Source organism: Sphaerodactylus townsendi, linkage group LG05 (assembly GCF_021028975.2).
Source record: "Sphaerodactylus townsendi isolate TG3544 linkage group LG05, MPM_Stown_v2.3, whole genome shotgun sequence".
In the NCBI taxonomy this organism is placed as follows: Eukaryota; Metazoa; Chordata; class Lepidosauria; order Squamata; family Sphaerodactylidae; genus Sphaerodactylus; species Sphaerodactylus townsendi.
The window spans coordinates 129,194,260-129,335,616 of record NC_059429.1 but is presented as its reverse complement, the minus strand read 5'-3'; the positions used below and the strand labels follow the sequence as shown (position 1 = coordinate 129,335,616).

Here is a 141,357-nt window from a genome sequence, read left to right as displayed (position 1 = left end):
TCTGCTCTCCCCCTCCTCTTTTCTTCGGCTCCTGAATTTCCGTGGGTTCACCAGGACCAGTTTCTGAGCTGCATTTCCAGGTCCCGGGTTTTCTATTTTACAGGCTGCCGTAGCATTCTAGTGCAAAATTGGCCTGTGGGGTTTTTTTTCCCCCCAAGAAAGAAAGAAAGAAAGAAAGAAAGAAAGAAAGAAAGAAAGAAAGAGAGAGAGAGAGAAAGAGAGAAAGAGAGAAAGAGAGAAAAAAAGAGAGAAAGAAAGAAAGAAAGAAAGAAAAAGAGGAGAGAGAAAGAAGAAGAAGAAGAGATTGAAGAGGAAAGAGAGGCAAAAAGGAAAGAGAAGAAAGAAGAAGAAAGAAGAGAAGAAGAAGAAGGAAGAGAAAGAAGAAGAGAGGCAAAGGCAAAGGGGCAAGGAGGCAAGAGAGAAGAGAAGGATTGAAGAGGAGAGCAAGAGGAAGAGAAGAAGAGAAGAAGAAGAGGAAGAAGAAGAGAAGAAGAAGAGAAGAGAAGAAAGAAAGAAAGAAAGAAAGAAAGAAAGAAAGATAGATGTCTGGTTTATTTTCATTGTTTTTACTACCTTCTAATCTTGGACCTTTCTCTCTATGCAAGATATTATTTTCATTCAGTAGCTGATTAATATCAAACGTCAGGCACTGGCATTTCTTTCACTTCACGACAATGATTGTTGACACTGTGGGAAGGATTTTGACCTGCCCGCTACATAATTCTGTCCTCTTGCAATGATTTGAACGAAGGCAGACAAAAGCTGCTCCCTTCTAGCTACTAAAACAGAGCATGTCTGCTTGCTCTAGGTCTGAAGTTTTTTCCAGGCAATGGTTGTGGAGGATCTTTAACAATATTGTTTTTGAAAAATCACTGCTCAGGTAGACTGCTTCTGCGAAGGAAGGAAGGAAGGAAGGAAGGAAGGAAGGAAGGAAGGAAGGAAGGAAGGAAGGAGCAGTTTTATTAACCGATTGACAGTTTTATTAATGGATTGACAGAGCAATCCTGAACTGGTCTACTTAGAATCTTGTTCAAGTCCGTTCAGTGGGGGTTACTTTCAGAAGACTGTTCTTAGAATTGCCTTATGAATTAGCTTCATGGCACTGGATCAAAGGAGCCACCCAGCCTGGCCTGCTGCCCACACTAATCCTCTGTCCAAGCTGCTATCTAGCTTCTTTCTAGCATCTTGAAAATCTGCTCATTCCCTGCTGAAAAGAAAAAAACAACAACACTATGTAGTTAGATATTGTTTCAATAACAGTCCAGTAGATGTTCTAATCAGAGGTGGGATCCAGCAGGTTCCCACCAGTTCCCGAGAGTGGGTTACTAATTATTTGTGTGTGCCAAGAGGGGGTTACTAATTGGGTCTGCTTTTCCATTAGAAATTCCATTAGATCCAAAAATCATAAAGTCCTGTTGCTTCCTATATGACTGGTTAGTGAAGGTAGAAAACGGGATAATTCTCCCTGTTGGGCTGTTTTAAAAACCTGTTTTAGTAATATGGTAAAGTTCCTTGTTTAAGGAAAGTATCCTTCTTTTGATTTCTAGAAACAAAATTAAGTATTTGAAAGTATGAAGTATTTGACAGGCAGTCAATTAGAGGAGAAGTCGTTGTTTCTGTTGGCAGTAGATGATAGGACTTGCTATAATGAGTTTAAATTATGGACAGAAAGATACCAGCTGGAAATTAGGAACTTTTTTTTTACAGTAAGAGTTTTTTACAGTAACAGAGAAATTATTAATGCCCCACCCCAAAAATGCCTCGCCACGCCCCCATCGTGTCCCGCCCAGCCCCATTGGCGCTACGCCACTGTTTGAATCCCACCACCATGGGAACCTGTTACTAAAATTTTTGGCTCCCACCACTGGTTATAATCATTGGCACCAGTTTTGCTCCCTGGTCTATTATGGTTGAAACCTTTCCTCTCCCCACACAGACATCTTGGGAGGAAGCTGGGGCTGAGAGAGTTTGGAGAGAATTGGGACTGGCTGAAGGTCACCCAGCAGGCCTCAGATGTAGGAGCAGGGAAACAAACCTGGTTTACCAAATAACCACCACACCTAGCTCACTTGCTAGTGCAGTACACAGAGGGTTGCTACCTCAGATCATGGATATTCCAGCATGGTGTAGTGGTTAAGAGCAGGTGGATTCTAATTGGGAGAACCGGGTTTGATTCCCCACTCCTCCACCTGAGTGGCAGAGGCTTGTCTGGTGGACCAGATGTGTTTCCGGACTCCTAGATTCCTGCTGGGTGACCTTGGGCTAGTCACAGTTCTCTCAGAACTCTCTCAGCTCCACCTACCTCACAAGGTGTCTGTTGTGAGGAGGGGAGGGGAAAGGAGCTTGTAAGCCACCTTGAGTCTCCTTACAGAAAAGAAAGGTGGGGTATAAATCCAAACTCCTCCTCCTCCTCCTCCTCCTGCTGTTCTTCTAAAAGCACATTTTGCAGTGCCCTAACCTGGACAGCTCAGGCTAGTAGTCCAATATCATCAGGTCTCTGAAGGTAAGCAGGGTCAGCCTTGGTTAGTACTTGGATGGGAGCCCACCAAGGACGTTCAGGGTCAGTAGTGGAGGGAGGAAGGCAATGGCAAACCACCTCTGAACATCTCTCACCTTGATGTCTCCATAAACATTGGTGTCTCCTAACATTTGGAATAACTTTCTGACTATCAGGGCTGTTCGACTGTGGAATTCACTGCCTCAGAGAGTAGCAGAGTCTCCTTCTTTGGAGGTTTTTAAACAGAACCTGGATGAACATACGTTGGGAGTGCTTTAATTGTGTGTTCCTGCATGGCAGCGGGTTGGACTATGATTCCATGAAATGTTCCTGCAGGTTCAAAAATGTTGGAAATCTTTGTAACAGAACACACCTTTTTTACCTATCTTTTCTGTAAACTAGACTGTACACAAGAGCTGCACCACAGGTCTTCCCAAGAGCTCGGTTGTGATGGGGCTGTGGTTCGGCAGCACATCCTCTCCTTGGCATGTAGATGGTTCCCTGGTTCAATTCCCTGTATCCCCTGTTAAGGATTAGATAGCAGGTGATGCAGAATGCCTGAAACCCCGGAGAGCTGCTGCCAGTCAGAGTCTGACCTTGATGACCAGACTTGGTCTAACTCTATATGGCAGCTTCAGTTTTGAAGACAGCGGCCATTTTGGTTTTACCCTCTTTCTTAATGATCTGCAGTACGGCCTGTGGCATTTTCTCGACTGCCACTCACTGAGCTGATATTTTTATTGAGCTATCCCAAGATCCGTTGCCTGCTTTATCACTGCCATCTAAAGATAAATCTAAAGATAGCAGTGGGGTGTGTGTTTTTTTGGCCCTATGTCCATTACTCTGCATTTACACTGACTCTCATTGACCATATTGAAGAAGAAGAGTAGTAGTAGTAGTAGTAGTAGTAGTAGTAGTAGTAGTTTGGATTTATATCCCCCCTTTCTCTCCTGTAAGGAGACTCAAAGGGGCTTTACAATCTCCTTTCCCTTCCCCCCCCCCACAACAAACACCCTGTGAGGTCTGTGCGGCTGAGAGAGCTCCAAAGAACTGTGGCTAGCCCAAGGTCACCCAGCTGGCGTGTGTTGGAGTGCACAAGCTAATCGGGTTCACCAGATAAGCCTCCTCAGCTCAAGTGGCAGAGCGGGGAATCAAACCCGGTTCTCCAGATTAGAGTGCACCTGCTCTTAACCACTACGCTACGCTGGCTGTCACATTGTTACCTGCCAACCTTGTCTGGAGAAGACCCTTGTAGAACTCCACATAACTCCCTCTTGTCTTCACCATCAGGATTGATTTAGAAACACCCTGAAGCAGTGGTTCTCAACCTTCCTAATGTCATGACCCTTTCATACAGTTCCTCATGTTGTGGTGACCCCCAACCATAAAATTATTTGCATCTTGGTTCCTAAGACCATTGGAAATATGTGTTTTCCAATGGTCTTAGGCTACCCCTGTAAAAGGGTTGTTCGACCCCCAAAGGGGTCACGACCCAAAGGTTGAGAACCGCTGCCCTAAAGGATTACTGTGCTCATCCCTAATTCCAGACCATTTGGGAACAAATTAAATAGCACTAGTCCCAGGACAGATCCAGGACAAAGTGAAAACGCATTGCTAAGTTTCCTCGTGAGAACTATTTGTTGTTGTTCTCTGCTTTTCTCCTGCTTAGCCACTTTCTTCTAATCTGCATTTTAGTTCCTTTTCCAGGGGTCTGCCAATGACGGCTCTCCAGATGTTCATGGACTACAATTCCCATCAGCCCTGCCACTTAAGAAAGAGCCTGCTGGATCAGACCAGAGTCCATCTAGTCCAGCACTCTGCTACTTGGCCATGCTGGCAGGGGCTGATGGAGGAGCTAACAATCCATGAACATCCTATGGAAAAACTCTAATTCTGAACCCTTAATCCATGAGGGTACCCACCCTATCTTGGATGGGATTATATTCCCATTGAAAAGCCAGATTCTCACTTTGGGAGTGCTGATTGACACAGCGGTCACCTTAGAAAACCAGAAAATATTGCGACAGTGATCCATGCCCTTGTTACATCTTGACTAGACTACTGCAATGTGCTGTACTTGGGGCTACCCTTGAAGAATGTTCAGAAGCTGCAGCTACTGCAGAACGCTGTGGCTATACTACTGGTCAGGACCGGTGACAAGTGACTAGCTTAAGGTAATCCGGCAAACTTCAAGTGTAGGAGTGGGTAAACAAATCCAGTTCACCGCTCATGTGGAGTGGTGGGGAATCAAACCCAGTTCTCCAGATTAAAGTTCAGTGCTCTTGACCAACTACTGGAGTTCCACAGGAGAGCGAGGCAGCTAATAAACATTTTAAATTCATAAACAAACTAGCGGGGCCTGGCCACGCGTTGCTGTGGCAATTGTCCTTCTCATCACAGTCCGCAATCCACACAGATGTCCATGCAGGTCCAATGATCCCCAGCATAGCCTTTTGGGAGTAGCAGTGGCGTAATGGGTAAGAGCAGGTGCATTCTAATCTGGAGGAACTGGGTTTGATTCCCCGCTCTGCCGCCTGAGCTGTGGAGGCTTATCTGGGGAATTCAGATTAGCCAGTACACTCCCAACACACGCCAGCTGGGTGACCTTGGGCTAGTCACAGCTTTCAGAGTTCTCTCAGGCCCACCTACCTCACAGGTGTTTGTTGTGAGGGGGGAAGGGCAAGGAGATTGTGAGCCCCTTTGAGTCTCCTGCAGGAGAGAGAAAGGGGGGATATAAATCCAAATTCTTCTTCTTCTTCTTCTTCTTAAGCTGCTTGGAGACTCCTTATGGTTGAGAGAAGTGGGGTATAAATCCAAACTCTTCAGTTCAGACTCTTCATACACCCAGTTGGAGTGAGCTGATTATCTGTTGGATTGGACATTCATGGAACCATAGAGTTGGAAGACGCCAAACAGGTTTCTCCCTTGTTTTGACCTTGTTCTTATTTTGAACTGGCCTCTATTTGCAACATCCCAGCTCCTTGTTGTACACATAAAGCAGCCTAATGGAGGTGCATTCCTCCAACGCATCTGATGAAGGAACTTTGGCACTTGAAATCTAATGCAAATCTTTTAAAGTCTCCCCCCATTCATGTTGTATTTTGCTGCATCAGACTAACGTAGCCGCCTCTCTGGATCAGGCTTGCCATTCAATACTTTCCTTTCCTTTTCTTTTATATTGTATTAATTGTATTAATTGTATTATATTATTTAATTTCTAAACCACCCTCCCCCTAGGGGCTCAGGGCAGTGAACAACAATGATAAAACAACTTAAAAACATAACATAAAAACTGATTCGCAATAATAAAAATAAAAAATGGGAACCATACCTCGTCAGGTGGCGTCATCCTCTCCCCCGCCCCCTTTATGCCCACGGGAGGCCAGATGAAATGGCAGCGATGTATTTAACAATCACCAACTACCTTTAAGAGTGCAATGTCAACATTAACCCTGGGGGGGGGGGGGGGTTTGTCCGGGGGGGGGGGGGGGTGGGGGGGGGGGGGGGTGGGGGGGGGGGGGGGTGGGGGGGGGGGGGGGTGGGGGGGGGGGGGGGTGGGGGGGGGGGGGGGTGGGGGGGGGGGGGGGTGGGGGGGGGGGGGGGTGGGGGGGGGGGGGGGTGGGGGGGGGGGGGGGTGGGGGGGGGGGGGGGTGGGGGGGGGGGGGGGTGGGGGGGGGGGGGGGTGGGGGGGGGGGGGGGTGGGGGGGGGGGGGGGTGGGGGGGGGGGGGGGTGGGGGGGGGGGGGGGTGGGGGGGGGGGGGGGTGGGGGGGGGGGGGGGTGGGGGGGGGGGGGGGTGGGGGGGGGGGGGGGTGGGGGGGGGGGGGGGTGGGGGGGGGGGGGGGTGGGGGGGGGGGGGGGTGGGGGGGGGGGGGGGTGGGGGGGGGGGGGGGTGGGGGGGGGGGGGGGTGGGGGGGGGGGGGGGTGGGGGGGGGGGGGGGTGGGGGGGGGGGGGGGTGGGGGGGGGGGGGGGTGGGGGGGGGGGGGGGTGGGGGGGGGGGGGGGTGGGGGGGGGGGGGGGTGGGGGGGGGGGGGGGTGGGGGGGGGGGGGGGTGGGGGGGGGGGGGGGTGGGGGGGGGGGGGGGTGGGGGGGGGGGGGGGTGGGGGGGGGGGGGGGTGGGGGGGGGGGGGGGTGGGGGGGGGGGGGGGTGGGGGGGGGGGGGGGTGGGGGGGGGGGGGGGTGGGGGGGGGGGGGGGTGGGGGGGGGGGGGGGTGGGGGGGGGGGGGGGTGGGGGGGGGGGGGGGTGGGGGGGGGGGGGGGTGGGGGGGGGGGGGGGTGGGGGGGGGGGGGGGTGGGGGGGGGGGGGGGTGGGGGGGGGGGGGGGTGGGGGGGGGGGGGGGTGGGGGGGGGGGGGGGTGGGGGGGGGGGGGGGTGGGGGGGGGGGGGGGTGGGGGGGGGGGGGGGTGGGGGGGGGGGGGGGTGGGGGGGGGGGGGGGTGGGGGGGGGGGGGGGTGGGGGGGGGGGGGGGTGGGGGGGGGGGGGGGTGGGGGGGGGGGGGGGTGGGGGGGGGGGGGGGTGGGGGGGGGGGGGGGTGGGGGGGGGGGGGGGTGGGGGGGGGGGGGGGTGGGGGGGGGGGGGGGTGGGGGGGGGGGGGGGTGGGGGGGGGGGGGGGTGGGGGGGGGGGGGGGTGGGGGGGGGGGGGGGTGGGGGGGGGGGGGGGTGGGGGGGGGGGGGGGTGGGGGGGGGGGGGGGTGGGGGGGGGGGGGGGTGGGGGGGGGGGGGGGTGGGGGGGGGGGGGGGTGGGGGGGGGGGGGGGTGGGGGGGGGGGGGGGTGGGGGGGGGGGGGGGTGGGGGGGGGGGGGGGTGGGGGGGGGGGGGGGTGGGGGGGGGGGGGGGTGGGGGGGGGGGGGGGTGGGGGGGGGGGGGGGTGGGGGGGGGGGGGGGTGGGGGGGGGGGGGGGTGGGGGGGGGGGGGGGTGGGGGGGGGGGGGGGTGGGGGGGGGGGGGGGTGGGGGGGGGGGGGGGTGGGGGGGGGGGGGGGTGGGGGGGGGGGGGGGTGGGGGGGGGGGGGGGTGGGGGGGGGGGGGGGTGGGGGGGGGGGGGGGTGGGGGGGGGGGGGGGTGGGGGGGGGGGGGGGTGGGGGGGGGGGGGGGTGGGGGGGGGGGGGGGTGGGGGGGGGGGGGGGTGGGGGGGGGGGGGGGTGGGGGGGGGGGGGGGTGGGGGGGGGGGGGGGTGGGGGGGGGGGGGGGTGGGGGGGGGGGGGGGTGGGGGGGGGGGGGGGTGGGGGGGGGGGGGGGTGGGGGGGGGGGGGGGTGGGGGGGGGGGGGGGTGGGGGGGGGGGGGGGTGGGGGGGGGGGGGGGTGGGGGGGGGGGGGGGTGGGGGGGGGGGGGGGTGGGGGGGGGGGGGGGTGGGGGGGGGGGGGGGTGGGGGGGGGGGGGGGTGGGGGGGGGGGGGGGTGGGGGGGGGGGGGGGTGGGGGGGGGGGGGGGTGGGGGGGGGGGGGGGTGGGGGGGGGGGGGGGTGGGGGGGGGGGGGGGTGGGGGGGGGGGGGGGTGGGGGGGGGGGGGGGTGGGGGGGGGGGGGGGTGGGGGGGGGGGGGGGTGGGGGGGGGGGGGGGTGGGGGGGGGGGGGGGTGGGGGGGGGGGGGGGTGGGGGGGGGGGGGGGTGGGGGGGGGGGGGGGTGGGGGGGGGGGGGGGTGGGGGGGGGGGGGGGTGGGGGGGGGGGGGGGTGGGGGGGGGGGGGGGTGGGGGGGGGGGGGGGTGGGGGGGGGGGGGGGTGGGGGGGGGGGGGGGTGGGGGGGGGGGGGGGTGGGGGGGGGGGGGGGTGGGGGGGGGGGGGGGTGGGGGGGGGGGGGGGTGGGGGGGGGGGGGGGTGGGGGGGGGGGGGGGTGGGGGGGGGGGGGGGTGGGGGGGGGGGGGGGTGGGGGGGGGGGGGGGTGGGGGGGGGGGGGGGTGGGGGGGGGGGGGGGTGGGGGGGGGGGGGGGTGGGGGGGGGGGGGGGTGGGGGGGGGGGGGGGTGGGGGGGGGGGGGGGTGGGGGGGGGGGGGGGTGGGGGGGGGGGGGGGTGGGGGGGGGGGGGGGTGGGGGGGGGGGGGGGTGGGGGGGGGGGGGGGTGGGGGGGGGGGGGGGTGGGGGGGGGGGGGGGTGGGGGGGGGGGGGGGTGGGGGGGGGGGGGGGTGGGGGGGGGGGGGGGTGGGGGGGGGGGGGGGTGGGGGGGGGGGGGGGTGGGGGGGGGGGGGGGTGGGGGGGGGGGGGGGTGGGGGGGGGGGGGGGTGGGGGGGGGGGGGGGTGGGGGGGGGGGGGGGTGGGGGGGGGGGGGGGTGGGGGGGGGGGGGGGTGGGGGGGGGGGGGGGTGGGGGGGGGGGGGGGTGGGGGGGGGGGGGGGTGGGGGGGGGGGGGGGTGGGGGGGGGGGGGGGTGGGGGGGGGGGGGGGTGGGGGGGGGGGGGGGTGGGGGGGGGGGGGGGTGGGGGGGGGGGGGGGTGGGGGGGGGGGGGGGTGGGGGGGGGGGGGGGTGGGGGGGGGGGGGGGTGGGGGGGGGGGGGGGTGGGGGGGGGGGGGGGTGGGGGGGGGGGGGGGTGGGGGGGGGGGGGGGTGGGGGGGGGGGGGGGTGGGGGGGGGGGGGGGTGGGGGGGGGGGGGGGTGGGGGGGGGGGGGGGTGGGGGGGGGGGGGGGTGGGGGGGGGGGGGGGTGGGGGGGGGGGGGGGTGGGGGGGGGGGGGGGTGGGGGGGGGGGGGGGTGGGGGGGGGGGGGGGTGGGGGGGGGGGGGGGTGGGGGGGGGGGGGGGTGGGGGGGGGGGGGGGTGGGGGGGGGGGGGGGTGGGGGGGGGGGGGGGTGGGGGGGGGGGGGGGTGGGGGGGGGGGGGGGTGGGGGGGGGGGGGGGTGGGGGGGGGGGGGGGTGGGGGGGGGGGGGGGTGGGGGGGGGGGGGGGTGGGGGGGGGGGGGGGTGGGGGGGGGGGGGGGTGGGGGGGGGGGGGGGTGGGGGGGGGGGGGGGTGGGGGGGGGGGGGGGTGGGGGGGGGGGGGGGTGGGGGGGGGGGGGGGTGGGGGGGGGGGGGGGTGGGGGGGGGGGGGGGTGGGGGGGGGGGGGGGTGGGGGGGGGGGGGGGTGGGGGGGGGGGGGGGTGGGGGGGGGGGGGGGTGGGGGGGGGGGGGGGTGGGGGGGGGGGGGGGTGGGGGGGGGGGGGGGTGGGGGGGGGGGGGGGTGGGGGGGGGGGGGGGTGGGGGGGGGGGGGGGTGGGGGGGGGGGGGGGTGGGGGGGGGGGGGGGTGGGGGGGGGGGGGGGTGGGGGGGGGGGGGGGTGGGGGGGGGGGGGGGTGGGGGGGGGGGGGGGTGGGGGGGGGGGGGGGTGGGGGGGGGGGGGGGTGGGGGGGGGGGGGGGTGGGGGGGGGGGGGGGTGGGGGGGGGGGGGGGTGGGGGGGGGGGGGGGTGGGGGGGGGGGGGGGTGGGGGGGGGGGGGGGTGGGGGGGGGGGGGGGTGGGGGGGGGGGGGGGTGGGGGGGGGGGGGGGTGGGGGGGGGGGGGGGTGGGGGGGGGGGGGGGTGGGGGGGGGGGGGGGTGGGGGGGGGGGGGGGTGGGGGGGGGGGGGGGTGGGGGGGGGGGGGGGTGGGGGGGGGGGGGGGTGGGGGGGGGGGGGGGTGGGGGGGGGGGGGGGTGGGGGGGGGGGGGGGTGGGGGGGGGGGGGGGTGGGGGGGGGGGGGGGTGGGGGGGGGGGGGGGTGGGGGGGGGGGGGGGTGGGGGGGGGGGGGGGTGGGGGGGGGGGGGGGTGGGGGGGGGGGGGGGTGGGGGGGGGGGGGGGTGGGGGGGGGGGGGGGTGGGGGGGGGGGGGGGTGGGGGGGGGGGGGGGTGGGGGGGGGGGGGGGTGGGGGGGGGGGGGGGTGGGGGGGGGGGGGGGTGGGGGGGGGGGGGGGTGGGGGGGGGGGGGGGTGGGGGGGGGGGGGGGTGGGGGGGGGGGGGGGTGGGGGGGGGGGGGGGTGGGGGGGGGGGGGGGTGGGGGGGGGGGGGGGTGGGGGGGGGGGGGGGTGGGGGGGGGGGGGGGTGGGGGGGGGGGGGGGTGGGGGGGGGGGGGGGTGGGGGGGGGGGGGGGTGGGGGGGGGGGGGGGTGGGGGGGGGGGGGGGTGGGGGGGGGGGGGGGTGGGGGGGGGGGGGGGTGGGGGGGGGGGGGGGTGGGGGGGGGGGGGGGTGGGGGGGGGGGGGGGTGGGGGGGGGGGGGGGTGGGGGGGGGGGGGGGTGGGGGGGGGGGGGGGTGGGGGGGGGGGGGGGTGGGGGGGGGGGGGGGTGGGGGGGGGGGGGGGTGGGGGGGGGGGGGGGTGGGGGGGGGGGGGGGTGGGGGGGGGGGGGGGTGGGGGGGGGGGGGGGTGGGGGGGGGGGGGGGTGGGGGGGGGGGGGGGTGGGGGGGGGGGGGGGTGGGGGGGGGGGGGGGTGGGGGGGGGGGGGGGTGGGGGGGGGGGGGGGTGGGGGGGGGGGGGGGTGGGGGGGGGGGGGGGTGGGGGGGGGGGGGGGTGGGGGGGGGGGGGGGTGGGGGGGGGGGGGGGTGGGGGGGGGGGGGGGTGGGGGGGGGGGGGGGTGGGGGGGGGGGGGGGTGGGGGGGGGGGGGGGTGGGGGGGGGGGGGGGTGGGGGGGGGGGGGGGTGGGGGGGGGGGGGGGTGGGGGGGGGGGGGGGTGGGGGGGGGGGGGGGTGGGGGGGGGGGGGGGTGGGGGGGGGGGGGGGTGGGGGGGGGGGGGGGTGGGGGGGGGGGGGGGTGGGGGGGGGGGGGGGTGGGGGGGGGGGGGGGTGGGGGGGGGGGGGGGTGGGGGGGGGGGGGGGTGGGGGGGGGGGGGGGTGGGGGGGGGGGGGGGTGGGGGGGGGGGGGGGTGGGGGGGGGGGGGGGTGGGGGGGGGGGGGGGTGGGGGGGGGGGGGGGTGGGGGGGGGGGGGGGTGGGGGGGGGGGGGGGTGGGGGGGGGGGGGGGTGGGGGGGGGGGGGGGTGGGGGGGGGGGGGGGTGGGGGGGGGGGGGGGTGGGGGGGGGGGGGGGTGGGGGGGGGGGGGGGTGGGGGGGGGGGGGGGTGGGGGGGGGGGGGGGTGGGGGGGGGGGGGGGTGGGGGGGGGGGGGGGTGGGGGGGGGGGGGGGTGGGGGGGGGGGGGGGTGGGGGGGGGGGGGGGTGGGGGGGGGGGGGGGTGGGGGGGGGGGGGGGTGGGGGGGGGGGGGGGTGGGGGGGGGGGGGGGTGGGGGGGGGGGGGGGTGGGGGGGGGGGGGGGTGGGGGGGGGGGGGGGTGGGGGGGGGGGGGGGTGGGGGGGGGGGGGGGTGGGGGGGGGGGGGGGTGGGGGGGGGGGGGGGTGGGGGGGGGGGGGGGTGGGGGGGGGGGGGGGTGGGGGGGGGGGGGGGTGGGGGGGGGGGGGGGTGGGGGGGGGGGGGGGTGGGGGGGGGGGGGGGTGGGGGGGGGGGGGGGTGGGGGGGGGGGGGGGTGGGGGGGGGGGGGGGTGGGGGGGGGGGGGGGTGGGGGGGGGGGGGGGTGGGGGGGGGGGGGGGTGGGGGGGGGGGGGGGTGGGGGGGGGGGGGGGTGGGGGGGGGGGGGGGTGGGGGGGGGGGGGGGTGGGGGGGGGGGGGGGTGGGGGGGGGGGGGGGTGGGGGGGGGGGGGGGTGGGGGGGGGGGGGGGTGGGGGGGGGGGGGGGTGGGGGGGGGGGGGGGTGGGGGGGGGGGGGGGTGGGGGGGGGGGGGGGTGGGGGGGGGGGGGGGTGGGGGGGGGGGGGGGTGGGGGGGGGGGGGGGTGGGGGGGGGGGGGGGTGGGGGGGGGGGGGGGTGGGGGGGGGGGGGGGTGGGGGGGGGGGGGGGTGGGGGGGGGGGGGGGTGGGGGGGGGGGGGGGTGGGGGGGGGGGGGGGTGGGGGGGGGGGGGGGTGGGGGGGGGGGGGGGTGGGGGGGGGGGGGGGTGGGGGGGGGGGGGGGTGGGGGGGGGGGGGGGTGGGGGGGGGGGGGGGTGGGGGGGGGGGGGGGTGGGGGGGGGGGGGGGTGGGGGGGGGGGGGGGTGGGGGGGGGGGGGGGTGGGGGGGGGGGGGGGTGGGGGGGGGGGGGGGTGGGGGGGGGGGGGGGTGGGGGGGGGGGGGGGTGGGGGGGGGGGGGGGTGGGGGGGGGGGGGGGTGGGGGGGGGGGGGGGTGGGGGGGGGGGGGGGTGGGGGGGGGGGGGGGTGGGGGGGGGGGGGGGTGGGGGGGGGGGGGGGTGGGGGGGGGGGGGGGTGGGGGGGGGGGGGGGTGGGGGGGGGGGGGGGTGGGGGGGGGGGGGGGTGGGGGGGGGGGGGGGTGGGGGGGGGGGGGGGTGGGGGGGGGGGGGGGTGGGGGGGGGGGGGGGTGGGGGGGGGGGGGGGTGGGGGGGGGGGGGGGTGGGGGGGGGGGGGGGTGGGGGGGGGGGGGGGTGGGGGGGGGGGGGGGTGGGGGGGGGGGGGGGTGGGGGGGGGGGGGGGTGGGGGGGGGGGGGGGTGGGGGGGGGGGGGGGTGGGGGGGGGGGGGGGTGGGGGGGGGGGGGGGTGGGGGGGGGGGGGGGTGGGGGGGGGGGGGGGTGGGGGGGGGGGGGGGTGGGGGGGGGGGGGGGTGGGGGGGGGGGGGGGTGGGGGGGGGGGGGGGTGGGGGGGGGGGGGGGTGGGGGGGGGGGGGGGTGGGGGGGGGGGGGGGTGGGGGGGGGGGGGGGTGGGGGGGGGGGGGGGTGGGGGGGGGGGGGGGTGGGGGGGGGGGGGGGTGGGGGGGGGGGGGGGTGGGGGGGGGGGGGGGTGGGGGGGGGGGGGGGTGGGGGGGGGGGGGGGTGGGGGGGGGGGGGGGTGGGGGGGGGGGGGGGTGGGGGGGGGGGGGGGTGGGGGGGGGGGGGGGTGGGGGGGGGGGGGGGTGGGGGGGGGGGGGGGTGGGGGGGGGGGGGGGTGGGGGGGGGGGGGGGTGGGGGGGGGGGGGGGTGGGGGGGGGGGGGGGTGGGGGGGGGGGGGGGTGGGGGGGGGGGGGGGTGGGGGGGGGGGGGGGTGGGGGGGGGGGGGGGTGGGGGGGGGGGGGGGTGGGGGGGGGGGGGGGTGGGGGGGGGGGGGGGTGGGGGGGGGGGGGGGTGGGGGGGGGGGGGGGTGGGGGGGGGGGGGGGTGGGGGGGGGGGGGGGTGGGGGGGGGGGGGGGTGGGGGGGGGGGGGGGTGGGGGGGGGGGGGGGTGGGGGGGGGGGGGGGTGGGGGGGGGGGGGGGTGGGGGGGGGGGGGGGTGGGGGGGGGGGGGGGTGGGGGGGGGGGGGGGTGGGGGGGGGGGGGGGTGGGGGGGGGGGGGGGTGGGGGGGGGGGGGGGTGGGGGGGGGGGGGGGTGGGGGGGGGGGGGGGTGGGGGGGGGGGGGGGTGGGGGGGGGGGGGGGTGGGGGGGGGGGGGGGTGGGGGGGGGGGGGGGTGGGGGGGGGGGGGGGTGGGGGGGGGGGGGGGTGGGGGGGGGGGGGGGTGGGGGGGGGGGGGGGTGGGGGGGGGGGGGGGTGGGGGGGGGGGGGGGTGGGGGGGGGGGGGGGTGGGGGGGGGGGGGGGTGGGGGGGGGGGGGGGTGGGGGGGGGGGGGGGTGGGGGGGGGGGGGGGTGGGGGGGGGGGGGGGTGGGGGGGGGGGGGGGTGGGGGGGGGGGGGGGTGGGGGGGGGGGGGGGTGGGGGGGGGGGGGGGTGGGGGGGGGGGGGGGTGGGGGGGGGGGGGGGTGGGGGGGGGGGGGGGTGGGGGGGGGGGGGGGTGGGGGGGGGGGGGGGTGGGGGGGGGGGGGGGTGGGGGGGGGGGGGGGTGGGGGGGGGGGGGGGTGGGGGGGGGGGGGGGTGGGGGGGGGGGGGGGTGGGGGGGGGGGGGGGTGGGGGGGGGGGGGGGTGGGGGGGGGGGGGGGTGGGGGGGGGGGGGGGTGGGGGGGGGGGGGGGTGGGGGGGGGGGGGGGTGGGGGGGGGGGGGGGTGGGGGGGGGGGGGGGTGGGGGGGGGGGGGGGTGGGGGGGGGGGGGGGTGGGGGGGGGGGGGGGTGGGGGGGGGGGGGGGTGGGGGGGGGGGGGGGTGGGGGGGGGGGGGGGTGGGGGGGGGGGGGGGTGGGGGGGGGGGGGGGTGGGGGGGGGGGGGGGTGGGGGGGGGGGGGGGTGGGGGGGGGGGGGGGTGGGGGGGGGGGGGGGTGGGGGGGGGGGGGGGTGGGGGGGGGGGGGGGTGGGGGGGGGGGGGGGTGGGGGGGGGGGGGGGTGGGGGGGGGGGGGGGTGGGGGGGGGGGGGGGTGGGGGGGGGGGGGGGTGGGGGGGGGGGGGGGTGGGGGGGGGGGGGGGTGGGGGGGGGGGGGGGTGGGGGGGGGGGGGGGTGGGGGGGGGGGGGGGTGGGGGGGGGGGGGGGTGGGGGGGGGGGGGGGTGGGGGGGGGGGGGGGTGGGGGGGGGGGGGGGTGGGGGGGGGGGGGGGTGGGGGGGGGGGGGGGTGGGGGGGGGGGGGGGTGGGGGGGGGGGGGGGTGGGGGGGGGGGGGGGTGGGGGGGGGGGGGGGTGGGGGGGGGGGGGGGTGGGGGGGGGGGGGGGTGGGGGGGGGGGGGGGTGGGGGGGGGGGGGGGTGGGGGGGGGGGGGGGTGGGGGGGGGGGGGGGTGGGGGGGGGGGGGGGTGGGGGGGGGGGGGGGTGGGGGGGGGGGGGGGTGGGGGGGGGGGGGGGTGGGGGGGGGGGGGGGTGGGGGGGGGGGGGGGTGGGGGGGGGGGGGGGTGGGGGGGGGGGGGGGTGGGGGGGGGGGGGGGTGGGGGGGGGGGGGGGTGGGGGGGGGGGGGGGTGGGGGGGGGGGGGGGTGGGGGGGGGGGGGGGTGGGGGGGGGGGGGGGTGGGGGGGGGGGGGGGTGGGGGGGGGGGGGGGTGGGGGGGGGGGGGGGTGGGGGGGGGGGGGGGTGGGGGGGGGGGGGGGTGGGGGGGGGGGGGGGTGGGGGGGGGGGGGGGTGGGGGGGGGGGGGGGTGGGGGGGGGGGGGGGTGGGGGGGGGGGGGGGTGGGGGGGGGGGGGGGTGGGGGGGGGGGGGGGTGGGGGGGGGGGGGGGTGGGGGGGGGGGGGGGTGGGGGGGGGGGGGGGTGGGGGGGGGGGGGGGTGGGGGGGGGGGGGGGTGGGGGGGGGGGGGGGTGGGGGGGGGGGGGGGTGGGGGGGGGGGGGGGTGGGGGGGGGGGGGGGTGGGGGGGGGGGGGGGTGGGGGGGGGGGGGGGTGGGGGGGGGGGGGGGTGGGGGGGGGGGGGGGTGGGGGGGGGGGGGGGTGGGGGGGGGGGGGGGTGGGGGGGGGGGGGGGGGGGGGGGGGGGGGGGGGGGGGGGGGGGGGGGTGGGGCGGGGTGGGGTGGGGGGGGGTGGGGTGGAGTGGGGTGGGGGGGGGGGGGGGGGGGCGGGGGGGGGGGGGGGTGGGGGGGGGGGGGGGTGGGGGGGGGGGGGGGGGGGGGGGGGGGGGCGCGGGGGGGGGGGGGGTGCGGGGGGGGGGGGTGGTGTCGGGGGGGGGGGGGGGGCGGGGAGGGGGGGGCGGGGGGGCGGGGGGGGGTGGGGGGGGCCTGAGTGGTGGGGGGGGGGGGGGTGGGGGGGGGGGGGGGCACCAGAAAGCACAAGCTTTGCAAGGCCAAAATACACAGGCAGGTGACAGACCATTGGCTCCCCTCCCTTCCCCTTCAAGCCCATTATCTGTCCTACCTCTTTCCACGGTTCCATTGGGAAGGAGCAGCGCAGAACAGACGGGTGGGGCCCTCCAGAAGAGCCAGCCATTCGCGGAGCCTGATTATTATGCTTTTGCGACCCATTTAATGTCCTCCGTGTGGCTGCCCCCTTCATCTTGTCAAGACCAGTTGGCCGCTGACGGCTGGTTTCCCAGGCAAATCACACCAATTTCAGCACTGATGCTGAAGGTCCATCTTGCTCAGTGGGGGGGGCTCGGAGAAACCTCTCATCCATAGAGCTGGGGTCAGGTGCTGCCCTCTCGCCTTAGCAGATTTCCCCCACCCCTTTGAACACATTGCAGATTTGTTGGTTGCAATTGCTGTTTTTAAAAAGTCTGGCCGGATTAAAGAAGGATTGGTAAACTGACGCTGAATGTAGCCCATAGCCTTCAAAAGGGGCAGAAATCAGAGGACAGCTCCTCTAGGTTGAATGTAGATTTTCGGAAGGCTGGAGACGTTTCTTCTTTTTTTAAAAGTTTGTGAATATATTAAAAAAAACAACCTTGATTTATTCAGCTCGGCGAGTCTGTGCACCACGCATATGTTGGCGCATCATGCAGGAATAAACACACACACACACATTGATATGTGAATATAAATATATGAATGTATATTTATATGTGAATTTATATAGATGCCTAATATATATACATATGCATGCATGCACACACATTGTACATTGCTATATCTATCTATATTTGTATGTATATGGGTCTATATGTATGGGGTCTCTTCCAGCTCTGTGATTCTATTATATCAATGCACTGTGTACTTGTAAATTGTAAATATGGAATGTCTGCACAAGCTACTTTATTAAAACAAACTGTGCACAATTGCACACACACACGTGCGCATGTGTATATAAATATACACATATACTATGAATCGAAACATTTCAAAGTCTCTGAATGTGTTATTTTTACACAGAGTGTATATGTGTGAATACAGATAGTGGTATATGAATACAGATGTATTCATGTCTGCGTATGTTTATGTATGCACACAGGTGCATATTTAGATGCACACATTATTCAAGTGTTTACACGCGCTTATATGTTGTGCGTGTGAGAGACAATATGTTTGCATGCAACATCATCTCCATAACTTCAAAAACATCCCTTGCGAATGCAGGTTTTGAGTTTATAAATACGGCTCCATAGGATAAAATAGTAGTGGGCGCATTTCCAGCTCTTTTTATTTATTTATTTATGATCAGACTTATATACCGCCCTTCCCCCGAAGGACTCTGGGCGGTGTACAACACAACACACCCAACAAAACAGATGGAGCATCGGACTAATGCAAATTATAAAACGATATGAGCTCCAAAAACATAAATACTAAAAACCCCATTAAAAGCAGCATTCAATACAATACAGCAAGCAATATAAAACCAGCGTCCTGAAAGTAACCTACATGGCATCGACACATTTATTAATGGCTGGTTGAGTTTGATATTAAAATATATACACACTCTGGGTACATGGTGAATAGACGCATTTCAGCCAACCAACAGTTGTGACTTACAGCTATTTGGCACCACGTCAGACAGATGCCTGCCCTCCCCCATTAAGAGAACCGATTATCCAGTTTTCACCCCCTCTGATAAACACATATTTCTCCCTCCCTGCAAAATAAAAAAGTGCTAACATTTTTAATTGAATTACAAGACTCAATAATGTTTTTCTAACGACAACCCCTCCCTCCGCCCCCCCGTGCCAGCGGCAAAGGTATAACTTTGCAAACACTTTCTTGAAGGGCTGAGCTTGAAGGGCCCTCCACAATGTGTGGCGAAGAGAAAGAGAAACACCTTCACAAAAGGAGCGATTGTTAATAGCGGACAATCCGAGGCAGGGGCCAGAGCTGGCCTGTCCCTCACAATAAGCACAGAGGGCCTTGATTTGAATAGAGGGGCCCCCCGCTTTTTCAGCCAGACAAAACCCAAAATGTTAATCAGGCCTTCAAATCCCTGAGTGGTCAAAGCTGATGGGCAGAGAGGGGACTCTTTAAACCGCCCCACCCACCCCCCTCTATTGCCTCCCCTCAAGCCAGGCCCCCAAAAAGAAGAATTCTGTCTCCACCTCTAACTTTATTTCACTGATGAGCTCTTTTTTTTAAAAAACAAAAAAAACAAAATAAAAAGCCCAAACCCTGGTGGACTTAGGGAAACTTTTCAAGGGAGGCTTTGAAAAGAGGTCTCTCTCTTCTTTCTTCAGAGTCGAGGCATCCAAAGGGCAGGTAGGTGTCTTTGGGAGATATTTCGGATTTATTTTTTTTGCAACAATAAAATGCGGGACCTTTCGGACAGCTTTGGCCTGGTCTTGCAGTGAAAAGTTTCTCCTTATCGCCAAGTGCTCTTCTGGTTTTTGGAGACGTCTTGGATCTGTTGGCAAACAAGTGCTTGGGAGCCCCTCAGCTGCAATCCTAAACATACTGACTAGGGTAGGGAGCCAGTCCCGTTAAACAGAAGGAACTTTACCTCTGAGTAAAGATGCTTAGGACGCACTTGTATGAAGTGAGGTTACTGTGCTTTTAAAGTCAGGACCAGAGGTGATGAAAGGACTTCAGGGGTGGGTCAGAACCAGATTTGGAGTGTTTGTCCGTTCCTCTTTGAAGTACAGTCCAGTGTGTTGTATTGTTGGGGGGAACAAAATGAGGATTTTTTTTTATTTTTTGCAGGGAGAATATTGATAGGTGCACATAGGCCTACGTTTGGCACACTCATTCTCCTGTCAAAAATAGCTTTGGTAGGTTTTGCAGCGCTTCGGAAAATGGGAAAACCTTTCAACCCGAAAGCAGGATTTTTCAAAAAAATATGTGTGTTCTTTAAGGGTGCGTGGGTTTGCCATTCTGCTGAGAGCGCTCGTAAATGCTCAGGCCTCTCCCCAGCCCATGACTGCTGTCCGCGACTCAGTTAAGCAGAAACACAGACATTCTTCAGGTGATGTTGGAGTAGGACTTTTACTGAACAGGCTGTTAGTGGTTTCTGGGCATTCTTGCACCTTTGTAAGTTTCAATGTTTACTGTGTGTGTGGGGGGGGGAGGGGTTTGCGGGGGTAGGAATTGAAAAAAAAACCTTTTGGCATTTTCCCCTAATCCTCTCCAGTTTCCTAAAGGCAAAGAATCGGTGCTCCCTTTCTGATTTGCAACTCCTGTAAAAATGCCACCTTCTTTCAAGCCCCTTAAAGCCCCCCCCCCACACACACATTTTTTCACTTTTGCCCAACACAATTTGCACAAGAAAACATACACACGCCCTCAGTAACAACCCTGAAATTATGGACAGTTCTCATGCCCCTTGTGATGGAAAAGCAAAGCAAATCTGAATCACAGAGAAGTCAGAGTGCAGAATGACTCCTCTGGTTTTGTGCCCGAGATAATCAGTCGTGTGCGTTCGGTTGATACCAGAGTTCCCCCAACCCCTTTTTGCCTGGAGGAAAAGAGAGACCCCGAATGTAGACAAAAATGTATGTTTTTGTTTTGGGCAATAAAGCAAGCCATGAATTTTAAGGATGTCTGGTAGAAGGGTTCTCTGTACATTCTGGAAATGTATGTATAATACTATATATGTATGTGTGCATGTGTATATGTACAAAATGTATATATAGTACCATATGCTCTCTCTCTCTCTCTCTCTCTCTCTCTCTCTCTCTCTCTCTCTCTCTCTCTCTCTCTCGTATTCTGTCTTTCTATATGTGTGTGCTATAGAGAGAGAGTATGTAATAAACACACACATATAGTATGTGTGTATATGTGTGTATATATATATGTGTGTGTATATGTGTATATATATATATGTGTGTGTGTATATATATGTGTGTGTGTGTGTATGTACCATGTTTCCCCGAAAATAAGACAGTGTCTTATATTAATTTTTGCTCCCAAAGATGTGCTATGTCTTATTTTCAGGGGATGTCTTATTTTTCTGTGTTCTGTTCCGTCAGGCATGCTTCCAAACAAAAACTTTGCTACGTCTGACTTTTGGGGGATGCCTTATATTTCGCACTTCAGCAAAACCTCTACTACATCTTATTTTCAGGTGATGTCTTATATTTGGGGAAATAGGGTATATATATAGGTATATATATGCGTGTGAGTGTGTATGCATATATATATTAGCTTGTCTCCCTATAGATTCATAAATATCTGCTCCATTCCCTATGCTGCAGTGCTTTTATGTGGATTAATTAATCTCGAATAGCGGCTGCGGGATGAATTAGAAGTAAATAAACAACCCAGATCTATGCCAAAGAAAGAGGGACTGAAACGGTGCAGGAGAAAAAATGCCCTCCCAGTTGGAAGGGCATTGTGGGGGAGGGGGGAATAGTAGGTTGCCTAGAAAGGCACATCCAAGCTGCTGCCTGTGAGGACCGAGCTGCACAGACTAGACCCCCAACCCAATTAGGAGATGGAGGCCCAGTCTCCCTTCCAGTGCCAGCCAAACTCTACACGCTTTTCGGCTCATCTGCATAGAGGACTTCAGCTTGCCATTCCGCTGCGGGAGGTGGCAGCCCGGTCATCTTGGACATCAAAGGGACTAGCTAGATCGTGCCCGTAGTAAACAAGGAGCAAACAAAATTTAATTCCTCAACTGTGCGGCTGCGCCTCCTGTCTTTCTTTGAGAGCAGCATGCAAGGGATTGCTACTATGTGGGGCAGATCTGGGGACCAGTACCTCCCAGCAGTGGGCAGAGAGGGGGCAGTGGCAGGAGGGGGGGGGCTCCATTGCTGGGCAAAGATGGCTTGTTCTGCAGGCCGGCCCCATCCCTCTGATTACACAGCTGCTAGAAGATGGGGGAGATTCAATACCCTGTTTCCCCGAAAATAAGACATCCCCTGAGAATAAGACGTAGTGGAGGTTTTGCTGAAGTGCTCAATAGAAAGCATCCCCCGAAAGCAAGACGTAGCAAAGTTTTTGTTTGGAAGCATGCCAGTCGAAGCAGAACACCAGAGCATGTGTAACCTCAGCTTGTGGGTTCTGTGGGGCAGAACTTGGAATGAGTTTGCAACAACAAATTTTTGAAACAAAATGGTTCACTTTCTTAACATATAACATCAAACATCAACAATTAACATCACACTTCAAGGTCCTGTTCAGGTTGCATTTTCAAGTCCATATATTTACAGTCTACTGCCAAGTCCAATTCTTCTTTGCAAGCGGGTTGGCTCCTGAAGACTCCCAGGGCTTGAGGAACAGGATTCAACATGATGAAGGTTTCCAGGAGCACTCTCACCCATTACAAACACACAAAAAAACCCTGAAACAATAAACTCCAACATTTACAACATATCAAACAAACTACCTTCCCAGTAGTTCCCAACAATATGATGCAGTTAGTTGCCCTTAACAAGGTGTTGGGGCTATATACAGCGCAAGGTCCTGGAGTCTGAGTAGCCTGCCTGTCTCCTCCCAGAAACTACATGAGCTCTGCAGCCTCCTGCTGCTTTGAGTCTCCACCCCTTTCTGGGTCAACCCATTCTGAGCATGGGGGTTACACATGCAGCTGTGGAGTGGAAAAATAAGACATCCCCTGGAAAGAAGACATAGCATGTCTTTGGGAGCAAAAATTAATATAAGACACTGTCTTGTTTTCGGGGAAACCCGGTAGGAGGGGACAGATGGCTCCTTCTGCAGTACACAGAGCCCCTCCCCCCACGGGTTGCTGCTAGGAGGTAGGGGAGGCTGAATTGCAGGGAAGAGGTAGCTTGTTCTGCGCATGCGCCCCCTTCCAGATAGGGTGCTGCTAGGCAGTGGGGGAGGTTGCATTGCACAGAAAGGACGGCTCTTCTGCAGCACGTGCCCCCCCATTACACTGCTGCTAGGAGGTGGGGGAGGGGAAGGGAGAGGGAAACCCCGAGTCTCAGTGGGGAGTCACAGCCCTTGGTAAGAACATAAGAACATAAGAAAGAGCCTGCTGGATCAGACCAGAGTCCATCTAATCCAGCACTCTGCTACTCGCAGTGGCCCACCAGGTGCCTTTGGGAGCTCACCTGCAGGAGGTGAAAGCAATGGCCTTCTGCTGCTGCTGCTCCTGAGCACCTGGTCTGCTAAGGCATCTGCAATCTGAGATCAAGGAGGATCAAGATTGGCAGCCATAGATCGGCTTCTCCTCCATAAATCTGTCCAAGCCCCTTTTCAAGCTATCCAGGTTAGTGGCCGTCACCACCTCCTGTGGCAGCATATTCCAAACACCAATCACACGTTGCGTGAAGAAAGGTAGAAGTTGTGGCTGTTAGTTGGTTGAGATTATGGTGAGTGGAGCGGGTGGGGAGTTAAATGTCCCTGAGGAAAGAAGTCAAGTTCTATGCAATAAGCGACATACAACCCTCCACCCAGTGGTGGGATCCAAAAATTTTAGCAACTGGTTCCCATGGTGGTGGGATTCAAACTGTGGCGTAGCTCCAATGGGGCTGGGCGGGGCATGATGGGGGTGTGGCTGGGCATTCCTGGGCGGGGCTGTGGCAAGGACGCAGCCGCTGCGCTCGTAGTCCTTGGTATGGAAACGAATGCATCGGCGAGGCGTAATAGCTGCCACTTTACCTTGGAATTGCACCTCCTGCTAGACTGCTTCCAGTTCTGCGCGCTACTGCTGAGAGGAGGGGCGTAACTGAGGCAAAAATCACGTGGCAAAATCACCAATTAGTAACCCCCTCTCGGCACACACAAATGATTAGTAACCTACTCTCGGGAACCTGTGAGAACCTGCTGGATCCCACCTCTGCCCCCACCCCCATAACTTTCCTTGGCCTTACTAATATCCCGGGCCGAGGCCCTGTCTGTTCTCCCACTTGCAAGAACTTCCAATTCCTTGTCCCCTCCCCTTTTAAGGACCCCACATTGGCCATCATAGGTTTTGGGAACGGAAGACTCTGGTGGGGAGGTACTCAGGGGAAAACAGACAGGGAAAACAGTTTTGTGTTCTCAGTCATCTTTATTATAATTTTAACCAACAACACATCTCAACTCCAGCATATCAGACAACAAGTACATCGCACACAAAGCACCTATACTCAGTCTGCCAACCACAAAAAACAAGGAAAGAAAAAGAATACTTCTAATTCACTTCTCCAGTAACATCTCCCCTTACTACCTTAATGGGTGCACCCAGATGGTCACCTTTGGCAGGAAAGTTTAGCAGTGAAATGGGCGGCTGCGGCTCATGCGTAGATGCGCGCAGACACGCATGCGCGCGCAACCGCAGGAGGCGCACCGCAGCTGGGGCCAGCACATGTGCACCACAGCCACAGGAGCCTTGCACGGCAACTGGGCTCCCGTTTCCCGCCCTGTCACAGGGCAGGAAACGGCAGCGCCCCAGAAGGCTGGGCTCCTGCGGCCGCTTGCGCGGGGGAGGCTGCCGCACTGCCTTGCACCCCAGAAGGCAGTGCAGCAACCTTCAAAAAATCAGGACAATTGAAATAACCCGTGGGACACGGGACACATTGTTTGAAGGCGGGACTGTCTCGCCAAAAGCGGGACGTCTGGTCAGCCTAACCTTAATGAAATTTCTAACCATCCTTATTCTCGATCCTTATAGGTACAATCTTCTAAATTTAGCATATGTATGATTCCTAATATCTATGTATTACATTGCAAAGGGGAAACAGTTGAGGGGGCTGGTTTAGAACGCCTGATGCACCCATCTTTCTTGTGCTTTGCTGAGGTGCGGCATGCTCAGGAGCAACCTCGAGTCAAATAAGCCAGAGGGGAAGAGGATAAGTTTGGCTTTCCCCAAACAGCTTGATTTTACTCCTTGGGAAAAGAAGAGGGGACAAGAATGGAGGGCTCTTCTCATGTATTATGTACCACAGAGTCACTTCTGACTTAAGCATTAATGACCTCCCAAAGGCCGTTTCTGCACGGCCGAAAACAGCGACGCGATGACGTCGTAAAGTGCGACGCCTCCGAAAAAAAGCGTTCGCACAGACAGGTGGAGCTGCGGGCGTCCAGACCCCCGCAGGAACATGTGGACGGTTGCGCACGGGAAGCGCCGCACGCGGAAGCGGGCGTCTGCGCCACGTTGCGCCTGCGCACTCACGAAGCCGCCGCAGTCCCGACGATCATCACCACCCGGCGCAGCAGCTGCGATGGCCAATGTGACAGCTCCTGATGTCCTGCCCGTCCCCCATCCGTCAGTGCCTCCCCTCCCAGCTACTGTCTGTCCCAGTTCATGTTACCCGTGAGGCCAGAGTGTGTATGGGCAGCCACCATCTGCACAGGCGACATGGATCTGGGACAGGTGCCTGACCATGCAGGGAAATCGCCAGGGACGAACGTGTGTGTGTGGGGGGGGGAGGGGACCCAGCTTGGCCGTCTGGCAGTCGCCATTTATGAGGACGGCTCCGTGCCGGCAGTTCGCACGAGTGCGGCGTTGATGCGTCACGAGGGGAAAAAGAACGGTTTAAAGCGTTTTTTGAATACGGCGTCTTCGCGCCGGTTTAGCGTTTACAGCGACGGCGCTGACTTCATAGCTCCGGTCAGCTGCAGCGTCGCGAACGCTCTCGCTCTGACGTTTCTTTTCCCGTTTCCACGACGTCATTGTTTGTCCGTGCAGAAACGGCCAAACATTCTTTTGTTAACAGCCTTGTTCTGTTTATTCAGACTGTGGGCAGTGGCTGAGTCAGCTGGTTGTGGTGGGTTTTCCGGGCTGTAGTCAATTACTGAGTCAATTCACCTCTTGGTGGATCTTCCTTCCTCTTTTCCTACTTTCTTCAGCGTTTCCTGGCATTATTGTCTTTTCCAGTGAGTGAAGTACGGTGGCTTCAGTCTAGTCGTTTGAGCATCTAGCAGAATAATTGCCAGATAAAGTTTTTTCTTGGGCTGTAGTTTATCAGGCTTTGAAGGAGCTTGAGTCATGTTTGGTGTTTCCCATGTCAAAATTAGGTCTGCTGTATTTTTAAAAAATATCCAGGAAAAGGCTAAGATGAAAAACCTTCTAATTGGGTTGAGTTTGTGCAGTGGGGTTGTGGGAACATTCAAACATTACAAAGTGACTTGAAAGTGTAACAGTGTGTTAACAGTTCACAGAAGTCAACATCATTTATTCTGTCATTTAAAGAGCTGTTAATTTTATAATACTAATACTAATTCTAATACTAGAACCAGGGGGCATTCATTGAAAATGCTGGGGGGAAGAATTAGGACTAATAAAAGGAAACACTTCTTCACGCAACGTGTGATTGGTGTTTGGAATATGCTGCCACAGGAGGTGGTGATGGCCACTAACCTGGGTAGCTTTAAAAGGGGCTTGGACAGATTTATGGAGGAGAAGTCGATTTATGGCTACCAATCTTGATCCTCCTTGATCTGAGATTGCAAATGCCTTAACAGACCAGGTGATAGGGAGCAACAGCCACAGAAGGCCATTGCTTTCACATCCTACATGTGAGCTCCCAAAGGCACCTGGTGGGCCACTGCGAGTAGCAGAGAGCTGGACTAGATGGACTTTGGTCTGATCCAGCTGGCTTGTTCTTATGTTCTTATGTTCTTATACATTGATCGTATACATTATATTAGTATATAATATATGGGAGCCATCATTTTGTTCTTTTGCCCCCTGCAAAAAAAAAGTTGGTCTAGCCCAGATCCTATTTTATTTTTACAACAACCTTGCAAGGTAGGGGCAGAGAACGAAGGGTTCATTTGTTTGTTTACTGGCTTCATTTATAGCCCACAGTTGCCACTGAAATTGGAGGCGGATTACAACTGAAAACAATGTGGTAAGGAAAGGAAGATACAGTCAAAAAAAAAAGAGAGAGAAGATCGCTCTGAAAACACAACATAAGGCCAACAATGAAGTAGGAATTCCAGAATATAGTGCAGTGCAGAGAAACGTTTTATTATGTACAATAATCAAGGTGATAAAGCCCATGCAGTAAACATGGCACAGTGATGGTGAACCTATGGCACGGGTGCCAGAGGTGGTACTCGAAGCCCTCTATGTGGGCACGCACACACAGAGTTCAACATGTGGGGGGGCGGAAAATCACCCCCACACACACACACACATACATCTAGGCTGGCCTGGACCACTGAGCACGGCATGTGCGCACCACGGTGAGCAGGGAGGACACAGCTGGCGGGCCTGGTGCCTGTGCTCCGGGTGGCTGCTACCCGAGGGGGGGCGGGCAGAGGAGGCAGAGATGCTAGAGAGGCACAGAGCAGTGCATGCAGGGCTTGCTGGAGGCTAGAGCAGGCTGGCCCCTGCTCAAGCGGGTGGGGCGGAGGAAGAGGGAGCCAATCAGTTTTTTCTAAACTAAAACCTCAGAATACAGGTTAAATTGCCGGGTTGGCACTTTGCGAGAAATAACTGGGGTTTGGGTTGCAATTTGGACACTCGGTCTTAAAAAGGTTTGCCATCACTGACATAGCATAACAATATACCACGAGGGTTGCCTTGACTTCTACCAGCATTACCTACAGGTTTACTCACAGTTGCCCCAGATCAGACTTGGGATGAGTGAGGACTCATAAGCCCAAGACTTCTCTGTGACTCTTGCCTCTTGTACTTTAATCTATAAACTGGCTTAAAGCCCCATGCTTTAGAAATCTTGTAAATTTGCCCTCTTCTTTATAGCAAAATAAGAGGGACTCACCCTAGTCTTTCTGGGGTAGGGGAATCCCAGGAGGTGTATTTTCCTCCCCTGCCCCCGCCGCAACTTTACCAGGGGGTAATACCATAGAAATCCCTCCCATTCTGTTGAGCCAAGCCATACTATTCTCGCTTTCAGAGATCTTTGAAGAGACCCTCAATTTCCACGTTATGGAAACTGCCATCCATGACCCGGTGGAATTAATTGTCAAAGCTTTGGCTACAGTCTGGGTACAATGTTCTTTTTTTTTTTCATTCATTCATTCAAGATTTTTTTCCCCTTCTTTTGTAATGAGTGAATACTTCCTGCCCCCTTTTTTACAGTCAGAACAGTGATTACTCCACTATAAAACCATTAACGCAAGAATCAAATCAAAGTAGTTTATAGGCCCAGTCGCTGGTGCGTGGCTGGAAGTAAATCACCCGCTTCTTTTACCCAAGCAAACAGAAAATAGAAACCAGCCAAGGAAGGATATTAAGTCTCCCCTTTATTTATTTATTTTTTTAAAAATAGCCTTTTTAAAGTCGGGTAACGCCATTCTCGAGCATCACTCGCAATGGTTGTGTTCAGTTTTCCGTGTTTGCAATTTCCCCCAGTGTGAAAAATTCGGGAGAAATGGATTTCGTCATCATTGAGAAAATCTTTCCAGCGGTGCGCTGCTGGTCGCAATGCACCTTAGTGACATGTTGGAAAATAATTTATTTATTTTTTTAAATAAAATTTGTCTGCTTATGCTTCTTTATTGTTACAAAAGGCTGCCCTGCCTAGTCCTCTATCTGGAAAGAAACACTTCTTTTCCTAATTCGACTGTCAAGTTGTCGAATGTTTTATTGAAAAGGATTTCATTCCTCCAGGGGGACGACTTTGCCTTAAAACAAAACAAACATACAAAGCCCCCAAACAAAAACAAAAAACACACTTTTGCATTGTTAAGTCCTGTTTTCCATAAAAGTCGGAGACAGCTATGAACCAACCGTTAGCTTTCTGTCTGTCGGCTTCCTGTTGTATAATATTTCATGTTTTGTTTTTATTCAATGGCTCGTTCCTTCTTGGGGGCACCAAGAGCTGAGAATCAAAGTTGTGATTATTTTAAAAGATCGATGAATCATGACAGCTCCTTTTAATTTTTAAAAAGCATTCAGTTCTATTTAAAAAAAAAAAAACCCTTTGTAGCTTTTCCCTGTTGGCGGAAACAGATTTCACCAGGGTATCCTGAGTGAAAAATGTTTCTTGCGAAGAAAGGAAGGAAGGATCTAATATTCGAATATTTGTGCTTTTCTTCTGTGCTGTGGGGGGCGGGGAATAAACAGGATTTCTCTTTCTTGCCTCAATCGTTTAGGGGGATTTTTTTTCCGGGGGGGGGGGGGGGGGTGTGATGTCCTTTGTTATTTATTCTTTCTTAGGTATCTCTTAATGCTCTGAATGCTAATGAAACAAACAGCAAAAGGAATTAAAGGCTACGTAACCCAGTACAGAAGAGCATCACTTTGTGGTACCCAAGGATGCTGATGTAACCCAAACATTTCATACCAGCATCTTAGTTGCTGTTGAGAAACGCAGCAAGGTGGGTGAGGGGAATGTGTGCTCCTGGCTTCGCTACTTGGGAGTTGGGACAAGAAAGACCTTCTCTCTTTTCCTGTTTCCCGGCAGATCAACCAGAGACACAATCGCATTTGTCTGAGTCGCAATCGCACCACCCTTGGGAAGCCGGGTTCAGGGTCTGTTTGGGTGTGTGCATTTGTGAGAGGGAGGGATGCATAGGCAGGAGTGGGGCGGGGGAGAGCTTGCTTGTCTCTCTCTGCACCAGACTCCCTCTCTTTGCCGGTCTTGAGTCTGGGTGCAGACCCCCAGGGTTCTCCTTGCCAGTTCCGATGCTGCGATCCCGCAGTGATTAGGGCCAGAGTCTTTTTGTGGGGGCGGAGAAAGAAGAGAGCCATTCACCCAAAGGACAGTCCTTTGCAAGATATTCTTCCCACCATTCTCCAGAGCTCCTTAGATGCCGAGCTGTCCCCTGGGGGCTTAAGATCCCCAGGGGTGGTTTCCAGAGGTGGGATCGAACCAGTTCTTACCAGTTCTGTAGAAGTGGTTACTAATTTTTTCTGAGTGCCGAGAAGGGGGTTACTAAAGCAACCTCCCTGCCCAATAGGGACTGGAGGTGCCCACTGTGGACTGGGAGGTAAAAGGGCGGTGCCGGCTAACTGTTTGGAGAATCCCACCCAGAGGTGGGATCCAGCAGGTTCTCACAGGTTCCCGAGAGTAGGTTACTATATATCTGTGTGTGCCGAGAGGGGGGTTACTGATTGGTGATTTTGCCACGTTGATTTTTTGGCCTCAGCGTTAAGCCCCTCCTCTGTCAGCAGTAATGGCTGCAGAACTGGAAGCCAGTCTAGCCCGGGAGGTGCCACCAGAAGCGTCGCGTGGCAGCCTCATGGGCGCCTCAAGTGCATTTGTTTCCTTCGCCCAGCTTCAGCGACCGGCAAGCGAAGTGGCTTCATCGCCTGCCACAGTCTCCCCGCTTCCCAGGAATGCCCGCCCTCTCGAGATGCCTGGACCACGCCCCCCCCGTCTATGCCCCCCCCCACCCAGCCCCATTGGCGCTACGCCACAGTTTGAATCCCACCACCATGGGAACCTGTTACTGAAATTTTTGGATCCTACCACTGGTGATTTCCCTTAGCTATGGGGTGGAGAGAGGCTTGTCTTCCCCCCTCCCCACACTGACTGCTGGACCTACAATCCAGTTCAACTGAAGGTCTGCAGGATTTCGGGTGGCTTGCCCCCTCTATCTGGGACTGGGAAACACCCCATTCCTTGGAATCAAGTTCAATGCAGTTCAATGGCTTCTCTTGCCAAAGAGTTGTGAGCCCAATCAATGCACTGACTTGAATGCCTTCTCCATTGACTTTGATATGCAAACCCCCTACTTGGGAGTTACCCCTATGGGAGTCAGGAGCAGTCATTTCTGAGCCAAAGAGCATTGACTAGGCCCGCCCAGCCAATGTGGAGTGGTGGCTAGAGCGGTCGACTTGGATCCTGGGGGGGCGTGGGTTCGAATCCCCATATCTGCCCTAGAAGCTGTCCAGATGACTTAGGGCCTGTCACTAACTCTCAGCCTGCCCTACCTCACAGGGCTGTCATCGTGAGAGAACGAGGCTCAGGAGAATTGACGTTCTAAGCGGCTTTGAATCGCAAAGGGGGAGAAAGTCAGGAAAGAAACAAACACAAACACAAGGTGTCCAAATGCATCCAAATGTGCAAACCTATTGCTCCTACTGGTTTCTATGGGAATTCCTTCTGAGCAAACACCCCCCCCCCCCAGTCTTCGGCTACTTGACCATATGATTGATTTAGTTAAAACATCTCTCCACCTCCTTTCTATCTAACTGAGGCCTCTTCCACACATGCAGAATAATGCCCTTTCAATCCAGTGCCACAACGGTTTGCAAGTGGATTTTGCTATTCCACACAGCTGCAAAGTGGATTGAAAGTGGATTGAAAGTGCATTATTCTGCATGTGCGGAAGGGGCCGCAGGGTCTTCAAAGCGGTGTTGTGTGGCTTGTGTCAGAATGCCCCCTCTTCCAGCCTAAAAAAAATTGTCAAAGGTCGATTCCGCACTTGCATTATCGACCTAAGTTCGAGCTGCGTTCGACCTAAGTGCTCCGCACAACCACTGGGATCGACCTGGTTTTGTACCAGCTTTGCCCCGTGTAACGGTCTAAGTTCCGACTCCAGTTGGGAACAACTACTTTTTCAGGGAACCATGCTCGAACTCAGCTCGATTCCAGTAAAGTGCAGAATCTCTGGTGCCAGGAGTCCCCCATTCAGCCAATCGCAGCTGAGTGTTTCAGGCATGCGTACTGCTGGCCAATCAAAAAACGCCACCTTCGTCCCTCCATTCCTGTGGCAGTTTTTTAAATAACATGTGTGGGGATAGACGGAACATGGCCATAGAACAGTAGCCAATCGGAACGGAGCGGCAAAGAGGCACAGGATGATTCCGCCCTCTGAGCTGGGATCAAGCTGGTTGCCGTGGGGAACAACAATGGCTTCGACCTAGGTCAGTACCCTTCTCAGGGAACTGGGTCGAACCTATTTTACTCGTGTGCGGAATCACCCAAAGAATCACAGCCTCAGTATTGAAAGGGAGAGTCTAAAGATTATTTCCTGGAAACAGCCTATAAGCTGCTCTGTCAAGAAACTTTATCGTCATGTATTGTGTTAATCCTTCAGGAGTAAAACCTCTTCCTTGGGTACGGATTAGAACCCCTTCCTTGGCTCTCTTCCTTGAGAGCCAGTGTGGTGTAGTGGTTAAGAGCAATGGACTCTAACCTGGAGAACGGGGTTCGATTCCCACGCCTCCTCATGAGTGGCAGGCTCTCATCTGGTGAACCTGATTTGTTTCCTCGCTCCTCCACATGAAGCCTGCTGGGTGACCTTGGACCACTCACAGTTCTCTCAGAGCTCTCTCAGCCCCACCTACCTCACAAGGGGTCTGCTGTGGAGAGAGGAAGGGAAAGGAGTTTGTAAGCCACCTTGGGTTGTCTGGCAGGAGAGAAAGATGGGCTATAAACCCTAACGCCTCTTCTTTGAGTGTCGCAGACAGTGATCGGAAAGATCAGGGTGAACTTGGCATCCACACATCGTTGAAGATGGAACTATTATTGCACTATATCCAGCAGTGGCAATTACATTGGCTTGCCCACGCAGGGAAAATCAGTTGAGAAAGCTTCCTATGCTGCCACAATAACACAATGCCCAGTCATGCAGAGACACTGGTATTGGTTAGCAGTGCTGAAATGGAGTATCTCACATACACAAGAGAGCCAGCGTGATGTAGAAGGAGAAGAGTTGGATTTATATCCTCCCTTTCTCTCCTGAAAGGAGACTCAAAGGGGCTTACAAATTCCTTACCCTTCTCCCCCTCACAACAAACACCCTGTGAGGTAGGTGGGACTGAGGATGCTCTGAAGAACTGGGACTAGCCCAAAGTCACCCAGCTGGACTCTTCAGTTTGAAGAGGAGATGTCTGAGGGGGGATAGGATTGAAGTCTATAAAATTGTGCATGGGGTAGAAAATGTTGACAGAGAGAAATGTTTCTCTCTTTCTCACAATACTAGAACCAGGCGGCATCCATTGAAAATGCTGGGGGGAAGAATTAGGACTAATAAAAAGAAACACTTCTTCACGCAACGTGTGATTGGTGTTTGGAATATGCTGCCACAGGAGGTGGTGATGGCCGCTAACCTGGATATCTTTTAAAAGGGGCTTGGACAGATTTATGGAGGAGAAGTCGATTTGCGGCTACCAATCTTGATCCTCTTTGATCTGAGATTGCAAATGTCTTAACAGTCCAGGTGCTCGGGAGCAACAGCCGCAGAAGGCCATTGCGTTCACATCCTGCACGTGAGCTCCCAAAGGCACCTGGTGGGCCACTGCGAGTAGCAGAGAGCTGGACTAGATGGACTCTCGTCTGATCCAGCTGGCTTGTTCTTATGTTCTTATGGCGTGGGTTGGAGTGTACAGGCTAATCTGGTTCACCAGATAAGCCTCCACAGCTCAGGCGGCAGAGCGGGGTCTCAGACCCGGTTCCTCCAGATTAGAGTACACCTGCTCTTTACCACTACGCCACTGTAGTGGTTAAAATGTCCGAGTAGGATCTGGGAGACTGATTTCCCACTCCTTCACATGAAGCCTGCTGTAGAAGCCTGCTGGGGCCAGTCACAGTTCTCTGAGAACTCGCTCAGACTCACCAGCATCACAAGATGTGGGGAGAGAAAGTGAGAGACTTTGTAAACCACTTTGAGACTCCTTACAGGAGAGAAAGGCAGGATATAAATCCAAACTATTCTTCTTCCTTGGAGCCATCTAATTGGCCACTGTGGGAAATAGGGGTTCTTTTTGCACAAACCTTAGAAAACATTTGGAGGCAGGAAATAAAATGTTTCCTCAGGGAGTTCTGCACTGTTTTTACCCAAAATCATTTTATTTGCACCCTCAAAACGTGCAGCAGTGGCGTAGGAGGTTAAGAGCTCGTGTATCTAATCTGGAGGAACCGGGTTTGATTCCCCGCTCTGCCGCCTGAGCTGTGGAGGCTTATCTGGGGAATTCAGATTAGCCTGTGCACTCCCACACACACCAGCTGGGTGACCTTGGGCTAGTCACAGCTGAACTCCTTCTCTAGCCTCCACTCCACCTCACAGGGTGTTTGTTGTGAGGGGGAAGGACAAGGAGATTGTCAGTTCCCTGAGTCTCCTTACAGGAGAGAAAGGGGGGGGATGTAAATCCAAACTCCTCCTCCTCCTCCTTCCTCCTCCTCCTCCTCCTAGCCGTGCAAATTAAAATTCGCCCGTCGTTGCGCCGCCGCCGCTGCCGCCGCCACGCTGTCGTCGTCGTCGTCGTGCCATTAAAACCAAATTAAAATGCGTCGTAGAGTCGATGGAAGTCGTCGTCGCTTCTTCTTCTTCTTCTTCTTCTTCTTCTTCTTCTTCTTCTTCTTCCTCTTCTTCTTCTTGGGTGCCCCTGAACTTGAATCTTACAATCTGTCAAAATCAACACACACAAAAGTATTTAAAAACAAAGGACCCAATTTAACACGAGGAGAAATTTCACTCCGACGCCACGAGGCCCGTTTATTTCCAGCTTTCCAACGCCACTTTGCACATTTCTTTTCTGCAGCTGTTTCCCTCTCACGCGGCCCTCCTGCTAAGGTCAGCCCGGCTACAAGCGGATGCTGGGACAGGCAATTCTCAATTTTCCCCGGCAGCCCCCGTGGCTCAGTTTGAACCCCTGTTCCATGTGGCGTTAGCAAAATGCAATCCCAGCCGTCCTGTGTACAGGAGAGACACAAACTCGCCCGGCTGGCCGGCGGCACCACATGGACACCGAGATTAAAAATCCATCACAACAGGGAGGTGACATCCACGTTCTCTTAATAGAGCTTCCCAAAGACACAGATTAGCCATGGCGGATCTGAGCCCACCAACAAACAGAGAGCCCCCCTCAGTTCTGCAAATGACTCAAGGGGTGGGGAGATTTTGAAGGTTCACCCCCCACCCCGGCTCTTTCCCATTTTCGGAACAGTAGGAACGAGGCGAGGCAAAGACACAAAGTCTGCCAGGTCTGGCATCTCCCCTCCCCTCCCATGCTATTAGAGGAATAGGCCTGGTTTTCCTATCCTAAATAAGCCGCACTAAATTGCAGGGTTTGAGGGACTGACACCTTCAAATTGCTGAAATTCATGCCAGTGGGACTAAAGAAGAAGAAGAAGAAGAAGAAGAAGAAGAAGAAGAAGAAGAAGAAGAAGAAGAAGAAGAAGAAGAAGAAGAAGAAGAAGAAGAAGAAGAAGAAGAAGAAGCAGAAGCAGCAGAGTTTGACGAGGCTTACACCTTGCCCTTCCCCCCTCACAACAAACACCCTGTGAGGTGGGCGGGGCTGAGAGAGCTCTGAGAAGCTGTGACTAGCCCAAGGTCACCCAGCTGCAGTATGCGTGGGGAGTGCACAGGCATGGGAGTGCACAATCTGAATTCCCCAGATAAGCTTCCACAAGCTCAGGGCGGCAGAGCTGGGAATCAAAACCCGGTTCCTCCAGATTAGATACACATCAGCTCTTAACCTCCTTAACCGGCCACGCCACTGTTGCTCCCTAGAAGAAGGAAGAAGAGGGAGAAGAAGAAGAAGAAGAAGAAGAAGAAGAAGAAGAAGAAGAAGAAGCATAGCTGCATGAAGAAGAAGAAGAAGAAGAGGAGGAGAGGAGTAGGAGGAGTTTGGATTTATGAGATCCCACCTTTCTCTCCTGTAAGGGAGACTCAAAGGCCATAAGCTCTCTTTCCCTTCCTCTCCCCACAACAGACACCTTGTGAGGTTGATGGGGCTGAGAGAATTCTGAAGAACTGTGACTAGCCTAAGGTCACCCAGCAGAAATGTAGAAGTGTGGAAACACATCTGGTTCACCAGATAAGCCTCTGCCACTCAGGGTGGAGTATAGGAATCAAACCCATTCGCTTCCTAGATTAGAATCCACCTGCTCTGAACCACTACATCTCGCAGGTACACAGACTCCCTATTTCAAGGGAAGGGGAAGTAATGGGGATAAATTCCACAAGGGCCCTTAGTTACACATGGACATGGCCACCTTGGCATTGCCAGTGCGAGCCGGGTGGAAGAATTAGATCCTATCTCTTCCATGAAGGAAGTTTCAGAGTGTAGCCATGTTGGCCTCCAGCAGAAGAGTCCAGTTGCACTGAGAAACCGGCAACATTTCCAGGGTGCAAGACTTTGAGACTCAAAGCTCCCTTCAGGTAGTTGTGAGCTAACTTTGGTGGATTCTACACAGCATATTTATTATGAGTTGCAGAGATTATAAATGAACCTGTTTTTCTTTTCCCCCTGTTCACATGTGTGCTGTTTACGCCTTCTGGAAATGATTGGAGCTCATGAAAACAATCCAGGTTGCTTTCGTGCCTTCACATGGAAACGCCTGCCTCTCTCTCTCTCTCTCTCTCTCTCTCTCTCAATGAATGCATTGTTGCAAAGGCATACAGAAAGGAACCCTTGCAGCCAGTGGTGGGATCCAAAAATTTTAGTAACAGGTTCCCATGGTGGTGGGATTCAAACTGTGGCGTAGCGCCAATGGGGCTGGGCATTGTGGCTTGCAATAACGGGCGGCCAGGCATCTGCGGGCGGGAACATTCCTGGCTAGGGAGCTGTGGTGGCACTCCAGCCACTGCGCCGGGTCCCAAGGCTGAGGAACGACTCTAAATGCACGAGGGCGTTAGGCCGCCACACATCACGCGGGTGCACCTCCTGCTGGGGACTGCTTCAAGTTCTGCCCCGCTTACTCGCTGAGAGGGAGGGTGTAAGGCTACAAGTAAAGAATCACGCGGCAAAATCACCAATTAGTAACCCCCTCTTGGCAATAATACTGCAGTCAAATAATTAGCAACCGTACTCTAGGGAACCTGTGCAGGAACCTCATGATCCCACCCTGCTGCTTGCAGCCATGCCGATTTTCCCGCAACCCGATTGTCTGCACCTGTGTTCGACACACATGTTCGACACACAAAATTTTAAAAAGAGAGGAAAAGGAACTGTTTTGCAATGGCCAGGCAATATGGAATGTGTAGATCTATGAGTGAAATGGCGGTCACACTCGCTGCCCTGGGGAGAAAATGTGCTTTGGGGGGCTTGCACGAGGTCGGGTGGGCAGAATCTTCCCAAGATGGTGGACGGCGGCTGATGTGAAAGTAAAAACAAGGAAGGGTGGAAGGGAAGGAGGGAATCGGTTGGCAGGCTGGAAGAATGAAGTGTCTCCTGTCTGTTGCGTTCATGCAGGAGAACTTTCAGTCTGGGATTTTGCACCAAGATCGCAAGTTTCGCCATTTTTGAAAAACCCAGGTTGAGAGGAATATAACGGGCTTAGGTCGTTTTGGGGAAGAGATCTGTATGAAGTTTTCCTCCCCAAATGCTGTTTATAAGGGACCTCGAAGTATACCCAATTTAGCTGTGAGGAAACCACCAATATGAGCCGGCATGTTCTGAGGGAATCTCCTGAGGTAAAATTGGGAGCCTGCACCATCTGAGGTAGTTTCTGGCTAGGTAGCAATGAGGTAACTATTTGAGCTTGGATCTTCTGGATAAAGTTCTGGAGTAACTGAGTGAACCTGTACGTTCTGAGGTTACTCCTTGCTAATTTTGTGGCTCCACTCCACAAACCTGCTTCTTCTGAAGTATGATGGACAGTGACCAAAAATAAAGACTTTTTTGTGGTGGCACCTCAGTGCTAGAATTACCTCCTCATGGCGGTTTCCCCAGTACCTAGCCAATGTGGTGTAGGGCTGCAATGTCAATTTTGAACATCTGAGAAGCGCAGGTTCCAATTCCCACCCTGCTGTAATGCTTACTGGGTAACTTTGGGTCAGTCACATACACTTGGCCTAACCTACCTTGCAGGGTTGTCGTAGGGATAAAACTGGGAAGGAATAACCACATATTTCACCCTGCCTCCTTAGAGAAAGGAAAGGATAAAACTATACTGGATGACGAAATATAATTGATGCAAATAAAATGTTTGATGGAGCCAGAGTGGTGTAGTGGTTAGGAGCAGGTGGATTCTAATCTGGAGAATTGGGTTTGATTCCCCACCTGAGTGACAGAGGCTTATCTGGTGAACCAGATGCGTTTCCACACTCCTAGATTCCTGCTGGGTGACCTTGGGCTAGTCACAGTTCTCTCAGGACTGTTGAGAAAACTCAGCAATGAAGGAATAAGAGGGGAAGTCCTCCTATGGATTAAAAACTGGTTGAGAAACAGGAAACAAAGAGTGGGTGTAAATGGGAAGTTCTCACAATGGAGAGATGTCGGGAGTGGTGTCCCCCAAGGATCCCGCTGGGGACCAGTGTGCTCTTTAACCTATTCCACAAATGACCTGAAGTAGGGGTGGGTAGCGTAAGGGCTAAGCTTTGCAGGATGATACCAAATTATGTAGGGGTGGTGGAGAAGTCCCACAAAGGATTCTGCGAAGAGCTCCAAGCGGACCTTGAGGTAAATTAAGGTGGGAGGGCTAAGAAATGGCAAATGCAGTTCAATGTAGCTAAAATGTAAAGAGTGATGCACATAGGGGCAAAAAATCCAAACTTCACATTAACACTGCTTACAGGGGTCCCAGTGCCATCAGTCACAGACCAGGAAAGGGATTTAGGCGTCTTCAGCTGATAGTTCCATTGGAAGTAAGTCAACTCCAATGCATGGCAGCTGTGAAAAAAAGGCAAACCCTATGTTGGGATCATAGGGAAAGGAATTGATAATAATAAAACCTGCAAAGATTGTCATGCCCGCTTATATAAAGCAGTGGTGCCACCGCACTTGGAGTACTGTGTCCAGGCTCTGGTGCTATCGCCGCATCTCAAAAAAGGATATTGAGGGAGATAGAAAAGAAGAAGTGCAGAGAAGGCAACAAGGGATGATTGAGGGACTGGAGCACCTTCCCTATGAGGAGAGGAGCTGCAGCGTTTGGGACTCTTTAGTTTGGAGAGGAGGCGGCTGAGGGGGGATAAGGATTAGAAGTCTACAAAAAATCATGCATGGGGTAGAAAATGTTGACAAGAGAGAGAAATTTTTCTCTTCTCACAATACTAGAAACCAGGGGGGGGCATTCATTGAAAATGCTGGGGAAGAATTAGGACTAATAAAAGGAAAACACTTTCACAACGTAGGATTGGTGTTTGGAATATGCTGCCACAGGAGGTGGTGATGGGCCACCAACCCGATAGCTTCTAAAAGGCTTGGACAGATTTGTGGAGAAGTCAATTAATGGCTACCAATCTTGATCCTCTTTGATCTGAGATTGCAAATGCCTTAACAGACCAGGTGATCGGGAGCAACAGCCGCAGAAGGCCATTGCGTTCACATCCTACATGTGAGTCTCCAAAGGCACCTGGTGGGCCACTGCGAGTAGCAGAGAGCTGGACTAGATGGACTTTGGTCTGATCCAGCTGGCTTGTTCTTATGTTCTTATGTTCTTATGTTCTTATGACTCTCTCAGCCCCATCAGCCTCACAAGGGGTCTGTTGTGGGGAGAGGAAGGGAAAGGAGCTTGTAATCCACCTTGAGACTCCTTACAGGAGAGAAAGGTGGAGTATAAATCCAAACTCCTCCTCCTCCTCCTCCTCCTCCTCTTCTTCATTTTGTTCATTCCTTTTCCTTGTACACCTTGCCGCATGCCCGCCTCCCATTATTAGCTGGTGCCTCTCATGATGATTCAATGGCATCCATATTTCCAACTGCAAGGGTTTTAACAGCGTTTGAATGAAGAGCTACTTCAACTCCTTTGTGTTGGAGAACGCAGCCGGCAGGAATTTTAAATCAATAAAAAAACAGCAAGCTTTTGCAAAGGTTCCAGATCTGTACAACTATAACAACAGCTGATATTTATAAACCATGCTTCAAGTGTTCAAAGCATGTTCAATCCAGTCATTCAGTAAGCATAAGACAACACCGTAAGATATCTATCTATCTATCTGTCTGTCTGTCTGTCTGTCTGTCTGTCTGTTTATTTATTTATTAATTAGGTTTATAGACCGCCCTCCCCCGAAGGGCTCAGGGCGGTGAACAGCATATAAATAGAGCACATATATCAGAATAAAATCCGTTAATATTCGTTAATACAGGCTCTTATATATATATATATATATATATATATAGATAGATAGATAGATAGATAGATAGATAGATAGATAGATGATATATATATATGTATATATATATATGTATATTATATATAATATATATATATATATATATATATATATATATATATATATATATATATATATATATATATAAACCCTACCCCATTAAAATGCAGCATTATTAAAATTAATACAAAAGATGTCACCTACTATCAAGTTCCCTCAAACCCCAAAAAGGGAGGGGTGGTAGGCTTCATTTGATGTTACAGAGAAGAAGGGGGGAGGGAGGAGGAGGCCCCCCCCATCAACGGCTGGACTCCCCAAAGATAGGTCATTGTCGGACTGTCGATGAGATACAGTGACTTGCTTAAGACTAATGACGGGATTTGTCACCCGGGCTGGATTTGAACTGAGATCTTCCAGATTTTCAGCTCCGATTCTTCATTGTTGCATGACACCAGCAATCCCCAAATTGGGATTTTTCCAGAAGGAGAAAAATCTGGAGGACTTTAAATGCCAAAGTAACCAAAAATAACGAGCTCTGGTCTAGATCTCGTAAAGGAATCTTAGTCAGTCCCTGTACATAAACGCCCGCATTAGACACAACTTGAAATCTAAATGATTGCACTTTACAAGTGTTTGTTGCAAACGCCTCTCCCTGCAGTGCCGCAAAATGTCACTGTTCCAAAAACACAGAGAACTCTAACAATAGCGCATTTCACAAGTAAAGGTGTCTAATGGCCTACGGTGTACCAGATTAGACAGCGGTTCCCAAATTAGCCATGTGTCTCTTTCCCACCCCCACTGTTCTCTCCCGAATGCTTTCCCCCAGGCGACCATGGAAAGCTATGGCTCTAATAATCCTCGCCACCTTTGTCGCTGGCCGTCCCCAGCCCAAATCCCATCCGCAGCAATCTCAAACGTGGGCGACTTGGCATGGAAGACGCCCCTTAGCCTAACGTCAAATCCCCCTTGATGGGGCTTGCAGAGTATTGAAGGCAGTTAAGAATATATATTAGTTTAAAAAAAAACCCTTTGCAAAGGCGATGGGAAGGGAATCCTTTGATGTCAGCTTTTCCTCGACTGCCCTTTGGAAACGGGTGGAGGAAAGGGGGCAGAGAGGGGGCCACAGCTGTTCCACTTAAGAATGTCAGAAGAACGTTCAAATGTGAGTGCCACAGTGGCTGCGTCCTTGCCACAGCCCCGCCCAGGAATGCCCCACCCCTGGAATGCCCGGCCACGCCCCCGTCAAGGCCCGCCCAGCCCCATTGGCGCTACGCCACAGTTTGAATCCCACCACCATGGGAACCGGTTACTAAAATTTTTGGATCCCACCACTGCACCTGGTGGGCCACTGCGAGTAGCAGAGTGCTGGACTAGATGGACTCTGGTCTGATCCCGCAAGGCTCCTTCTTATGTTCTTATGAACTGATCTCTGTCGCGTGGAGATCAGTTGCAATGGAGAGAGAGATCTCCAGCTACAACCTGGCAACGCTACTTGCACCCCTCATCTCATTCCCAACTGGAGACCCAAGCCAATTCAATTCAGCTGTCATGACATCTCCGTTGACTCACGTGTCAGTTTGTCAGTGGGGCACGTGGTAGGGGCATCCATCCACAGCCCCATCTTTGGGCTGCCAACCTCCAGGCGAAACCCAGAGATCTCCCAGAATTACAACTCATTTCCAGACTACCCAAAACCTTCCTCTGCTGACCTTTGAGATGGGAGAAGAGGCCCATTTATATATTTAGGGCCCTGGCCATTTAGGGCTAGAAAACCAACCAGAAATCTAAAAAAAACAGAACTGAAGCAAAGCATAAAAAATTCATGTGACATATTAAATGATGCAAAAATTGCGTACACGGATCCTAGCTTCGGCAAGCTAAACACAGCAGCATAGGCCCAATAATTTCGTTAAGTACATTGGTGGATCATTTAGTCCAGTGCTCACTCTTTGGAAGCAGTTCTTTTACTCAGTAGGCACAAATCTTTTGGGCGAGAACAAAAGGTAAGTTGGAGTTTTGGCAAGGGGCCAGGGCTCCAGCCATTAGGTCTCCAGCCATTAGGTCTCGGTCCTTGGAGCGCAGTAAGCATGGGCTTGTCGAGTCGGAGCTGGGCGCTCGCGAAGGGAGGAGCTGCCGAGAGGCCCGGAACCGAGCGCCTCCCCCGACCCCCGTCCATCCTGCTGAGCCCCGAGGATGATAAACACCCAGGACAGTGGTATTTTGCCTTTGAGTAACTGCCCTCGAGTCCAGTGCTGCAGGCACATTGTCCCAGGGCCTCTGGGGTGCTCCTGATGCCCCTCACCCACTGTCGAAGATCCCCGGTGGGCGAGGGGTTGGCAGGGATCCTTCTCCCTCAGCTCTGATATATAAGGATGAGAAGCTCACTGTTAACCAAGATCTTCCAGTGCATGATGGGAAACCACACATTGTCCACTTCCAGTACAAAGTGACGGAAGTCAAGATCTCTTCCTGGGATGCAGTGCTGTCCGATCAGAGTCTTTTTTGTGGAAATCCCTGATGGTTTATTAGCGGACGGGAGCAAAGAAGGATTATTAGCACTGTTGGAATTTGCTGAAGAGAAAATGAAAGCAAGTTATGTCTTCATTTGCTTCCGCAAAAGCAGAGAAGACAGAGCTCCATTACTGAAAAGGTTCAGTTTTTGGGGCCTTGAGATTGCGAGGCCCGGGCACCCTTGTGTCCCACCGCGACCAGATGTGTTGTTCATGGTCTACTCCCTGGATCAGGAACATGGGCTTGTCCTTAACAGGCAAGAGGAGCCCTTTTTTTGGTTGAGAAATTCATACAGGGTTTTTTGAAAGGAGGCCCTGAAGTCTGTTGCTGCACTACTAGGCTGCTAAATATGGCTGGCGAGGGAGTTGCTGCAGTTACTTGCAACAGCTGCGCGATGTTTGTTTGTTTTTTGCCGGAGGATGTGTGTAGCTACACCCGCAGCAAGTTGCAAGTCTTAGAAGAGAAGGTCCAGCAGCTTGAGGCCCAAGTACCTACCCTTCAAGACATTAGGGAAAAGAAAGATTTCCTCCGCAGAGTGGAACAGACAATACCGGGTGAGGGACACATCAGGGATCTCTCTGAGGAAGACAGCAGCTCTCAAACACAGGAGGTGGGCAATTGGAGAAATGTGACTCAAAGAAGTAGAGGCCCCGCCTGAAGGCTGACAACTCTAAGCCGACTTCCAGTTCTAAGATGTTGCTTGGAGGCCGTGTAGCTAGTGGCGTAGCGCCAACAGGGCGGGCTGGGGTGTGACACCCCAGGCGTGCACCTGTGCGGGAGCGTGGAGGGGGCGTGGAGAGGTGTTCTGGGGCATGGGCGCGGCAGGGGAGCAGGGCTCACGTGTGCCCTGGGCACAGTTCCCCCTCACTCCGCCCCTATGTAGGAGGAGCAGCAGTGGCGTACGAGGTTAAGAGCTCGTGTATCTAATCTGGAGGAACCGGGTTTGATTCCCAGCTCTGCCACCTGAGCTGTGCAGGCTTATCTGGGGAATTCAGATTAGCCTGTACACTCCCACACAGGCCAGCTGGGTGACCTTGGGCTAGTCACAGCTTCTCGGAGCTCTCTCAGCCCCACCTACCTCACAGGGTGTTTGTTGTGAGGGGGGAAGGGCAAGGAGGTTGTAAGCCCCTTTGAGTCTCTTGCAGGAGAGAAAGGGGGGATATAAATCCAAACTCCTCCTCCTCCTCCTCCTCCTCCTCCTCCTCCTCCTCCTCTTCTTCTTCTACGTATAGCGAACACCAGTGTCCTGTTACTCCATTCAGGCACCTGTGTGTTACAGAGAGAGAGAGAGAGAGAGAGAGAGAGAGGATAAACTGAAATATGTGTGGGTCTTGGAAATGTGTGGGCCAGGCCGGAAATCTCACCAGAAGAGGGGTCCCTAGAAGCAACCCGTCACTCACGGTGACATTTTTGAAGGATTTGGTCCAAAGATTGTATGATTCCGAACTGACAGAAAACGGCACATGGGCAGTTATTTACACATTAAATGCCCTTTCCTATCTTGATGATATAAAAGCTCGGAAAGGTTAGGTAAAAGGTGATCGATTGAAGCTGACAGAGACAGCGAAAAGGGAGGGGGGGCCGAGGTCCAGCCACCCGCGTATGCGGGGAGGGAGTTAAATAAACCGTTCCTTGACTTTATTGCTTAGAAGGGCAATAGCGGGTCAAACTTGGCTGCGAGTGTGTGTTTTGGTTTTTGAAAAATAAGCTTTCTTAAAGCTGGAGACCAATAAAAATTGATTGTGTGAAATTAAACCAAAAATCCAATCAGGGGCAACTCTTTGGACACCTAAGTTCCTCGTTCTCGGTCGTTTTATTTTTGGAACCCGTTCCAGATCGGTGGAGGAAGAATCAATAAATAATGCCTTCCTCTCCCCTCTCCACCCTCCAAGATTTCTGGGGGGTGGGGGGGAAGAGGATTTCAACATACAAGCCTGCTCCTGTCTGCCCAGCTCTATCCTGGGTTCTGTTCCTTGGCTTGAATGTTGAGACAGAACATAGGCCCTTTCCCCACTTACCTTAAGCCCCGCGCTACTCTCCTAAAGTAGCACGGGGTCCAGCTGCACTCCCCACTTCAGGGGCAGCGAGAATGCAGCCGCCCCGACGCTGCCTCTCTCTCGCCCCCTCAGCGCGCGTAATTTTTGGCGCCTTTTCAAATGGTGCCTTTTGATGACCCCGCGCAGAGCGGGGGGGAAGTCGGGGCGTGCGCCAGGAATTGCACACGCTGGAATTGCACGCAGCAACCCTCCAACAAGGGTAAGTGGGGAAAGGGCCATAGATAAAAGGTTAGACCACAAGTTTTAGATGGTTTCGTAGGGATCTAAGGCCCTTTCCCCACTTACCCTTGTTGGAGGGTTGCTGCACGCAATTCCCAGCGCGCGTAATTCCTGATGGCTGCTGTGCGCGGGGTCATCAAAAGGCGCCATTTGAAAAGGCGCCAGGAATTACGCGCGCTGAGGGGGTGCGAGAGAGGCAGTGTCGGGGCGGCTGCGTTCTCGCAGCCCCTGAAGTGGGGAGTGCAGCTGGACCCCGTGCTACTTTAGGAGAGTAGCGTGGGGTATAAAATAAGTGGGGAAAGGGCCTATGCCAGCAGTAGTAGCTGTCCAAGATCTCAAGGCAAGCCCCACCTCAGAGCTTTTTAGAGAAATCTCTCAGAGATCTCTTAGAGAAATCAAGAACCACGCCTGCAACTTCCTGCGTACTCCTTTGCGTACTCCTTTGTTACTAGCCCTCCGGCAGCACACCCTCCGAGACTATTGTCATCAATAAAGCCATTATTAATAGTCCAGGCTAACTCAGTCTCATCAGAGCTTGGAAGATAAGCAGGGTCAGTACTTGGATGGAAGATCACCAAGGAAGAAGAGTTGGTTTTTATACCCTGCTTTTCCCAACTTTTAAGGAGTCTCAGAATACTTTTACAATTGCCTTCCCCTCCCCACCTTGTGAGGTCGGTGCAGGAGCGTACCACCCAAGGGAACATGGGATATCCCATGTCCCCGGGCGCATGCCCTTTCATCACATGGGGGGGCACCAGTGGCCGGCCGGGTTCCCACACCCAGCCTCCCCTGCAGTGTGGCAACACGGCCAGAGCCTGGGGGCTCCTCATGAGCTGGGGCATCGCTCCCTGGTTGAGCTGCTCACTGCAGCAGCTGGCCAGCACCCCCCTTGGGAGGCCGGGGAGGGCAGGAACTGGCCTGCTGCGGTGGTGGCTGCCCAAGTTACCCGTCGCAGTGCCTTGCCCACCCCTGACCTCCCTGCAGGTTGGCTTCTGCCACCCCCAGGTCTGCAGGGAGGCCAGGGACGGGGCTTGGACAGGCGGCTTGGGGGGGGCACCGTGGCAGCAGGCTGGCCCAGGAACTGGCCTGCTACCACAGCGCCTGTCCGAGATGCCCCTGAGCCCCACCCTCCAGCCTCCCTGCTGGCTGTGGTAAGTGGGGCGGGGGGTGGGCGTGGGAAGCTGGTCAGGGGGGAGCCTTCCTCTGTCTTTGGTCAAATCCTCACTTGACATTTGCACGCAGATCCAAACCTGTTTGTTGTGAAACCGTGTCCTCTTCATTGGAGTTTCTCCCTCCCCACCGCAGCAAGCACACAGCAGACACACCTGGTTGCAGAACTCTTAGCAATCCCCACTACCAGGCGAGCTTGCTTCACTACTCTCTCCTGATTGGCTAGCATGCCTTGATGGGGCGGGACCTTTTCCCACTGTGGAAACGTACATTATAGGGGGGTGAGAAAAAAACAGCGTGTAAAAGTTTAACGTTTAACTGTTTAACTGGGCAAACAGTTAATTGTTACCTGTGTAAACCATTAATGATTTAAGGTTACATGTTTGACTGTTTAATGTTTACGTCCCCTTCTGCTGGCCGATCGCAAAAGCGGAAATGAAACCAAGGAAAGGCTGGTTGCCCAAATTCCGCGTCACACTCCAGGGCGGGAATTGAGTCAGGGTTTCAACCCGCATCCCTCCCCTCGGATCAGCCCTGAACCGTGTTAGTGGGGTCTATGCCACTTGCAACCAGGTCTTGCCGGAACGCGGATTAACGGGGAGAACGAGCGCTAGAAACGGAATCTGCCACGCAAGCAATGGGGAGGTCGTCCCTCAAACCTGGTTAGTTTGTGTTCTGAAACCTGGCTAAGATGGTAGTGGGGATTCGACCTTTGTAAGGATGCAGTCCAGGGGCAAGCATGTGTCCACCCCCTTCTATGAAAGAGAAACCAGCTTGGACCCCCACCACCTGAACCTGGGCGCAGCAGGAAGTCTCCAGGTCGATCTGCGCCCTGCCTCGTGTCTGTTCTATCCTCAGCATCCCTCGGATGATGGTGGGAAGAGAGGGAACCTTTGAAATATTTATTCCTCGACTTCTTTCGATCCCGCTTTCCATCCAAATATTGGCTCCCAAAGCGTCTTCGCTAAAACGGGAAGACAATACATATCGCAATTCAATACAAGTGGGCCTGAGGGAGGAGATTCTCAGCTGGTTGTTTGCCGCGCTCTCTCTGATCGCTCTATTGATAGCCGCTGCTGCCTGAGCGATGACACCTCGGAGCTGCACAAATGGATTGGAGAACGGAGAATGTTTTATTCAGGATTTAACATACCGGAGAGGAGGAATTGCCAGCCTCCAGGTGGGACTTGGGGATCTCTTGGAATTATCATTCTTCTCCAGACTATGGAGATCAGTTCAGGAGAAAACAGCTGCTTTGGAGGGTGGATTCTATATATCATTGTATTCCACTAAAGTCCTTGTCACTTCCTGGTTCCATCCCCAAAACTCCGAGTGTTTCCAAATGTGTATCTGACAACCCTACCCCAGGGGTGTACCGCTCAGAGGAGCATATGAGGTCAACTGTTCCTGGGCTGCGGCCATTTAATCACATGGGGGGCAGGGCGTAAAATCGCCCCCAAACTCCTACTTCTCTCCTCCCCCCCCCGCCCCCTGGGTCCATACAAGACAAATGACTTGCAGATTTCACAATATATTTAACACTTTATTGCAAAGCCCAATTTATTTGCTTAAAACTAGGGCTGGGCAGTAGAAGTAAACTGAATCATGAATCTTGCAAAAGGAAGGGCCAGGGTGCCAAGGTTGGATTGTGGTTATGCAGTGGTGGGATCCAAAAATTTTAGTAACAGGTTCCCATGGTGGTGGGATTCAAACCGTGGCGTAGCGCCAATGGGGCTGGGCGGGGGCACGACGGGGGCATGGCTGGGCATTCCGGGGGCGGGGCATTGCTGGGCGGGGCTGTGGCAAGGACGCAGCCGCTGCGCCGGTCCTTGGGCGGGAAACAAATGCACGCAGGCGCAGGCTGCCACGCACGCCGGTACACCTCCTGCTAGACTGCTTCAAGTTCTGCGCGCTACTCCTGAGAGGAGGGGCATAACTAAGGCAAAAATCATGTGGCAAAATCACCAATTAGTAAACCCTTCTCGGCACACACAAATAATTAGTAACCTACTCTCGGGAACCTGTGAGAACCTGCTGGATCCCACCTCTGTGGTTATGGCATCTGTCGGACTTAACACACACACACACACACACACACACACACACACACCCACTTCCCTCCTCTGAAGTGGAAGTGTACTGTTTCACACTCTCACACATTCCTGAGCCGGTGAGAACTGGGATGAGGGAGAGAGCCCTGATTTTCGGTACCGCTGGATGCCTTTTGCAAAGCGAAATGATGCCCTTCCATGCGAGGTGACACTGTAGTGTTGTGTTGTCTCAGAGTTCCTTACATCTGCTGCTACACAATATTTTCCTCCTTCCTTTCTGTGAGCCCTTTCGCAGAGCTTCAAAAGAATTCCTGCGCTGTAGCAGAATGCAAAGTTTTGGGATAAAAGCATAGGACATGAAAGCCAGGAGCTGGGAGGTTGTGTCGCAATCACACGCTGTAGGAAAGAAAAAGCTGCGAGGAACCTTTAAAAAAAACCCTTTTTAATACAAAACATTTTTTTCCGCCTTTATGCTAGGCTTACTAGAAGCCTCTCATCTACAGCAATGTGATACAGAAATTTTAGCTCAAAACTAGAGACTAGGGGCCCCTTCCGCACACGCAAAATAATGCGCTTTCAAACCACTTTCACAACTGTTTGCAAGTGGATTTTGCTGGTCCGCACAGCTTCAAAGAGCACTGAAAGCTGTTTGAAAGTGCATTATTCTGCATGTGCGGAATGAGCCTAGGTCACGGTACATGATTCTGTGAACTTCGACAGATCGAGAGAGGAAAGAGATCAGCTGTTTTCAGCCAGCAATTCTTATGGTTCAGCCAGCAGTTCAGCCAGCCAGTAGTTCTTATGGCTCAGTTCTTATGGCCATTTCTTACAGGCCTGGGGTAATGACAGTCACCACTTTGGGATCAGGAAGGAACTTTCCTTTCGGCCAGATTGGCCAGGGATCTGGAGATCCTGGAGGGTTTTTCCTTCCTGGGCAGGAAGCTGGTGTTACTGGCATGTGTGTGTGTGGTGGGAGGAAAGGTAGTTATGAATTTCCTGTGTTGTCCAGGGGGTTGGACTAGATGACCCATGAAGTCCCTTCCAGCTCTATGTCTCTACGGCTGCCATGCAGAAAGTCCCAAATTCAGTTTCTAGCAGATAGTTTCTCAGATAGCTGGCAGTGAGAAAGTTCTCTGGCAGCAATGGCATGCCAGCTGGGTGACCTTGGGCTAGTCACAGCTTCTTGGAGTTCTCTCAGCCCCACCCACCTCACAGGGTGTTTGTTGTGAGGGGGGAAGGGCAAGGAGATTGTGAGCCCCTTTGAATCTCCTGCAGGAGAGAAAGGGGGGATATAAATCCAAACTCTTCTTCTTCTTCCTGAGTTCGGTACCTGAAAAAGGGTTATAAAGAAATGTCCTCGGAGCATGAAGTCTGATTTTCTTGGCTGCTGAATAGCTACAATAATGGATAATCACACTTATGAGCTAAGAGAGAGGTAAGGCTAAAGGGGGGGCTATTTAGGACACCATCTGCTACCTCCTAATTTGAGGTGGTGTTGGAACCCTTCAAGGAAAAAACATCTATCCCAAACACACCTGTAGCTTTTCCGGTCGATGAACTTCTTTGATCATTAACCTCCCGAATCTTGAAAGACGTGCACTAAGAAATGAGTAAAACTTCGGAGATGCATCCACTTTAAGGCCTGGGAATCAATAGGGCAACGGTTCTCTCTCGGCCTGCTGTTCAGGTTTTGCAGCCAGATGCTGACAAAATCTCAAAACCGAACAGCGTGGATGTCGATAAACCGGAGCGGATTCGGCGAAGAGGGATGAGGTAGATGAAAATCTCCGCAGGGGACGCCAGGCCAGGAAAAGACAAGCCAACCCCGGAGAGGCTGGAGAGCTGAAAACATTGACAGTGTTGAAATATTTACAGGGAATTTGTAAGAAACCAGAGGAAACCATTCAGCACATTCTTGAAGAATAACTTCAAGGCTGCGTTAGGTTTAACTTGACAGGTAAGTTGATCGAGAAGAAAAGTCAGGGGCTTATTCTCGGATGAACACCTTGGCCCCTTCCAAATCCACACATGCAAACAACAACACACAAACATGCACTGTGGTTCCTTTCCGAAATGTACCTCTTTGTGCTGAATTACGAGAACCTTCCTTTCCAGCTTCCCAAAATTAGTGTTTTTATTTAGAAGAAGAAGAAGAAGAAGAAGAGTTTGGATTTATATCCCCCTTTCTCTCCTGCAGGAGACTCAAAGGGGCTTACAATCTCCTTGCCCTTCCCCCCTCACAACAAACACCCTGTGAGGTGGGTGGGGCTGAGAGAGCTCCGAGAAGCTGTGACTAGCCCAAGGTCACCCAGCTGGCATGCGTGGGAGTGCACAGGCGAATCTGAATTCCCCAGAAAGGCCTCCACAGCTCAGTCGGCAGAGCTGGGAATCAAACCCGGTTCCTTTAGATTAGATACACAAGCTCTTAACCTCCTACGCCACTGCTGCTCCTACGCCACTGCTGCTCATCCATTACACTAAGGTCGACAGCTCCGTGTTGAGAAATTCCTGGAGATTGGAGGTGGAGTCTGAAAAGGGTGGGTTTTAGGGAGGGGAGGGTCCTTACTAAGCCAGAGCATGAGTAGCCCCCTTCCCCCAGCATACATTTCTTCTGTCATCTGGAAATAGGTTGTAATTCCAAGTGATCTGCAGACCACATTTTTTTTTTAAACCTTTTTTTTAAAAAAAGTTAAACGGACTCTAATTACCCTAATAAAAGGAGGCTGGTTTCAAGCCCAGCAATAAAGTTGTTAAAAGTTAAAAAAATACTAAGCTAAACTAAATTAAAAGCCAACAATGGCTGGAAGATAATAGGTTTAAAAGTTTAAAAACAAACTCAAATAACAACGGAGCCCAGTAAATGCGCCCAACTGGCATGTTTGCCCGCATTAAACATGAATGATAAAACAATTTTAAGGTTAAAGAAGAGCTAGTAGATAAAAAGTGATGAGGTAAAATAACTTTTTAAGAGCTTATCTTAAAAATGCGGAGGAGCTCGTCAGGGAGCAACTGCACGGAACGGCAGCCGGAACCGCCCAGACCACATTTGTAGACTGACAGTTCTACTCATGTGAAACAGGAAGTCCACATTTCTTATAGCATGGGTAGAAGCTGCCCAGTGTATAGGTAGAAGTTTCCACCATGCTGAATCGGTAGCTGCCCAATGGACAAATAGAAGTGTCTACTATGGTACAGCAAGATACATAGAGAAGAAGAAGAGTTTGGATCAATACAATGGTGGGATCCAAAAATTTTAGTAACAGGTTCCCATGGTGGTGGGATTCAAACAGTGGCATAGTGGCAATGGGGCTGGGCGGGGCACGACGGGGGCATGGCTGGGCATTCCGGGGGCGGGGCATTAATAATTTCTCTGTTACTATAAAACATTCTAACTGTAAAAAAAAGTTCCCAATTTCCAGCTGGTATCTTTCTGTCCATAATTTAAACTCATTATAGCAAGTCCTATCGTCTACTGCCAACAGAAACAACTACTTCTCCTCTAATTGACTGCCTGTCAAATACTTAATACTTTCAAATACTTAATTTTGTTTCTAGAAATCTAAAGAAGGATACTTTCCTTAAACAAGGAACTTTACCATCTTTCTAAAACATGTTTTTAAAACAGCCCAACAGGGAGAATTATCCCATTTTCTACCTTTGCTAACCAGCCACATAGGAAACAACAGGACTTTATGATTTTTGGACCTAGTGGAATTTCTAACAGAAAAGCAGACCCAATTAGTAATCCCCTCTCGGCACACACAAATAATTAGTAACCCACTCTTGGGAACTGGTGAGAACCTGCTGGATCCCACCTCTGGACCATTCCTTTCTCTCCTGCAAGGAGACTCAAAGGGGCTTACACGCTCCTTTTTTCCCCTCTCCCCACAATAGCCACCTTGTGAGGTAGGTGGGGCTGAGAGAGTTCTGAGAGAACTGGGACCAGCCCAAGGTCACCCAGCAGGCTTCATGTGTAGGAGCGAGGAAACAAACCTGGTTCTCCAGATTTCAGTCCGCTGCTCATGTGGAGGAGTGGGGAATCTAACCCAGTTCTCCAAATTAGAGTCCATCACTCTTAACCACCCCACCATCCTGATTCTCTGTCAGAGGTTCTTTTTGTACTTTTGGTCCTATGTTCGACGTTCAGAACTGGGAACTACCAAGTTCCTCAGTTTAAACTTTCTGGGCTAATTTAGAAATGAGTTTTAGTGTAGCCAAGGCAGATCTGTGAGATACATAAGAAGCATGTATGTGGTTCTGTAGGTTAATGTATTGGTATAGTACAGGTGTCTGCAACCTGTGGCTCTCCAGATGTTCATGGTCTACAATTCCCATCAGCCCCTGTCAGCATGGCCAATGCTGGCAGGGGCTGATGGGAATTGTAGTCCATGAACATCTGGAGAGTCACAGGTTGCAGGCCCCTGGTGTAGTGGATAGCATGAGTAAAACCTGGGTTCAAGTCCCTGCACTACGAAGAAGTGCATTGGGCATAATTTTGGGTCTGTCACCATTTCTGTCATCCTAACCTATTTCACAAGGTTGTTGTGGGAATAAAACAGAAGAGGAGAGAACCGTGTTCATTGGTCTGCATTCCATGGAGGGGCAGCTAGGTAAAAATTTACTTTGTTCTATTGAGCTGAGATGCCAGATTTTTTTTTGATAATCCTAAACCAAAACCCCTTCCACGCATGCAGAATAATGCACTTTCAATCCACTTTCAATGCACTTTGCAGCTGGGTTTTACTGTGCGGAAGAGCAAAATCCACTTGCAAAGAATGGTCAAAGTGGATGGAGTTGAGATCTCAGATTATCTAATAATGTCTTGAGAGAGGGGCCAAAGGGAAGATACAATGACAAATTTCTTCCAGAAGGCCAATTCAGTCTTCAGGGGCTACCACTGCAAAGATCCTGCTTTTTGCTGACACTTTGCTACTGTGGAGGTGCGCAGCAGGAAATCACATGGCTTATAAGACAATATCTTTGTCTTGGCAATGCTACACCTTTCACAGTTTATTCCTTCCTCTTGTCGCCTTCCTTCAGTGTGATTTAAAACTGCCGATTAGAGCAAGTGGAATAACTACCTGCAATTGTGACATGTGCTGAGCTAAAAATAACCGCGGGAGGTGGGCTTGTAACATACCGTAAAGAATAAGACACTTTGTGGTGAAGCTGAGACTTTCGTTTAGTTGTCTGATCTACCCCAGTAATTATGTTCTCATTATAATTTTCCTGAGAGCTTTGATACGGTGGCTGTCAGTTTTGCAGACGTTTGCCTTCTTGGACCTCTCTCTCTCTCTCTCTCTCTCTCTCTCTCTCTCTCTCTCTCTCTCTCTCTTCTAGAGACACACACAGAAAGAAATGGCATTATACAAACATTCAGAGAGCTGCACACTGAGTAACTTTCTGGTTTGAATGTGAAAAGTCTGAGGCTAGAGTTGCCAGGTCTGGAGTGTGAAATAGCTGGAGATTGTGGCAGTGACGAAGGGAGGGGAAACCCTGCCCGGGACATGAACTGCCCGTGCGCCTCCTCCCACCCCAACATGTGACTGCAATGGTGGCACCCGGGGTGAGTCCCCCCCAGATGGGCCCATTGCAGCTCCTCCTCTGGATTATGGGGGTGTAGGCTGAGGAGGGTGGGATTTGGGGAGTGGAAGAAGAGATCAGTTCATCTGGGTCAAATCCTCACTTGAAATTTGCACGCAGATCCAAACCTGTTCGTTGTGAAACCGTGTCCTCTTCATCGGCGTTTCTCCCTCCCCACCGCAGCGAGCACACAGCAGACACACCCGGTTGCAGAACTCTTAGCAATCCTTATTACCAGGGGAGCTCGCTTCGCCGGTCTCCCCTGATTGGCTGATGTGCCTTGATGGGGCGGGACCTTTTCCCACTGCGGAAACGTACTTTGTAGGGGCGTGATCAAAAAAACCAGCGTGTAAAAGTTTAATGTTTAACTGTGCAAACAGTTAATCGTTACCTGTGTAAACCATTAATGATTCAATGTTACACGTTTGACTGTTTAACGTTTGGGTCCCCTTCTGCTGGCCGATCGCAAAAGCGGAAATGAAACCAAGGAAAGGCTGCAGCAGCGCCATGTCGCAGTGCTGATTGGTTTACCCTGAATTCCGTGTGTCACACTCCAGAGTGGGAAATGGAGTCCGGGTTTCAGCCCTCATCCCTCCCCTCCCGGATCCCAGCTCTAGAGACACGCTAAATGGGGGCTATTCCACTTGCAACCAGGTCCTGCCAGAACGCAGATTAACGGGGAGAACAAGCGCCAGAAACGGAATCTGCCACACAAGCAATGGGGAGGTCGTCCCTCAAACCTGGTTAGTTTGTGTTCTGAAACCTGGCTAAGATGGTAGTGGGGATTTGACCTTGGAGAAAATGGCCACTTTGGAAGGTGGACTCTGTGGCATTATACCTTACTGAAACTGCTCTTCCCCTCAAACCCACCTTCCTCCAGCTCCATTCCCCAAATCTCCAGGTCTTTCCCAACTCAGAGGTAACCCTCCTGGGACTAACATGTCTATGAGATTTCTATTTTAACTGGAAGAGGCACCATTTAGATTTTCCATCTCTGGCATGAAATTGTCAAGCTCTTTAAGTCAGCCATCCTTGTGCGCCAACAGTGGAGGCGAAAGCAGTTATTTTACAAGTAGCGGACTGGCCCAGTTGTGCGTTTCTCCACGCAAGCTTGTGGCCCTTGATTCAAGCCAGTTCAAAACAGAGATATGACAAAGGGATTTGTTGAGCTTTTCAAACAACAAACGCGCTGCATCAACCGCTACTTTATCAATTGCGCTAAGCCCACATATAAAGTGCAATACATAAAGTGCAACCAGTGAAAAGTGCAAACAACATCAGAGCCTAGACTCTTACAATACTACACATATCACATCACCCTACAACAGTGGTGGCGAACCTATGGCACGGGTGCCAGAGGTGGCACTCAGAGCCCTCTCTGTGGGCACGCGCAAACACATCTAGGCTGGCCTGGCCCACTGGGCTCAATTATTAGCATTAAACCTAAGACCTAGTTTTGGGGAAGCAGTATAGGTAACCCTGTTAAGCGCTGATAACCCCACTAACTTTCATGCGAAGAACTAAAGCTTGATCCTTTACCTGGGAGTAAGCTCGGTTGCTGGCAATGGGGCTTGCTTCTGCATAAACCCTCCTAGGGTTGTGATCCACCTGTTCGAAGAGTTGCACGGTTGCTTCAAAGCAAAGCCACTGACTACCACCAAGGTTACTCCCGAGTACTTGCATATTACGTCTCGGGGAGCCAACCATTACACAACTAAAACTTCCAGTACATTCAGGTTAAATTGCCTTGTTGGCACTTTGCGATAAATACGTGGGTTTTGGGTTGCCATTTGGGCACCCGGTCTCGAAAAGGTTCGCCATCACTGCCCTACAACATAGTTAAGGTGACTAAACGATGTCTTCTTCACTCGGTCCTATGTCTTCGTCCGTATAGGTACTTGGACGGGACCTCTTCGTTGAAGATAATCAATCACTTATCAATAGTTGCATATACTGCATTCCAGTCAGTAGAAGTAGGTCTATATGACAATGCGGACCAGTCTGAGCCAAGTCCGTCAATTAAATATCCAATAATAAACGGGTTGCGCTACTGTAACCGTTTTCGATAGATTCTTCTTCAGATTACCATTCTTCAATCTTAATCGGGATAATTACTCAAGGTGACTTCCTCACATCCATTCAGTTTCCCTTCTGAATTTGCGGAGCTTTCCCATTTCCCCCATTCTCTTGGAAAACTTGCCATTTCCGTACAAATCACTAAAATGCTTTGAAAAAGTTTGAAAAATATTTTCAATCCCTAACCCCTGACCCCCCGACCATTTGTTCACACTCACCCCTCGAAATGATTCCTGACCACCATTTTGTGGTCATTCAGTTTTTTTTAAAAAAAGATCTGCGGATCCACTGCTATGAAGCTTCGAAGTCCCATCCTGCGATTCTCTAGGGGTCGTGTCTTCAAAGCTATGGACCTCCCCAAAAGAAGAAGAAGAAGAAGAAGAAGAAGAAGAAGAAGAAGAAGAAGAAGAAGAAGAAGAAGAAGAAGAAGAAGAAGAAGAAGAAGAAGAAGGAAGAGAGAAGAGAGAGAAGAGAGAAGAGAAGAAGAAGAGAGAAAGATATCCCCCCTTGCTCTCCTGCAGGAGACTCCAAAGGGGCTTACAGTAATCTCCCTTTGGCCCTTCCCCCCCCTCACAACAAACACCCTGTGTAGAGGTGGAGTTGGTGGAGCTGAGAGGAGCTCCAAAAAAGCTTACATTGACTCAGGCCCAAGGTCACCCAGCTGGCGTGTGTGGGAGTGTACAGGCTAATCTGAATTCCCCAGATAAGCCTCCACAGCTCAGGCGGCAGAGCTGGGAATCAAACCCGGTTCCTCCAGATTAGATACACGAGCTCTTAACCTCCTATGTCACTGCTGCTGACAAAAATCCTGACAAAAAAATCCTGACAAAAATCCTGACAAAAATACAGCTTGATACGGTCAACTTGAGCTCAGAAAATGGCACAGATAAGGAAGTCTGGGAGGCAAGAGAAACATCTTAAAGATAGATGTGCACAAGTGAAAACATTTTCAAAACATTTTCAGAAAAAGAATCGCCAGGGGACAGGATGCAAACCATTTCGAGGCTGCAAATAGAACATGTTGACCTAAAAACTATGTGGGACTCATTTGAGGAAACATTTTATTTCTATGAGGAAACTATGAGGAAACATTTTATTTCCTTCCTCAAAACGTTTTATTTTGGTGGTGCAGGAAGGACCCGTGTGATCTGGGTGGTGTTGTGAGGCTTGGTTGTGAGAACCAGAATTAAACAGGCACATGGAGACCGTTGCCTTTGGGAATGGGGTGCTGCCTAATTCCTCTTGAAGGTTAATGCCAGGGCAATCCTCTTAAACTGAGGTATTTATATCACCGTCTAGTCGCCGATGCACCCTTCGCCTTTTTAACATCTGACTGACCTCTCTACCCATCCCCTTAGAGTAGTTCATTCCGTGGCTGGATATTGGACCCATCACGAGAAGGACTGTTACTTCCGAAGAGGAACCCCCGAACAAATCCTCTGGGGCCGTCTTCCCAATAAACCTCCCGATCATCTTTCTTTCCATTTGAACGATGTTGCCAAACCAGGCAGTCGAACCGGGGAGACGTAATGAATGATTAATAAGGACGAGGAAAGGCCGGTTCAACAGAGTAAATGCTCTGTAATGGCGTATTTAATCATGACAAGGATAGCTTCAGTGGCTGAGGAGCACTTCTGCTGGGGAGTCTGGGAAAAGGCTAGCCCAGGGGTCCAAGGGTCCTTCCGCACTTGCAGAATAATGCACTTCCAATCCACTTTCACAATTGTTTGCAAGTGGATTTTGCTCTTCCGCACAGTAAAAACTAGCTGCAAAGTGCATTGAAAGTGCATTATTCTGCATGTATGGAAGGGGCTCAAGAGCTGATGGGTAGGTTTCCCACTCTGGGTCAGGAAATACTTGGAGATTTTGGGGGCGGAGCCTGGAGAGGGCAGGGTTTGGTGCAGGGAGGATCCTTGGTATGGTTTAAGGCAGCGATTCCCAACCAGGGTTCCGTGGTACCCTGGGGTGCCGTGAGCATGTCCCAGGGGTACTGCGGCAATGCTACCAGTCCCCCTCACTTTTGTAGTGTCTCCCACCGGCACCAGCAAGAATATGGAGCTGGCCCAGGGGGCGGGGCCTGCCACAAGGTCAGCAGCCACTTCCCACCCCCACCCCCGTGCTTCCTTTCACCCTGGGAGGGGAAGGTGGGGTGTGGCAAGCAGGGGAAGTAGAAGGGGAAGGTGGGGGAGGGTGGCAGGGGTACCGTGAGATATGAAGAGTGAGGTCAAGGGAACCATGACGTCGAAAAGGTTGGAAAACACTGGTTTAAGGCCATAGAATCCACCCTCCAAAGCAGCCATTTTCTCCTGGGTAACTGGTCTTGGTGCCCAGAATTCAGTTGTAAATGTGGAAGATGGATATGCAGAGACGTAGCAAGGGGGAAATGCACCCAGTGCACCCTCTGCAACTGGTGCACCCCGTCCCACCCCCGGAATGCCCCCGCCACACCCCCACAGGGGCGCGTGTCTGGTGTGCTGCACCCCCCTCTGTCCCCCTTGGAGCTACGCCTCTGTGGATAGACCACACCAATCCTACTGACAGGACATACTGACTTTCGAAATGTCAAGGCCTTCCGTGATGTGGTGTATTGGTAAAGGGTTGGTTCACACATTACAAAGCTTTTGTGAGCTTTATCCCAAGGACTGGGACCTGCAGATCTTCCAGAATTACAGCCGATTGGCTTCGCTGGACAAAATGGCCACTTCAGAGGGAGGGCTCTGCAGCATGATACCCAGGTATCCCTTGGCAACTGGTGAGGGGTACTTCACTGGTCATGAGGAAGGCATATTCTGTAGGGTGGTGAGAACCACAAAGGATTGCGAAGAGCTCCAAGCGGACCTTGATAAATTAGGTGAGTGGGCTCAGAAATGGCAAATGCAGTTCAATGTAGCAAAATGTAAAGTGATGCACATAGGGGCAAAAAATCCAAACTTCACATACACATGGCTGATTTTACGGAGGGGTCCAGATTGCTGCTAGTCACAGACCAGGAAAGGGATTTGGGCATCTTAGTTGATAGTTCCATGGGAATGTCAACTCAATGCATGGCAGCTGTGAAAAAGGCAAACTCTATGCTGGGGATCATTAGAAAAGGAATTGATAATAAAACTGCAAAAGATTGTCATGCCCTTATATAAAGCAAGTGGATGCGACCGCACTTGGAGTACTGTGTCCAGTTCTGGTCGCAGCATCTCAAAAGGATATTGATGGAGATAGAAAAGTGCAGAGAGAAGGGCAAACCTTAAAGGATGATTGAGGGACTGGAGCACGTCTTCCCTATGAGGAGGAGCTGCAAGCGTTTGGGACTCTTCAGTTTTGGAGAGGAGGCGTGACTGAGGGGGGATATGATTGAAGTCCTACAAAATTATGCATGGGGTAGAAAATGTTGACAGAGAGAAATTTTTCTCTCTTTCTCACAATACTTTGGGGGGGGGGGGGGGTGGGGGGGGGGGGGGGTGGGGGGGGGGGGGGGTGGGGGGGGGGGGGGGTGGGGGGGGGGGGGGGTGGGGGGGGGGGGGGGTGGGGGGGGGGGGGGGTGGGGGGGGGGGGGGGTGGGGGGGGGGGGGGGTGGGGGGGGGGGGGGGTGGGGGGGGGGGGGGGTGGGGGGGGGGGGGGGTGGGGGGGGGGGGGGGTGGGGGGGGGGGGGGGTGGGGGGGGGGGGGGGTGGGGGGGGGGGGGGGTGGGGGGGGGGGGGGGTGGGGGGGGGGGGGGGTGGGGGGGGGGGGGGGTGGGGGGGGGGGGGGGTGGGGGGGGGGGGGGGTGGGGGGGGGGGGGGGTGGGGGGGGGGGGGGGTGGGGGGGGGGGGGGGTGGGGGGGGGGGGGGGTGGGGGGGGGGGGGGGTGGGGGGGGGGGGGGGTGGGGGGGGGGGGGGGTGGGGGGGGGGGGGGGTGGGGGGGGGGGGGGGTGGGGGGGGGGGGGGGTGGGGGGGGGGGGGGGTGGGGGGGGGGGGGGGTGGGGGGGGGGGGGGGTGGGGGGGGGGGGGGGTGGGGGGGGGGGGGGGTGGGGGGGGGGGGGGGTGGGGGGGGGGGGGGGTGGGGGGGGGGGGGGGTGGGGGGGGGGGGGGGTGGGGGGGGGGGGGGGTGGGGGGGGGGGGGGGTGGGGGGGGGGGGGGGTGGGGGGGGGGGGGGGTGGGGGGGGGGGGGGGTGGGGGGGGGGGGGGGTGGGGGGGGGGGGGGGTGGGGGGGGGGGGGGGTGGGGGGGGGGGGGGGTGGGGGGGGGGGGGGGTGGGGGGGGGGGGGGGTGGGGGGGGGGGGGGGTGGGGGGGGGGGGGGGTGGGGGGGGGGGGGGGTGGGGGGGGGGGGGGGTGGGGGGGGGGGGGGGTGGGGGGGGGGGGGGGTGGGGGGGGGGGGGGGTGGGGGGGGGGGGGGGTGGGGGGGGGGGGGGGTGGGGGGGGGGGGGGGTGGGGGGGGGGGGGGGTGGGGGGGGGGGGGGGTGGGGGGGGGGGGGGGTGGGGGGGGGGGGGGGTGGGGGGGGGGGGGGGTGGGGGGGGGGGGGGGTGGGGGGGGGGGGGGGTGGGGGGGGGGGGGGGTGGGGGGGGGGGGGGGTGGGGGGGGGGGGGGGTGGGGGGGGGGGGGGGTGGGGGGGGGGGGGGGTGGGGGGGGGGGGGGGTGGGGGGGGGGGGGGGTGGGGGGGGGGGGGGGTGGGGGGGGGGGGGGGTGGGGGGGGGGGGGGGTGGGGGGGGGGGGGGGTGGGGGGGGGGGGGGGTGGGGGGGGGGGGGGGTGGGGGGGGGGGGGGGTGGGGGGGGGGGGGGGTGGGGGGGGGGGGGGGTGGGGGGGGGGGGGGGTGGGGGGGGGGGGGGGTGGGGGGGGGGGGGGGTGGGGGGGGGGGGGGGTGGGGGGGGGGGGGGGTGGGGGGGGGGGGGGGTGGGGGGGGGGGGGGGTGGGGGGGGGGGGGGGTGGGGGGGGGGGGGGGTGGGGGGGGGGGGGGGTGGGGGGGGGGGGGGGTGGGGGGGGGGGGGGGTGGGGGGGGGGGGGGGTGGGGGGGGGGGGGGGTGGGGGGGGGGGGGGGTGGGGGGGGGGGGGGGTGGGGGGGGGGGGGGGTGGGGGGGGGGGGGGGTGGGGGGGGGGGGGGGTGGGGGGGGGGGGGGGTGGGGGGGGGGGGGGGTGGGGGGGGGGGGGGGTGGGGGGGGGGGGGGGTGGGGGGGGGGGGGGGTGGGGGGGGGGGGGGGTGGGGGGGGGGGGGGGTGGGGGGGGGGGGGGGTGGGGGGGGGGGGGGGTGGGGGGGGGGGGGGGTGGGGGGGGGGGGGGGTGGGGGGGGGGGGGGGTGGGGGGGGGGGGGGGTGGGGGGGGGGGGGGGTGGGGGGGGGGGGGGGTGGGGGGGGGGGGGGGTGGGGGGGGGGGGGGGTGGGGGGGGGGGGGGGTGGGGGGGGGGGGGGGTGGGGGGGGGGGGGGGTGGGGGGGGGGGGGGGTGGGGGGGGGGGGGGGTGGGGGGGGGGGGGGGTGGGGGGGGGGGGGGGTGGGGGGGGGGGGGGGTGGGGGGGGGGGGGGGTGGGGGGGGGGGGGGGTGGGGGGGGGGGGGGGTGGGGGGGGGGGGGGGTGGGGGGGGGGGGGGGTGGGGGGGGGGGGGGGTGGGGGGGGGGGGGGGTGGGGGGGGGGGGGGGTGGGGGGGGGGGGGGGTGGGGGGGGGGGGGGGTGGGGGGGGGGGGGGGTGGGGGGGGGGGGGGGTGGGGGGGGGGGGGGGTGGGGGGGGGGGGGGGTGGGGGGGGGGGGGGGTGGGGGGGGGGGGGGGTGGGGGGGGGGGGGGGTGGGGGGGGGGGGGGGTGGGGGGGGGGGGGGGTGGGGGGGGGGGGGGGTGGGGGGGGGGGGGGGTGGGGGGGGGGGGGGGTGGGGGGGGGGGGGGGTGGGGGGGGGGGGGGGTGGGGGGGGGGGGGGGTGGGGGGGGGGGGGGGTGGGGGGGGGGGGGGGTGGGGGGGGGGGGGGGTGGGGGGGGGGGGGGGTGGGGGGGGGGGGGGGTGGGGGGGGGGGGGGGTGGGGGGGGGGGGGGGTGGGGGGGGGGGGGGGTGGGGGGGGGGGGGGGTGGGGGGGGGGGGGGGTGGGGGGGGGGGGGGGTGGGGGGGGGGGGGGGTGGGGGGGGGGGGGGGTGGGGGGGGGGGGGGGTGGGGGGGGGGGGGGGTGGGGGGGGGGGGGGGTGGGGGGGGGGGGGGGTGGGGGGGGGGGGGGGTGGGGGGGGGGGGGGGTGGGGGGGGGGGGGGGTGGGGGGGGGGGGGGGTGGGGGGGGGGGGGGGTGGGGGGGGGGGGGGGTGGGGGGGGGGGGGGGTGGGGGGGGGGGGGGGTGGGGGGGGGGGGGGGTGGGGGGGGGGGGGGGTGGGGGGGGGGGGGGGTGGGGGGGGGGGGGGGTGGGGGGGGGGGGGGGTGGGGGGGGGGGGGGGTGGGGGGGGGGGGGGGTGGGGGGGGGGGGGGGTGGGGGGGGGGGGGGGTGGGGGGGGGGGGGGGTGGGGGGGGGGGGGGGTGGGGGGGGGGGGGGGTGGGGGGGGGGGGGGGTGGGGGGGGGGGGGGGTGGGGGGGGGGGGGGGTGGGGGGGGGGGGGGGTGGGGGGGGGGGGGGGTGGGGGGGGGGGGGGGTGGGGGGGGGGGGGGGTGGGGGGGGGGGGGGGTGGGGGGGGGGGGGGGTGGGGGGGGGGGGGGGTGGGGGGGGGGGGGGGTGGGGGGGGGGGGGGGTGGGGGGGGGGGGGGGTGGGGGGGGGGGGGGGTGGGGGGGGGGGGGGGTGGGGGGGGGGGGGGGTGGGGGGGGGGGGGGGTGGGGGGGGGGGGGGGTGGGGGGGGGGGGGGGTGGGGGGGGGGGGGGGTGGGGGGGGGGGGGGGTGGGGGGGGGGGGGGGTGGGGGGGGGGGGGGGTGGGGGGGGGGGGGGGTGGGGGGGGGGGGGGGTGGGGGGGGGGGGGGGTGGGGGGGGGGGGGGGTGGGGGGGGGGGGGGGTGGGGGGGGGGGGGGGTGGGGGGGGGGGGGGGTGGGGGGGGGGGGGGGTGGGGGGGGGGGGGGGTGGGGGGGGGGGGGGGTGGGGGGGGGGGGGGGTGGGGGGGGGGGGGGGTGGGGGGGGGGGGGGGTGGGGGGGGGGGGGGGTGGGGGGGGGGGGGGGTGGGGGGGGGGGGGGGTGGGGGGGGGGGGGGGTGGGGGGGGGGGGGGGTGGGGGGGGGGGGGGGTGGGGGGGGGGGGGGGTGGGGGGGGGGGGGGGTGGGGGGGGGGGGGGGTGGGGGGGGGGGGGGGTGGGGGGGGGGGGGGGTGGGGGGGGGGGGGGGTGGGGGGGGGGGGGGGTGGGGGGGGGGGGGGGTGGGGGGGGGGGGGGGTGGGGGGGGGGGGGGGTGGGGGGGGGGGGGGGTGGGGGGGGGGGGGGGTGGGGGGGGGGGGGGGTGGGGGGGGGGGGGGGTGGGGGGGGGGGGGGGTGGGGGGGGGGGGGGGTGGGGGGGGGGGGGGGTGGGGGGGGGGGGGGGTGGGGGGGGGGGGGGGTGGGGGGGGGGGGGGGTGGGGGGGGGGGGGGGTGGGGGGGGGGGGGGGTGGGGGGGGGGGGGGGTGGGGGGGGGGGGGGGTGGGGGGGGGGGGGGGTGGGGGGGGGGGGGGGTGGGGGGGGGGGGGGGTGGGGGGGGGGGGGGGTGGGGGGGGGGGGGGGTGGGGGGGGGGGGGGGTGGGGGGGGGGGGGGGTGGGGGGGGGGGGGGGTGGGGGGGGGGGGGGGTGGGGGGGGGGGGGGGTGGGGGGGGGGGGGGGTGGGGGGGGGGGGGGGTGGGGGGGGGGGGGGGTGGGGGGGGGGGGGGGTGGGGGGGGGGGGGGGTGGGGGGGGGGGGGGGTGGGGGGGGGGGGGGGTGGGGGGGGGGGGGGGTGGGGGGGGGGGGGGGTGGGGGGGGGGGGGGGTGGGGGGGGGGGGGGGTGGGGGGGGGGGGGGGTGGGGGGGGGGGGGGGTGGGGGGGGGGGGGGGTGGGGGGGGGGGGGGGTGGGGGGGGGGGGGGGTGGGGGGGGGGGGGGGTGGGGGGGGGGGGGGGTGGGGGGGGGGGGGGGTGGGGGGGGGGGGGGGTGGGGGGGGGGGGGGGTGGGGGGGGGGGGGGGTGGGGGGGGGGGGGGGTGGGGGGGGGGGGGGGTGGGGGGGGGGGGGGGTGGGGGGGGGGGGGGGTGGGGGGGGGGGGGGGTGGGGGGGGGGGGGGGTGGGGGGGGGGGGGGGTGGGGGGGGGGGGGGGTGGGGGGGGGGGGGGGTGGGGGGGGGGGGGGGTGGGGGGGGGGGGGGGTGGGGGGGGGGGGGGGTGGGGGGGGGGGGGGGTGGGGGGGGGGGGGGGTGGGGGGGGGGGGGGGTGGGGGGGGGGGGGGGTGGGGGGGGGGGGGGGTGGGGGGGGGGGGGGGTGGGGGGGGGGGGGGGTGGGGGGGGGGGGGGGTGGGGGGGGGGGGGGGTGGGGGGGGGGGGGGGTGGGGGGGGGGGGGGGTGGGGGGGGGGGGGGGTGGGGGGGGGGGGGGGTGGGGGGGGGGGGGGGTGGGGGGGGGGGGGGGTGGGGGGGGGGGGGGGTGGGGGGGGGGGGGGGTGGGGGGGGGGGGGGGTGGGGGGGGGGGGGGGTGGGGGGGGGGGGGGGTGGGGGGGGGGGGGGGTGGGGGGGGGGGGGGGTGGGGGGGGGGGGGGGTGGGGGGGGGGGGGGGTGGGGGGGGGGGGGGGTGGGGGGGGGGGGGGGTGGGGGGGGGGGGGGGTGGGGGGGGGGGGGGGTGGGGGGGGGGGGGGGTGGGGGGGGGGGGGGGTGGGGGGGGGGGGGGGTGGGGGGGGGGGGGGGTGGGGGGGGGGGGGGGTGGGGGGGGGGGGGGGTGGGGGGGGGGGGGGGTGGGGGGGGGGGGGGGTGGGGGGGGGGGGGGGTGGGGGGGGGGGGGGGTGGGGGGGGGGGGGGGTGGGGGGGGGGGGGGGTGGGGGGGGGGGGGGGTGGGGGGGGGGGGGGGTGGGGGGGGGGGGGGGTGGGGGGGGGGGGGGGTGGGGGGGGGGGGGGGTGGGGGGGGGGGGGGGTGGGGGGGGGGGGGGGTGGGGGGGGGGGGGGGTGGGGGGGGGGGGGGGTGGGGGGGGGGGGGGGTGGGGGGGGGGGGGGGTGGGGGGGGGGGGGGGTGGGGGGGGGGGGGGGTGGGGGGGGGGGGGGGTGGGGGGGGGGGGGGGTGGGGGGGGGGGGGGGTGGGGGGGGGGGGGGGTGGGGGGGGGGGGGGGTGGGGGGGGGGGGGGGTGGGGGGGGGGGGGGGTGGGGGGGGGGGGGGGTGGGGGGGGGGGGGGGTGGGGGGGGGGGGGGGTGGGGGGGGGGGGGGGTGGGGGGGGGGGGGGGTGGGGGGGGGGGGGGGTGGGGGGGGGGGGGGGTGGGGGGGGGGGGGGGTGGGGGGGGGGGGGGGTGGGGGGGGGGGGGGGTGGGGGGGGGGGGGGGTGGGGGGGGGGGGGGGTGGGGGGGGGGGGGGGTGGGGGGGGGGGGGGGTGGGGGGGGGGGGGGGTGGGGGGGGGGGGGGGTGGGGGGGGGGGGGGGTGGGGGGGGGGGGGGGTGGGGGGGGGGGGGGGTGGGGGGGGGGGGGGGTGGGGGGGGGGGGGGGTGGGGGGGGGGGGGGGTGGGGGGGGGGGGGGGTGGGGGGGGGGGGGGGTGGGGGGGGGGGGGGGTGGGGGGGGGGGGGGGTGGGGGGGGGGGGGGGTGGGGGGGGGGGGGGGTGGGGGGGGGGGGGGGTGGGGGGGGGGGGGGGTGGGGGGGGGGGGGGGTGGGGGGGGGGGGGGGTGGGGGGGGGGGGGGGTGGGGGGGGGGGGGGGTGGGGGGGGGGGGGGGTGGGGGGGGGGGGGGGTGGGGGGGGGGGGGGGTGGGGGGGGGGGGGGGTGGGGGGGGGGGGGGGTGGGGGGGGGGGGGGGTGGGGGGGGGGGGGGGTGGGGGGGGGGGGGGGTGGGGGGGGGGGGGGGTGGGGGGGGGGGGGGGTGGGGGGGGGGGGGGGTGGGGGGGGGGGGGGGTGGGGGGGGGGGGGGGTGGGGGGGGGGGGGGGTGGGGGGGGGGGGGGGTGGGGGGGGGGGGGGGTGGGGGGGGGGGGGGGTGGGGGGGGGGGGGGGTGGGGGGGGGGGGGGGTGGGGGGGGGGGGGGGTGGGGGGGGGGGGGGGTGGGGGGGGGGGGGGGTGGGGGGGGGGGGGGGTGGGGGGGGGGGGGGGTGGGGGGGGGGGGGGGTGGGGGGGGGGGGGGGTGGGGGGGGGGGGGGGTGGGGGGGGGGGGGGGTGGGGGGGGGGGGGGGTGGGGGGGGGGGGGGGTGGGGGGGGGGGGGGGTGGGGGGGGGGGGGGGTGGGGGGGGGGGGGGGTGGGGGGGGGGGGGGGTGGGGGGGGGGGGGGGTGGGGGGGGGGGGGGGTGGGGGGGGGGGGGGGTGGGGGGGGGGGGGGGTGGGGGGGGGGGGGGGTGGGGGGGGGGGGGGGTGGGGGGGGGGGGGGGTGGGGGGGGGGGGGGGTGGGGGGGGGGGGGGGTGGGGGGGGGGGGGGGTGGGGGGGGGGGGGGGTGGGGGGGGGGGGGGGTGGGGGGGGGGGGGGGTGGGGGGGGGGGGGGGTGGGGGGGGGGGGGGGTGGGGGGGGGGGGGGGTGGGGGGGGGGGGGGGTGGGGGGGGGGGGGGGTGGGGGGGGGGGGGGGTGGGGGGGGGGGGGGGTGGGGGGGGGGGGGGGTGGGGGGGGGGGGGGGTGGGGGGGGGGGGGGGTGGGGGGGGGGGGGGGTGGGGGGGGGGGGGGGTGGGGGGGGGGGGGGGTGGGGGGGGGGGGGGGTGGGGGGGGGGGGGGGTGGGGGGGGGGGGGGGTGGGGGGGGGGGGGGGTGGGGGGGGGGGGGGGTGGGGGGGGGGGGGGGTGGGGGGGGGGGGGGGTGGGGGGGGGGGGGGGTGGGGGGGGGGGGGGGTGGGGGGGGGGGGGGGTGGGGGGGGGGGGGGGTGGGGGGGGGGGGGGGTGGGGGGGGGGGGGGGTGGGGGGGGGGGGGGGTGGGGGGGGGGGGGGGTGGGGGGGGGGGGGGGTGGGGGGGGGGGGGGGTGGGGGGGGGGGGGGGTGGGGGGGGGGGGGGGTGGGGGGGGGGGGGGGTGGGGGGGGGGGGGGGTGGGGGGGGGGGGGGGTGGGGGGGGGGGGGGGTGGGGGGGGGGGGGGGTGGGGGGGGGGGGGGGTGGGGGGGGGGGGGGGTGGGGGGGGGGGGGGGTGGGGGGGGGGGGGGGTGGGGGGGGGGGGGGGTGGGGGGGGGGGGGGGTGGGGGGGGGGGGGGGTGGGGGGGGGGGGGGGTGGGGGGGGGGGGGGGTGGGGGGGGGGGGGGGTGGGGGGGGGGGGGGGTGGGGGGGGGGGGGGGTGGGGGGGGGGGGGGGTGGGGGGGGGGGGGGGTGGGGGGGGGGGGGGGTGGGGGGGGGGGGGGGTGGGGGGGGGGGGGGGTGGGGGGGGGGGGGGGTGGGGGGGGGGGGGGGTGGGGGGGGGGGGGGGTGGGGGGGGGGGGGGGTGGGGGGGGGGGGGGGTGGGGGGGGGGGGGGGTGGGGGGGGGGGGGGGTGGGGGGGGGGGGGGGTGGGGGGGGGGGGGGGTGGGGGGGGGGGGGGGTGGGGGGGGGGGGGGGTGGGGGGGGGGGGGGGTGGGGGGGGGGGGGGGTGGGGGGGGGGGGGGGTGGGGGGGGGGGGGGGTGGGGGGGGGGGGGGGTGGGGGGGGGGGGGGGTGGGGGGGGGGGGGGGTGGGGGGGGGGGGGGGTGGGGGGGGGGGGGGGTGGGGGGGGGGGGGGGTGGGGGGGGGGGGGGGTGGGGGGGGGGGGGGGTGGGGGGGGGGGGGGGTGGGGGGGGGGGGGGGTGGGGGGGGGGGGGGGTGGGGGGGGGGGGGGGTGGGGGGGGGGGGGGGTGGGGGGGGGGGGGGGTGGGGGGGGGGGGGGGTGGGGGGGGGGGGGGGTGGGGGGGGGGGGGGGTGGGGGGGGGGGGGGGTGGGGGGGGGGGGGGGTGGGGGGGGGGGGGGGTGGGGGGGGGGGGGGGTGGGGGGGGGGGGGGGTGGGGGGGGGGGGGGGTGGGGGGGGGGGGGGGTGGGGGGGGGGGGGGGTGGGGGGGGGGGGGGGTGGGGGGGGGGGGGGGTGGGGGGGGGGGGGGGTGGGGGGGGGGGGGGGTGGGGGGGGGGGGGGGTGGGGGGGGGGGGGGGTGGGGGGGGGGGGGGGTGGGGGGGGGGGGGGGTGGGGGGGGGGGGGGGTGGGGGGGGGGGGGGGTGGGGGGGGGGGGGGGTGGGGGGGGGGGGGGGTGGGGGGGGGGGGGGGTGGGGGGGGGGGGGGGTGGGGGGGGGGGGGGGTGGGGGGGGGGGGGGGTGGGGGGGGGGGGGGGTGGGGGGGGGGGGGGGTGGGGGGGGGGGGGGGTGGGGGGGGGGGGGGGTGGGGGGGGGGGGGGGTGGGGGGGGGGGGGGGTGGGGGGGGGGGGGGGTGGGGGGGGGGGGGGGTGGGGGGGGGGGGGGGTGGGGGGGGGGGGGGGTGGGGGGGGGGGGGGGTGGGGGGGGGGGGGGGTGGGGGGGGGGGGGGGTGGGGGGGGGGGGGGGTGGGGGGGGGGGGGGGTGGGGGGGGGGGGGGGTGGGGGGGGGGGGGGGTGGGGGGGGGGGGGGGTGGGGGGGGGGGGGGGTGGGGGGGGGGGGGGGTGGGGGGGGGGGGGGGTGGGGGGGGGGGGGGGTGGGGGGGGGGGGGGGTGGGGGGGGGGGGGGGTGGGGGGGGGGGGGGGTGGGGGGGGGGGGGGGTGGGGGGGGGGGGGGGTGGGGGGGGGGGGGGGTGGGGGGGGGGGGGGGTGGGGGGGGGGGGGGGTGGGGGGGGGGGGGGGTGGGGGGGGGGGGGGGTGGGGGGGGGGGGGGGTGGGGGGGGGGGGGGGTGGGGGGGGGGGGGGGTGGGGGGGGGGGGGGGTGGGGGGGGGGGGGGGTGGGGGGGGGGGGGGGTGGGGGGGGGGGGGGGTGGGGGGGGGGGGGGGTGGGGGGGGGGGGGGGTGGGGGGGGGGGGGGGTGGGGGGGGGGGGGGGTGGGGGGGGGGGGGGGTGGGGGGGGGGGGGGGTGGGGGGGGGGGGGGGTGGGGGGGGGGGGGGGTGGGGGGGGGGGGGGGTGGGGGGGGGGGGGGGTGGGGGGGGGGGGGGGTGGGGGGGGGGGGGGGTGGGGGGGGGGGGGGGTGGGGGGGGGGGGGGGTGGGGGGGGGGGGGGGTGGGGGGGGGGGGGGGTGGGGGGGGGGGGGGGTGGGGGGGGGGGGGGGTGGGGGGGGGGGGGGGTGGGGGGGGGGGGGGGTGGGGGGGGGGGGGGGTGGGGGGGGGGGGGGGTGGGGGGGGGGGGGGGTGGGGGGGGGGGGGGGTGGGGGGGGGGGGGGGTGGGGGGGGGGGGGGGTGGGGGGGGGGGGGGGTGGGGGGGGGGGGGGGTGGGGGGGGGGGGGGGTGGGGGGGGGGGGGGGTGGGGGGGGGGGGGGGTGGGGGGGGGGGGGGGTGGGGGGGGGGGGGGGTGGGGGGGGGGGGGGGTGGGGGGGGGGGGGGGTGGGGGGGGGGGGGGGTGGGGGGGGGGGGGGGTGGGGGGGGGGGGGGGTGGGGGGGGGGGGGGGTGGGGGGGGGGGGGGGTGGGGGGGGGGGGGGGTGGGGGGGGGGGGGGGTGGGGGGGGGGGGGGGTGGGGGGGGGGGGGGGTGGGGGGGGGGGGGGGTGGGGGGGGGGGGGGGTGGGGGGGGGGGGGGGTGGGGGGGGGGGGGGGTGGGGGGGGGGGGGGGTGGGGGGGGGGGGGGGTGGGGGGGGGGGGGGGTGGGGGGGGGGGGGGGTGGGGGGGGGGGGGGGTGGGGGGGGGGGGGGGTGGGGGGGGGGGGGGGTGGGGGGGGGGGGGGGTGGGGGGGGGGGGGGGTGGGGGGGGGGGGGGGTGGGGGGGGGGGGGGGTGGGGGGGGGGGGGGGTGGGGGGGGGGGGGGGTGGGGGGGGGGGGGGGTGGGGGGGGGGGGGGGTGGGGGGGGGGGGGGGTGGGGGGGGGGGGGGGTGGGGGGGGGGGGGGGTGGGGGGGGGGGGGGGTGGGGGGGGGGGGGGGTGGGGGGGGGGGGGGGTGGGGGGGGGGGGGGGTGGGGGGGGGGGGGGGTGGGGGGGGGGGGGGGTGGGGGGGGGGGGGGGTGGGGGGGGGGGGGGGTGGGGGGGGGGGGGGGTGGGGGGGGGGGGGGGTGGGGGGGGGGGGGGGTGGGGGGGGGGGGGGGTGGGGGGGGGGGGGGGTGGGGGGGGGGGGGGGTGGGGGGGGGGGGGGGTGGGGGGGGGGGGGGGTGGGGGGGGGGGGGGGTGGGGGGGGGGGGGGGTGGGGGGGGGGGGGGGTGGGGGGGGGGGGGGGTGGGGGGGGGGGGGGGTGGGGGGGGGGGGGGGTGGGGGGGGGGGGGGGTGGGGGGGGGGGGGGGTGGGGGGGGGGGGGGGTGGGGGGGGGGGGGGGTGGGGGGGGGGGGGGGTGGGGGGGGGGGGGGGTGGGGGGGGGGGGGGGTGGGGGGGGGGGGGGGTGGGGGGGGGGGGGGGTGGGGGGGGGGGGGGGTGGGGGGGGGGGGGGGTGGGGGGGGGGGGGGGTGGGGGGGGGGGGGGGTGGGGGGGGGGGGGGGTGGGGGGGGGGGGGGGTGGGGGGGGGGGGGGGTGGGGGGGGGGGGGGGTGGGGGGGGGGGGGGGTGGGGGGGGGGGGGGGTGGGGGGGGGGGGGGGTGGGGGGGGGGGGGGGTGGGGGGGGGGGGGGGTGGGGGGGGGGGGGGGTGGGGGGGGGGGGGGGTGGGGGGGGGGGGGGGTGGGGGGGGGGGGGGGTGGGGGGGGGGGGGGGTGGGGGGGGGGGGGGGTGGGGGGGGGGGGGGGTGGGGGGGGGGGGGGGTGGGGGGGGGGGGGGGTGGGGGGGGGGGGGGGTGGGGGGGGGGGGGGGTGGGGGGGGGGGGGGGTGGGGGGGGGGGGGGGTGGGGGGGGGGGGGGGTGGGGGGGGGGGGGGGTGGGGGGGGGGGGGGGTGGGGGGGGGGGGGGGTGGGGGGGGGGGGGGGTGGGGGGGGGGGGGGGTGGGGGGGGGGGGGGGTGGGGGGGGGGGGGGGTGGGGGGGGGGGGGGGTGGGGGGGGGGGGGGGTGGGGGGGGGGGGGGGTGGGGGGGGGGGGGGGTGGGGGGGGGGGGGGGTGGGGGGGGGGGGGGGTGGGGGGGGGGGGGGGTGGGGGGGGGGGGGGGTGGGGGGGGGGGGGGGTGGGGGGGGGGGGGGGTGGGGGGGGGGGGGGGTGGGGGGGGGGGGGGGTGGGGGGGGGGGGGGGTGGGGGGGGGGGGGGGTGGGGGGGGGGGGGGGTGGGGGGGGGGGGGGGTGGGGGGGGGGGGGGGTGGGGGGGGGGGGGGGTGGGGGGGGGGGGGGGTGGGGGGGGGGGGGGGTGGGGGGGGGGGGGGGTGGGGGGGGGGGGGGGTGGGGGGGGGGGGGGGTGGGGGGGGGGGGGGGTGGGGGGGGGGGGGGGTGGGGGGGGGGGGGGGTGGGGGGGGGGGGGGGTGGGGGGGGGGGGGGGTGGGGGGGGGGGGGGGTGGGGGGGGGGGGGGGTGGGGGGGGGGGGGGGTGGGGGGGGGGGGGGGTGGGGGGGGGGGGGGGTGGGGGGGGGGGGGGGTGGGGGGGGGGGGGGGTGGGGGGGGGGGGGGGTGGGGGGGGGGGGGGGTGGGGGGGGGGGGGGGTGGGGGGGGGGGGGGGTGGGGGGGGGGGGGGGTGGGGGGGGGGGGGGGTGGGGGGGGGGGGGGGTGGGGGGGGGGGGGGGTGGGGGGGGGGGGGGGTGGGGGGGGGGGGGGGTGGGGGGGGGGGGGGGTGGGGGGGGGGGGGGGTGGGGGGGGGGGGGGGTGGGGGGGGGGGGGGGTGGGGGGGGGGGGGGGTGGGGGGGGGGGGGGGTGGGGGGGGGGGGGGGTGGGGGGGGGGGGGGGTGGGGGGGGGGGGGGGTGGGGGGGGGGGGGGGTGGGGGGGGGGGGGGGTGGGGGGGGGGGGGGGTGGGGGGGGGGGGGGGTGGGGGGGGGGGGGGGTGGGGGGGGGGGGGGGTGGGGGGGGGGGGGGGTGGGGGGGGGGGGGGGTGGGGGGGGGGGGGGGTGGGGGGGGGGGGGGGTGGGGGGGGGGGGGGGTGGGGGGGGGGGGGGGTGGGGGGGGGGGGGGGTGGGGGGGGGGGGGGGTGGGGGGGGGGGGGGGTGGGGGGGGGGGGGGGTGGGGGGGGGGGGGGGTGGGGGGGGGGGGGGGTGGGGGGGGGGGGGGGTGGGGGGGGGGGGGGGTGGGGGGGGGGGGGGGTGGGGGGGGGGGGGGGTGGGGGGGGGGGGGGGTGGGGGGGGGGGGGGGTGGGGGGGGGGGGGGGTGGGGGGGGGGGGGGGTGGGGGGGGGGGGGGGTGGGGGGGGGGGGGGGTGGGGGGGGGGGGGGGTGGGGGGGGGGGGGGGTGGGGGGGGGGGGGGGTGGGGGGGGGGGGGGGTGGGGGGGGGGGGGGGTGGGGGGGGGGGGGGGTGGGGGGGGGGGGGGGTGGGGGGGGGGGGGGGTGGGGGGGGGGGGGGGTGGGGGGGGGGGGGGGTGGGGGGGGGGGGGGGTGGGGGGGGGGGGGGGTGGGGGGGGGGGGGGGTGGGGGGGGGGGGGGGTGGGGGGGGGGGGGGGTGGGGGGGGGGGGGGGTGGGGGGGGGGGGGGGTGGGGGGGGGGGGGGGTGGGGGGGGGGGGGGGTGGGGGGGGGGGGGGGTGGGGGGGGGGGGGGGTGGGGGGGGGGGGGGGTGGGGGGGGGGGGGGGTGGGGGGGGGGGGGGGTGGGGGGGGGGGGGGGTGGGGGGGGGGGGGGGTGGGGGGGGGGGGGGGTGGGGGGGGGGGGGGGTGGGGGGGGGGGGGGGTGGGGGGGGGGGGGGGTGGGGGGGGGGGGGGGTGGGGGGGGGGGGGGGTGGGGGGGGGGGGGGGTGGGGGGGGGGGGGGGTGGGGGGGGGGGGGGGTGGGGGGGGGGGGGGGTGGGGGGGGGGGGGGGTGGGGGGGGGGGGGGGTGGGGGGGGGGGGGGGTGGGGGGGGGGGGGGGTGGGGGGGGGGGGGGGTGGGGGGGGGGGGGGGTGGGGGGGGGGGGGGGTGGGGGGGGGGGGGGGTGGGGGGGGGGGGGGGTGGGGGGGGGGGGGGGTGGGGGGGGGGGGGGGTGGGGGGGGGGGGGGGTGGGGGGGGGGGGGGGTGGGGGGGGGGGGGGGTGGGGGGGGGGGGGGGTGGGGGGGGGGGGGGGTGGGGGGGGGGGGGGGTGGGGGGGGGGGGGGGTGGGGGGGGGGGGGGGTGGGGGGGGGGGGGGGTGGGGGGGGGGGGGGGTGGGGGGGGGGGGGGGTGGGGGGGGGGGGGGGTGGGGGGGGGGGGGGGTGGGGGGGGGGGGGGGTGGGGGGGGGGGGGGGTGGGGGGGGGGGGGGGTGGGGGGGGGGGGGGGTGGGGGGGGGGGGGGGTGGGGGGGGGGGGGGGTGGGGGGGGGGGGGGGTGGGGGGGGGGGGGGGTGGGGGGGGGGGGGGGTGGGGGGGGGGGGGGGTGGGGGGGGGGGGGGGTGGGGGGGGGGGGGGGTGGGGGGGGGGGGGGGTGGGGGGGGGGGGGGGTGGGGGGGGGGGGGGGTGGGGGGGGGGGGGGGTGGGGGGGGGGGGGGGTGGGGGGGGGGGGGGGTGGGGGGGGGGGGGGGTGGGGGGGGGGGGGGGTGGGGGGGGGGGGGGGTGGGGGGGGGGGGGGGTGGGGGGGGGGGGGGGTGGGGGGGGGGGGGGGTGGGGGGGGGGGGGGGTGGGGGGGGGGGGGGGTGGGGGGGGGGGGGGGTGGGGGGGGGGGGGGGTGGGGGGGGGGGGGGGTGGGGGGGGGGGGGGGTGGGGGGGGGGGGGGGTGGGGGGGGGGGGGGGTGGGGGGGGGGGGGGGTGGGGGGGGGGGGGGGTGGGGGGGGGGGGGGGTGGGGGGGGGGGGGGGTGGGGGGGGGGGGGGGTGGGGGGGGGGGGGGGTGGGGGGGGGGGGGGGTGGGGGGGGGGGGGGGTGGGGGGGGGGGGGGGTGGGGGGGGGGGGGGGTGGGGGGGGGGGGGGGTGGGGGGGGGGGGGGGTGGGGGGGGGGGGGGGTGGGGGGGGGGGGGGGTGGGGGGGGGGGGGGGTGGGGGGGGGGGGGGGTGGGGGGGGGGGGGGGTGGGGGGGGGGGGGGGTGGGGGGGGGGGGGGGTGGGGGGGGGGGGGGGTGGGGGGGGGGGGGGGTGGGGGGGGGGGGGGGTGGGGGGGGGGGGGGGTGGGGGGGGGGGGGGGTGGGGGGGGGGGGGGGTGGGGGGGGGGGGGGGTGGGGGGGGGGGGGGGTGGGGGGGGGGGGGGGTGGGGGGGGGGGGGGGTGGGGGGGGGGGGGGGTGGGGGGGGGGGGGGGTGGGGGGGGGGGGGGGTGGGGGGGGGGGGGGGTGGGGGGGGGGGGGGGTGGGGGGGGGGGGGGGTGGGGGGGGGGGGGGGTGGGGGGGGGGGGGGGTGGGGGGGGGGGGGGGTGGGGGGGGGGGGGGGTGGGGGGGGGGGGGGGTGGGGGGGGGGGGGGGTGGGGGGGGGGGGGGGTGGGGGGGGGGGGGGGTGGGGGGGGGGGGGGGTGGGGGGGGGGGGGGGTGGGGGGGGGGGGGGGTGGGGGGGGGGGGGGGTGGGGGGGGGGGGGGGTGGGGGGGGGGGGGGGTGGGGGGGGGGGGGGGTGGGGGGGGGGGGGGGTGGGGGGGGGGGGGGGTGGGGGGGGGGGGGGGTGGGGGGGGGGGGGGGTGGGGGGGGGGGGGGGTGGGGGGGGGGGGGGGTGGGGGGGGGGGGGGGTGGGGGGGGGGGGGGGTGGGGGGGGGGGGGGGTGGGGGGGGGGGGGGGTGGGGGGGGGGGGGGGTGGGGGGGGGGGGGGGTGGGGGGGGGGGGGGGTGGGGGGGGGGGGGGGTGGGGGGGGGGGGGGGTGGGGGGGGGGGGGGGTGGGGGGGGGGGGGGGTGGGGGGGGGGGGGGGTGGGGGGGGGGGGGGGTGGGGGGGGGGGGGGGTGGGGGGGGGGGGGGGTGGGGGGGGGGGGGGGTGGGGGGGGGGGGGGGTGGGGGGGGGGGGGGGTGGGGGGGGGGGGGGGTGGGGGGGGGGGGGGGTGGGGGGGGGGGGGGGTGGGGGGGGGGGGGGGTGGGGGGGGGGGGGGGTGGGGGGGGGGGGGGGTGGGGGGGGGGGGGGGTGGGGGGGGGGGGGGGTGGGGGGGGGGGGGGGTGGGGGGGGGGGGGGGTGGGGGGGGGGGGGGGTGGGGGGGGGGGGGGGTGGGGGGGGGGGGGGGTGGGGGGGGGGGGGGGTGGGGGGGGGGGGGGGTGGGGGGGGGGGGGGGTGGGGGGGGGGGGGGGTGGGGGGGGGGGGGGGTGGGGGGGGGGGGGGGTGGGGGGGGGGGGGGGTGGGGGGGGGGGGGGGTGGGGGGGGGGGGGGGTGGGGGGGGGGGGGGGTGGGGGGGGGGGGGGGTGGGGGGGGGGGGGGGTGGGGGGGGGGGGGGGTGGGGGGGGGGGGGGGTGGGGGGGGGGGGGGGTGGGGGGGGGGGGGGGTGGGGGGGGGGGGGGGTGGGGGGGGGGGGGGGTGGGGGGGGGGGGGGGTGGGGGGGGGGGGGGGTGGGGGGGGGGGGGGGTGGGGGGGGGGGGGGGTGGGGGGGGGGGGGGGTGGGGGGGGGGGGGGGTGGGGGGGGGGGGGGGTGGGGGGGGGGGGGGGTGGGGGGGGGGGGGGGTGGGGGGGGGGGGGGGTGGGGGGGGGGGGGGGTGGGGGGGGGGGGGGGTGGGGGGGGGGGGGGGTGGGGGGGGGGGGGGGTGGGGGGGGGGGGGGGTGGGGGGGGGGGGGGGTGGGGGGGGGGGGGGGTGGGGGGGGGGGGGGGTGGGGGGGGGGGGGGGTGGGGGGGGGGGGGGGTGGGGGGGGGGGGGGGTGGGGGGGGGGGGGGGTGGGGGGGGGGGGGGGTGGGGGGGGGGGGGGGTGGGGGGGGGGGGGGGTGGGGGGGGGGGGGGGTGGGGGGGGGGGGGGGTGGGGGGGGGGGGGGGTGGGGGGGGGGGGGGGTGGGGGGGGGGGGGGGTGGGGGGGGGGGGGGGTGGGGGGGGGGGGGGGTGGGGGGGGGGGGGGGTGGGGGGGGGGGGGGGTGGGGGGGGGGGGGGGTGGGGGGGGGGGGGGGTGGGGGGGGGGGGGGGTGGGGGGGGGGGGGGGTGGGGGGGGGGGGGGGTGGGGGGGGGGGGGGGTGGGGGGGGGGGGGGGTGGGGGGGGGGGGGGGTGGGGGGGGGGGGGGGTGGGGGGGGGGGGGGGTGGGGGGGGGGGGGGGTGGGGGGGGGGGGGGGTGGGGGGGGGGGGGGGTGGGGGGGGGGGGGGGTGGGGGGGGGGGGGGGTGGGGGGGGGGGGGGGTGGGGGGGGGGGGGGGTGGGGGGGGGGGGGGGTGGGGGGGGGGGGGGGTGGGGGGGGGGGGGGGTGGGGGGGGGGGGGGGTGGGGGGGGGGGGGGGTGGGGGGGGGGGGGGGTGGGGGGGGGGGGGGGTGGGGGGGGGGGGGGGTGGGGGGGGGGGGGGGTGGGGGGGGGGGGGGGTGGGGGGGGGGGGGGGTGGGGGGGGGGGGGGGTGGGGGGGGGGGGGGGTGGGGGGGGGGGGGGGTGGGGGGGGGGGGGGGTGGGGGGGGGGGGGGGTGGGGGGGGGGGGGGGTGGGGGGGGGGGGGGGTGGGGGGGGGGGGGGGTGGGGGGGGGGGGGGGTGGGGGGGGGGGGGGGTGGGGGGGGGGGGGGGTGGGGGGGGGGGGGGGTGGGGGGGGGGGGGGGTGGGGGGGGGGGGGGGTGGGGGGGGGGGGGGGTGGGGGGGGGGGGGGGTGGGGGGGGGGGGGGGTGGGGGGGGGGGGGGGTGGGGGGGGGGGGGGGTGGGGGGGGGGGGGGGTGGGGGGGGGGGGGGGTGGGGGGGGGGGGGGGTGGGGGGGGGGGGGGGTGGGGGGGGGGGGGGGTGGGGGGGGGGGGGGGTGGGGGGGGGGGGGGGTGGGGGGGGGGGGGGGTGGGGGGGGGGGGGGGTGGGGGGGGGGGGGGGTGGGGGGGGGGGGGGGTGGGGGGGGGGGGGGGTGGGGGGGGGGGGGGGTGGGGGGGGGGGGGGGTGGGGGGGGGGGGGGGTGGGGGGGGGGGGGGGTGGGGGGGGGGGGGGGTGGGGGGGGGGGGGGGTGGGGGGGGGGGGGGGTGGGGGGGGGGGGGGGTGGGGGGGGGGGGGGGTGGGGGGGGGGGGGGGTGGGGGGGGGGGGGGGTGGGGGGGGGGGGGGGTGGGGGGGGGGGGGGGTGGGGGGGGGGGGGGGTGGGGGGGGGGGGGGGTGGGGGGGGGGGGGGGTGGGGGGGGGGGGGGGTGGGGGGGGGGGGGGGTGGGGGGGGGGGGGGGTGGGGGGGGGGGGGGGTGGGGGGGGGGGGGGGTGGGGGGGGGGGGGGGTGGGGGGGGGGGGGGGTGGGGGGGGGGGGGGGTGGGGGGGGGGGGGGGTGGGGGGGGGGGGGGGTGGGGGGGGGGGGGGGTGGGGGGGGGGGGGGGTGGGGGGGGGGGGGGGTGGGGGGGGGGGGGGGTGGGGGGGGGGGGGGGTGGGGGGGGGGGGGGGTGGGGGGGGGGGGGGGTGGGGGGGGGGGGGGGTGGGGGGGGGGGGGGGTGGGGGGGGGGGGGGGTGGGGGGGGGGGGGGGTGGGGGGGGGGGGGGGTGGGGGGGGGGGGGGGTGGGGGGGGGGGGGGGTGGGGGGGGGGGGGGGTGGGGGGGGGGGGGGGTGGGGGGGGGGGGGGGTGGGGGGGGGGGGGGGTGGGGGGGGGGGGGGGTGGGGGGGGGGGGGGGTGGGGGGGGGGGGGGGTGGGGGGGGGGGGGGGTGGGGGGGGGGGGGGGTGGGGGGGGGGGGGGGTGGGGGGGGGGGGGGGTGGGGGGGGGGGGGGGTGGGGGGGGGGGGGGGTGGGGGGGGGGGGGGGTGGGGGGGGGGGGGGGTGGGGGGGGGGGGGGGTGGGGGGGGGGGGGGGTGGGGGGGGGGGGGGGTGGGGGGGGGGGGGGGTGGGGGGGGGGGGGGGTGGGGGGGGGGGGGGGTGGGGGGGGGGGGGGGTGGGGGGGGGGGGGGGTGGGGGGGGGGGGGGGTGGGGGGGGGGGGGGGTGGGGGGGGGGGGGGGTGGGGGGGGGGGGGGGTGGGGGGGGGGGGGGGTGGGGGGGGGGGGGGGTGGGGGGGGGGGGGGGTGGGGGGGGGGGGGGGTGGGGGGGGGGGGGGGTGGGGGGGGGGGGGGGTGGGGGGGGGGGGGGGTGGGGGGGGGGGGGGGTGGGGGGGGGGGGGGGTGGGGGGGGGGGGGGGTGGGGGGGGGGGGGGGTGGGGGGGGGGGGGGGTGGGGGGGGGGGGGGGTGGGGGGGGGGGGGGGTGGGGGGGGGGGGGGGTGGGGGGGGGGGGGGGTGGGGGGGGGGGGGGGTGGGGGGGGGGGGGGGTGGGGGGGGGGGGGGGTGGGGGGGGGGGGGGGTGGGGGGGGGGGGGGGTGGGGGGGGGGGGGGGTGGGGGGGGGGGGGGGTGGGGGGGGGGGGGGGTGGGGGGGGGGGGGGGTGGGGGGGGGGGGGGGTGGGGGGGGGGGGGGGTGGGGGGGGGGGGGGGTGGGGGGGGGGGGGGGTGGGGGGGGGGGGGGGTGGGGGGGGGGGGGGGTGGGGGGGGGGGGGGGTGGGGGGGGGGGGGGGTGGGGGGGGGGGGGGGTGGGGGGGGGGGGGGGTGGGGGGGGGGGGGGGTGGGGGGGGGGGGGGGTGGGGGGGGGGGGGGGTGGGGGGGGGGGGGGGTGGGGGGGGGGGGGGGTGGGGGGGGGGGGGGGTGGGGGGGGGGGGGGGTGGGGGGGGGGGGGGGTGGGGGGGGGGGGGGGTGGGGGGGGGGGGGGGTGGGGGGGGGGGGGGGTGGGGGGGGGGGGGGGTGGGGGGGGGGGGGGGTGGGGGGGGGGGGGGGTGGGGGGGGGGGGGGGTGGGGGGGGGGGGGGGTGGGGGGGGGGGGGGGTGGGGGGGGGGGGGGGTGGGGGGGGGGGGGGGTGGGGGGGGGGGGGGGTGGGGGGGGGGGGGGGTGGGGGGGGGGGGGGGTGGGGGGGGGGGGGGGTGGGGGGGGGGGGGGGTGGGGGGGGGGGGGGGTGGGGGGGGGGGGGGGTGGGGGGGGGGGGGGGTGGGGGGGGGGGGGGGTGGGGGGGGGGGGGGGTGGGGGGGGGGGGGGGTGGGGGGGGGGGGGGGTGGGGGGGGGGGGGGGTGGGGGGGGGGGGGGGTGGGGGGGGGGGGGGGTGGGGGGGGGGGGGGGTGGGGGGGGGGGGGGGTGGGGGGGGGGGGGGGTGGGGGGGGGGGGGGGTGGGGGGGGGGGGGGGTGGGGGGGGGGGGGGGTGGGGGGGGGGGGGGGTGGGGGGGGGGGGGGGTGGGGGGGGGGGGGGGTGGGGGGGGGGGGGGGTGGGGGGGGGGGGGGGTGGGGGGGGGGGGGGGTGGGGGGGGGGGGGGGTGGGGGGGGGGGGGGGTGGGGGGGGGGGGGGGTGGGGGGGGGGGGGGGTGGGGGGGGGGGGGGGTGGGGGGGGGGGGGGGTGGGGGGGGGGGGGGGTGGGGGGGGGGGCGGGTGGGGGGGGGGGGGGACACCTTGTGAGGTAGATTGGGCTGAGAGAGTTCGGAGAGAACTGTAACTAGCCCAAGGTCAACGAGCTGGAATGTAGGAGTACTCATGTGGAGGAGAGGGGAATCAAACCCAGTTCTCTAGATTAGAATCCACCTGCTCTTAACCACTGCACCACCCTGGCTCTCCTAGGGATGCTAACTTCCAAGTGGCACCCAATGATCTTCCAGAATTACAGCTCAGCTCCTGACTACAGAGATCAGTTCTCTTGGGTCGATTCCGCACTTGCGTTCGACCTAAGTGCTCCGCCAACCACTGGGATCGACTTGGTTTTGTACCAGCTTCGCCACGTGAAATGGTCAAATTTCCGACTCCAGTTGGGAACTGCTACTTTTTCAGGGAACCACGCTCGAACTCAGCTCGATTCCAGTAATGTGCGGAATCTCTGGTGCCAGGAGTCCCCCATTCAGCCAATTGCAGCTGAGTGTTTCGGGCACGCGTTCAGCTGGCCAATCAAAAAACGCCACCTTTGTCCCTCCATTCCTGTGGCAGTTTTTTTAATAACATGTGTGGGGATAGACGGAACACGGCCGTAGAACAACAGCCAATCGGAACGGAGCGGCGAAGAGGTACAGGATGATTCCGCCCTCCGAGCTGGGATCAAGCTCGTTGCAGTGGGGAACAACAATGGCTTCGACCTAGGTCAGTACCCTTCTCAGGGAACTGGGTCGAACCTATTTTACTCGTGTGCGGAATCACCCTTGGAGAGAATGGCTGCTTTAGGTGGTGGACTCTATGGCATTGATTGTACCCCACTGAGATCCTTGGTCTCCCCTGGTTCCGGCCCCTAATTTCAAGGAGTTTTCCAACCTGGATCTGGCAGCCCTATCCCCCCATCCCCCACTAGAGGACAGGGGGGACCTGGTAATCCTAGTCACCCCTGGGTAGTCTTTGGATGGGAGACCACCAATAAAGTCCAGGGTCATATGCAGAAGCAGGTAAAGGCAAACCACTTTTGTTAGTCTCTTGCCTTGAAAATCCTACTGGGTCATTATAAGTCAGCTGTGACTTGATGGCACTTTACACACACGTGAGACAGTTAATGTCCCTTTGTGTTTATTATTTATTGTAGAGCCAGCGTGGAATAGTGGTTAAGAGCAGGTGCACTCTAATCTGGGGAACCGGGTTTGATTTCCCGCTCTGCCACTTGAGCTGTGGAGGCTTATCTGGTGAACCAGATTAGCTTGGGCACCCCAACATATACCAGCTGGGTCACCTTGGGTTAGTCACAGTTCTTCAGAGCTCTCTCAGCCCCACCTACCTCACAGGGTGTTTGTTGTGGTGGGGAGGGAAAGGAAATTGTAAGCACCCTTGAGTCTCCCTACAAGAGAGAAAGGGGGGATATAAATCCAAACTCTCCTTCTTCTTTATTCAATTTGATACTCCGCCCTTTCCGAACGCCAAACTCAGAGCAGCTTACTCACACTATTATTAAAACATCGACTGTTTTAATTAACTTTATCAAGTTAATTAGAATAAAACATAATGAAAACAATAAGACAGTGACTAGCCTAAAAATCCCATGTTCCAATGTCCTGTCATACACGTAACAGTTAACTATCAGGATGGGGAAGGGGAGAAAGGAAAAGTTGGGAAAATTATAGAAAGTTGGGAGGCTTTTACCAAATTATGTAGTGTGGTGAGAACCACAAAGGATTGCGAAGAGCTCCAAGCAGACCTTGATAAATTAGGTGAGTGGGCTAAGAAATGGCAAATGCAGTTCAATGTAGCAAAATGCAAAGTGATGCACATAGGAGCAAAAAATCCAAACTTCACATACACACTACAAGGGTCAGTGCTATCAGTCACAGACCAGGAAAGGGATTTGGGCGTCTTAGTTGATAGTTCCATGGGAATGTCAACTCAATGCATGGCAGCTGTGAAAAAGGCAAACTCTATGCCGGGGATAATTAGGAAAGGAGTTGATAATAAAACTGCAAGGATTGCCATGCCCTTATATAAAGCTGTGGTGCAACCGCACTTGGCGTACTGTGTTCAGTTCTGGTCGCCACATCTCAAAAAGGATATCGAAGAGATAGAAAAAGTGCAGAGAAGGGCAACGAGGATGATTGAAGGATTGGAGCACCTTTCTTATGAGGAGAGGCTGCAGCGTTTGGGACTCTTTAGTTTGGAGAGGAGACGTCTGAGGGGGGATATGATTGAAGTCTATAAAATTACGCATGGGGTAGAAAATGTTGACAGAGAGACATTTTTCTCTCTTTCTCACAATACTAGAACCAGGGGGCATCCATTGAAAATGCTGGGGGGAAGAATTAGAACTAATAAAAGGAAACACTTCTTCACGCAATGTGTGATTGGTGTTTGGAATATGCTGCCACAGGAGGTGGTGATGGCCACTAACCTGGATAGCTTTAAAAAGGGCTTGGACAGATTGATGGAGGAGAAGTTGATTTATGGCTACCAGTCTTGATCCTCTTTGATCTGAGATTGCAAATGCCTTAGCAGACCAGTTGCTCAGGAGCAGCAGCTGCAGAAGGCCATTGCTTTCACATCCTGCACGTGAGCTCCCAAAGGCACCTGGTGGGCCACTGCGAGTAGCAGAGAGCTGGACTAGATGGACTCTGGTCTGATCCGGCAGGCTAGTTCTTATGTTCTTATGTTCTTATGAGGCCAGTGAGAAGGACTGGACAAATCTGGTGGGGCATCTTTGGCCCCTTCCTCACATGCCAAATAATTCACTTTCAATCCACTTTCAATGCACTTTGCGGCTGTGTGGAATATCCGAATCCCCTTGCAAACAGTTGTGAAAGTGGATTGAAAGTGCATTATTCAGCATGTACGGAAGGGGCCTCTGTCTTACAGGCCCCACGGAACTTGGGAAGCGGAGAGAAGTGGAGTATAAGTATTTAATCAATCAGTCAAGGTTTGAGGCAAGAGAACCGTCTTATGGAGCGACCACTCGGTAGCCCCGAGTGCATTGTGAGATAAGTGTTTCGAAAAGGGCCTCGCGGCAACAGCGAGGATCGGTTTCCCACCTCGCCGTGGGATTCGGAGGAGAGCCAGCTCACGCGGCGGAACCACCTCCCGGCAAGAGAGCTCAGGCTATTCCCTCAGCACTGCTTATCTCGCGGCGCCTTCGGTTGGCACCGCCACTTGACAAAGGGGGGCTTAGCGAGTCTTGGCAAAGATGCTGAGGAACCTGTTTAAAAATTTCCAGCTGCTGGAACAATTACGGGCGCTTTAGAAAAGAGTGTGAATAGGGCGTCCCCGAAGGATTCCTATCGCCAAAGGATAACATTTTCCGGCTTTATCCAGTGAGGAATGTTACTTTGTTGAACAGGGACTCAGACAATGCTGACGAATATTGCACACTGCTTATTGTATTAGGAAGGGTTATCGGGGAATCATCTTGATCGGTTGCAGGAGCTTGGGGGGATTTTTGTTTTTATATATCGGGGCTGGCAGCAGGAGGGAATGTTCCCCGGTGTCATTTCAAACTTTTCAATAAAAGCCACCATCTTTTAGAAAAGGGGGACGATGTTGCCAGCGGAAGGCTGCAGGTTCCAGTGTTTTGCAGAGAAACGAAGGTGGGTTGAGGGGCAAAAAGAAATACTTCCTTACACACATGCGATTAAAATTTTATTCATTCATTCATTCATTCATTCATTCATTCATTCATTCATTCATTCATTCATTTATTAAATTTATAGGCCGCCTCATCCCCGAAGGGCTCGAGGCGGCTCACAACACGACTGTTTCCAGAACAGTAAATCAATATAACATAAAATCTAACTCATTAAAATTCAGCAGCAATTAAAACAATAAATACAGATTAAACAACAAGGTTGTGTAAAAAACACACACACAGGCGCCCGGTCTAAAGGCCAAAGGAGAAGGGAGGAGAAGGCAGGGCCCAGGATGGAATCAGGGCCCTACCAGGATGGAAAAGGCAGCTTAGTTCCAGTTTCACTGGAGGGGGGGGCAATAGAACCGCGGCCAGCCCCTCCAAAAGCCCGGTGGAATAGCTCCGTCTTACAGTAATGCAGTACTGGTAGCCAGAGGATGTAGGCATAAACTGCATTAGGCATAAACTGCATTAAAAGGGGATTGGACAGACTCAGGAAGGATAGATCTATCAGTGGCTACTAGCCATGGTAACTAAAGGGAACCTCCACGTTCAGTAGCAGTCAACCTCTGAATCCAAGTGCCAAGAAACAATATCAGCAGTGGACTACAATATGGAAAACTGGATTTGAAGGGTGGAACTTTAACAGTGACTTTTTAAATGCCAGGATATTCTGGGGCAGGCAGTGTCTGAGGAGGACAGAGTCTAGGGAGAATGTGATATCACTTCCAGGTGATGCTCTAGGCTTTGTCCTGTGGTCTTTACCACGGAGACTAGGGGCAGTTCTTATGCAGAGAGAACTACCTAGCTACTCATCCTTTCCCCTTCTAAATGATGAATAACAGCAAGGAGAGAGGGGGGGGGATGATTTCAAATATTGAAATTGGGTGACAGTAGAGGCTTACACTGATTTTATGCTCCTTCTGCAGTTCTAAACTGAATCAGGGCCACCTGGGCTTTAATTTGCCTTTAAAAGGCAAGTGTAACCTCTATCTGTGGGTTCTGTGGGGCAGAACTTGGAATGAGTTTGCAACAACAAATTTTAAAAACAAAATGGTTTACTTTCTTAACATATAACATCAAACATCAACATTTAGCATCACACTTCAAGGTCCTGTTCAGGTTTCATTTCAAGTCCTTCTATTTACAGTCTACTGATACTGCCAAGTCCAATTCTTCTTTGCAAGTGGGTTGGCTCCTGAAGACTCCAAGGACTTGATGAACAGGATTCAACATGATGAAAGTTTCCAGGAGAACTCTCACCCATTACAAACATAAAAACCCCCCTGAAACAATAAACTCCAACATTTACAACATAGCAAAAACAAACAACTACCTTCCCAGTAGTTCCCAACAACATTGCAGTTACCTTAACAAGGTGTTAAGGGCTTATACAAATCAAAGTCCGAGTCTGGTAGCCTTGTCTCCTCCAAACTACATGAGCTCTGCAGCCTCTTGCTGCTTTGAGTCTTCACCCCTTTCTTGGGTCAACCCATTCTGAGCATGGGGGTTACACAAGCAGAGATCCATCTCATGTAGTTTGGTCCTGAATGGCAGAGGGGTAATCCCTCAGCATCTCAGAAAGGTAACCCCCCAAACTTGTTCCTTGGTAACTTTTAGTTGGAGATGAACCCGGGACCTTCTACCTCAGCCACTGAGGTAACTCAGCCACTGAGCCAAAGGACTGGAAGCGGCAGGTCTTCTACCAAACCACCTTCAGCTCTCTGCAAGAATATTTGCTTCTCTCCGACATGAGCGAGGTTTCCTGAGATATAAAAATTTAGCAACGGGACATTTAGGCAGTGGCCTCTTCAGCATAACTGAGTGGCATTCATGATGCTGAGTGGCGAAGGAGTGTCACCAAAGAGAAAAGACACTCTCTGAAACAATACAATGCATTGAAAATATTGGAAATGGTGGCAGGAAATGATGATGATGATAAAGGAGGAGGAGGAGAAGGAGGAGAAGGAGGAGAAGGAGAAGAAGGAGGAGGAGAAGGAGGAGAAGGAGAAGAAGGAGAAGGAGAAGGAGAAGGAGAAGGAGAAGGAGAAGGAGAAGAAGAAGAAGAAGAAGAAGAAGAAGAAGAAGAAGAAGAAGAAGAAGAAGAAGAAGAAGAAGAAGATCATAATCATCCTGAAAGAAGAAGAAGAAGAAGATCATAATCATCCTGAAAATCTGTCTGTACTTTCCTGGAGTAGACTCAAGTGACTATGGACCCTTTCACAAATGCTGAATGATGCACGCTCAATCCACTTCCAATGCACTTTGCAACTGGAGTTTACTGTGTGAAATAGCCATCACCAGAGATGCCTTGCCCATTGGTGGCACTGTGCTGATGGAAAAGGGTGGGAGGAAGCAATTTCTCCCCCTTCTCTCTCCTAACCTACAGCTCACATACCTGCATAGGTATTATGCTGTGATGGACTGCACAGTAAAAATGAACCTGAAAGGTGCAGGTCTGTCTAAAGAATTGCTGTTTACATTTCAGAGTGGGGAATAGGCTCCCTAGGAACAGGGGAAACAACTGGATTGGAAGTGCTAACCTACACTCTGACTGGTGTAGCAACTGGATGATTGAGAGAGGAAAGAGGATATCTCTCTCAAGAGACATTTGAAGGGGCTTTTGGATTCTGATTCGTTTGTGTGAGAATCTAATTGCCTTAACTGTGTTAAACATGCCTTCTCTGAGGTTGTTTTTCAGTCAGTGTGAAAAATCTGACTGGTTATGCCCAAAGAGAACTGATTGTTTACTGAGGGGCCAAAGCTGAGGTGAAGGCGATTCCTTGCACAGGGAGACATATATATAAACAGGAGAGGAATAGATCTTCTATGGAGAAGAATTCCTGGGACCAGTTAGTCTGATGTGTTTGGGTTTTGCTTTGGTTTACCTCCAGAGAGAGAATGTCTTTTTCAGGTTTCTCACTACGATTAGGATATGTGAGGGTACTGAGGAAAAAGGTCAGCATGTTACACCCAGCATCAATCCTTAAGCCAGAACCATTGAAACTGTATCATATTTGAGCATCTAAGCTATCGAACCTGAAACCGAAGAAGCCTAAATAAGATCTGTGCCTGTGCCTGAAACTAAAAACTGAATTCCAAGCCAAAACTCTCATATATGTATATTTCTCCGGCCGATATTTTCCTTCCATCTAAGTTTCTCCTATCCCCATTTCCTCTGTGAAATACTGTTGATTCTGTTTGTTTGAACCTGCCTCAGTGTTCTTTGGTGCCTTGATAAAGGGGATTTACCAAAAGTCAAATAACAGGCTCCGTTTACCTTCTGGGGAGCCATAGGGCTGGGTTATAGTACTTCTTTTCACCTCACACTATCGTACTAAGCACCCAGAGAAAAAGGTGAGAAATCTGACCAGCCTAGTCAGTTTGTTAGGAAGGTGAGGAGGTCCATCACATACCAGTATAGGTATTATTCCATATGGTTCCTGAGACCCTGGAAATCCACTTTGCACAGGGTGAAAAGTTACTAGTGTTGTCAGCCCACATTTCTGTGTATTGCCCAAGAAAAGTTGTATTGGTTCAGAGTGGCAGGCTCTAATCTGGAGAACTGGGTTCAATTCCCCGTTCCTGCACATGGAGCCTGCCGGGTCAGTCAAGGTTCTCTCAGAACCCACTCAGCCGACATGGAGGCAAGCAATGGCAAGCCACCTTTGTCTCTTGCTTTGAAAACTCTGTGGGGTTGCCACAAGTCAGGTGAGACTTGACGGCACTTTCTACCACCATTATAATCACCACCACAAATAGGAATAATAAAAGCTACTATTATGTGCAACTGTTCTTAAAAAAAATCACACATTTTTTTCAGCAGTCTATGTTATTACCCCAATGTTCCTTCCATTGTAGAACTTGGTAGGTGTACATGGGGTTTCCAGGAGGTCTATTATCCAAGTGTAACCTCTATCTGTGGGTTCTGTGGGGCAGAACTTGGAATGAGTTTGTGTAACCCCCATGCTCAGAATGGGTTGACCCAGAAAGGGGTGGAGACCCAAAGCAGGAGGAGGCTGCAGAGCTCATGTAGTTTGGAGAAGACAAGGCTACCAGACTCGGACCTTGGTTTGTAGAAGCCCTTAACACCTTGTTAAGGTAACTGCAATGTTGTTGGGAACTACAGGGAAGGTAGTTGTTTATTTTTGCTATGTTGTAAATGTTGGAGTTTATTGTTTCAGGGTTTTTTGTGTTTGTAATGGGTGAGAGTTCTCCTGGAAACCTTCATCATGTTGAATCCTGTTCATCAAGCCCTTGGAGTCTTCAGGAGCCAACCCACTTGCAAAGAAGAATTGGACTTGGCAGTATCAGTAGACTGTAACTAGAAGGACTTGAAGTTAAACCTGAACAGGACCTTGAAGTGTGATGTTAAATGTTGATGTTTGATGTTATATGTTAAGAAAATAAACCATTTTGTTTTTAAAATTTGTTGTTGCAAACTCATTCCAAGTTCTGCCCCACAGAACCCACAGATAGAGGTTGCATTTGCAACAAAAAATTTTTTAAAGCAAAATGGTTTACTTTCTTAACATATAACATCAACATTTAACATCACACTTCAAGGTCCTGTTCAGGTTGCATTTTCAAGTCCTTATATTTACAGTCTACTGATACTGCCAAGTCCAATTCTTCTTTGCAAGTGGGCTGGCTCCTGAAGACTCCAAGGGCTTGGTGAACAGGATTCAACATGATGAAGGTTTCCAGGAGAACTCTCACCCATTACAAACATAAAAAACCCTGAAACAATAAACTCCAACATTTACAACGTAGCAAAAACAAACTACCCACTAGTTCCCAACAACATTGCAGTTACCTTAACAAGGTGTTAAGGGCTTATACCAATCAAGGTCCGAGTCTGGTAGCCTGGTCTCCTCCAAACTACATGAGCTCTGCAGCCTCCTGCTGCTTTGAGTCTCCACCTCTTTCTGGGTCAACCCATTCTGAGCATGGGGGTTACACAAGCACTTACCAGCCCTAGATATGCTTAGTTCCCCAAGGTCCCTTCCAATAGTACTCTGGGACCTGTCTGTACAATGGTCCTGCAAGGTAGACCAGTGTTGTTCCCAGCAGAAGCCCTGAACCTGAGAGAGATGAGCTGACCGAAGGCTACCAGTACACAGCAGAGGCGAATTCTTGGAACGAATAGCTTACAATTTAGATCATTTTTTTTAAAAAAAGAAAGAAATCCATGCATACATATTAATGGTATCGTCTGCTTCTTGTCACTCTCTGCTTTATAAGTATCTCAGAGATGTTATATTTAAGGAGCAGCAGTGGCGTAGGAGGTTAAGAGCTCATGTATCTAATCTTGGAGGAACCGGGTTTGATTCCCAGCTCTGCTGCTTCTGAGCTGTGGAGGCTTATCTGGGGAATTCAGATTAGCCTGTGCACTCCCCACACACGCATCAGCCAAGGGACCTTTAAGCTAGTCACAGCTTCTCGGAGCTCTCTCAGCCCCACCTACCTCACAGGGTGTTTGTTGTGAGGGGGGAAGGGCAAGGAGATTGTCAGCCCCTTTGAGTCTCCTGCAGGAGAGAAAGGGGGGATATGAATCCAAACTCTTCTTCTTCTTCTTCTTCTTAATGCATCTGGAGGCTGTTTATGTTTTTATTTCTCAAAATTTTCCTTTGCAAGACCCAGTTTGGAGAGCATGCTGGGTTGAAAGGAATGTAAAAAGGGTCGTGTGAGAAATTATATAAATCAGTAAATTACATTGTTGTTATTAGAAACTCATACAAGGCTTCCTTTCCTACACGTTAATGCCGACAAGATCCTGTTCTTCATTGTGGGTGTTTTTTTTTAAAAAAAAAATTAGGGCGAAAAAGATCTGTCTTAATTTAGCATCATTGCTGATCTCACAATCTTCCGCGGTCTTCCTTTCTTTTCCTTCGCTTTCCTCTGTTAAAAGCGACGCAGGAGACACGCCATGCCATCAAAAACCCACTTCATACAAAAAGGGTGCGGGGAAATCGGGAGTTTAGAAGGGAGGGGGATCCATTGCGGGCGGAAAAAAAAAAGCCCGATAAAATAATAAACACATAAACCCAGCTGAGAAATGATTGTGAGCAGCTGTATAAATAGTTGCTCTATTACCATAAAAAAAAGACACTCGAAAAGATTTTAGGATCAAAACATACCCGAGGAAAATGTAAAACAAAATTAAAACCAAGTCGGTATTCAGACTGTCGGCAGTTACTGTCAGCGCCGCACAGTCTCTCCTCAAAGGCGGATGAGGGAGTTTCAGTGAAAGATGAATGGAGCAGGAAGCCCCGGAGTCAACTTGAAAGGGTGGTGGGGGTACCTTCAGTCTGCTGAAACGGATCCCCGGGGTTCCTCTGGAGGAGACTGTACCTGGGAGATTGCCTCTGAAGTCAGGAGGCTGCCAGGTTGTTCAAACATCCCTGTTTTGTTACCTCAAGCATCCTGTGAACATCTCCCCAGCGTGGTGCAGCAGTTAAGAGTAGGTGGATTCTAATCTGGACAACCGGGTTTGATTCTAATCTGGAGAACTGGGTTTGATCTGAGTGGCAGAGGCTTACCTAGTGAACCAGATGTGTTTCCACACTCCTACATTCCTGCTGGGTGACCTTGGGCTAGTCACAGTTCTTTCAGAACTCCCTCAGCCCCACCAACCTCACAAGGTGTCTGTTGTGGAGAGAGGTGACATGCAGTGTCACTCCCAGCACAAAACTGGGATGGCGTAATCATATCAGGGCAACGTTCTCGGGTTCTCTCCAAACTTTATGATTGAACCATAGAGGTTTTGGTGAATCCTAGAGCGTCCTCCGAATACAATGACATCACTTCTGTTTTTGTGTCAGAAGTGATATTATGTTTCAGAGTAAGGGTGCCAGGTCCCTGCTGGCAAAGGATGGGGTTGGGTGTGTATGTGGGGGGGGGGGTCACCGGCTGCAGAGGGAGGCTGGTGCCACCATCCCTTTTGACACCAAGAGAGACGCTTCGGTACTTGGGCAAAAACTCTATGGTCGAAGCTCTATACTAGAACATCTCCCTCAATGTTGCCAATGTGATGACATCACTTCTGGAAGTGACATTATTGTGCCAGTGATATCGAGGGCTAGGCCTCATTTTAAGCAAGAACCCTTGCCAGCCAGCTGAATGGCACCGGGGGAGGCAAACAGGGGATCCCCTGGATCCAGCGGGGGACTGTCAACCCTATTTCAGTGCAGTGTCAAAGAGCTGTCCCCACTTCCCCCACTGGCTTGTTAAATTGTGGTAGGGAACAGAGGCCCAGACTGAAAAATTTCCCATTTTCTCCATGGGTCACGCCTGTCAAGATTGACCGCATTTATTTCCCAGGACTGAAATCTTGTATTGTCCTTTTGCGATGGATTTTTTTGTGTGTGTCTGGAAAAAAAAATGCTTTTGGGGACCAAAAACCTAAACTACCAATAAAGGAACAGATATTGCTCAATTCCCTTTTTCGAGAGTCTGCAGTTTAGCGTAATGAGAAGAATGAGAAGAAATCGGCAGTCCCAGTGAAATGGGATTGCATTGTCCGTAATCCCCTACTATCCCTTTCTTAAAAAAAAAAGACACAACCCCCAAACTAATATCTTTCTTATCTTATTCAGTGAGCACCTTCCAGATTTCTCCCTGAATACCATAAATTGTTCTTCATTTCTCATTTGCGGCTCCTTCACATGGCCAGAAGAATCAGCTTTGTTCCTCTCTGCACAGAGGACATGCCACAATTAATTTAAGAGACCATTTTTCTCTTTATGGGATGTTACATATTCTCTGGGGGGTTTTTTAAGAAAGCAGACCACACCAATCGGCAGCCAGTAATTCATCTAGGGGCCAAGTGGAGGCTGTTTAATAAGGGAAGCAGCGTTTGCTTCTAGTCCTCTTGATTTTTTCTTTCTCGATCGGAATCGTATCTCTCTGGGTTAAGTGCCGTCAAGGGACTTCTGACTTTGGATGGTGACCCTGTGAATTTATGTCATCCCAAGTGTCCTGTTGGTGACAGCGTTGCTCAGGTCTTGCAGACAGAGAGCCGGGGCTTCCTTGGTAGTGACAATCTGTCTCATATTGGGACAGAGGTGTAGCTCCAAGGGAGCGGGGGGGGGGGGGGCGACGCACAGGGCGTGTGCAGTGGTGGGATCCAAAAATTTTAGTAACAGGTTCCCATGGTGGTGGGATTCAAACTGTGGCGTAGCACCAATGGGGGTGGGCGGGGCACAACAGGGGCATGGCCGGGCATTCCGGGGCGGTGCATTCTTGGGTGGGGCTGTGGCAAGGACGCAGCTGGTGCACCGGTCCTTGGGCGGGAAACGAATGCACGCAGGTGCAGGCTGCCATGCACGCCGGTGCACTTCCTGCTAGACTGCTTCAAGTTCTGCGCGGTACTGCTGAGAGGAGGGGTGTAACTAAGGCAACAATCACGTGGCAAAATCACCCATTAGTACCCCCTCTCGGCACACACAAATAATTAGTAACCTACTCTTGGGAACCTGTGAGAACCTGCTGGATCCCACTTCTTGGCGCGTGCCCCTGTGGGGATGTGGCGAGGGCGTTCCGGGGGCATGGCGTGGCATTCCGAGGTGGGATGGGGCAGACGATGCACCAATGCACCGGGCACTTCCCCCCCCCCCCCTTGCTATGCCTCAGTATCGGGCCTTCTTCATTTTCCGGCTGCCTTCACCTTTTCTAGCACTTGAATCATGTAGATGGAAGGAAGAAGAAGAAGAGTTTGGGTTTATGAACATTCCATTTCTCTCAACCCAAAGGAATCTCACAGCAGCTTACAAACACCTTCCCTTCCACTTCCCACAACAGACACCTTGTGAGGCAGGTGGGGCTGAGAGAGTCCCGAGAGAACTGCAAATGGCCCGAGATCGCCCAGCATGCATTGTATGGAGGAATGGGGGAAACAAAACCCAGTTCTCAAGATTAGAGCTGCTACTTATTTGACGGAGTAATCAAACCCGGAACTCTAGATTAGAAGAAGAGGAGTTTGGATTTATACCCCACCTGGAAAAATATAAAGATTGAGAAATATATGGAGTTAGAAAGAAAAGTGATATTAAAATGGTATAGAACACCAAAACAACTAGCATATATGATAAAAGGACTTAGTTCTAAATGCTGGCACTGTGGAGACCAAGAGGCATATTATCGCCATATGTGGATAGAATGTGCAGAAGTTTAAAAAAATTGGACAATTGTATTGTTATATATCGAGAAACTGGTGAAGATAAATATTGACTTGAATAATGACTTAATGTTCATGGGTGTAATGAAAGACAGAAGGGTGGACAAACAATATAGTTATATGTATAAAATAATGATCAAAGCAGCCCAGGCAACAATAGCCTTGGGCTGGAAAGAAAAGAAAAAACGGACACTTCAGAGATGGTTAGAATATATCTGGGAACAAGTGACACTTGATATTTTCGATATATTAACCAAAAATAAGACGTGGCAAGATAAACAGAATGAAATTTTGAAGACATGGATAATATACGTGGACTGGATGAAAGAAGCTCGAGTCAATGAAGAAATATGGGAGAAGAGGCTACAGACAACGAACCTACTGCTGTTTGTGTGACAACACTATGAAGAAGAAGTAATGGGGAAGGGAGAAAAGGGGGGGAAAGTATTGTTTGAAAATGTATGAAGAAGGAAATTACTATAAACTGTAAAATTCAAATGATACAATAATTTTTTTTAAAAAAAATGGATTTATACCCCACCTTTCTCTCCTGTAATGAGTCTCAAAGCGGCTTTCAGACTCTTTTCCTTACTCTCCCCAAAGCAAAAACCTTGTGAGAGAGTTCTGAGAGAACTGTGAATGGCCCAAGGTCACCCAGCAGGCTCCATGTGGAGGGAGTGGGTTCACCAGATTAGTGTCCACTGATCATGTGGAGGAGCAGGGAATCAAACATGGATCTCCAGATTAGGGTCCTCCGCCCTTATCCACTACACCATAGGTGTCAAACTCGTGGCCCTCCAGATGTTATGGACTACAGTTCCCATCATCCCCTGCCAGCTATGACGATAGCAAAATGGTTTTCTGTTTCTGTTTCACAGATTGTTGGTCTTACCTCTCCAACCTCTCCAACTGCCCAACACGCATCATTACAAGAGAGCAAGAAAATCACCCACAGGCAATTTTCTAGCACCCCCTTTTCTGCATTTTGTGGGGGAAGAATCGCTTATCTGTCCGGTGGCCTATTGTGTTAATTATGTTACTCAGTTGACATAATAAACCCGACCCACGAATCCAGAATGGATTATTTACGACATCACCTGAACTCAAAGTAATTATAACCATGTAATTCCACTCTCAACCCTTCTGTCATTTCAGATATAATATAACATTTCAAATCACTGCGGTCCACACCCAGCTCTGGCTCCACGTGCCCTCTAATAAATCGTGATCTTCTTTTCGCAGGTAATATATCAGCAGAGATCCCTAAGGGAGGGAGCTGTAGTCTTGTCAGGAAAATCCATAAATTAATTTATATATAAACAGAGACAAGAAGCTCTTAGCGCTGGGGGCACAGCTCGGTTTGCGGCAAACGGTCCCGTGTTTGCTTACATCAATCTTTCTTTCCCGGCCTCCTTGTTCTTTGGGAAATGAAGTGTTTTATCGGCCTCAGTTTTCGGGCTTTCAAGAATGAATTTTCCGCTCAGGAATATGTAATGTACTGAGGTAAACAACCAATCCAAGAAAGGGTGTGCCGGCGGATCACCAGTGCCAAATGGAAGAAAGATCCTAAGATTTAGGATCGTTTTTAAGAATAATTTTAATCACATGTTAATAACATCCTTGGTCATCTATAAGTCCTTCTCGCTTGTGTTCATCCTGCCCTTTCTGCCAACAAATCAAAATGGCGTACATTGTTCTCCCAAATTCTAGTTTCTCCTCAGAATGATCTTGTTAGATTGACAGGCCCAAAGTCACTGAACATGACAGAATGGGGAAACTGATCAATTCACAATCTTAGGCCCCTTCCACACATGCAAAATAATGCGTTTTCAAACCACTTTCACAACTGTTTGCAAGTGGATTTTGCCATTCTGCACAGCTTCAAAGAGCATTGAAAGCAGTTTGAAAGTGCATTATTTTGCATGTGCGGAATGAGCCATAGGGTTGCCCACTCCAGCTACCGAAATTTCAGATTTGTGGGTGGAACCTGAGGAGGGGAAGAGATCTCATATGATACAATGCCGCAAAGTTCATCCTCTTGAGTGGCCTTTTTCTTTAGAGAGCCAGTGTGGTGTCGTAGTTAAGAGCAGTTAGACTATAATCGGGAGAACCAGGTTTGATTCCCCACTCCTCCACATGAGTGGCAGACTCTTATCTGGAGCAGCAGTGGCGTAGGAGGTTAAGAGCTCATGTATCTAATCTGGAGGAACCAGGTTTGATTCCCAGCTCTGATTGGGCTAGTCACAGCTCTTCTGAGCTCTCTCAGCCCCACCTACCTTACAGGGTGTTTGTTGTGAGGGGGGAAGGGCAAGGAGATTGTAAGCCCCTTTGAGTCTCCTGCAGGAGAGAAAGGGGGGATATAAATCCAAACTCCTCCTCCTCCTCCTCCTCCTCCTCTTCTTCTTATCTGGAGCAGCAGTGGCGTAGGGGTTTAGAGTAGGTGTACTCTGATCCAGAGGTGTATCTAGGCAAACTGGAGCCTGTGGACAAAACCTGAGTTTGGCGCCCCCCATATGAGCGTCCACCTCCCCCACCATGACGAAACAATTATTTTTGCACCAGCTCACAAAAAACCTCCCACCCCCAGCACGACATACGTGGCACTCTCCCCACAAACTCTTTTTCCTAATTTTGCCCTCACACCAACCCTATGAGGTTGTTAGCCTGAGAAACAGCTCCAAGCCAGTGCAAGTGGGTATTAAGCATGTAAATCTCTCACAAATCACCCCCAGAAAAAACATTTACCAATAAATGTCAGCATCATCTCTCACAAAACACCTCCAGTGGAATCCACCCCCAAACAGCATCACTGTTTGGGAGTGGGAGCCCAAATTCGTTTAAATCCACCTTAAAGGGAGAATTTGGGGTCCCCAATTAACATTGAAAGTTATGCTGTTTTTGGATGGATTCTCCCCCACCCTAAAACGGCATCACTTCCAATGTTTAAACTGGGGACCTCAGATTCGTCCTTTAAGTATATGCCTAAGAAGGTGGATTTAAAAGGAGAATCTGGGGAAATTTGGAGGGTGCCTGCTGTCAGGGGTGTAATTGTTAAGCTAGCAACACCAAACTTTCTGGATATCTTTAGTTATGGACCCTCAAAGATGTAGCCCCCATCTCCTACTAGCTCCCATTGGAAACAATGAAGGATGGGACACCCCTTTTGGGAGTCCATACCTTTGGACCCCAAGAACCGAACCTCACCAAACCTGGGTGGTATCATCAGGAGAGTCTCCCAAACAATCTCTGAAATTTTGGTGCTGCTAACCTAAAAACTGCACCCCCTGCAGGCCAAAAAGTAAAAAAACACTAAAAAATACAAAACACAAACCTGAATTTTTGGCACCCCCCCAAATGGGGCGGCGCCTGGGGACATTTGTCTCCCCATGTTCCCATTACATATACACCACTGCTCTGATCTGGAGGAACTGGGTTTGCTCCCTCGCTCTGCTGTCTGAACTGTGGAGGCTTATCTGGGGAATTCAGATTAGTCTGTACAGTCCAACACATGCCAGCTGGGTGACCTTAGGCTAGTCAAAGTTCTTCTGAGCTCTCTCAGCCCCACCGTTGTTGCCCCGGGCTCCATTTTCTGGTGATATGCCACTGCCGCAATCGCAATGAAAAGGCAAGTGAAACAATCGGAAGATTTTGGGAGAGAGGCTCCCTGGTTTATGTGTATCTTCCGATATGCCACTGCCACCAGGCCCCTACTTTCAGTACTGAAAAGGCCCAGGCCCATTGGAGTTCATTCCCCCCCCCTCTCTTTTGGAAAACTTGGCGCGCTTTGGTGTGGTCTCAGCATTTGAATCCCGCGTCTGTCTAAATCGAGGGAGGCTTGTGACAGTATTATGACCAAGTTTCCAGCTGGCACTTGGCTGGTTGCACTGAAACATTCCAAGGTTTCCATGACATCATACAGTAGCTGTGCAGCCCATCAGTTAATTAAATACTATATCCATGTGCTGTAGTTAATTGATGCTTCTTTTACATGGCGCATTGTGCCACAGCCCAGCATTGTTTCTGACTCACTGAGCAAACACAGAGAAGGAGAAAGACACACACAGGCACGCACGCACATACAGATGTGGTGTTTCTGGCACGGACGGAACGGTTGGCAGCGCTATTGGCCGGGTAGTTCAGTGGCCTGAATAGGTGAAATTTCAGAAGATTTAGGCCTTATTCATTTCCCTCAACAATATACAAACCGTGTGTGAGCTCTCAAGCCAGACAGGGGAAGGGAGGCAAGGAGACCTGCTAGGAGGAGGGTGGCGTGGGCGAGGGCTGCCCGTACACCCAGTGCTTTGTGGGCGCGGTGGTTTCTTGGCCCTTGGGCCAATTGGGAAAGTCATCATCTGGGGAGACCAACCCCCAGGTTAGGGAGGAGGGAAGGACACACTGCCCAAAGGGCCCGGGCGACGGGGGGGGGGGGACGCCACACCGTGTTCCTAGGAATGCTGGTTTCCCCTTATATTTTTACAAGAGTAGTAGTAATGGTGGATAATGATGACAGGTCCACCATTACCAGTCTATGGTTGCCAAGTCCAAGTTGGGAAATTTGTGCAGATTTTGTGGTGCAGCTTGGGAAAAAAATGGTGTTTGGAGAGAGGAGGCGCCTCAGCACTACCATAGAGTCCACCCTCCAAAGAAAGGAGAAAGGAGGCGCCTCAGCACTACCATAGAGTCCACCCTCCAAAGAAAGGAGAAAGGAGGCGCCTCAGCACTACCATAGAGTCCACCCTCCAAAGAAAGGAGAAAGGAGGCGCCTCAGCACTACCATAGAGTCCACCCTCCAAAGAAAGGAGAAAGGAGGCGCCTCAGCACTACCATAGAGTCCACCCTCCAAAGAAAGGAGAAAGGAGGCGCCTCAGCACTACCATAGAGTCCACCCTCCAAAGCGGCCATTTTCTTCAGGGGAACTGATCTCTGTGATGTGGAGACTGGTTATAATTTTGGGAGATTTCCAGACCCTACCTGAAGGTTCGCGACCCAACTTACAGTGTGTGATCACGAGTGGTCGTGCCACCTCTGTCTCGAGAAATTAGAGTCCACCCTACCGAGCAGCCATTTTCGCCGTGAAAATTGATCACTGTCGTCTGGAGATTAATTGTAATTCTGAGGAATTCCAGAACTCCAGGCTCAGCCCATGGGTGTCCCCATGTCCCTGGGGCGTTACACCCTTGCGCACCAGATTTGCATTTCGCACTACAAAATAACCTTGCGTAGCATTTTGGTCTGATTGTTTACAGACCTGGCATTGCACAAGACCAGTGTTGGAGAAGGGTATAACTTCCTGGGCCTACCACCTTCATTTCTCAGAATGGCATGACGGTCAGAAGGGGTTGAGCCAAAAGAACTGATTCGGGGATCAATTGTAATTCCAGAAGATCTCCAGGCCCTGCCTGAAGGGTGGCAACCATAGTAATGCAGCCTTGATCCACTGGAACCACCTGTGTGCCTATATCCTGTCCTATCCATATGAACTAAGTGTCTCCACCATTGACTATCTGTTGTTGAATGCAGCCTGTTGTGGGTTTTCTGGGCTGTGTGCCCATAGTCTGGTAGCTTCTGCTCCTAACATTTTGCACACGTTCATGGCTGGCCTCTTCAGAGTCATGTCATGGTAAGATGTGTTTCTCTCTGTGGCATAGTGCAGAATGATTGTGTCAGAGGACATATGCAGAGGCTTAGCTCCAAGGGGACAGGGGGTGCGCGACGCACTGGGTGTGCACCCCTGTGGGGGCATGGCGAGGGCATTCCGGGGTCGTGGTGGGGGCATGGCGGGGGCGTTCTGGGGCGGGGTGGGGGCATTATGGGGTGGGACAGGGTGGAGAGGGGCGTAGCAGGGGCAGACGACGCACAAGTGCACCGGGCGCTTTCCCCCCCTTGCTACGCCTCTGGGCATATGTCTTGTCCACCTCATAGGTTGGAGGAGGGTATGAGGTGAATTTGCATGTGGGATTGCCTCGTTCCATGAGGACAGTGCTTGGAGGTGGCGAATGGTCCTCTCGCATATTTTTAAGTCTCAACAGCTGGCTAGTGGGATCATAGTAACCCTGCAAGATTCAAACACACAAATATTGTGCTGCCAATTCCACCCTGGGAAATTCATGGAAAGAATTGCTGGCGACCCCTAGCCCTGCGACGATGCGGCTGGCCTCGACCCGGGCCAGGGCCTTTACGGCTCTGGCCCCAGCCTGGTGGAATACCTTACCCCCATCAGTCCGGGCCCTGCGGGATCTTGGCGAGTTCCGCAGGGCCTGTAAGACCGAATTATTCCACCGGGCCTTTGGAGAGGCTGGCCGCTGTTCTACTGCCCCCCCCCCCACTGAAACTCTGCCGAATTTCCATCTTTGTCATCTCGGTTGGGCCTGCTGTGATTCCATCTGGGCCCACCTGTTCCCTCCCTTTCTTCTTTCCTCTTTTCCCTTGCTTTTAGCCTTAGGAACGGGCGCCTGTTTGAACTGTTTTATACGGGTTGAATGGCTTGGATTGTTTTAATTATATGTAATTGCTGCCGGAGTTTTAATGTTTACGTTATGTTGTTCAGTTGCTGTTAATAACAGCCATGTTGTTGAGCCGCCTCGAGCCCTTCGGGGAAGAGGCGGCCTATAAATCTAAAATAAAAAAAAAATTGGGGATGGAGTCGAGAGGGCGGGGCTTAAGGAGGAGAGGGATCTCAGTAGGGCATCATGCCTTAGAGTCTACCCCTCAACGCAGTTTTTTTTTTTAACCTGGAGAAACTAATTTCCGCAGGGTGGATATAGTGTTGCAGCTTCAGATGGAGAAATTCCTGGGGATCGGGAGGTTGAGGGTAGAGTTCGGAGGAGAAAGGGATCTCAGCAGACTATAAGGCCACATAGTCAGCATCATAGAGTTGGAAGAGACCACAACAGCCATCAAGCCCAACCCTCTGCCATGCAGCCATTTGCACACACACACATTTACATAAGCCAGGACCTTGGCTTTGCAAAGGGTGGGGGAGCCAGCAGGGCTCCTGTGAAGATGGAGAAAGTTCTCCCCATCTCCATGGGCACCCCCATTTGCAAAGCTGGGTCCAGGATTTGCAAAGTGAAGGAGAGCCAGCAAGGTGCCTGTGAAGATGAAGAGAGGTTCTCTCCCCCCCCCACCCTTTTTTCCCTTTTTGGTATGATGAAATTTCTGTCCATTCTCTGAGATTATTGGCACGGCCTGCTTTGCCACTAATCCTGCAGATAAGACATATAAGAGAAGCAAGATCTTTTCGGTTGTGGCCCCAACATTCTCGAATATTCTCCCTTGAAGACTCACCTGGCTCTACACTAACTATCTTTACAGTACAGTTAGTGGTGGGATCCAAAAATTTTAGTAACAGGTTCCCATGGTGGTGGGATTCAACCAGTGGCATAGCAGCAATGGGGCTGGGTGGGGCACGACAGGGGCATGGCCAGGCATTCCAGGGGCGGGGCATTAATAATTTCTCTGTTACTGTAAAAAACTCTAACTGTAAAAAAAAGTTCCTAATTTCCAGCTGGTATCTTTCTGTCCTCCCCCACCAGTGTATGGAGTATGGACCCGGGGGGAAGGAGGAGGGGTGTGGGGTGATTTTATGCCCCCCCCCCACATGACTAAATGGCTGCAGCCCAGGGACATTTGATCCCATATATCCCTCTGCTCCCTGCTCCCAGGCTCTTATATGGTGGCTCTCTTTTTATACTCCCCTTCTCTGGAATCTCAAAAGGATTATTTTTAATTCTGGATTTTGTTCTCTTTTTAAGGTGTGACTACCTGCTATGCCTGACATTTGTAGCATCACAGGTGTGTGGCTGAGCTCACAATTAAAGATAGATTGGAGAAACTCATCTCAAAACATAGTTATGCCCTAATTCAGTGATGGCGAACCTTTTCGAGACCGACTGCCCAAATTGCAACCCCAAACCCACTTATTTATCGCCAAGTGCCAACCCGGCAATTTAACCTGAATGCTGAGGTTTTAGTTTGGAAAAAAACTGATTGGCTCCCTCTTCCTCTGCCCCACCTGCTCCAGTGCCTCTCTAGCAGCTCTGCCTCCTCTGCGCCCCACCCCCAGGCAGCAGCCACCCATAGCACAGGCACCAGCCCGCCAGCCGAGTCCTCCCTGCTCACCGCGGTGCGCGCACGTCGTGCTCAGTGGCCCAGGCCAGCCTAGATGTGTGTGTGTAGGGGGGGAGATGATTCCCCCCCCTACATGATGAACTCTGTGTGCGCATGCCCACAGAGAGGGCTCCGAGTGCCACCTCTGGCACCCGTGCCATAGGTTCGCCATCACTGCCCTAATTATACTGTTTTAATGTGGTGGACTGCTTGCTGGTTTTAAACTCCAACCCCTCTCCGCTTTGGTCTCTGCTCTTGTTTTGTGGGTTTGATTTCGAATTTCATTTTAATTTCGAATTTTGTTTTGTGAGTTTCGTTTTGAAATTTATGTTTAATTTTGAATGTCTATCTGAAATTTATTGGCACCATACAAACCAGTTTTCCAGACAAAGGGCAAGAATGTAAATTTATAATACATACATAAATATTTATGTTAAATAATAGTCCATTAAAAATAAAAGTTATTATGGCTGCTATTGTTGTTCTAATGTAGCAGCCTGAATAGCCCAGACCACCAGAGTTCTGAAACTTAGCAGGGTTGGACATGGTTAATATTTGGATGGGAGATACATGAGTAGGATTGCCACTTTTGGGTTGGGCATTTGTGGGTGGAGCCTGGGTATGAAGGGATCTCAATGGGACACCATGCTACAAAGTCCCCTCTCCAAAGTTAGAGCCAGCATGGTGTGGTGATCAACAGTGGTGGACTCTAATCTAGAGATTTGGATTTGATTCCTCACTCCTCCACATGAGCGATGGACTCTAATCTGGTGAATTGGACCTGTTTCCTCACTCGTACACATGAAGCCAGCTGGATGACCTTGGGACAGTCACAGTCCTCTGAGAACTGGAGTGTTGCGGGTTTTCCAGGCTGTATGGCTATGTTCCAGGAGCATTTTTTCCTGACGTTTTGGCTGCATCAGTGGCTGGCATTTTCTGAAGATCCTCTGACGATGACAGCCACAGATGCAGGTGAAACGTCAGGAGAAAATGCTCTTGGAACACGGCCATATAGCCCGGAAACCACACAACACTCCAGTGATTCTGGCCGTGAAAGCCTTTGACAATACATTGAACTTCTCTGAGAACTTTCTCAGCCCCACCTACCTCACAAGGTTGTGGGGAGAGGAATCTGTAAGCCACTTTAATACTGCTTGCAGTAGAGAAAAGCAGGATATAAATCCAATGCTGCTTCTCCTTATTCAGTGCAGTAATTTTCTGTAATCTGAAAATTCCCAGAACCCACCGGGAGGTTCGCAGCAAAGGGGTACCTGGGTTACTATGCAGAACAAGGCAATGGCAAACCACCTCAATGGCAAACCACCTCTGTTCATCCCTTGCTTCAAAACCCCTTGACTGGTTGCCATCAGTTGGTTGTGACTTCACAGTGCTTAATCCTAGTTAATGTTTTGTTATAATTGCCAGCATCATTATTTTAAACTTGCATGGAATCCAATGTGTATTTCTTTGTTTACTTATGTACAGGTGTTATACCTGCCTTTTTGCTATTAAAATATCACTCCAGGGGTTTTTCTCATGAGAACTTATGAGCAGAAGCAAACTAAAATAATGATAGCATAAAATTAAAAACCCAGCCACTGACAGCAGCATAAAGGTGTTCAAAAAATTAGCAAATGACAGAGCGGTTAAACTCTTTTAAAGCAGTGGAAACAGCCGAGGAATAAAATCATCATGCAACTCCTAGGCCCTTTCCACACCGGCGAAAAGGTGGGTTACATGAACCTGTCCTCACTCCGGCCCCATGTGTTGGCCGGGGCACACACCTTCACATGAAGGCGCATCTTTTTTGTTCTTCTCTGCCGCTCCCTCCCACCCCCCCCACTAGCCATGACACAGTCCTTTCCCGCTGTGGGGTTCCACATATGGGAGCCACAGGAAGAGGTTTTTGAGAATCACGCTCTGTGCGATTCTCTTGTCCTAACGTGGCTCACCGCCACAGCCGTTGGCTCGGCCGTGACTGTGAGCCCTGTTAAAACAAACGAATCGCATATAACATGATTCTCGAAAAACCAGGGGTTGGGGCGGGGGAACGTGGAACGGATCTGCGTTAGGGTCAGGATCTGTGCGAAGTTTCCCATCCACCCCCATCCCAGGATTTTTACCGGTGTCATCCCGGTTTAATTGGCCGATGCGGAAAGGGCCCCAATCTCTTTATGAATTTCTCCCCCCCCCCCTACTTTAGTCTCCTGTGTTTGGGGTCCCTTTACCATCTATGGGACCCCTCCCCTCCCTTTGGGAGGGTTTTAATAAGGATTTTATTGCTGACACTGTTTTTATATGCTGACCGCTGTGTTTATTTTAAATGGGTTTTAATTGTATGTTGTATAATTATGCTGTTCACCGCCCAGAGCCCTTTGGGGGTAGGGCGGCATAAAAAACTCAAAAATAAATACATAAATAAAAATAAATACATAACTAATTACTATTGTGGATACTACTGGGCAAAGCTTGGGCTTATATGCCCAGCTGTTTTCTAACCGTGTCTATTGCAAGAAGGTGTATTGCAAGAAGTTGAGTCCAACTTATTATTACTATTATAAATTATAATGATAATAATAATAATAATTAATATATAAGGTAACTATTATAACATTAAAACTATGGGGAAAGCCCATAGGCTGAGTAATTCTTGGAGATTTTGGGGTGGAGGATGGGGTTTAGGGGCAGCGGGGAGAAGGCCTCCATGGGCAGTAATGCCATACAGTTAAGAACATAAGAACATAAGAACAAGCCAGCTGGATCAGACCAGAGTCCATCTAGTCCAGCTCTCTGCTACTCGCAGTGGCCCACCAGGTGCCTTTGGGAGCTCACATGCAGGAGGTGAGAGCAATGGCCTTCTGCGGCTGTTGCTCCCGATCACCTGGTCTGTTAAGGCATTTGCAATCTGAGATCAAGGAGGATCAAGATTGGTAGCCATAGATCGACTTCTCCTCCATCAATCTGTCCAAGCCCTTTTTAAAGCTATCCAGGTTAGTGGCCATCACCCCCTCCTGTGGCAGCATATTCCAAACACCAATCACACGTTGCGTGAAGAAGTGTTTCCTTTTATTAGTCCTAATTCTTCCCCCCAGCATTTTCAATGAATGCCCCCTGGTTCTAGCATTGGGAGAAAGAGAGAAAAATTTCTCTCTGTCAACATTTTCTACCCCATGCATAATTTTATAGACTTCAATCATATCCCCCCTCAGCCGCCTCCTCTCCAAACTAAAGAGTCCCAAACGCTGCAGCCTCTCCTCATAAGGAAGGTGCTCCAGTCCCTCAATCATCCTTGTTGCCCTTCTCTGCACTTTTTCTATCTCCTCAATATCCTTTTTGAGATGCGGCGACCAGAACTGGACACAGTACTCCAAGTGTGGTCGCACTTGCCATTTTCTCCAGAGTAACTGAACTTTGTAGTTTGGAGATCAGGTGCAATATTGGCCAATCTCCAGGCCCTACCTGGAGGATGGCAACTTTAAGATCTATTGAACATGGTAGCAGAATGAGGTGGGCAAATGCCCGCCATTAGGGGACCGTTGGTAGCCCTAGCCACAGGTCATCCAGAGGGACTTTCCAGCCTACCCTGTTTCCCCGAAAATAAGCCCTAGCAAGATTTTTTGGGATTTTTGGAGGATGCTTGAAATATAAGCCCTACTCCGAAAATAAAGCCTAGTTACAGATTCCCCAGCGCAGCTGATCTGGTCACGTGGGGGTTGCAAAATCATGGGAAAAAATAAGACAACTCCTGAAAATAAGGCCTAATGCATCTTTTGGAGCAAAAATTAATATAGGACCCAGTCTTATTTTCGGGGAAACATGGTTCGTTGCGGATCAAGAGACCCTCAAGCGTAGGGAGGGGTATGAGGAAAGGGGCTATAGCTTGAGGGGAGCAATTGCCTCCTTTGAACAAAGGTTTACCATATCCAAGTAATAGCAGAAAGGCAGTTTTCAACATTTCCTCCCTCCCGATCCTGTGCTTTGTACGCATTCCATCATATTCTTGAGGATTTCTTGGCCCACAGAAACAGCCTGGAGAGGGTTCCTTTAAGGAAAGGGAAGGTGGCAAAGATCTCTTCAATGGACTCTGCTCCATTCCCACTTCTTTAAATGCCAAGCCGGGAATCCTAATTCAGAAGAGCGGTATCTTCTATCTTTTCCTTCTTTTTTGTAGTTTCCCCAGTATCTTCTCTCTCCTCCTTCTCCTCCTTCTTTGGTGTACTGTTTCCCCAGTATCTTCTCTCTGCTCCTTCTCTCTTTTTCTATTTTCCCAATATCTACTCTCTCTTCTTCTTCTTTTTTGTAATTTCCCCAGTATCTTCTCCTTCCTCCTCCTCCTCCTCCTCCTCCTCCTCCTCCTTCTTTGGTGTGCTGTTTCCCCAGTATCTTCTCTCTCCTCCTTCTTTGGTGTACTGTTTCCCCAGTATCTTCTCTCTGCTCCTTCTCTCTTTTTCTATTTTTCCAATATCTACTCTCTCTTCTTCTCCTTTTTTGTAATTTCCCCAGTATCTTCTCTCTCTCCTCCTCCTCCTCCTCCTCCTCCTCCTTTGGTGTGCTGCTTCCCTAGTATCTTCTCTCTGCTCCTTCTCTCTTTTTTCTATTTCCCCCAATATCTTCTCTCTCTTCTTCGCCTTCTTTTTTGAACTGTTTCCCCAATTTCTTCCCTCTTCTGCTTTGTTCTTTTTTGTACTGTTTCCCCAACACTTTAAACCTGAAGGTCATTTCCCCCCTCCCAAGGTTCATTTTTTGGCTACCTAATGCCTATCAGAAAAGTGGTTTTTGATCTGTCTCGCCAGGAAGAAGGAAAGCACCAGCAATAGAATTCTGACATTATACCTTCCTCGTTTACCACCATCACCTTCCGCAGCCATGCAAATGTATTTATGAGATTTGGCACTTAGCAGCTATCCATTGTGAAAAGCTTTGGCTTAAGGACGGCCCTCATTTTGTAGGAAAATAAAAACAATGAAAAAAACCTCCTAACTGTCTGCTCTGTGGAGCAACTAGAATTTAAAAAATAAAATACACTTGAAAATTCCTGACCGCTGGAAACCACTTTCGAGAACAATTAAAAAAGCAACTGAATTACATGACCGGAATGGAAGGAATGAAAGGGATTCAGAATTAAGGCTCCGTGCGTTTTGCTGACAGAGTTGTCCTTAATTCCGCTCGGTATCTTGACAGTGAACGAATCTGGCTGTAGGCTTTTGAGCTTCAATTTTCTTCTCTTCCAGTAGGCTTTTAAGAAGAATTCTCCTGGTCACTGAGTAAAGTGGTTTCTGGTGCTTGAATATTTCATTATTTCTTAATGAAATCTGGGCGGGGAGAGAACTGGTCCAGAAATTATTATTGGGGGTAAAATGAAATGAAAATCTATTCCTCATTTGACGCAATTTTTGGGGGGGGGGGAAGTGTGGTGAGGTAGATCGAAAACCTCTTTTCTAACCAAGTTGCATAAGAGTGTCGTTTTCTGTAGCTTAAGCATTTGTTTCTTTTGTCCCTCAACTGTTTCTGGGGGAAAAAATAGGACGTTCAGGTTATTAAAACAATACAAAAACCTACCTCACCTGTTTGTCCAAGGCAAAGGGGGTGGGAAACCATGAAAACTCTTTCCACTCACTGGAGGAAAGACCATTGTCTCTGGAGCTTTGTGGAAGAAATCCTACCCAGCATCTTTTAAAGCCCCGGACTAGTAGCCAGAGATGTTTTAACATTTGGGGCTTTCCAGGAAAACAAGATTATATAAAATTTCAAAATACACATTGAAGGGAAGTCTCAGCCTTTGGTTCCAGGACAGCTGGATGCTCACAAAATGGAGAGGCACAGAAAGACAGCCAAGCGGGGGCAGATGCCGCTGGGAGCATTTCCTGCCTATGAATTTGTTAATGCGTCTAAATCCTGACCCCCGTGGCAATCCCTCTCCTCACTAATTCCACAGCCTCCCAAGACCAAAGGATTCGGCAGGCAGCCTCTTTGTCCAGAGAGGCTTTTCATTTTAATGGGCAGCAGCGCTGCAAAGACCACCGAGCGCATTTCGCTCATGACCTAAATACCGTTCAGGCCGCCGTTCTGTAGGAACGAGCCATTTTTGGCAAAACCGGGTCCTAGTTTTTAGCATCACAGAGGGCTTTATGCAGTGGTGGGATTCAGCAGGTTCGCAGAACTGGTTGTTAAAATGGTGCTTGTAAACAGCCAGTTGTTAAATTATTTGAATCCCACCACTGGCTTTACGTTCCTCTCCAAAAAGCCATCACGCCACGTAAGGTTCACCCCAAGAAGAATCACAATCTCCAAATCTGATTTGGGGGTGGGGTGGGGGGGGGTAGGATAAGACAGCTAACCCATTTGTTTTTAATGTGCTGTTGAGGAATTTAATACTTCTTCGTACTTGGTGTTTGTGTTTTGCGAAAAAAACCAGGGCTGTTGCAAAATTGGTTTCTACAGCATCTGCGTCCAGCCGGAGCTCATGTTGCCTACCAAGCACAGTGCGAAATACGTGAAATAAGGTGGCACGGTAGGAAATAGATTTGCCCTTCTTGGTTTCCCCCCTTTATCATCCCTGTGAGCGTCATCAGCTGTTCCTCAGCCAATCCTGAAGTGATGTAAAAAAAATTATTCCAGTGGTCACAGAATGAGCACCAGACCTAATGTCAGAGTAGATGCTAGGAATGCATTATCGCAAAGCACAATAGTTACGTTTGTGGTATCACTTTCAAGGGAGATGAAAAAGCCAGATTAATTATGCTAGGTTTATTTATCCTCAGTGTTGGGGTGCGTGATGGAACAGAAGATGTGTATTCGTGTAAATAAAAATTGCTGGCTTGTTTTATCTGGACGCATCTTGATACACACAGTGGATTTACTCCAGAGCTATTCTAACAAAATCAGATGGCTCCTGTGTAAAGCGACTGTTCTGTCAGCTGACAGAAAATGTGTCCTACAGGTAACTAGGTATAACATTTCAGTTCTGGGTAGAACTGTGATCAAAGTCAAAACATTCCCATTTGAAACCTTCAAGTCTCACTTGGATTTTTTGAGCGCCTCAAAGCTCAAATAGGTTGCTGGTATCAAATCGCCTTACTGCGATGGTCAGAAATTGCGATCGGATGTCCAGAAAGCGAGAGGAAACGGATTATAGGAAATGCACAAAATGTGTTTGCAATTGTCCTTGTTCAAAAGTGAATATAAACATTCACTAAATTTAACAGACATATATAAATAAACAACCGACTAGTCGGTGTGTATGCATGTATGAACCGGACAGAGAGAATGAATGTAGCTTCCTTGTAAAAATAATCGCAAATCCCTTATTAAGGAAAACAAACAAACAAACAAACAAACAAACAATAATAATAATAATAATAATAATAATAATAATAATAATAATAATTATTATTATTATTATTATTATTATTATTATTATTATTATTATTATTATTATTATTATTATTATTATTATTATTATTATTTGTATTTATAAACCGCCTTCCCACCGAAGGGGTCAGGGCGGTGAACAAAACATAGAAATAGAGCACACAATAAAATCAGTAATATCAAATTGGATTAAATAAACATTAAGCAGTGGCTCTATCAATGTTAAAATCACCCCATTAAAAGCAGCATTCAGTCAAATATATAGGTGGCATCCTACTAACGGATCCCCAAAAAAGAAAAAGAGGAAGGAGCGGTAGGATCCACAGATGTTATAGAAAGAAGAAAAAGAAGAAAAAGGTGTATATGGTGGCATTTCTCTGTTCAGATATACTACCCTTCTTCCACAGTTGTTTGCCATTATGGTCTTTTCTAAAAGGCCATCACGCCGCATAAGATTTGCCAAAATATGTACCACCAGCTCCTAGTCTGATTTGGGGTGTTTAGGAGAAGACGGCTCAGCTGTATATGAATTCTATTTTCCACTTTGGTGTTCTAATATATCAGTCCCTCCAACCAAAAATCAAGAAAGAGAGAATGGGGTCTCTACAAATGTATAGATGTATCAATGAGACGGTTGGGTGGAAGAACCCTTTCGTAGTTTTTCACTTTAGCAGGTTCCTATATTGTTTTAATTCAGTGGCTGGAAAAGACAAAAGGCCAATTGTGACAGCAGCAATTTTTATCACAGTCTATTGGTTATATTAATTACAGCTATTAATATCCCTCTCACCCAGAAAAAAAAAAAGATCCAGAGAGGCGTATCTCATCACGGAGTCTCCATTTGACATGACTGGATATCACATAAAATTTGAGAATTTGCAAATAAAGCCCAGAAAAGAAATGGGGGGGGGGGGGAACATTTCCATTTCCTCTCCAGATCTGTTTTTACATTTGTCACAGTGATGTTTAGAAAGCCTCCCAATTACCCGTGTTAACAGTATCGTTTTATATCATTTTAAATTTTATTTTTATGGCACATGCTCTTCGTGAGAACACTTTGGGTAAGGAGGGAAGGGAAATATATGTCAAGAATCTCCTTAGCCCTATCAGGACCGCTGGATAAAAAATTATTCTTAGGAATTTTGGTGGTGTTTTTTTTTAAGGAAATCAGTACATTTGCCACAATATTCTTATTTTTATGGGACCTTTTTTTTAAACAAATGCTTATTTCAAAACAACATCCCTCTCAAACTGCAGCCAAATTATCTGTCGCCAAAAGAATTGCAGATTCCGTTATGTCATAACCTTCCCCAACATCTTGGGCTGTATTATGGAATTCACACCTTTTACATTTTCCCCCCCACAAAATAATAAAAATGTAACAAAAATGGTAGCTTCCTCTGCATACGACTAAGTGTATCAAAAGACTGGAACCCTGTAGAAGAGCTTGATCCACTAGTGATTTTTTCAAGCCCATCAAACCTGAAATAGGAGGCGATATTGTTTTTTTAAAAAAGGTAACATAAAAGAGGAAAAACCCTTCATCATCAGCAAACTAGAACAGAGCGAGAGAGATGGGGGGGGGGGGGACAATGCGAGAAAAGGAAAGATGATCTATTCTCCGGCTGCACAACGGTTAAAAGCAAAGAAGAATATAATCAAGTTTGGGACGCAAGGAGAGGGGGAAAAAAATCAAGCAGTCAAGTAGTTAATTGACTTTGCTTTAATCAGCCCAATGAATATTCATTAGTGTGCTGGTCCTAATCACGGGGCCATGTTGCCTGCATTTAGCAAGCGCACGATCAGCACCGTGCATGCCTCAACAGCTTCCCTTCCTGTCTGCACTGACATTAAATTTAGAGGTTTTACGCCTTCGGTAGCTCACAGTTAGCACTGATTGGCCCAGATGCTCGGCTCGAAAATGCCATAGCAACCCCGGCTGGTTGCCTAGCAACCTTTTTTTCCCCCTGCTAAGGCCCAAACCAGTAATCCATAGGCTTAGCATCGGAGGAAATATGGTTTTGTGGGCGTGGATTGTTCACGGGTCGGCGTACGTGTGTGTGTGTGTGTGCGTGCGTGCGTGCGTGCTACGGACTCTGCCGAGGAAGAAGGTCAACTCTTTAAGGTCCTGCTGCAGAGAACCGGGCGTTGCTCGTAACTTCGCCCCATAAGGACCGGTCACATTTTATAGGATGCCGTTTGCACAGTGTCATATTGTTATATTGCGGCAACTCCCGTCAGGCCTACTTCAACGATGTGGGCTGACCGAACACAACGATAGCTTCGTACGGGGGGCGGAAGCCATTTGGGTAGAATCACATGATTCTGAGATATGGGCGGGCCTTTCAGAGGAGCCTCCACGACACCACGAGGTACCACTGGCTACCCTGCCATAGCGGAGAATAACCGATTTATTGTCGAAGGCTTTCACGGCCGGAATCACTGGGGTGCGGTGTGGTTTCCGGGCTGTATGGCCGTGTTCTAGCAGCATTCTCTCCTGACGTTTTGCCTGCATCTGTGGCTGGCATCTTCAGAGGATCGTCAGCCATACAGCCCGGAAACCACACAGCACCCCAATAACCGATTTGACCTTTTGTTCTCAGTGGCTATTACGCTGATTCTTCACATGGCAAATATAACAGGCACAGGATGCTATATAACCCATTTTGGGTGGGGCAACTTCGCACAAGTCCCACCTGCAGAACGGACCTGCCTCGTTTTATTTCCCTCCGCCTGGGATTTTTGAAAATGGCTAAACCAGCAATCCTTTTGAAAAATCCCGGGTTGGAGCCGCTGCCTTGTGAACAGCCAAGCAAGAGGGGCTTCATTTCCCTCCCTTCCACCACGCCGTCCACGGACAGGGAGAATCCGCCTGCCATCGCCCAGCCATTGGAGGGAGTCCCCTTTTTCTTTTATTTTGCGTGTTGCATCTGCGTAGCTTTGCAGGCGCAGCTGGTCATATCATGGGATGATCAGTGTGGCTTTGGAGGTTGATTTCTGCACAAGTATCAATCAAAATTGTGTCTATCGGACTTGGCTCAAACCAGTCCGCATACCTACCAGACAAGTACAGCAAGTCAGTTTGACGGAATATAGGGAATGCAGCACGTTGAAGTCGGTTGATAGTCTTCAAGAAAGAGACTTTGTCCTATCATGTACATGGATTGGTAATTTAAGAGGACTGTTTGAAGACGGCACCCAAGAGCTGCTATTGTAATTTATGTGCTATATCGTATAGAATTGTATGAGAGTATTGCACAGTAGATTTTTGCACTTTATTTCACTGTTTGCACTTTAATGTTTGTTGGAATACTTAGAAGAACATAAGAACATAAGAACAAGCAAGCTGGATCAGACCAGAGTCCATCTAGTCCAGCTCTCTGCTCTCTCGCAGTGGCCCACCAGGTGCCTTGGGGAGCTCACATGCAGGAGGTGAAAGCAATGGCCTTAAGAACATAAGAACAAGCCAGCTGGATCAGACCAGAGTCCATCTAGTCCAGCTCTCTGCTCTCTCGCAGTGGCCCACCAGGTGCCTTGGGGAGCTCACATGCAGGAGGTGAAAGCAATGGCCTTCTGCGGCTGTTGCTCCTGAGCACCTGGTTTGTTAAGGCATTTGCAATCTCAGATCAAAGAGGATCAAGATTGGTAGCCATAAATCGACTTCTCCTCCATCAATCTGTCCAAGCCCTTTTTAAAGCTATCCAGGTGAGTGGCCATCACCACCTCCTGTGGCAGCACCTTCCAAACACCAATCACACGTTGCGTGAAGAAGTGTTTCCTTTTATGAGTCCTAATTCTTCCCCCCAGCATTTTCAATGAATGCCCCCTGGTTCTAGTATTGTGAGAAAGAGAGAGAAAATTCATGCATAATTTTATAGACTTCAATCATATCCCCCCTCAGACGTCTCCTCTCCAAACGAAAGAGTCCCAAACGCTGCAGCCTCTCCTTATAATAATAAGCGGTTGATGCAGCGCGTTTGTTTCTGTAGTGTTGGTTTCTGCATGCCTGCGTAGCTAAGCATGTGTTGCAGGAATTTTTTTTTTTAAAAGAGGTGTATCCATGCGAGGCTTGAAAGCAACCCAGGATTTTTCCCTGGGCTCTAATTGCTGCCTGCACAACACGCTTGTGAACGAGAACACAGGAAAACAGGTTCCTTTATAATGCGAGGAAGATTGCAAATGCCTTAGCAGTCCAGGTGCTCGGGAGCAGCAGCCGCAGAAGGCCATTGCTTTCACATCCTGCAGGTGAGCTCCCAAAGGCACCTGGTGGGCCACTGTGAATAGCAGAGTGCTGGACTAGATGGACTCTGGTCTGATCCAGCTGGCTTCTTCTTATGTTCTTATGTTCTTAACGCCTGCAACCCTTTGTACATTTACTGTGTGAAATTGACCTTAATTATGATGGAGTATGATCTATGATCTACTCATTATTTTATTTTTTATTTATTTATCATTTAGATTTTTATACCGCCCCATCCCCAAGGGGCTCCGGGCGGTGTACAACATAAAATCTCAGTACAGTTTTAAATATAATTGCTAAAACCTTTAAAAACAGCAATAAGAACAGGAAGAGGCGTCCCACAAAACCCCATATTTAAAAACTACTCCCACAAGAGGGAGGGTGGCCGAGTCCCATTATTAGATGAGGAAGGGCCCAGATGTAAAGAGCCAAGAGGGGCACCTTCCAGGCTGGCTTGGTCCCCTCCCAAAGAGCCCTGTGGAACAACTCACAATGTCTTACCCTGGGCCCTGCGGAACTCACCAAGATGCCTTGGGGAACCCGGACCAGTGTGGTGGAAGAGTGTTCCACCAGGCCGGGGCCAGAGCCGTAAAGGCTCTGGCCCGCGTGGAGGCCACCCGCATCATTGAGGGGCCAGGGACCACCAGTAAATTGGCCTCAACCGAACGGAGAGGCCGTGCAGGGACATATGGGGTGATGGGGTCTCGAAGATTCCAGTACCAGAGGCAGGACACCTGTTTATATTAGTTGCTGGAGTGTACGGGGAGAAAGATTCTGTTGTAGTCTTCCAGCCTGTGGACTTTAGAAAGAGGCAGCTGATTGGCCACTGGATGAACCAAATGCTGGACTTGGGAGGAACTGTGGCTTGGACTTAAAGAGTCTGCTTGACATGTAGAAGGTCCCAGAGGCGTAGCTGCTATGGGGACACCTGAGGCAGCTAGCCCCAGGCGTCGTCATTGCAGTCACGTGTCGGGGCGGGGCTGGGTGTGTGTCAGGACTGGGGTGTGTCAGACGGGGCGTTTTGGGGAAGGGCAGGAGGGAACGCGCAGGCAGTTCGTGCCCCAGGCGCAGTTCCCCCTTGCGGACTCTTGAACTAAAGTTCCGAAAGAATCTTTCTGAACTGTGCAGGACTTGATTTGGAGCAATCTGGGCACCCAGCGTTAGCAAGGCATATCCCCTCTCAAAAGCAGATGAAGTTGCCTGTCCATATTGTTTAAGAGGTCCAAGCACACTCAATTAAATCTACCACAAAACGTTATTTGCATGACCATGGTGCATTATCACCAATGAGGGGTTTAAGCTCATGCGCACACTGACCAGAATACAGATTCTGACTATTTCGTACTAGATTGGACCAAAACTGGAAAGATCCTCTATGGCTATGATATCATTGCAGCTTGACCAATGGTAACCAGAGCATCCATGACATTAGGAGTCTTGATGCAAAATCAAGCAGCTGGCTTGTTCATAAGATCAGGAAGGATCCATTGTGACATCACAAAACAATTCATGATAAAAACATCTCCAGAGAAAGATACTCCCAGGAGAAGAATACAGGAGCGTGTGATTGGCAAGGGAAGTGCTATCAAGTCACAGTCTATTTATGGCAACCTCATAGGGTTCTGAAGGCAAGGGAAGGTGGTTTGCCATTGTCTGGCTCTTCATAATGACCCTGGACCTCTTTGGTGGTTTCCCATCCCAAGTTCTAATTATGGTTATCCCAGCTTAGATTCTGAAATTTGATAAGATCAAGCTAGCCTGGGTCATCTCCATTGGGGTGAACATACGAACATTGATTCCTAAATTAATGCATTTTGACCATCTCTCCTCTTGCGAACCCCCATACCAGTTACAATCCACAGGTCAACTCTTCCAGCGTGAGCCAGCATGGTATAGTTCTGTAGTGGTTAACTGTAGGTGCACTCTAATCTGGAGAACCGGGATTGATTTCCTAACCGCTCTTCCACTTGAGTTGTGGAAGCTTATCTGGTGAACCAAATTAGCTTGTGCACTCCAACACATGCCAACTGGGTGACCTTGGGCTAGTCACAGCACTTCGGAGCTCTCCCAGCCTCACCCACCTCACAGGGTGTTTGTTGTGGGGGAGGGGAAGGGAAAGTAGATTGTAAGGCCTTTTGAGTCTCCTTACAGGAGAGAAAGGGGGGATATAAATTCAAACTACTACTCCTTCTCCTTCTCCTCCTCCTCCTCCTCCTCCTCCTCCTCCTCCTCCTCCTCCTCCTCCTCCTCCTCCTCCTCCTTCTTCTTCTTCTTCTTCACTTCAAGATTTGTGCCATCTGATGTCTGTTGTAGGGAGAGGAAGGGAAAGGAGTTTGTAAGCCCCAGTGAGTCTCCTCACAGGAGAGAAAGAAAGGTATCAATCCAAACTCCTCCTCCTCCTCCTCCTCCTCCTCCTCCTCCTCCTCCTCCTCTTCTTCTTCTTCTTCTTCTTCTTCTTCTTCTTCTTCTTCTTCTTCTTCTTCTTCTTCTTCTTCTTCTTCTTCTTCTTCTTCTTCTTCTTCTTCTTCTGTCAACCCTGCTTAGCTTCTGAAATCTGGTTACCAATTGAATTCCGTATTGTTTTCAAGGTGTTGGTGTTGGCCTGGGACCTCCGTACTTGCGGGACCGTCTTACCCCATATGTCCTGAATCGGTCTCTGAGCTCGGCAGAGGTCAATCTACTGGTGATCCCTGGCCCCTCAATGATGCGGCTGGCCTCCACCTGGGCCAGAGCCTTTACAGCTCTGGCCCCGGTCTGGTGGAGCGGCTTCAGCCAGCTGTCAGACCCTGCGGGATCTTAATGAGTTCCGTAGGGCCTGCAAGACTCAGCTGTTCCGCCGGGCCTTTGGGTAGACTAGCCGCTGATGGGCCCACCCTCCTTATAACATCAAGAAGATCCTGCCGCCCTTCCCTTTGGGTTTTTAAGGGAATTGATAGTAGGCGCCATCTTTTATGTGATTTTAATAATGCTGCATTTTAATGGGGTAGGGTTTATATTTATTAGAGCCTGTATTAATTGATATTTAACAGATTTTAATCTGATATATGGGCTCTATTTTACATGCTGTTCACCGCCCCGAGCCCTCCAGAGGAGGGCGGTATATAAACCTAATCAATCAATCAATCAATCAATCAATAAAATAAAATAAAATGCTACAACCCTCTGGACTTGTCCTGTTGAGAAACTGGGGGCTTATAAGGAGCGGAGATCTGGGAAGCGTCTCTGTTTTGGTGTTCGCCGATGATTTGCAAGTCTTGATGTGATCCTTTAGCACGATACAATTTATGCAGGAGACACATATACAAGGCAGATGACAAATGCATGTCAACGAAACAACGCTGTTCGTGCCAACTGTGGGGGCAAATATTTACCAAAAAAAGAATGCAGGACAAAATATCGATTTCCCGGCCTCTGAAATGCGGCCCTGTTCAAAATGAGTACCTTTGCTCCTGGTAAACGGATTGCTTCATGATTGAAAATCTTTGTGTGTGTTGCTTTGAATGGAGGTTTGCTCTTTCAGGTTTATCGCCCTGCAAATCCAGTTCAAGAACAAAAACAGTCTATTTATTGGAGAGGAGAAGCAAAAAAAACCCCCATTCTGGTCAGTTGTTCTGTATTTCCAATCATTCATTCATTCATTCATTCATTCATTCATTCATTCATTCATTCATTCATTCATTCATTCATTCATCATCTATCTGTCTGTCTGTCTGTCTGTCTGTCTGTCTGTCTGTCTGTCTGTCTGTCTGTCTGTCTGTCTGTCTATCTACGCAAAGACGCAACAGGTGCACATTGCTTCTGCGGGTTCCAGTCGCTGCCTGCATGGAGGCATGCAAATGGGAAAATAGGAGAGCAGATTACTTTATCCCGACTGCAACCTGCTCTACCTGTGCTGTGTGGAAGGGGCCATAGAGACCCCTCCAACCCCCCACATTGCAGGGGGTGAACAGTTTCCTGCGCCAAACAAAAGCTCTTTGTGATAGCGGAGTCAGAAGTGATTTTATTCCATTTCTGATCTTGTTTTTAAAGAAAGATGGAACTGTGTTTATTTCTGTATAAGTTAGGTAGGAACAAACTGTATTAGATAGAAAGTAGGAATTATAGCTATCTTTTGTATTTGTGTCTGCATGGAACCTCCTTTGCTTAAGGCAGGAATCCACCCCTGCTCCACCTGGGCATGTCCCTTTCACTTGTAAAAACCCCGAATGGACGTTGACAAAAGGGACCCCGGAAGAAGCACCTCAATCTGCCTAATCCCACCAGCAGGCAGATAAGGGTGCCATCATCGTTAAGTTTCATTTCCTGACCCCAAGCACCCAAAGGACTCTTTTGTGTTCTTCCCGCCAGTGCCTACGTCATTGCCTCGCCCTGCCTTTGCCGCAAAATTCAAGAAGGGACTTACCGCTGGACTGTAATTGGTTCCCATGTACTTGTAGATGTATGATTGGTTGTCATGTATTTTGTGAATGAATGGTTGTAGGCTGTCCTGTATTCTCCCAGACTCCTGACGGGAGAAAGTGTATTTAAGATGCTGTAAAGCCGCTAGGCAGTGCAGTTGCTGTGGTGTGGAGGTGCTGACACGTAGGTCAGTATCTCAATAAAACTTTTTATTATTTCACTATACTCGCTGTGTTGGGTCCTGTTTCTGTTCCCCTGCGCTGCCGAGAGCTGGTTGGTCTGGAGCTATCCAAAGTTACCAGGCAGCGCGGCAACATTTGCACTAAGAGAAACTGCCACCATTAGCTGAGTGGATCTGGCTCAACCTCTGCAGTTTTATGAGTGGTCTCTCCTTTATGTCTTAGGAGTTGAAACCGGCAGCTGTTTTATGATCATTTTGAGCTCCTTTCTGTTTTAGGTTCTGTCGCCTGCCGGTCCTGTGCTATTGCTTTATGGCTTAATCAATTGATTTGTATTGTTCTGTTATTGCTGTTAACTGCTTGGAGTGCAACTTTTGCTCGACGGACACATGGGATATAATTTTTTCTAAAACAAAACAAAGCCATACAAGAAAGCAACGTGCATTCGTATATATAATGTGCCAGAGCCAAGTATTTACAGAAATGGCTGGCTATTTTGAACCAATATTCTCTTCCTGATGTCAGCAGTTCCGGGCAGCTGAAACTTTCTTTCTGAGCCTCCTAGGAGCAGCAGTGGCGTAGGAGGTTAAGAGCTCGTGTATCTAATCTGGAGGAACCGGGTTTGATTCCCAGCTCTGCCGCCTGAGCTGTGGAGGTTTATCTGGGGAATTCAGATTAGCCTGTACACTCCCACACACACCAACTGGGTGACCTTGGGCTAGTCACAGCTTCTTGGAGCTCTCTCAGCCCCACCTACCTCACAGGATGTTTGTTGTGAGGGGGGGGGAGGGCAAGGAGATTGTAAGCCCCTTTGAGTCTCCTGCCCGCTTGTGGCGGAAGACATCCAGGCATTTGCCCACCGACATTGAGTTGATCAGCTGCTGGAAACAGGGGCCAAAGTGAGGCGCCCCATTGTTTTGGGGAGAAAAGTTAAAAAGAATAAGGCCTGGCCTACTTCCAGGAAGCTCTGGCCATAGAGTTCTGGATAATTCCTAGAGTTTCACAGAAGCAACAAGGGTCGTTCTAGGAATTAAGAGGAACTCTATTGTTTGAGTTTGCTTCAGGTAGTCCAGGCCTTCATTTTCTGGGTCAAAGATCAAATAAATAAACAAATGAGCAAATGGACAGATTTTGCTCCCAACCTACATCAAAGCTTCCTTTCCTTTTTATCCTCTTGCAGGTTGAATGGCAGTCATGCATTCATATGGAAGATCTAAGATGCATATAAGATGCCCAGAAGTCTACCCCCCTGCCCTGGTGATGATAGGTAAGTTTCCTCCTTTCATGTGTGACCACATCGTTGGCTGTGTACTTTGTACCAGATAATATTTAATTGATTTAATTTACAACATTTACCCCTCATCTTTCTGCCCACAGGGCCACCAAGGGGACTGCCAGATGAAAAATATACATTATATAAACACATCTTGAAAACTGTTAGAAGCAAACAGAAACACGTCATTAAAACGTGGGAGCAGCAGTGGCATAGGAGGTTAAAAGCTCATGTATCTAATCTGGAGGAACCTGGTTTGATTCCCAGCTCTGCCGTCTGAGCTGTGGAGGCTTATCTGGGGAATTCAGATTAGCCTGTGCACTCCCACACACGCCAGCTGGGTGACCTTGGGCTAGTCACAGCTTCTCGGAGCTCTCTCAGCCCCACCCACCTCACAGGGTGTTTGTTGTGAGGGGGGAAGGGCAAGGAGATTGTAAGCCCCTTTGAGTCTCCTGCAGGAGAGAAAGGGGGGGATATAAATCCCAACTCTTCTTCTTCTTCTAAAACTATGACAATCAAATGTAAAACACGCATACAGAATTTTTTATTTACAAAATGTACACTCTGAATATAGTGGAAGTCACTGAGAACTCAGCCTACTTTTCTTCACTTTTAGAGTCCCAAAGCGACTTCCAGACTCCTTTCCTTCCTCTTCCTGCAATAGAAAACTTGCGAGGCAGGTGGGGCTGAGAGAATTCTGAGAGAACGGTGACTGTCCCAAGGTCGCCCCCCGCAGGCTTCCCGTGGAGGAGTGGGGAGACAAATCCAGTTCACCAGATAAGAGTCTGCCACTCATGAGGGAGAATGGGGAATCAAACTTGATTCTCCAGATGAGAGGCCATCTGCTTAACCTTGACGCCAAGCTGGGCTCTGAATGTACGGCTGCACAACACAGGTAGCGTGCCCAGCTTCCCAAGACCCCAGAGTGACCAGGGCCTCCAGAATGGTGACTTTCTAGTCCATGTGTGCAGAATGTCCTCTATATAAAGCAGTGGTGGCGAACCTACGGCACGAGTGCCAGAAGTGGCACTCAGAGCCCTCTCTGTGGGCACGCGCACAGAGTTCATCACCCACACACCCCACCTCACCCACACATCTAGGCTGGCCTGGGCCACTGGGCACAATGCCCCACAGCAAGCAGGGAGGACTCGGCTGGCGGGCCTGGTGCCTGTGCTCTGGGTGGCTGATGCCTGAGTGGGAGGCAGAGAAGGCGGAGATGCTAGAGAGGTGCAGAGCGGTGTGCACGGGACTTGGGATGCACACAGAACTAAAACGTTAGTATTGCCGTGTTGGCACTTTGCGATAAATAAGTGGGTTTTTGGGTTGCAATTTGGGCACTCGGTCTCGAAAAGGTTCGCCATCACTGATATTAAGAAACTGGTCTTTTACTGTGCTGACTTCATTGTTTTCCAAAAGAGTGGTGAGTCACCTCACTCTCAAGTGTTGGAGAAGGATGAATGGTTTCACCATCTAAAAGCCTCCTCGCCCCTCCTTATTAGGCGATTTCCCACTGGTGATTAATCCTGGGATAGTCACCCGAAATATCCAGGTTTCCTTGCGATCTCCCCACTGCCGAACTGCAGAACGCAGATCAGTCCCGTTTCTGGCACTCGTCCCTACCCCTTGGCGCAGGATTTTCCTGGACCTGCTTGTATATCCACCTTTTTGGAAAAAACAACAACACTTCAATGGGAGCTAATAGGAAGAAGAAGAAGAAGAAGAAGAAGGAGAAGAAGGAGGAGGGGGAGGAGGAGGAGGAGGAGGAGGAGTTTGGATTTATATCCCCCCTTTCTCTCTTGTAAGGAGACTCAAAGGGGCTTACAATCTCCTTGCCCTTCCCCCTCACAACCTACCTGTGAGGTAGGTGGGGCTGAGAGAGCTCTGAGAAGCTGTGACTAGCCCAAGGTCACCCAGCTGGCGTGTGTGGGAGTGCAAGGCTAATCTGAATTCCCCAGATAAGCCTCCACAGCTCAGGCGGCAGAGCTGGGAATCAAACCCGGTTCCTCCAGATTAGATACACGAGCTCTTATCCTCCTATACCACTGCTGCTCCTGTACAGCCAATCAAATCTCCAGTAGCCAATCAGAAGGCTTGCTGGGCACAAGCTTTACCTCCTACGTCACTGCTGCTCCTGAAGGGAATGCTGTGGACGTAGCATGCTTTGATTTTAGTAAGGCCTTTGACAAGGTGCCCCATGATATTCTTGTGAGTAAGCTGGAAAGATGTGGACTAGACAATGCAACTGTTAGATGGGTTTGTAATTGGTTGATTGGCCGAACACAAAGAGTGATCATCAATGGCTCATTTTCATCCTGGAGAGTAGTGGAATACCACAGGGCTCTGTCCTGGGCTCCATGATTTGGACAATGATATAGAGGCATGTCAATCAAATTTGCAGATGATGCCAAATTAGGAGGAACAGCTAATACCCTGGAGGACAGGGGCAGGATTCAAAATGACCTGGACAGAAGAGAGCTGGGCCAAAATTAACAAAATGAATTTCAACAGAGATAAATATAAGATACTGCATTTAGGCAGGAAAAAAAATTGAAATGCACAGATATAGGATGGGTGACACTTGGCTTGACGACAGTACATGCGAAAGGGATCTGGGAGTCTTAGTAGACCACAAACTGAACATGAGTCAGCAGGGTGATACGGCAGCCAAGAAAGCCAATGCAATTCTGGGATGCATCAATAAGACTATAGTGTCTGGATCGAGGGAAGTAATTATACCTCTCTACTCTGCATTGGTCAGACCTCACATGGAGTACTGTGTTTTGTTCTGGGCATCGCAATTTAAGAAGGATATTGACAAGCTGGAACATGTCCAGAGGAGGGCAACCAAAATGGTAAAAGGTCTGGAATCCATTCCCTAAAAAGAGAGACTTGATGACCCTTGGGGTCTCTTCCAACTCTATGTTTCTATGATTCTAACTGATCTCCAGCAGTGGCATAGGAGGTTAAGAGCTCGTGTATCTAATCTGGAGGAAACGGGTTTGATTCCCAGCTCTGCCGCCTGAGCTGTGGAGGCTTATCTGGGGAATTCAGATTAGCCTGTGCACTCCCACACACGCCAGCTGGGTGGCCTTGGGCTAGTCACAGCTTCTCGGAGCTCTCTCAGCCCCACCTACCTCACAGGGTGTTTGTTGTGAGGGGGGGGAAGGGCAAGGAGATTGTCAGCCCCTTTGAGTCTCCTGCAGGAGAGAAAGGGGGGATATAAATCCAAACTCTTCTTCTTCTTCTAAAACTATGACAATCAAATGTAAAACACGCATACAGAATTTTTTATTTACAAAATGTACACTCTGAATATAGTGGAAGCCACTGAGAACTCAGCCTACTTTTCTTCACTTTTAGAGTCCCAAAGCGACTTCCAGACTCCTTTCCTTCCTCTTCCTGCAATAGAAAAGCATTATTTATCTGGGGAATTCAGATTAGCCTGTGCACTCCCACACACGCCAGCTGGGTGGCCTTGGGCTAGTCACAGCTTCTCGGAGCTCTCTCAGAGAAAGGGGGCAAGGGGGGGAAGGGCAAGGAGATTGTCAGCCCCTTTGAGTCTCCTGCAGGAGAGAAAGGGGGGATATAAATCCAAACTCCTCCTCCTCCTCCTCCTCCTCTTCTTCTTCTTCTTCTTCTTCTTCTTCTTCTTCTTCTTCTTCTTCTTCTTCTTCTTCTTCTTCTTCTTCTTCTTCTTCTGACTCAAGAGATCAATTCCCCTGTAGAAAATGTCTGCTCTGGAGGGTGGACTCTATGGCCTTACACCCTGCTGAAGTCTTGCCCCTCCCTTTCCCAAACTCCAACCTCCCTAGGCCCCATCCTGAAATTTCTAGGTGCTTCCTAACCTGGAATTGACAACCAACCTCTTTCTACGTCGTTGTTTCATCTGTCTTTTCTTTACCCTGGACATGCTGATGGAAAGTCCCGACATTAATCCCCCAGGTGATGTTTCATTGCCTAGCAGCAAGGCTTACGAGACCATGGCCTTAACGGAACAAAGGCAGTAGAAGAAAAAAAGCAAACACAAACACACACATTTTGCCACAGTCAGCTACAAAGGCTGACATCCCTTTGGCTTCCTGGCGGTTTCTGTCGCATTAAGCAATGCCGTACACAAATATTGAGGACCTAACCCCCGACAAACGCTGATGAGATAAGAATGAATCATAACAGCTCCGTGCCCATGTCACAAAGATAGCGCAACATTTCCCTGCCCCTTTCTTTGTATTGTCGCATTTGTTATGTAGCATATCAAAAGCTGTGAGGATGGCACGGGCGGCAGGCGGAAGCAGAGCTGGGTTATGTTCAAGAGGCTGCAAGCGGAGTGCCCGTCCGTTGCATCGGCTTCTGTATTGCTATGCGGCTGGTGTGTCGTCGTCTGACCCCCCCCCCACCCCCCCCTTTATGTAAACCACCTTGATCCCCTCTGGTGGAGAGACCAGAATAGAAATTACTAAAATTAATATGTACAGACTGGATTTGGGCATCGAAAGGTGACATTGCAGGATTTGAAAATTGCCAGGTATGAGGGGGTTAAAGTATCACATGAGGTAGATGCTGGAAGAATATAGCATTCAGCAATGAAAGCAAGGTGGAAACTGGCAGTATGTATGGGGAAAAGGCATGAGATTCTCAGCCTGTTATTATATAAAAGACAATATGTATTTATTGGTTCTTATTTACTCGCCCCTCTTGTTATTGTATTTTATGTTGATGTTGTACACCACCCAGAGCCCTCCGGGGGTGGAGGGGTATACCAAACTGAATATATTATTATTATTATTATTATTATTATTATTATTATTATTATTATTATTATTATTATTATTGATATTGATATATAAAATATATAAATTGTATAACTATATAAATAATATATTATATTATATATATTATATATTTATAAATATACAAATAATATACAAATAATAGAATAGAATAGAATAGAATCTTTATTGGCCAAGTGTGATTGGACACACAAGGAATTTATAAATATATAAATATTTAAATAATATATAAATATATAAGTAACATATAACTATATAAATTATATATATACACATATATACATACACACACACATATACACACATACATATACGTATACATACATATATATACACATACACACACACACACACACACACACACACACACACACACACACACACACATACATACATACATACATACATACATATATAATGCATTACCGATGGCATTTAACACCATCCAGGATCTCAAGAAATGAATAATAACAATGGAAATTTGTGCTGGAAATGCCATAGAGAGATAGGCACTTTTTACCACCAATGGTGGCATTGTGAGAAAGCAAGACAATTTGGGAAATACCTGAAGACGATATTTCTTCAGAAGGATCCTCTGAAGATGCCAGCCACAGTACAGGCGAAATGTCAGGAGAAAGTGCTACTAGAACACGGCCATACAGCCCGGAAACCACACAGCACCCCAGTGATTCCAGCCGTGAAAGTCTTTGACAATACCTGAAGAAGTCTTTAAAAGTTTGAAAAGAAAGATAACACTTAATGCGGAAAATTATCTGCTTGGAATTTCAGACAGATCTTTACAGAAAGAAGCTGGTGAACTTTTTGGATATTTTTCCACTGCTGTCAGACTTATCTGGGCTAAGAAACGGAAATGAGAAGAAATACCCACAATGGCAATATAAAGTTCTGGAATTAGCCAAATCATCAAAATTAACTAGATATATTGATTTGTATAGATTTTCTATTTCTTAATTATTAGGTAAAGATTAATATGAAAAAAGCAAGGTGATTTCAATAAACAAGATTTTAGTCTGATAGCGCCCCAAAGATCAACAAGGTTTCCAGAGTATAAGCTTTCAAGAGACAATATTCCCATTGTCAAAGAGAAGTATGAATGGAAATGCTTGAGCTCTTGTATCTCGGTCGGAAGGTGGGAGGGATGTCGCAAAGAAGGGAATCGAAATTCAAAGGTAGGTTGCTAAAAGCCACATTTGCGGGGAGGGGGACCAGAGGTGGGATCCAGCAGGTTCTCACAGGTTCCCGAGAGTAGGTTACCAATTATTTGTGTGTGCCGAGAGGGGGTTACTAATTGGTGATTTTGCCACGTGGTTTTTGCTTTAGTTATGCCCCTCCTCTCAGCAGTAGCACGCAGAGCTTGAAGCAGTCTAGCAGGAGGTGCACCGGTGTGCATGGCAGCCTGCGCCTGCGTGCATTCGTTTCCCGCCCAAGGACCAGCGCAGCGGCTGCGTCCTTGCCACAGCCCCGCCCAGGAATGCCCCACCTCCAGAATGCCCGGCCACGCCACTGCCGTTCCCCGCCCATCCCCATTGGCACTGCGCCACAGTTTGAATCCCACCACCATGGGAACCTGTTACTAAAATTTTTGGATCCCACCACTGAGGGGGACCAATCTGCCCATGAGAGTGGCGAGTGGCCGCTCCAGAAGATTTGCCCTCCTTGGGGCACTTACCCCAACCGAGGGGCAATTCCTCTAGTGTGCACCTGCCGAGGCTCTCCCTGGTGCTGGAATTCAGATGCAGCGCCAGTGCCTTAAGGTTCCTGCCAGTGTAGTAAGGGCAGACTGACTATTCAGAGCATTATGCCAGCAGCTGCGGGTTAAGACTTAAGCCACCCTTCTGGGTGGCATAAGTCTATTAAGCTCAACGGGAGCCTCTCGGCAGTGGGGAGTCTTTCATACTTTTGAAGCCCCCCCACCCCACCCCGGCTGTCAGGAAGCCCCTTTGGAGTGGTGGGGCAGCACAGCCACCTGGACGTGTAGATAGGCTGCCCTTGTATCAACTGGCCCCTAAGCACTTCTCCCCTAGAATCATAGAGTTGGAAGAGACCCCAAGGGCCATCCAGTCCAACCCCCTGCCATGCAGGAAGACACAGTCAAAGCACTCCTGACAGATGTCCATCCAGCCTCTGTTTAAAAACCTCCAAAGAAGGAGACTCCACCACTCTCCGAGGCAGCGTATTTCACTGTCCAACAACCCTAACTGCTCTGATCACACTGATTACATTTTGCATATCTGACTGTGGCTTCTTCCACACATGCAGAATAATGCACATTCAATCCACTTTCACAATGGTTTGCAAGTGGATTTTGCTCTTCCGCACAATAAAATCCAGCTTCAAAGTGCTCTGAAAGTGGATTGAAAGTGCATTATTCTGCGTGTGCAGAAGGGGCCTGTGACACACAGGCTCAGGGATTTGCTTTCCTACTTGTACCCGGTGAAGGAAGCTTTGACTCTTGGAAGCTCATACCGCAGAAATCTTGCTGGTCTTTCAGGTGCTCCTGGACTGGAATATTACTCTCCTACTTCAGCCCAACACAGCAATCCACCTGAAGCAAAATCATGAACATTGTCGTTTCAAACTAAGGATTTACATTTTTTTTAAAAGGACTTCAAAAATTCACGTTTCAAAAAGGCCAAACTGGATATATGTGTGGACAGACAGACAGACAGACAGACAGACAGACAGCTATAGAGATAGAGATATATAGATATCTACATTTATCTGTCTGTCTGTCTGTCTGTCTGTCTGTCTGTCTGTCTGTCTGTCTGTATGTATGTATGTATGTATGTATGTATGTATGTATCTATATGTGTATAGATGTATAGATGTGTGTGTATATATATGTGTGTGTGTGTGTGTGTGTGTATATATATATATATATTTAGAGAGAGAAAGAGATTGTGCATGTGTGTTTTATATGTGTGTCTGTTTTTTAGGCTAAAACGCACACACACGTGTGTGTGTGTGTGTTTTGGGCTAAAAACCATGTGGAAATCCATATACAAGTGTGTGTGTGCGTGTGCGTGTATGTATGTATGTATGTATGTATGTATGTATGTATGTATGTATGTATGTATGTACCGTGTTTCCCCGAAAATAAGACAGTGTCTTATATTAATGTTTGCTCCCAAAGATGCGCTATGTCTTATTTTCAGGGGATGTCTTATTTTTCTGTGTTCTGTTCGTCGAGCATGCTTCCAAACAAAACTTTGCTATGTCTTACTTTCGGGGGATGCCTTATATTTTGCACTTCATCAAAACCTCTACTACGTCTTATTTTCAGGGGATGTCTTATATTCGGGGAAACAGGGTAATATGCGTGCGTGCGTGCGTCGTCGTACGTGCCTGCCTACCTGCCTGCCTGCCTGCCTGCCTGCCTGCCTGCCTGCCTGCCTGCCTGCCTGCCTGCCTGCCTGCCTGCCACCTGCCTGCCTGCCTGCACCTGCCTGCCTGCCTGCCTGCACCTGCCTGCCTGCACCTATCATCCTATCCTATCCTATCTATCTATCTATCTATCCTGTCTATCTATCTATCTATCTATCTATCTATCTATCTATCTATCTATCTATCTATCTATCTATCTATCTATCTATCTATCTATCTATCTATCTATCTATCTATCTATCTATCTATCTATCTATCTATCTATCTATCTATCTATCTATCTATCTATCAAGTCTGATTTGTCTTGCATGTGTCTGGAACAGAAGCACAGTGCTTGCTTTCTTAATTGTCTTAACCAAGAATAGGTCTGTGATCTTGCGGAAGAAGGTTGACGCCATGTGCTAAATCTGTGTCCTGTCTAAAGAGGTGTCTTAGACTAGCTTGATCAGGCTCCCGGCACAGCTAGAAAACTTGTGAATTCCAACAGCAAGAGGGAAAGGGAAATTTAAATCCATTGTGCTCTGTTTAGCCAGCCCAGAATAGTCCATGGGTGCTAACAAGAGCTTTGGTTCGGTGCGTTAACCAGCTATTATCCCACTTGAAGCAACTGCGGGGTGTCTAAAGTGCCCAATTATTTGGGCAAGAAGGAAATGAACCTTCAGGGTGTATCATTGTGTTAAGTGTGTTTGATCGCACATTTAAGTTTCTCCCTGACCCTGCTAACATTCAACCTTGGCACATAATGGCAGGTAGATATAAAAATGGGTTACTTTTTCACATGACCAAAAATGTTTCACTCTTTGAGAGAGGAGGTGCCAAAACTAAGCTCTGTTCTGTTGTGCCTTGACTCTGCTTCAGCTAAAATCTCTACCCCACAATTATTCTTACCAGGTGCCTGTTAACAGTGGGCAAATCATCTGCTCCGCAGGCAGAAACCAGCTATCAAAGGGCTCTAGCGCTCATCCCAAAACTCCGTAGGGTTTTTGGGTGAGTGCTAGACCATCTTCCCAATGCGATGCCGCAGTTTATAGGTCGGCCAGAACAGGGCCGGAGCAAGGGAGAACTGAGCCCGGGGCACGCGTGCGCCCTGTGCTCCTGCCACGCCCCTGCCTGCCCCTCCATGCCCCATCCACACCCAGTCACATCCCTGCATGGGCACGTGCCTGGTGCATCATGCCCCCCACCCCCTTGGCATTATGCCACTGGGCCAGAATTGATGTTATCGCCCTGCAACAGAGATCACTACTCTGTTCACTAAGTACCTGCCTTCCCAGTTGCCCACTCACCACTATGGGCACCTTTGCTCCCTTCTCTCTATGGTGGGTCTTTTTGTAAATAGCTTGAAAGGTAGGACTGTCAATTTTATCTCTTTGGCCGTTTCTGCATGGCCACGCTGGGGTCGGGTCGGCGTACACGACGCCAACCCAACCCCCCCAGGACCGTTCGCACGAACGGTCCCGATAACGAAAGGGAAGATGGCGCCACAGAGTGCCGTTGTCTGATCGACCAACCTTCTCTGCGACCATCCAGTGCATTGCCGAGGCCAGGGGGACACGCCCCCTGCCCTCATTGACTTATCGAGATTAGCGGGGCAGGCGAAGGCGATGTCCCCAGGCTTCGATTGTGGCGGACGGTGATTTGCAGAGAAGGTAGGTCAATTGGGCAAAGGGGGGAGGGATGGTGCATACTGACGGCAGCGGCTAGAAGCCGCCGTTTTCTTTAACCTAAACCGAGGAGTGAGGTGGAAAAAAATGGCGGCTTTATGCCGCTATAAACAATGGAGGGCGGCGTGAAACAACGAAGCAACTATTGCCCCCTATGCGAACAGCTCCCTGGGGACGGCGTTTTTGCAAATCCCCAAGAGATTCATAGTATTTGGCCCGTGCAGAAAGGGCCTTGGTTTAGAATCATAAAATCATGGGAGTTGGAAGGGCTTACAGAGGACATCTAGTCCAACTCCCAGCCAATGCAGGATCAGCCTAGAGCACAGGTGTCAAACTCACGGCCCTCCAGATGGTATGGACTACAGTTCCCATCACCCCCTTCCAGCATGGGGATGGTGGGAACTGTAGTCCATAACATCTGGAGGGCCGCGAGTTTGATACCTATGGCCTAGAGCATCCCCAATAAGTATTGGTCTAGGTCAGGGGTAGGGAACCTGCGGCTCTCCAGATGTTCAGGAACTACAATTCCCATCAGCCCCTACCAGCATGGCCAATTGGCCATGCTGGTAGGGGCTGATGGGAATTGTAGCCAATTGACCATGCTGACAAAGGCTGATGGGAATTGTAGTTCCTGAACATCTGGAGAGCCGCAGGTTCCCTACCCCTGGTCTAGGTTGAAGGCTGCCAGTGAGGGGCAGTTAACTACCTCCCTAGACAGCTGATTCCACTGCTGAACTATTCTCACTGTAAAAGAAATATTCCTCATATCCAACTGGTACCTTTCTGCCTGTAATTGAAACCTGTAATTGGAAGTCCTGTCCTCTGCTGCCTACAGGAACGGCTCTTTGGCTGGCTCAGAGGCCCCCTCTGCATGGGCCAACATCAGGACACCCCAGGACCGGCAAAAACTGTCCTGATGTCCCATCTAACCTAAGTCTATCCTTCCCCCTCCCTTTATTCACTCAGTACCAAGTGAAGAATTAGTATAATAAAAAGAAAGAATCTGCTTTTGGGGAGGCCGGGGTAATTGTCTTCTTTCTCTATAATTTCAGCTCCTTAATGCATAGTTTATAGATGCTATGCTTTGCAGTACGATCAAGTCCCCGAGTTATCCATAACATTTTATCTTGGGTTTTCTGGGATATGGGGCCATGGTCTGATGATAGTTTTTGCTCATAACGTTTCACCTGCATTTATGGACGGCATTCACAGAGGCACGTCATGGAGAGACACACTTCTTAGGCCCCTTCCGCACATGCAGAATAATGCACTGTCAATCCACGTCCACAATTGTTTGAAAGTGGATTTTGCTATTCTGCACAGTAAACACCAGCTTCAAAGGGCATTGAAAGTGTATTGAAAGTGCATTATTCTGCATGTGCGAAAAGGGCCTTACCGTGAACAAAATTGGTAGAAGCCATGGGATGTTAAGAGCTCTTATACATATTATTAAGAAGAGACAAATGAATCCCAAAGACGGCTAGAATAAGTATACAACAATTTTACTGAAGAAGGCTTTGTTAAGCCGAAAACGCAATATCAAGCGCGATGCGTTTGTTTGATGCTTGATTATCATCTACGTCCTACCTCACAAGGTTGTCCTTGAATTGGCTTGTTATGAGCAACTTCTTCGATAGCGTCAGCTGGAGAGCCAATTTCATGAATGGACTGAGTCTATAAAGAGTTGTTACCTATTATGAATGAAATGTCTATTTTGACTTGGACAAAAGTATTATGAATGGGAATTTAGCTGTGTATTATACCACAGTAAAATATTATGAATGAGACCTGAAAATTGCTGTGTTACATTGTGACTAAAATATTGTTTCTCACCTACTATTTTTTGTTAATTATGAAATGATTTTTCTGTATATAATTCTTCTATGAAGCAATAGGTTTGTATAACTTTGGTACAAAGAAATTTTTGCTTATGTTGTTATTCCTATGAAGCAATAGGAAAATACATACATATGAAAATAATTTCCAAGTCAAGTACATGTTTTCATGTCATTATTTATTATCCTATGTGTCCTGTTCAAATGATAAAAATATTAGCTATTTCAAAACACATAACACCATTCAGTTTCTTAGGGTGTGAACTCGCTTGTGTTACTAGGGTTTCCTTCACACTCTGACCTTGTGTATGTTGATTCCTCTAAAGATGCCAGCTGTAGATGCAGGCAAAATGTTTGGAACGAAAACTACCGGGCCATGGCCGCACAGCCTGGAAAACCCAAAACTCATGGTCCATTCTGGCCATGAAAGCCTCCAACAATACATTGGCCATCATGCTTTGCATCTCTGCTGCCCCCGGTGGCCATGGAATGCCACTTCCAGCTCCATTTCAAAAGCGGGACGGGGTGGGGGGGGGAGGCGAAGCTTACCTCACTTGACCTTCAAATCCTTTCACTGTGCAGTTTATAAAGAGAAAGGTGTGACAGGGGAACCGGAGGGAGAAAAGAAAGCAGAGGGAGGGGGAATTGAAACCCGCACAGCCCTTTAGGGCGCAGAGAGCACCCTGGCATTTTTTGTGGTTGTGTTATTGGAGAAAAGGATCTTGTAAAGTGCGCAACGCCACCACTCGACGTGGCTGGTGGTGTTCCGCGTGCGTTCTGGCGACCCTTGGCACCCTCTCCCTTCTTTTTGGCGTTGCAGAGTCAATAAAATCAGATCAAGGCTTAGCCACGCTCTACAAAAGGAGAGCTGGGGGAGGAGGGGGGGATGAATTAGCTTTTCAAGTGCTGGATCCCGTCCAGCTCTCTGAGAAGTGGGGAGGGAGATTGGCAGTGCCAAGCTTGGAGTGGCGGGGCACTCGCGAGCAAAGTTGTTGGAAAGTCATCCCATCGGCCCTCGCACGCCAGTTCCCACTTGTGATGTGACAGGAGGGGTGGAGGGGACGAGGGCAGATTGGCAGGCACGGTGCTTGTGGGAGGGGGGTTTGATACAGGAGATTGCCTTTGGAACAGTGCCAAGGTTCCATGGCATTTTGCCACGAAAGGAGGGTGTTTCTTTTCTTTTCTTTCTTTTCGGTCTTCTTCCCTTCCTCTTCACCCAAGCAGGCTGGCATGGGAAACCTCGCTGAAAAGGATCTGACAGTTTGAACAACACTCGATGGCTTAGTTTGTCGTCCCCGGCCTCGCTTGCCAGCCAAGCAGATCTACGGAATCAAAGACTTTATTAGGCGATTGAAGCCCCTGACATTGGGTGTTTCGTTCCCTTTTGACCTAAGGTACTTGAGGACAAAGGAAGACAATGGGCGACTTTTCAGGAAAGCTGAGAGGATGCTCGCAGGGGAGGCTACCACTCAGAAAAGATGCAGAGGGTCTCTGGAAAAAAAAGAAAAATTTCCTGGGATGGAATTTGATAGAGCAGAGAAGGTTGAGGGAATTCTGTCAAGGCACAGATGGGGAGGAGTGAACAGGGAATCCAGTGCAGAAGCAATACAAGCTGGTTAATTAAGACACATTAATGAAGAGAATAGAACCTCAACATGCAGAATCATTACTAGTCGACCTTCATTTACCTGCTGAAAGCAGGTACAAGAACATCAACTTACTGGTGGTCCCTAGCCCAAAAGCTTTGTGGCTGTTCTCAATCAGGACTAGAGCCTTTTTAGCTATGGCCCCTGTCTGATGGAATGCTCTATCGAGGAAAACCCCGTCCCCCATGGGATTTAGGCCCCTTCCGCACATGCAGAATAATGCACTTTTCAATCCACTTTCACAATTGTTTACAAGTGGATTATTATTATTATTATTGTAGATTTCACAACTGCCAGATCTTTAGCTGGTTGTTGGCCTTCATTACAATTCGAGCCTCACCCAGAGTCCTAGGAAGTTGTAATGTATCGGCGTAGTATTCGTGCGGATCCCTATTATTATTATTATTATTGTAGATTTCACAGCTGCCAGATCTTTAGCTGGTTGTTGGCCTTCATTACAATTCGAGTCTCACCCAGCAGCTTGAATTGTAATGAAGGCCAACAACCAGCTAAAGATCTGGCAGCTGTGAAATCTACAATTATTATTATTATTATTATTATTATTATTATTATTATTATTATTATTATTATTATTATTATTATTATTATTATTATATTATTATTATTATATTATTATTATTATTATTATTATTATTATTATTATTATTATTATTATTATTATTATTATTATTATTATTATTATTATTATTATTATTATTATTATGCATGTGCAGAATGGGCCTTAGGCAGGCAAATAGCCACAGTGGGACAAAAGGGGGAGGTGCCCTAGCAATCATTCATCATGCCCCTCTGGTCAGCACGAGGGGTTGACATAAAATCTGTCACAAGTCTTTCAAGTGACGATTCTGTATACAAAGGGGGAAAGGAAAGAGTAGAGGCGAAAAGGTGTGAATCCTGGCCTAAATCTTCCCAAGCGTGAATTCTCTATGCAACTGACTGAAACAGAATGAATAGCTAGCAAGACTGAAGAGCCCTGATTTTTTTTAAAAGCCTGCAAGCCATGAAGCAAGATGTCAGGGTTACAGACCTACAAAATCTGACTCCCCATGATCGCTTGGGAGGTCCTGCTAGGAGCCTCTAGCGGAGAAAACGGACCAATGAGCAAACATTGCCCTCGTTCAAATGGACTATATATGCTGGAACAGAAGGCACGAACCCTCAGTTCCAGCACCCTGTAGCTAGGGATCAGCTGCTCAGGGATCACACCACTGTTGCTTGACATGTGTGTGTTCATTTAGGAAAGAATCCTAATCCCAGCCTGTTACTAGGCATTTTATTTATTTGTTTTATTTACTCTTATAGAATAAATGAGACAGAAAGGCAGAAAGAAATGCAGTTAGGAGCAGGATAATACCTAAAGCAAACATATAAACATATATAACATATCGTGATCTAATCCACACTCCCAGCGCTTTTATAAAAGCTCCTTCTGGAACAATTCCATTATCATGTAGCTCTGTTGTCTTTATAAAAATGCTGTCTTGAACCATTCTGCTTTAGGAGTAGAAGTGGCGTAGTGGTTAAGAGCAGGTGTACTCTAATCTGGAGGAACCGGGTTTGATTCCCCGCTCTGCTGCTTGAGCTGTAGGAGGCTCATGGGGAATTCAAGATTAGCCTGGTACATTCCAAAATACACCAGCTGGAGTGACCTTGGGCTGAATCCTGAGATGGCTGGAGCTCTCTCAGCCCCACCTAGCTCACAGGGTGTTTGTTGTGAGGGGGGAAGGGCAAGGAGATTGTAAGCTCCCTTGAGTCTCCTTACAGGAGTATAAATCAACTATTCTTAAGTAGGAGGATTCCATGGGCCAAAACAGCGGTGTAGAAACAGTCAGCGGTGTAAATAATTTTACATCGGTTTAACCATTTTACACCATTTTTGCACCGTTTTCACACCACTGTTTTTGGCCCATGTGGAATCTGCCATAGTTTGCAGAATGACAAAAGTGTAGGAGCTTTCCTCACATCCTCAGAAAGGTCATTCCGCAGAAAACATCTGCCTATTTGCAGTTGCTGATGTTCCACATTTATTGGATGGCACCATTAGAAGCCTTGAGCTAATGATTGAATTTTGTGTTCAATGTGTATTTCATTTTTAAAAAGTTTTTATGCGTGACTTGAATCCTGGGAGTCTCGTAAGGCATCAGTTTCATAACTTAATCCTGAAAGAAAATGGCCAGGTTCTCAATTATAACTAAGCTCGAGCAGTACCAAAAAATTCCGTTAAATTCGGATTTGGCTTGACTCGGCTGTAAAATTATCCTCATAGCTGAATCAGCCCAATCCGGATATACTGAAAAATTAGCGTTAAGTTTGCTTTTGAGGTATTTTAGTAAGGTATTTTATTGCAGGTATTTTTGGGGCGCATTTTGTTTTTTTTGGGAGGCATTTTAAGCTAAGCTGACACCAAAATTTCAGGGTATTTCTGGAGACTATCCTGATGATACGTCCCAGGTTTGGTGAAGTTTGGTTCAGGGGGTCCAAAGTTATGGACCCCCAAAGGGGATGCCCCATCCCCCATTATTTCCAATGGGAGCTAATAGGAGATGGGGGCTCCCCCTTTGCATTGCATTCAGATCGGCTTGCATTTGGCCCGAATGCAAGCCGAATTGCCAAGCCTAATTATAACCCAACAATTGCTAACTTTCTTTTTTAATATAATTTATTATTTTATTTATAACATTATTATTGCTAAGTTTCAAGCATAGAACTGCAGCAGAGACCAAGAGTTTTTAGAGAATTAAATTAATTTCTTCTCTGGATTTTGGTACAGAAAATCCAGACGTAGGTACAGCTGAACAGGTAACACTGAACAGTGAGCTACAGATGATACATTAGGCGTTCTTGGTTTGAAAATTCTGTTTTGAATGACAGAGCTTCCCATTTCCTTTGCCGAAAATGTTTGGAGGAAAAAAAGGTTGTATTGACAGTTTTAGGTGTCAATAACTAGAAGAAAGGTTCCCACACTTCTTTAATTTTTCAAACTATGTAAAATAGTTGTTTGGGAGGGCATTTTTATAAAGGTAGTAGAGAACAGGACTGCAGTCTATGCCACAGTGTATGCTGTTCCATCATGATCTTACAGCGTTGTTTTCATTGTTTGTGATTCCATTTTCTGCATTGCTTGACATAGCATGTCTGATGCTTTTTTTGCACTTTTTGAATTTGTGAACCCGTAGTCCTATTGCATTGCTTTCAAGATCTCATGATATCTGATTCCTTTATACCATGTAATCCACCTTGAGTCTCAAGTAGAAAATGGATCTATAAATATTGTGATATACTCATTTGCCCACCTCCCATAAACATTTTCTGGCTACAGGCCTGGACTTAAGCAGTTTCACAGTCCCTGTAAGATGGAGCTGTTCCATCAGACTTATGGTTGAGGATCACAGCGGTATCCATTCTAACTGGCCTCCCTTCTCTTTCCCATTCCCTGTCATCCAACCTTTTCTTTCCGTGTTTTCCACAATTTCCCTGAGCCCTTTGGGGGGAGGGCAGTATAAAAGTGGAATAAATAAATAAATAAATAAATAAATAAATAAATAAATAAATAAATAAATATGAATGTGGCATGAATATTAAACTATTGACGCTGGGACCAGATAAAATATTTCATTGACCCATTGTTATTAATTCCCATATGGGGAAGGGCGGTCCATAATTCCCATATGGGGAAGGGCGGTCCGTAATTCCCATATGGGGAAGGGCGGTCCGTAAAACCAAATAAATAAATTATACCTCTGACCGATCACTCCCTCAGCCTGTCCAACTTCACAAGAGTGTTGTGAGAACTAAATGGGGAACAGAGAGCCATGTCTGCTGCTCTGCCAAGTCAGGAGGAAGGGCATGATGAAAATTTACTTGGTAGATAAATAAACAGGTTCTTTTCACTAATGCTATCTGCAATAATTTTTGAAAAGCTGAGACAGTGGCGTAGCATCCACGGGACCAGGGGGCATAATACCCCAGGTGATGCCATGGTGGGGGCGTGCTCAGGCCATGGAGGGGGCGTGGCGAGTGAGTGCACCACTAGGCAGGGGGCACGGGGGCATGCGTGTACCCTGGTGCAGTTCTCCTCCGCCCGGCTTGCTGCTGAGACAATAGAGATTGGAGTTGGGGCTTTTGGTGTACAATAAATCAGTTCACCACCAAGGCGCAGCAATGCAATTCTGACTTTTTCAGAGTCAAAAACTCTTGGTCCACTATGGCCTAGTGAACAGCTAGATCAGGGGTCGGGAACCCGCGGCTCGCGAGCATGGCTCTTTCCCTTGCGCTTTCGTGCGGCTTTCTGGCATGGCTGCCCTTCCTGGGGAAGCCTGGGCAGAGAATAAAACAGTAAAGCGGAAGCAAATGGCAGCGAAGCGAAACAGGAGCGAAGCGAAGGTAAGAAATCAAAAACAGAGAGTCTGTAGCAATTATGGCCAGAGTCACGAGCTCATGGCCAGCAGCTAAGAAGTCGAGAACAAAAGTGGCCGAAGCCAATGGCCAATGGCCAGAACACCTGCGAAGCCAGACAGAAGTTACGATGGCCAGTAGCCAAGCCCGGAGCTATGGCAGCGAAGGCGAGAGCACAAAGCTCGTAGGCGAGAGCAGGGAGCATAGGACTGAAGTCGTTAAAGCGGCAGAAGCAGCAGCGAAAGCGAAACAAACAGAAGGCGAGGTAAGGAGCATGGGACTTCTGGCGAAGTCGCGATGAAAGCGAAGCAGCGAAATTAAAGCCGAGGAGCACAGAAACAAGAAGCGCATAGGACTATGAAGCCAGAGTCGCGATTAAGCGAAGCTGACAGCGACGAGCGAGAGCACAGAAGCAAAGAAGAAGAAGAAGCCAGGCAAAGCGAAGCCCGAGGAACGGGAAACATGTAGGACTCGCAGGCGAAGTGCGTTGAAGAAATGACGAAGCGCTGACGAAAGGTAAAGAACAGAGAGAGAAGCGAAGCGGCGAAGCGGAAGGCGAAGCCGAGAGCTGGAAAGCAGAGGCGAAGTGCGTTAGGCTGTAGCTGCTTAAAGAAAGCAAAGCGAAACAAAGGGGCAGGGAGCACTGAAGCGAAGTGAAGTTGAGCAAAGCGGGGCAGCCAGCCAGCGGGTAGAGGAGAAAGCGAGCAAAAGGGGCGATTATGGAGCCAAGCAGACGAAGCCGGGAGGTGGCGAGTATGAAGCGAAAGCTGTCTTGAGCGAGCCAAATGGCTCTTTGAACTAAAAAGGTTCCCGACCCCTGAGCTAGATAATAAGCCCACCAGTTCAGATCTGCCTGGCAAGGGCTGCTCTGTATCCACCCATCTTTATAGATGAGGCAGGTGGCAGCTAGACAAAGGACATTTTATAGTGTGGCATCTCACCTTGAGAACTCTCTCCTCTTTGAGCCTCCACCGGTGCCTTTTTAAATTTGCTTTTAGGGGCTAGCCTAAACCACATCTTTTCTTATTCAGCCTTTTAAACAGGAGGTTTATCTTATCAAGCTTTTAACGGTCTGTTTCCATTTTAGCAAGCCGAAAGTTAATATATGCCTATGTCTAAAAATGGCTTCTTTTAATAAACTTGTTCCTTTTTTGTATTGTTGTTTTGTTTTAGTTTCGCTCCAAAGCACACTTAAAGCGGGACTCTCACAAGATAGATTTGGCATAGAAATATTCTAAATGTGCATAAATAAATAACGCTTCGAGGACAAACAACCTGGCGCAGATCTACTTTTCTAACTGTGACATTGCACTAAAATCTTCCCCAACTTAAAAGACTTTCTTTTTATTGTTACGGCAATGGCGAATTCTGCGTATTGGCCTGCAACCCCTCTGTTTTGCGCTTTAGTGCTGACTTTCCCATTTTTCCCATTTGCATCAATAAACTGGATTCTGCAATCAATGGAAATTTATTTATTTATTTATAATTGGTTTTATATAACCCCCAAAGGGGCTCTGGGCGGTGAACAAGCACAATAAAACAATAATTGCACAATAAAACCCATTAAAGCGGCAATTAATAAATTACATTGAAGTCAAAGTAGAAACATAAGAAGCTTCGTAGATCCGCCCTGGAAAATGCAACAGGCAAGGAGGGAGAACCCAGAGTGTAAAGGAAAGGGGCATCAATGACGTTATGGCCGGCCCCACCATATTCTGGTATGACCCGAATATTGTGTAGGGAATTATTGCACCATTGGGGGGGGGGGGGTCGAGGAAATATTTTTTTGAGTCTCAGGTTTAATCAAGCCTGTCCAGAACATTTTGAAAAACCTGGAAAAACCCGGATCCTGACTAGTTGGCGTTTTCAAGGTTAAGCTTTGAAAAAATTTGCTGAGTCCAAATGCAAATTTTCGCTGCTCGCTATCGGTGCGAGACACAGAACTGAACGCAGGGGTCCCGAGGTCCAGCATTCAGCTTCACGTCTTCTGCCTCTGAGCCCACGATGATCCTGGGGCGTGGTAGCATTGATGGCTGGTCTGAGTTTTTTTCGGCATGATTTGGAATCCACTTTTCAGATCCCTTTAAAAAACTGACTTCTTCCGACGAACCCCCCTCCCATACCAATAAGATTTGGGGTGTTCTCATTCAAATACGCCCTTCACAGAGAGATTGACTTCATACGATTTGCTTTTTTTACACATACTCAAGCAAAATTTAGTGGAGGCAAACACACTCCTGTGAGCAGGAAGTGCAGGCACTGAACATGCATTGAGCTTTCAAAGAGAGCCACACGCTGCCCTCTCATTTTAATGATCTCCAGCGAGCATCTTTCAGTGCTGCTTAAACTGCTAATAATCAAACTGGTAATTTGTTTCAAACTATTTGCTTCAAACTATTCCTCACATAGGCATCAGAGGCGTGGCTGGGCCAGGTGTGCCCGATGGCACTTTCGGGCTTTTCGCGACCCCTGAGCGCATCGAAGTTTCTCCCACAGCGCCCACTTTACTCTTTAGCAAACCGAGCAGGCTAGAGAACAGGCCTTCCTGTTCTGGTGGGAAATGTAGTTCCCACCAGGTCCTTTGCAGCCTGGAAGGGGAAACAAACAGGCCTGTTCTCCAGCCTGCTCCGGTTTGCTAAAAACAGGGTAAGTGAGGGTGGAATGCGATGGGGAAGTCATGCCCTTCATGACGCTGCGCATGGCATCAACCGGCTTTGCAGGCTGAGTAGGCAACAGGCCTCAGCCTGTGGTAAATTCCATTTCCCAGGGAGACCTGGGGAAATGCCAGTTCCAAGTCCAGAACAGGAAGGCCTGTTCTCCCAGCCTATACGATGAGATGAAGTAAGTGAGGGGAAGAACGGCATGGGGGAAGGGGGAGAGGTCAGGGGGAATTTTCCACCCCCACGTGACCCAAAGCCATACGCCCAGTGCATGGCGCACCTCCCATCCCCCTGGTAGCTCCACCACTGATAGGCATCAAAAGCTCCAAAACTTGGACAGGCATCACACATTCTGAAGGGAGGGGACAGAAATTATTTCCTGCCGTGAAGAAAGAACCCCAGGTATTAGGAAATAAATGAGCACTGTAGTCCAGGCACTGACCGCTAATTGACTGTGACAGGAAGCCCTGTGACAGGTAGCCTCACCTAACAGGCCGGGTGCTCGGCCACCGTGCTGCAATCATGCCACATTGCGCCAGCCCACCACTCCCAGAGTGGCTTCCTAGAAGCATGGGGAGGCTTAAAATGCAAAAAACCCTTCCATGGCTGTGAGGCACGATTGAACAAGAGAATCGTGGAAATTGTGATTCTCGAACAACCCAGATTAGCCTGTACACTCCCACACACACCAGCTGGGTGACCTTGGGCTAGTCACAGCTTCTCGGAGCTCTCTCAGCCCCACCTATTTCACAGGGTGTTTGTTGTGAGGGGGGAAGGGCAAGGAGATTGTCAGCCCCTTTGAGTCTCCTGCAGGAGAGAAAGGGGGGGTATAAATCCAAACTCTTCTTCTTCTTTTAGGGTTCGCTGATGCTCAAATTCTTCCTGCTTATTTTTGTTGATTTTAAACACCTTTGAAAAATGCCCCATTCCACTTCATTTTACCATCATGTTTAGCACTTTTCGCCGGCAATACATCCTTCTATGTAAAATTGCTTTGGATGTTGCAGAATTAGTAATTAATAATTTCACCATTTGAAAAAAAACAGTGCTTTGATCTTCAGAGGGAGACCGTGTCATTCAGGTGGTAAACGTTGTTGAATGTGTTTGAAATGCAGCTACATTTGTAAGAAAACGTGAACTGTTTGTGAAAAAGAGGAAAGATAGGAAAATTCAAGCCTACAGCAAGTTAAGACTCGAGTGCTATTGGGGTCACTCAACTGGGTTCTTGGGAGCAGCAGTGGGGTAGTGGTTAAGAGCAGGTGCATTCTAATCTGGAGGAACCGGGTTTGATTCCCTGCTCTGCCGCCTGAGCTGTGGAGGCTTATCTGGGGAATTCAGATTAGCTTGTGCACTCCCACACACGCCAGCTGGGTGACCTTGGGCTAGTCACAGCTTTTTGGAGCTCTCTCAGCCCCACCTACCTCACAGGGTGTTTGCTGTGAGGGGGGAAGGGCATTCCACTGTCGAACAGCCCTTACTGTCAGGAAGTTTTTCCTGATGTCTAGGTGGAATCTCTTTTCCTTCACCTTGAACCCATGACTCCTGGTCCTAATCTCCGGAGCAGCACAAAACAGTAGTAACCCCATAGAATAGTCTTATTTTCTTTTGAAAACGTGGTATGTGGGTTGAACGCTGGGCCTTCCACATCCTTTTCTTCAAGTGCCATCTTGTCTAGGTTCAGAGTGGAAAACTGCATGAAATTCAAATGCCTTCCAGGCCCATGGGATTTTTTAAGAAAACATATTTTTCTTGGATTTCTGAAAGGCATCATCATCAACCTTATTATGCATACCATCTGGCCTGAGGGATTTGTATGCATCCAATGCAGCCAACTGCCTCTCAGCAACCTCTCTGTCCACGTCAACCTGCAGTCCGGACATTATGCCTTGCTCACGGCTGTCTCTAGATAAGCCTGTTCTCTTTGTCAAGGAAAAAACCTGAGGCAAAATAGGAGCTGAACTTTCCTGCTTGTATCGCAGTGATGACAAACCTTTTCGAGACCGAGTGCCCAAATTGCAACCCAAAACCCACTTATTTATCGCAAAGTGCCAGCATGGCAATTTAACCTGAATACTGAGGTTTTAGTTTAGAAAAAAACAGTTGGCTCTGAGGTGTGCGTTACTCGGGAGTACGCTTCGTGGTAGTTGGTGGTTCTGCTTTGAAGCAACCATGCAACTCTTCCAATGGGTGAATCACAACCCAAGGAGGGTTTACTCAGAAGCAAGCCACATTGCCAGCAACTGAGCTTACTCCCAGGTAAAGGATCATGCTTTAGTTCTTTGCATGAAAATCAGTGGGGTTTAACAGCACTTATCAGGGTTACCTACACTGCTTCTCCAAAACTAGGGTTTAGATTTAATGCTAATAATCGAGCCCAGCGGCCCAGGCCAACCTAGATGTGGGGGGGGGGACAACTCTGCGTGCCCACAGAGAGGGCTCTGAGTGCCACCTCTGGCACCCGTGCCATAGGTTCGCCACCACTGTTGTATCGTGTATTAAGGTCTATATCACATTAGACTACAAGAACCAAAGAGTCTATATGCTGAATAATATGTCTACCCCAACTAGATTAGCACCTCAATTCGGCACGTTCTTTCTCAGGAGCAAGCTGCACTGAAAACGTTGCAAGTTGTGTGTGTGTGTGTGTGTGTGTGTGTGTGTGTGTGTGTGTGTGTGTGTGTGTGTGTGTGTGTGTGTGTACTGTCAGGTTCTTCTGACTTAAGGCAACTAGGGGTGGTATTCGGTAAAAACTGAACAACCCAAAAACCTGAAAAAATCCTTTTAGGGTTTTTTTGGGGGGTGTGAGGGGGTGTTTTCACTGGAAAAAAAAACCCAGGCTATTTGACAGAGTCGTGTGGACTTAAGAAACAGCAGCAAGGGGAACTGAAATTGTTCAGGTTTTAAAAATTTCGATAAAGGGCTGAATACAGCTGATGGGTGGCAGCTTTATTCGGCTTGACTTTATTCGGCTTTCCCGAAAAAGCCGAATAAAGTCTTGAAATGTCTGGAGAACCATTGTTTGCACACAGCCTTCATGGTGACCTTATGGATCAGCGTCCTCCAAAACAAATGAATGCTAACGACCTTGCCCAGTTCTTGCAAACTGGAAGCCGAGCCATGGCTTCCTTCATGGAGTCGGTCCGTCTCACGTTGGGTCTTCCACCTTTTCTGCTGTCTTCAACTTTTCATAGCATGATTGTTTGCCCAGTGAGTCTTGCCTTCTCATTGCAAGTTCTTTTGGAATAAAGGCAAACAAGTGTGGTGCGGCAGCGTAGTGTCCTAATTGCAAAATATTTGCAGAATAGAGAGGAAAACGATATAAAATCATTCACTTGGGAACTGGAGCACGACACAAAGGAATGTTGTGCTTCTCTCTGTACAGTAGCTAACCCCCCTTCACTTTACACATACCCTTTAAGTTGTACACCTGAATTGGCTTAAGCATGCACCTGAAGCTGTGAAGTGTGAATTTAAGGTAAAAGGTCGAATTAATTCATCCAATAGGGTTTTTTTTAAAAAAAACATATTATTATTATTATTATTATTATTATTATTATTATTATTATTATTATTATTATTAGATTTAGATTTAGATTTATAGGCCGCCTCACCCCCGAAGGGCTCGAGACGGCTCACAATACAGCTGTTCCAATAACAGCACATAAAATACATAACTAAAACTAACCACGTTAAAACAAATTTCCACAGCAGCAATTTCTTAAAATTTAAATAACAAAGTTAAAAGCAAGCAAAATTAAAGACAAAATTAAAGACAGGCGCCCGGTCAAAAAGGCTGGGAGGGGAGAGGCAGGGCCCAAGATGGAATCAAGGCCCTGCCAAGATGGAAAACTGGCAGCCTCAGTGGGGGACGGTAGATCTGCTGCCAGCCTCACCAAAGGCCCGGTGGAACAGCTCGGTCTTACAGGCCCTGCAGAACTCATCAAGGTCCCGCACGGCCTGGACAGCTGGAGGGAGAGCGTTCCACCAGGCAGGGGCCAGGGCCGTAAAGGTTTATAATAATATGCAGGTTTATCCGGCAGGGTTGGCTGTGATCTCCTATCAGGGGTATGTTCAGTGGCAAATCTGGGAGTGTGGTTGTACACTAGGGGAGATACCTGGTGCATAATATACACTGGGTGCTTAAAATCTCCAAACACATAAGATGGCCAACTCTGGGTTGGGAAATTCATAGAGGTTTGAGGGTGGATCCCTGAGAGGGTGAAGCTGGGGGGGAGGGTGAATTGCCATAGCTACCATCCTCCAAAGCTGCCATTTTACCCAAGGGAATGGTCTATGTAATCTGGAGGTTTACTGTCATTCTGGGAGCTCTCCAAGCCCCACGTGGAGGCTGGCAACCCTTTCAGCCATAGAGCCAATTAGGGGATGCGAAGAACTGGGAGAGCATACAGTTTGCCTGCCAAGGGCCCCAGGTTCAATCCCTGGTATCTCCAGTTGAAGGAATCAGATAGCAGCTACTTGAAAAAAAAAACTTTCCTTGGTCCAAGACTTTGGAGAGTCATTGCTGCTCAGAGAAACCTGAGATAGATGGTCCACTGGTCTGCTTCGGTATAAGCCGAGGTGGGATCCAGCAGGTTCTCACAGGTTCCTGAGAGGTTACTAAT

The 141,357-nt window shown here is 56.6% G+C and overlaps 1 protein-coding gene across 1 annotated transcript; it reads left to right on the top strand.

The window, feature by feature from the left end:
- The first annotated feature begins 40,975 nt into the window (after positions 1-40,975).
- Positions 40,976-127,095, top strand: LOC125433413 (ornithine decarboxylase antizyme 2-like). The gene is given in 6 exon segments (XM_048497917.1): positions 40,976-41,149; positions 41,151-41,360; positions 41,362-41,627; positions 55,886-56,053; positions 125,406-125,501; positions 127,014-127,095. Coding segments are annotated over 6 exon segments (918 nt in total). The 5' UTR covers positions 40,976-41,053.
- Positions 127,096-141,357: the final 14,262 nt, after the last annotated feature.